Source organism: Epinephelus moara, chromosome 4, assembly GCF_006386435.1.
Source record: "Epinephelus moara isolate mb chromosome 4, YSFRI_EMoa_1.0, whole genome shotgun sequence".
Taxonomy (NCBI): Eukaryota; Metazoa; Chordata; class Actinopteri; order Perciformes; family Serranidae; genus Epinephelus; species Epinephelus moara.
Genome location: NC_065509.1, coordinates 35,299,026 through 35,441,874, shown reverse-complemented (window position 1 = coordinate 35,441,874; position 142,849 = coordinate 35,299,026). Strand labels below are relative to the sequence as shown.

General features: G+C 41.5%; 2 protein-coding genes across 6 annotated transcripts in view; one reads left to right on the top strand and one right to left on the bottom strand.

Annotated features, from left to right (window-relative positions):
* Positions 1 to 10,357, bottom strand: part of glrbb (glycine receptor, beta b) — a 48,093-nt gene extending 37,736 nt beyond the window's left edge. The window contains exons 1-4 of one of the 4 annotated variants that reach the window (XM_050042477.1): positions 9,804 to 10,357; positions 8,003 to 8,231; positions 7,794 to 7,925; positions 2,141 to 2,279 (exon numbers count right to left, since the gene is read on the bottom strand). In XM_050042477.1, coding sequence (XP_049898434.1) covers positions 2,141 to 2,262 — 122 coding nt within the window. In that variant the 5' untranslated portion in view covers positions 2,263 to 2,279; positions 7,794 to 7,925; positions 8,003 to 8,231; positions 9,804 to 10,357. Of the gene's footprint in view, positions 1 to 2,140; positions 2,280 to 7,793; positions 8,232 to 9,803 lie in introns of those variants that run through there. The other 3 variants (XM_050042479.1, XM_050042478.1, XM_050042476.1) reach the window with 3 other exon arrangements.
* Positions 10,358 to 24,241: 13,884 nt separating this feature from the next.
* On the top strand, positions 24,242 to 100,456 carry pdgfc (platelet derived growth factor c). Of its 2 annotated transcripts, none has more exons than XM_050042198.1 (6): positions 24,242 to 25,068; positions 71,417 to 71,609; positions 81,325 to 81,505; positions 96,799 to 97,006; positions 97,155 to 97,372; positions 99,326 to 100,456. In XM_050042198.1, exons 1-6 carry the CDS (start codon positions 24,891 to 24,893, stop codon positions 99,437 to 99,439), a joined length of 1,092 nt encoding a protein of 363 aa, XP_049898155.1. In that variant the 5' UTR covers positions 24,242 to 24,890; the 3' UTR covers positions 99,440 to 100,456. The 2 variants fall into 2 exon arrangements, with proteins under 2 accessions (XP_049898155.1, XP_049898154.1); XM_050042197.1 differs by having other exon boundaries at positions 97,152 to 97,372.
* Positions 100,457 to 142,849: the final 42,393 nt, after the last annotated feature.

Genomic DNA, 142,849 nt, shown 5'->3' with positions numbered 1-142,849 from the left:
TGAGTCAGTTTGACATCCTGGATATATCCTTCAAACACAGACTGTAGACCCCTCTGTCTGCTTCTCTCTGGAATCACTCTTTCATTTTTCCAAAAATATGATAATATTACTTAAGGGGGTGCAGTTAGTCACAGTGTGGGCTCCATGCTTACTCCAACGGCTTATCGGACCATCACAAAGGGGCGGGGCTTAGAAAACGGTCAATCGGCAACAGCAGAAGATCTGTTTAGAAATTTTAACACAACTCATGCAGTATAATCAGGGCTGTAAATTAACTTTTTTGTCCACCTGCCACTGTGGCTGGTGGATTCCAAAATCTACCAGCCACTTAATAGATTTCCATTGTTTTTTATTGACCGGGGAGGTCAGCAAATCGAGCAGCCACTTTTTATTTTATCAGCATTTGGCTGGTGGCAGGTGCAAATTTCCAACCCTGAGTGTAATACAAGTTTCATTTATCCAATTGTATTCTTAGTACTCCCAAAACAGACAGCTGTTTTCGACAAGGAAACTCTATGCTCTCTTCAAAGCCAGACTCCATTGACAAAAACAGTCATTTTACTCTGCCGAACACAGGAGCTGCTGGTCTACCACTGCCTCAATCAGTTAGTTTGTTTGTGTCATTATGTGACTTTGCGGAATCTAACCCTTTAAAACACCAAAGTCACACGCACCACAAGCAAACCAACAGATCGAAGCAGCTGTAGATCAACAGTTTCTGTGTTCAGCAAGGTAAAATTACTATTTTTGTCAATGGAGTCTGGCTTTGAAGAGAGCATAGATAAATTTCACTTTTAGTTCAGTTCCTCTTGTCAAGAGCCGTCTGTAGTGAGCATACAACTGGATGAATAAGACTTGGATTAGACTGCAGGAGTTGTGTGAGATGTAAACTGATGTATTGATATAGTTTTGCTGTTGTTAAACGCAGACCCTATGACTTCAATTCATCGAGAAATTTCTCAGTTTTGGATTTATTATTCACCATTGAGGCATGTGAGAAAAACAATGTATTCTCCATGAAATCAACATAACACAGGGTGAGTAACTGACATACCAATGGTCATTTAGGGGCTGAAGTATTCCTTCAACACTTTCTTACACAGTGACATATGTTACCAGACAGCTGCAGACAGTCAGAAAGAGTAAAGAAGGACATTTTCCAATCATGTCACAATACCACACTCTTCTGCTGGGTTTGGTGCTAATTTCTGGGACTCCTCTTGTTACTAACTGACTGTGTTACAGTTTCATGTCAGACTTGAGTAGCTCTGCAGTGAAGCAGCTAATGAGATCTGGTCAAACATGGCTGGTGGATAAAGACTGTAGAGTAAGATCCATCCAGTGTAAAACAGACCAAGTTAAGCTTTCACTGAATGTAAGTATCTTTCAATGTGGACCTCATTTTCCCATGTGAGCCAGCGTATTTTCACATCGAACTAGCTGACTTAAGGGATTATTGAACCAAAACAGAGTTGATGATTGTTGAAACAGTAGAAAGATGAACTAAGACAGCATTTTTTGAGTTTTATGTTGTTTCTGTCAACTCTGAAGGAAGTGTGTTTTACAATGACAAAATTGCTGCTTATTTAAATGGAGCCTGGTGGGTTTTGCGATAGTAATTTAGGGGTTGTTTCTGGTTTACCAAAAAGGATCTTACTCTTTAACAAAAGGGTCCGTCTCTGTATGGTCCAATCCGTAATGTAGTCAGACAAGTATAATAACAATTCGAACCAGTCAGTGGCAGAAATAAGGACTTTTAGTGGAATTACATGGTGCACAAATGCCCCGTGTTATTACATTTCAGCCTGTTTCGCTGTTGCTGGCTGCAGCTCTCTCCCTCAAAACTGGACCAGTTTCAAAAATCCTCATCTCCATTAGTCACACAGACACAAAAACATGGAAAATAGAGTCCAGGTTGAAAAATACCAACGTTACAATTCAAGTGCCAATATTGTGCACCTCAAGTGGACATTAAGGGAGAATTTCACTAGTGTCCCACATAAAGGTCAGTTTATTATTCACTGAGGGTTCTGCCAAGCAATGACAACAGCTGTTTGATGTCTGTTGTGGCTACATGAAGCACATAATGTTGTCATTTGCACTGTGTGACAGCCCATGGTGTCGTTTGCCCCGTACTTACGATGGACAGTAAACCTGCTTTCCTTTCTTCTTTCCCTTCTTCGTCCCTTTTTCTTTGGCAGATGCTCCCTCTAGACAAAGAGAGAGGACCAGGAGAAAGATGGCGAGCTTCTTAATGCCCATTCTGCTGTGGGTTGAGCCTGTGGAGGAAAAAAAACAAACTGTTTAAATAAAGGGAAGAGGCCACAGCATTTAAATTGCTCCAGCTTAATGGTGTGCAATTTAATAACCCACACTGAATTGTATTCTCGTCACATTCAGCAAATCTCAGCATTCATTTGCACTTGTGACAGAAGACAGCGGCTGCCTGAGCTTCGCCCTCGCTGGGAGGATAGATCTGCGGGCTGCTTTATCTGTTTCATCTACACTGTGACTTTTGTCTTTGCTTTCCTGCTGCATGCATTCCCATTCACTCTGGATATGTCACATACAGTAAATGTCTGAAATGTAAACTAATCAATCCAACATGGTTTAATCGAGTAGTGCAGGGTCAAGCACAAATCCAATCAGTGGAGTGATGCACCTGAATAACGATGGTCATTCAGGACTCGTCAGGTGAATGTGACCCTGAAATACCCTCCGCTTTAGTCTGGAACCTGCAGAGAAAGGCTACATTATGCTGTTTCTGCACGCAGACGTAGATTCTCTTTCTTATCGCCACAGTTGTTTATCGGGATCTTTATAAACGATATCATTTGGTTTGATCTATGATAGCCATGGTGTTGTAGCTCAATACGTTCTCACACAACACATATTAAATGTGGGAGATAATGTGGTCTTGTGTGTTCGCCATAAATCTCTTTGTTGGAGAATCCAAAGCCGGGTCAAACAGTAGCAGAACTAAACATATACAAATGCACACCTCTATGCACAGGCAGTGCGTTTTTGCATTTCTTGATAGGGGCCATTAATCAGCTCGAAGGCACAGTACCTGTGTGATTCATTCCCCATCGAGGAAACCAGTGCCCTTTCATTGCAAAGGGACACTGAGACCAACAGCTACGCCAACAGTCACCCCATTCCCCCACGTCCACCCCCCCACCCTGCCGGCAAGACTGTATATTAACTGAAGCAGTTTATTGTCTAGACAGAGACACTCTCCCTCACTTTCTCTCCGCCTTGGCCCAGTAACTCCCCGACTGTTCCTCGCCTGCACATTGATCATCATCTTCTCCAGTGGAAATCGTTTGCTCCGCTCTGTTCTGCGCTCCCTGCGCCCATGCAAACACCTTGCCTCAAACCAAGCTAACTCTACACTGTTTCATCGATTTGGAAGATTCCTGCAGAATGTGGGGTTGGTTGGAGGAGAGAGTGGCCGACATACGTCAAAAGTGACCCACACGTATCGGATGGCAGCAGCTGGAGTGATGGGGATGTTTAACTTGGCAAAAAAACACATTTCGTGGAAACTGCTTCTTATGTGACCTACAATTCCTACGTCCCATCGTCCTTCTGGCATTTCTCTACATGACATCACGTTGAAATATGACCACTGGCATGAACTTACAGCACATTTTGGCAAGCTGTGTCCCATTCCAGCCCTTTATCACAGGTCACATGTGTCTTTAAGATGTGATGAGATTTACAAAATAAAGTTGTTCCTTTCTGAGCTTTTTCACAGTGAACATTTTTACATCTAATAACAAGAAAACCACAGGTGTATTTAATAACATTACCTATAGCTGAATTCCACTTAGAGCAGGCTGTGGAGACTGGGAGCTTACTGGGACACCTAACCAAGCCATCGTCAGTGTTATCAGTTACACCTGTGCTTTTCCTACTATGACAAGTCAAAATGCTGCTGTAGAAAAGGTTTATTGAGTCCTAAAGGGGTAAAACTCTTCAGTAATTCATGAGAAAAAGTATCTAAAAAGTCAAAACAATAAATAATAACCATAGTCTTGAGCATAACAAATGTTTTGTCTTCTGGTTTCCTATTTTGTGAATTACCTCACAACAAATCATCTTCCTATTCTTAAGATTTATTTGCCTTGTGATGGGACCCCTTGAGGGACGACGTTGCATTCTTAGTTTCTACTTTTTTAATAGTTTTTCAGAGTCGTGAGGAAGTAAAACTTGGTATGTCGTGAGAAAAATAAGGAAAATCACAACAATTAACAGTGGAAATAATGTTTCTTTGTCTTCCCTACCTGGTGGATCAACTGATGACCAAAGAGATGTATCACTGTAGTGTGGGTTTTATGCAGTTGTGATAATATAAAAAGTTAACCTATGTCTTTTTAATACAAAAAAATACTAAAAGATAAGTTCATTACAATTAAGTTCTTCTCTCCAGTATTATCTAAACTTTAGCCTTAATCCAAGACTTACCGGAGGCTGTTTTTTGTTTGGGGGGTGACTAATTCATGGTGTATTGGAGCAGATTTGAGGAACTTCTTTAATTTTCTTGATCTTGTGCACTTAGCTGTGTGTACTACAACTGGATAGCTCAGTGGTTCTCAAACTTCTTCTTAAACGCCCCATTTCAGACACCAAAAAAACCTTACGCACCCCAAACCCATCAATCATTAACAATAATTGGGGAAGCAACTTAAAAAAGGGATCCATGTTGAATCTTAGTGAAATAAATGTAAACATGACAGCACCAGCTCTGTTTTCCCCCTGGTAATCCACATACCCCGCCCACACTGGCTCTGTGCCCCCCACAGTTAGAGCACCACTTTGGCTACACTGTAAGATATATCCAGACCACCGTGCGCACCCATGCTAAACTGATTCCTGTGCAAAGAAATGTGGGTTCAGCAGAGACTGAGTCCATAAATTGACCTTGGCACTGCCTGAGTCAACTGTGCCACCACTGAAGAACATTACCCTCGCTGTGTTTTACTACTGGCAATGTTAAACTGCAGAGGCTTCGTCATAAAGTGGCTGACAGTGACTCAAGCAGTCGTGCATGTTGTGCCCTGTGGGTCCAAGGTCAGTAAGAAATTCTGCTGTGCTCATATTGTGTCCACTGGCTGTGCTTTTTTTTTAGTTTAGTTAAAAGGAGTCTGGTGGGTTTGGTGATACAGATTTCGGGCCTGTTCCTGGCTGAATTAAAAGGATCGTACTCCTTAACAATAAGATTAGTGGACGTACATTTAAACTGCACAAATGTCTTACATTCAAGTCACATCACCGCCTGTTTCACCACTACAAGCTGCAACTCTCTCTTAGTGAATCCTGGACCAATTTCAAACATCGTTTATCTCTCTTTGTTTTAATGAAGCTCAGCGTAAGTTCAATCAGGAAGACTTTCTTTATGCTATATCCATTCACAGTTCCCTCTCTATCCCACTGCCACCACTTCCTCCAATCAGCTGACTGAGTGTTCCCTCTCCTGGTTAGCAAATCAAACTTTGCCACCATCTCTTTCTGCCATCCTTTAAATCCGTTCTCCTCTCTGCTCCTGTCAGCTGTCATTTGAGGCAGAATCACTGCACCCTCCTCCACCTCATTCACCTCCAGTGACCTTTTCCAGAGCCCAGGACAAGCTCATCAAAAGCCCACCCCTCTTCACATCCAGATCCTCAGCTCCCTCTTCATCTCATCTCATCATCACCACCATCATCTAGACTCCATAGGGGGGGGGGAGGTTCCCTGATCTACTACATCTTTACCACCCTCCTGGAATAGATGACATCACCATGGGGTCTAATCACCAAAGACTTTTCATATTTCTCATACTTATGTGCACATGTAAATAAATATTATTTTCTCTCAGTAGGAGCCTCTCCTGATTGAGGTGTACTGGCAAAGGCTTTGTTATAAAGTGGCAGCCAGTGACTCAAGCAGCCTCACATGGTGTGCCCCATGAGTCCAAGGTCAATAAGCAATTCTGCTCTGCTCATATAACGAGTTTGGAGTTTGGCGATAGCTATTTCAGGGCTGTTTCTGGTTAAACAAAAGGGTTCACACTCTTTAACAAAAACCTCTACATCTGTAAGGTCCTTTCCATAATGCTGTCGGACACTTAAAATAACAATGTGAGCCTGTCAGTGGACAAAATAAGCCCAAGGCGCACAAATGCCTTACATTTAAATGGTCACACTGAAGCCTGTTTCACCACTACCGGCTGCAGCGCTCTCTAAGTGAATACTGGACCAATTTCAAACATTGTTCATCTCTCTGCGTTTTACTACTGGCAACGTTAAACTGCAAAGGCTTTGAGATAAAGTGGCAAACAGTGACTCAAGCAGCTTTACATGGTGTGCCCTGTGGGTCCAAGGTCAATAAGCAATTTTGCTCTGCCCATATAATGTCAACTGGCTGTGCTTTTGTATCCACAGAATTCTTGTTTAGTTAAATGGAGTCTGGTGGGTTTGGCTATGGTGATTTTAGGGCTGTTTCTGGTTGAACAAACATCTGTAAGGTCATTTCCATGATGGTGTCAGACACTTTGAGTAACAGTTAGAGCCTGTCAGTGGCAAAAACAAGCCCCTTAGTGGACGTACAGCTACAGTGCGCAAATACCTTACATTTAAACTGGTCGCCAATACCAGCTGCAGCGCTCTCTCACTGAATAATGGACCAATTTCAAAAGTAATTCGTCTCTCTGTGTTTTACTACCGGCAATGTTAAACTGCAAAGGCTTTGAGATAAAGTGGCGGACAGTGACTCAAGCAGCCTTACAAAGTGTGCCCCATGGGTCCAGAGTCTGTAAGCAGTTCTGCTCTGCCCATATAACATCCACTGGCTGTTTTTTTTCCCCCAGATATTTAGTGTTTGTTGAAATGGAGGTTGGTGGGTTTTGCAATCGTGATTTCAGGGCTATTTCTAGGATCTTACCCTTAAACAAAATGTCTTTATCTGTATGGTCCTTTCTATAATGTTGTCAGACACTTAGAATAACAATTAGAGTGCCACTGACTCTAAAATAAGGTCTTTAGTGGATTGACATTTACAGTGCACATATACCTTACATTTAACTGCTACTGGCTGCAGCACCTAATCAACACTGGACCAGTTTCAAAACTCATTCATCTCTCTGTGTTTTACTACTGGCAATGTGAAACTGCAAAGGCTTTGTCAAAAAGTGGCGGACAGTGACTCAAGCAGCCTTACATGGTGCGCCCTTTAGGTCCAAGGTCAATAAGCAAATCCATATAATTTCCACTGGCTGTGCATTTTTAGAATCTGGACCATAAATATGTCATTCTATACAAAAATAATTCACATAAGAAGATGAGACTATTTAGGTGAATTAGTGATTGTTATTTAGAAGCTGATGCTATGTGATTTGATGCATTCAATATTTAATATCTGTTGTTTTTATCTGCCAAATGCTTTACCCCACGTGCTATGCTAGGCCCTTGCTATGCTCATCAAAATACTGATCTGCACCCCATACCAAACACCCAGTTTCTGCAGACTACCGGGGGCAGTCACAACCTGTGGCTGCTGGATGCATCGCCTCTCTTTGGAACAAGAGAAAAGTAAAGTAGCAGAAGCTGCCACTTGGCCACAGCCTGAGCATCACAGGAGCAGAGTGCGAGCAGCAAACAGCGACCACCATGACGGGGGGGATGCAGGAGGAGGAAGATGCCACCACATATGAACGCGAGCATGCGATTACACATCACACGAGCGCGCGTCACGAACATAAATAACACGAAAGTCGTCGGTCACAAAACACGGCAAACACTCCCACTTACCGTTTGGCTTTGTCACCTGTCAATTCCTCAGGAAACTGGAGGCAGTGAAGCTGACACAGTGTAGTAATCGTTAACAGAGTCTTCCAGACCAGCCGCTGTTTTTCTTTCCCATGCTGCTCTCCGCTCTCTCCTCTGTTGAATCAATTTGGTGAAAAGTTACATCTCGGCAAATTGCCAATTTTCTTTTTCTTTTTTTTTTTGTCTCTCACCGCGCCCGGTTTGTTGTTATTTTCAGTGTGTATATGGCTGCTGCTGCCCTTTCGCCTCAGCTCGGGATGCCCAAGATGGAGGCTTGCGTGGTACCTGTCATGCAACATGCGCAGTAGCGGCTGTGCACGGAGCCGGAGAGCATCAGTCCTCCCATCATCATCAGCAGCAGCAGCAGCAGCACCACGGACAGCCGCCCTCCGCCCTCCGCCTCCACAGACACAGCCGCTGCTAAACGCCGGGGAAATAAAGAAATGCTCTCATTTACGTGATGGGAGCAAACGCCTCAGTATTTATGGCAGTGTCTGTGTGGTATTTATCGGCAGATGGACGTGAACAGTGAGGGCTGAACAGACAATAAAGCAGAGAGCGACAGTAAAATTATGGATGCAATATAGTTCAGGCCCAGGCGGTGTAGGCTGCTGGCTTCCTCTGGTATTTATTATTGATAATTCTGTGGTGTTCAAACACCAGAATCATCTTACATGGACTCATTTATTATGTACTTTAGGCCATTAGATCATCTTAATATTAAAGTGAATAAGAAAATGATAAAAAAGGACACATCTGTATTTTTAGATCATATTTTAAGGTATCGTTTCGTACATACATGGGCGGATCATGAGACAACGGGCCCCTGAGCACAGAGACACAAAAGGCCCCACCACCTCTCATACATAGGAACAAGACACACACAATTTGTAAAGGTTTTGCCTTTTTTTCTTCTTCGTCTTTGCTGTTTTGCATCTTTTTGTATCCAATTTATGTCTCCTTGTGGTTGTTTTGTGTCTCTTTGCAGTTCGTTTGAATCTTTTCCGTGATTTTTAAAAATGTTTCAGTCTCTTCTCAGTCAGTAGGTGTTCATTTGAGTGACATTTAATGAGGAAATGACCAACTTGTACTTTTTTTCTGACCATACCTCAAGGTATATTAGCATACATACATGGGCTGATCATGAGACAATGGGCCCGTGGGCACAGATACACAAAGGCCCCACCACCTCTCGTACATAGGGGCAAGGTACACACTTTGTGGTGGTTTCCCCTCTTTTTTGTATTCATTTATTTTTATTTTGCTGTTTTGTGTCTCTTGGTGGTCATTTTTATGTCTCCTTGTGAATGTATTATGTCTCTTTGTAGTCGGTTTGAGTCTCTTTGCAGTTCCTTTGAATCTTTTCTGTGATTTCTTTTCTTTTTTTATTCTCTTCTCAGTCAGTAGATGTTAATTTGAGTGACATTTAATGAGGAAAAAATGACCAGCCTGTAAACCTGTTTTTGACCATATGTCAAGGTATATTTGCATACATATACATGGGCGGGTCAAAGTGACAATAGGCCCCTGGGCACAGATACACAAAAGGCCCCACCACCTCTCATACAAAGGAGCAAGACACACACACACACACTCTATGGTGGTTTTGTAATTGCTGTGCATTTTTTATTTATTTTAGTTTTTAGTTTTTTTGTCTCCTTGTGGTTGTTTTGTGTCTCTCTGTAGCTCTTTGAGGTCGTTTGAGTCTCTTTGTAGTTCCTATGAATCTTTTTGTGTGATTTTCTTTTTTTTTTTTTATCCCTTCCCAGTCAGTACGTGTTAATTTGAGTGATATTTGATGAGAAAATTACCAAGAAAAAACAGCACCAACCTCTAATTGTTTGACCATACATCAAAGTATATTTTCACACATACTGTAACCTGCTGCCTCTGCACACCTGTCACCAGACTCCCTCTACACCTCCCCTGGACTGTGCATTATGATTTTACTTTATAGTTGTGGTGGAGTGTCGTGCAGAGAGAAGGAAGCACCTGAAGGAGGGTTCGGGATTGTGTTTGAGGTGTCGACTGCAGTTTATTTCACAGTAACACTCAGTAACATCTCTGCTGCTCTCTATCACAGTGGCTGCTGGCATCACATCCTCAACAAAATCCTCAACCTTGCAGAGCAAGAGAAAATAAACTTATTTAAATAAATACATCTCTTTTTCACTCAATAATTAACATTTAAAAATAATACATAAATGAAAAAAAAACACAACTGTCAAGTTAAACTAAGTAAGACTCTGAAATAATAAATTACCAACATAACATACATTTTCAAATGAGCTTAACAGCTAACAGAAAAGCTAATGCTCGTCCTGCCAGGCTAACAGTCAACTCCTCTATAGCATGCTAGCTTCACCTCAATAACATCGTCAAACAGTAAAAATACACGGTTAATTTATATTCAAACTCATGGCGGACTTTAGTCTGATATGTCAATTAACGGTAAAAGTGAACAAATCAACAAAAAGGGTGGTTTCAGTGCTGATATTCTTATACATAGCAGGATGCCGTTACATTTCTTACCTTGCTGGGCAAGAAAAACACTAACTGAAAAAAACATGGCGTCCTAAACGGAGCAAATTCAAAGCTACGGTGTCCTGCCAGGGACAAACTGTGAACTGCCGCGTTTGCTGCGAAATATACGGCGCAACAGCACCTCCTACTGGTTTAAACAGGTAGCTGCCTTATAAATACACATACCGCCACTTCTCCTACAAGACACACACTCTGTGGTGGATTTGCCTCTTTTTTTGTTGCTATTTTTGTCCCTCTGTGGTAATTTTGTGTTGGGTCATTTTGTGTATCCTTGTGGTTGTAATTTTTGTCTCTCTGGGTTAATTTAGAGTCTTTTTTTGGTCATTTCGTGTCTCGTTGCAGTTCCTCAAGATCTCTTTGTGGTCTTTTTTGGTCTCTTCGAAGTGATTTTGTTCTTGTTTTTTGTTATTTTGTGTCTCTTTGTGGTTGTTTTATCTGTTTTGTAGTTATTTTATGTCTCTTTACAGTTCTTCAGCATCGCTTTGTTGTGTCTTTGTGTGTCTTTGAAATCATTTTGCACCTTTTTGGGCCATTTTCTGTCTCTTTGCAGTTGTTTTGTCTTGTTTTTCATTTTTTGCTGTTCGTTTGCATTTTTTTTTGCAGCCTTTTTGCGTCTCTTCCTGGTCAGTAGGTGTTAATTTGAGTGACATTTTGAAGGAGAAGGCCAGAGGGTTCCCTGACACTTTGGGCCTCTGGGCCTGTGCCCGGTATGCATGTTCAGTTATCCATCCACGCATGCATGGGCCTAATCATGATAGAAATTATATACCTACTTTACTGATGTGTCTCCAAATATAACTGATCCAAACAAACATTTAACATTTAAATATATATATTTTAGAGAGAAATCTGTCATCTCAAGGTGCATTAACTGGCTGTTATAGGAGCTCCCAATCATATCTCATTGCTCTCATTATCATCAAAGTCAGTGCTTAGAAAATAAATCAAATTTAGTCATCTATGACTGCATGACAACTGGGCCAACTACATCTGCTGATGAGGATACTGTGATATATAACTGAAAGCTCCAGAGCAGCTACTAAATGGTGCAGAAACTGTTGCCTCAACTGCTGTTTCTAAGGTCAATAACTCACTGTCACACATGTGTCAATATAGGAGTCATGATGTGTTTTTAATCTTGGTGGTGGGCGACCTTCTTGTTTACATATGGCTTGGTGCTTGTGAATTTACTGAAGTACAGAAAACCTACAGTGCGAGTGATAAATGAATGGATGGCTTACATTAGAAGCTTGAAAAATATTTGGCAAATGACCAAAGAGTTATAGGCTCACCAAGTAGTATCGCTTATTATGGTCTCATCATCGATTTTATATAAAGTCTGTGAGTTAAAGGGATTTTATGATGCATGCAGTGGGCTTTTATGCGACACATGATTGATGTTCGTCTTAAGTACAAAGTATTCTGTAGGGAGCTGAGCTTCCTGCTGCTGGTGAGTAAAATCTCAAGATGTCTTTCTACTGTAGAAACTGGAGGCTGAGAGGCTCGACGAACAAAAACAGTGAAATACTGCTCACTCTGTCTTGTCTTGTGTGTGTGTATTAGGCATAGATAAGCTCAGTGTAATGTCGGCAACTGCTCATATGATGGAGTTCAGCCACATGCTGTTGATTCAATCTTTAAAAACTCGTTTAGGAGGATTACCCTGCCTCCTTCTTCACCTAAGGGAATTTAATTTTCAAAATAGAGGTTGTGTCAATATGACTTCATAAAATTTAGAGGAATCAAATTGTGAAGGAAGAAGGTGGATTATAGGAAGCAAAGGACCCGTCCAAACCCAGTCAGCATCAGGGTAACAGAGGTGGACCTGACTCTCCACATAGACAGTAAGATGGGCTGGACTAAAAACACAGAACCTCTGTACAAGAAAGGTCAGAGCCACTTGTTTCTCCTCCTTATTTAATGTCTGCAGAGCCATGCTGGAGGTGCACCTTGCTGCCTTAACTCTTCGTGGCATAGATTCAACAAGGTGCTGGAAACATTCCTCAGAGATTTTGGTCCATATTGACATGATGACATCACACAGTTGCTGCAGATTTGTCAGCTGCACATCCATGATGAGAATCTCCCGTTCCACCACAACCCAAAGGTGCTCTATTGGACTGAGATCTGGTGACTGTGGAGGCCATTGGAGTACAGTGAACTCATTGTCATGTTCAAGAAACCAATTTGAGATGATCTGAGCTTTGTGACATGGTGCGTTATCCTGCTGGAAGTAGCCATCAGAAGATGGGTTCACTGTGGTCATAAAGGGATGGACACGGTCAGCAACAATACTCAGGTAGGCTGTGGTGTTTAAACCATGCTCAGTTGGTACTAAGAAAATCTGCCCCACACCATTACACCACCAGCACCACCAGCACCACCACCACCAGCCTGAACCGATGATACAAGGCAGGATGGATCCATGCTTTCATGGTGTTTACACCAAATTCTGACCGTACCATCTGAATGTAGCAGCAGAAATCCAGACTCATCAGACCAGGCAATGTTTTTCCAATCTTCTATTGTCCAGTTTTGGTGAGCCTGTGTGAACTGTAGCCTCAGTTTCCTGTTGTTAGCTGACAGCAGTGGCACCTGGTGTGGTCTTCTGCTGCTGTAGCCCATCTGCTTCAAGGTTGGACGTGTTGTTGGTTCAGAGATGGTCTTCTGCAGACCTTGGTTGTAACCAGTGGTTATTTGAGTTACTGTTGCCTTTCTATCATCTTGAATCACCTTTCTTCCCCATTCTGATGCTCAGTTTGAACTTCAGCAGGTCGTCTTGACAATGTCTACATGCCTAAATGCATTGAGTTGCTGCTACTTTATTGTTAAGCACTTGTGTTAACTTTACTCCTTATACACTTTACATCTTACTCTGCTCTTTTTATTCTTGTGTTGTTGGAGCATTTCTCTCACAAGAATCTCCTTTGGGGTTAATGAAGTTTTATCTTATCTTAAGCCCTGAATACAATTAATGTAATTTCTGGACAAGAAAAGATTACTATCAGTATTTGTATCAGTTGAACCTTAGCGTTTCAGTTTTATCTTTTGATATCCAAATGGACAAATGGTGTAATGAAATCCGAGCCTGTCTTTAAAATAGGTCAGAAGTGAGGCTGATTATCTTGGTGATGACATGCACCTGGATTTAGTTTTGGTTCTTTTCTTTTCTACATCAAGAACTTTCTCTCCAAACTGTTTGTGCCATTCTTCATTCATTTTGTGAGTTTAACTGAAACACATTAAAAGAACTGAACAGGAAGCCGGATCTTTTGTTCTCTCTGTGAAAATGAAATCCATCGCAACTGAGCTGATTTTCCCACAATTTCTGATCCATATCTCATTCATCACTTTGTGTCAAACAACTTGGGAGGCCTCTCGGCATCCATCCCTGTAGTATAATTTTGACTGACAAGGCATTCCATTTGCATACACAAATTAATCAGCAACATATGCACGGAGATTAATGATTTATGTCACAGGGCATGGTTCTGGTGTTACAATCAAGAGGCTTGCATCGGAGCACAAGGATCCTTTTGTGTTGTCTACGAAAATGTTCACTGGCTGGCTCTGAGCCATGTGCCTGATGGACAGCCATGTGCCATTCCAGAAATATGTCAGGGCTGGATTGAACCAATCTATTGTGGTATTATACCTGGCATGCAGAGCACATTTCTATTACTACTGTAGCTGCGAAGACTTATGTGTTGTCACACTTTTATTCAAATGAAAACAAAGCCTTTGACAGAGGGAGAATCGCACAAGTGTTGCTACTAAACATCTTTTTTTTTTTCACCGTGTGCTGTTAAGTAACATGTTTTCAATTCAGAAGTGATGGATAGTTCTTTAACTGAACCCAGAGAAGCTTCATGGACAAAACTTCAGATCAGTGACAAGATAAATCGCCTGGAAGGAGAAGAAGAAGCAGATGTCATACTCTGTTAAAGTGAATGAGACTTCAATGTAAATCATGAAGGATAAGGATGAAATGAAAGGCCACGGGACGGATGGGATGAGAATATTTTGAACTGTGTGTGTGCAAAGTGAACTTGATGTCGGATTTGGAATAATTCTGATGAATGGGAACATCAAGCATTTTTTGTGGGTAAACAAATAAAAAGAAAATGCTAAATAGAAGTTATTATTTGTAAATCGTGCTTTTATTGTTCATGGCATCTGATGTGAACTCCTCTAAGGGAGCTACACATTAAACCTCTTTTCCTTGCCAGCGTAGCTATCATTCTAATTACAGATGATATTTTTTCTGTCAGCCTCTTAACCAACACCCTCTGCCCAGAATAAAATGGTTTTCCTGAACTTTTTTATGACAGTCCTGATCCTGATCTCCTCTGACATTTAAATTAACATCAAAATTACATCAAGTGATACTGAAATAAATTTACTGACTCAACTGTTTTTCCAGTTTTCTTCTAAATTTACCGTTGTGCTTTGTTTTCTCGCAGCTGCTGTTGCATTGAGACTGGACTGTTTCACACTGATAGAATTGTGAGGCTTTGTGCTTTTACATTATGCATACTCTGTTAAAGTTGAGGAAGAATTCAACTGGATGCTGTCCTAAATATGGGGACAGCCAGACTTTATTTGGGTCGCTGCTTACTAAAGGGATACTTTGCCAATTTTCAACCAGATTTATCATAACAGTGTGGGTAGTTTTTGTGAATGAAATGAAAAGTCCCTCTATCTCATCCACCGGTGTCCAAATCTGTATGTATGAAATTACCCAGAGCTGGCTACATCCTGTTTAGCACTCTGCTAACTTGATATGATGATATAACCATGCGGCTCTTCTAGACTTTCCAGATGTCAGATTGAATGTACTCACTGATTTACAGACATCTCTTTCTTAATTTAAGTCAATGGGAAAACCTCTTTTTGGGCCCAATGAAATCACACAATGGACTTGGGATTTATTTCCACTGTTTGGCCAATACCAAAATTGGCTACAAAATCCGACGTACTATCTGCAAACGTGTCATGTAGCAGATTAGGGCAGTTGCTCAAACTGCAGATTATACTTCCACATTTCATATGCCAGCCACCATCCATCCATGCATTTTCATCCACTTATCCGGGGCCGGGTCATGGGGCCAGCAGGCCGAGCAAAGCACCCCAGACGTCCCTCTCCCCAGCAATGCTTTCCAGCTCTTCCTGGGGGACCCAAGGTGTTCCGAGGCCAGAGGAGATATGTAATCCCTCCAGTGTAATCCCACCACCATGGACACAAAAAGTTTAGAAGTGGATTGAGAAAGAGGCACCTGCCCCTCTTTGTCTCAAACTCAGACCAAACTCTGATCAAACTGTAAAACAAGGTAGTGATTATCAAATATCAACCAATATTCTGTTAATGTGCTGCCCATTTCTCCATTACTATGTCTTCAAAACATATTTTAGTGCACTGTTTGGCTGTAATATGAGAGTTTGTGAACAGGTAGTTGGTGCCACACTGTTTCCTGTATTAAGAAAATGAAGCACCGACCAAATATGAACCAAGATTCTGCTAATGTGCTGCCTATTTTACACGTTAAATGCTTTCAGAAACATATTTTAGCTTACTGTTTAACTGTAATTCAAGATCACTTGTTATGAGCCATATTGTTTTATGTGGAAAAACAGCCAGGTTCGTATTACATCACCCACCAGCAGGAGCATTTATTGGTCTAGGGCAGTGCAGTGCATTCTGGGATTTGTAGGTCCTCTACCTCTTGCGCAAAAGCAGATGCCACAGCACTTTTCCTCTGTTTTCTCCAATCATGTGGCACCAAGTATTTGTGTCTTTCTTTTGCATAGACAGCTCAGTTGTGTGAAACGACCATTTTTCCAGCAGTGAAATACTTCTTTGTAGGATTTAAAAATGTGCTGTGATTGTTTTATCTATTTCAAAATGTGCAAATAAATAGATAAAGGTAATTTGTAGAAGAATAAATTCTGTTGGCTCGAGAGAAAAAAGGCCTTTAGTTTCTGAATCAGCAGCTTCATTACAGCAGCACAGTGAACAGAACATTGACATGTTCAGGTAAGGGCATCTTCGTACTTGCTGAGTTCTCCCTTTAGCTATTGATCTTTCTCCTCTGTTGCTGCTTCCACTACCTGACCTGTGAACTAAACATGTACGCAGCCATATTATACATGTTAGAACTGAAGCACTTCAGGCAGATCTGCTGCATTTTCAGCAACACAACCCAGTGCATGCTATCAAACTCCACACGTTAGGTATGCATACTTCATAAATTCAAAAGGTAAGAGTGAACATATGCACAGAGTTTCAGGCTTGCAGATGTTCAGCCTCAGTCAGTTCATCACAGCGCAGTGCTGGGCTCCAGTGGAGTACCGTATTGATTAAGTTTGGCAGTATAGATTTGACCTCTGCATCATTAAATAAGCAGATTGCCATAATGGAATCTGACTCCTCCCCGTCAGCAGATGTTCAGTATAAGTGCAACACTAACTAAGATTATGATGGAGGCATCGAGCCAGAAAGCTGTTCAGCAAGAGAGTTCCCTCCCAGTGTTTTTGGACTCCACTCAGGTGTAAAGAGGGAAATCCTATCGCTGCAAGAGGCTCGAGAACATTTTATAAATGATACACAGAATGAAAATGAGACTGGTTTTTGCTGAAATTCATGGGAAACAAACGGTGATTTGCTCGCAACATAACAGCGAAATTCCTGACATATTATATCATAACACTGCTTGAGATTACTTTTTTCTTTCTCCCACATTTATATCACTCGAACATCACAGTAAAACACATACATTCAAATGAGGAATGCTTTTTTCCCCTCAGCTTGCACTATCACACTGCAGCCTTCCTCCCGTCTCATTTTCAGAGCAGCATCCAGGAGCAATAACAAATAGAGTCAGACAGCGTCCCAAAAGTAACAAGTGAATCTAAATTGAATTCAGTTCAGGTTCTGCTGTGAAACACTGGCTGCAGACAAATGTAATGGATAAATGCATCAGACAAGAATATCCGTGTTTTGGTGTAATTAATGGGTAGAGCACAGGGTTGACATGCTGAATTCAGCCTGAACCAGCCCACTGGGGCCACATGTACAAGTGTACAGTGAAAACTGTACACTCCAGAGAGACACTGGAGAGAGATAGAGAGATAGAGATGTATATAGATGTATCTAAATACATATACTTATATCTGTACATAGTAGTGAAATGTTTATTTCCACTTTGCTCAGCTTTATTGTCCTTGTTCTAGCTGTATGTCTATTTCTATTTATGTACATTTAGAGTATACAAAGCCAGCATCAGATTCTCTTTATGTGTACACACTCACTTGGCCATTAAAAGATGATTCTGATTCCTCTAAATGATTAAGGCTTAATGTGGCTAGTTGATATCAATTACCTGAATTGTATAGTGTAAACACAAAAATAAAGTATGTCACTTTATACCTCTCCTCCACCACATCTCCATCACATCTGAGATTATAGTTTTTGGAGCCAAGGAGGAACAATCAAAAGTTGTCGTACAGCTTTAATTGGTGGTGTTAAAAACCCGAACCAAGCCAGAAATCTGTCATGTGTAGTCATGTATCAGACAATTCATGTATAAGAGTTACAAAGGATAGTGCACCCAAAAATGAAAATTCAGCCATTATCTACTCACCCATATGCCGAGGGAGGCTCAGGTGAAGTTTAGAGTCCTCACAACACTTGCAGAGATCCAAGGGGAGAGGAGGTAGCAACACAGCTCCACCTAATGCAAGCTGGTGGCGCCCCAGATTAAAACGTCCAAAAACACATAAGTGAAAGCACAAAATATCTCCATACTGCTCGTCCGTAGGTGTCCTGAAGCCCCGACATAAAAAGTTGTTTGGAAAAACGTCATTTGAACTTTGTTTTTAGCCTCATTGTAGCCTGTAGCGCTAACTGCCTCTCTGAAGACCGCACTTAACGTGTGTGCACTTATGCAAGACCGTGAGACATGGGCACCACGTTCATGTGTGTTCACGTGCTTTCGCTGGTGTCGCACGCAAGCATGCATATGTGAGCGTGGTGCAGAGAGAGGCAGTTAGAGCTACAGGCTGTGTTAAAAACAGAGTTCAAATGACGTTTCTGATTAATCTGGGGCGCCGTAAGCCTGCATTAGGTGGAGTTGTGCTGCTACCCCCTCTCCCCTTGGATCTCCGTAAGTGTTGTGAGGACTCTAAAACTTCACCTGAGCCTCCATCGGCATATGGGTGAGTAGATAATGGCTGAATTTACATTTTTGGGTGCACTATCCCTTTAAGAACACATCATTGATGAAAGGACTGATGTCTCTGCAGGATTTGGAAGGACTCATCCATGCATTTATCTTCAGTAGACTTGACCACTGTAACGGTGTCTTTACAGGACTCCCTTAAAAAATTAATCAGACAACAGCAGCTGATTCAGAACACTCCTGCATGAGTCCTCACTAAGACCAAGAAAGTGACTTATATCACTCCAGTTCTGAGGTTTTTACACTAGCCTCCTGTCTGTCAGAAAATCAGTTTTAGAATACTATTAAGCACTAAATGGTTTAGGGCCCAAATACATTTCTGACCTTCTGCTACAGTATGAACCAACCAGACCTCTCAGGTCTTCCAGGACAGGTCTACTTTGTATCAACAGAGTCAAGACTGAACATGGAGGAGCAGCATTTAGTGTTTATCCACCACATACGTATGTACAAACTCCTGGAAAAGAGCAAAGTCCTCAGAGTAGATTTTACTAGTAATGCTTCAGTACCTGAGTAAAATTTTGAATGCAGCTCTTTTTTTAAAGATTATTTTTGGGGCCTTTAATGACAGGACACTTTGAAGTGTGAAGGGGGAGAGAGAGAGTGGGCGGCATGCAGCATAGGACCATGGGCTGAAATCGAACCCCTGGCCACTGCGATAAGGACACTGCCTTTATACATGGTGTACCCTTTCTACCCACTGATCAACTGGGCGCCCTGAATGCGGCTCTTTCACATGGAGTGTTTTCATATTGCTGTATTGCTACTGTTACTGATCTGATCTTAACTTATCAAGGCAATCATGTTGCTGTGACCCATTGCAGTAATGAAGCTCCAGCAAAAGTTCAGTCAGGAAGACAACACTTTTTCACTCCTTACACACATGCTCACGCTCTATCTCCGGCTGTCAATGTACAGTGTTGTCAATCCAGTCATCAGCTGTTCTAAAGCTGATCCACACTCAACCAACAGAACAGTGAGACACCCTCTCCGTTGGCCTATCATCTTACTGCTTCTCATTTTAAATATGGTTCTTTTTCTGCCTGCACTCCTTTCATGCTGCTGCTTTGCGTACCCTCCACTTTCCCATCGCCACTTAGTCCTCTCTATAATATATATTGCCCCCCCAATAATCTTCAAACATGCTAAAAATGTTAGAGTACCCAGAGAGGGGGGTGCATGGCAGATTTGGTCCATCCCACTCTTGACTCCATGGTTGCAGTCCTGCTGTGACTGCCACTCAGGAACAATGTAACCGATGTCAGATGTCCTTACAAAATAAATCAACCTACAGTTGAGTACAACAACACAGTAAATCCAGATTATCAGCAGCCAAATATAAAACACTGCAGATTATTTTTTCCTAAATTCAGAGGAAGCTCTTAGTGTCCTGCCCTATTTCAGAAGCAGCAGGTTCTCATCATGATTATTGTTTGGGGTTTCTGAGTCATACTCAACTGTTCTTCTATAAATGGCAGCTACAATCCAGGCACTGAAAAACAACTGTATAATATCCCATTCTTTTTATTGATGGGTGTTTTAAGAGCTGGAAATTACACATGCTTGAAAGTGAAAGGTCCAGGTCCCCCGGGGACGTTGAACAGGATGAACAGATTAGAAAATGGACAGTAGAACAATAGAAGACATCATGTAAATACGTTACCCAAGAATTTAGTTGAATCATATGATGACATGATTTCCTGAGAAGAGACTGGAGTAAAAAACAAGTTGTCTAAAACTGAGTCATTTTCCACAGAGCCTGCAGAGGCATCAACAAGTGTTCAAGGGGTCCTGACTGTAGCCCTGAGGGGCACCACCAGGGGGCTCTGGTTTCAAGGCCAAGTGCAGCCAGGGGCAATTAATCACCAGGATGCCACACTTTTCACATCTCAAAGTTAAGCATCAGAGCGAGGTTTGTTTCAACACTGGGGGAAACACATGTGAAACTGGGGCTTTATGGGTCCTCTGCCATAAAATTTTGAGCATCAAACATTAAATTTCCTGCATTTTGGTGAGTTTTTATGCACCAATCTGTGCCTTTTCTGCATCAGTTTATAGTGTAAATTTCTTTAATTTTGTCCTCTGCCTCTTTCATGTTTGTAAAGGAAGGACAAAAGCACATGTTCTCAGCACTGAGGAGGACATGTCCTCTGTGTCCCCCTTAAAAATCTGCACCTAAGCATCAGACTTCAATATCCCCACACCTTAACGACTCACTGATATATAAAAGTGTGTCCACACAGTGAAGGACAAAGCACCTTCTGAGCAAACATTAGCATAACCTTGCGATTCAATGATAAGAACTCATCAGGCATAACAATGAATGTAAAAGACTTCAATTTTGTTTTAAATTCCGAGAATATATGAGTCATTTCCCTCTAAATTCCTCTGCTGGCACATTTCCCGCGACTCCTCTCAGGACCACACAGCGAAAGCTCCCGCTGCTGCTACAGGAGGTTTTTACCATTTAAATGAAGTCATCTCAAAGGCCTTTTTCCTCAAGCTGCAATAATAAGCTGCGATCTGGATGTCGCAAACATGTCCGCTCCCTTGTGTTTCACTTCATTTCACCTGGAACAAAACTGGTGTTTCGCAGACACTGTGACAGATGCGTCGTGTAACACGGACCGATCGGGAGAGGGCATTTGTTTGTTTGACAGTGTGTGTCCCGAAAAGGCAAGCAAGTCTAATGGGATTTAGCCAGGGGAGCCTACGACTGTGAATTCTCCATTGTATACATTTCCACCTCCAGTCTGCTCGGTGGACACACAGCCCTCCTGGCTGGCATGTCTCTGTATGTTAGCCGTGACCCAAAAGGTCTGCCTTGTTTCTAATTTCCTCTGTTTATTATATTTCTTTGTATCAAAGACTCCACGCTTCACAAGACCACCGTGGAAGCGGCAATCAAATGTGGACAACGAGACAAAATACCCAGCTTTTACAGACAAAACCTCAAGGGGTGAATGAGTGTGTATGAGTATGAGTGTGCGTGTGTGTGTGTGTGTGTGTGCGAACGAGAGAGGGATTCCACAGTGTGAAGTGTTGACATCTGCTGCAGGCCCTTGCAGGGCTGGAATGTGATACTCTCCTTTACACAAAGGGCCTTGGCCCTTGCAGCAGGCACAAGAAGACCTCTATATGCCCCTCTCCACGGGGGCAACACACGTATGAAATGACTGTATCACTGCCCCATGCCTTCTTTTCCCAGCCATTAACTCTGATTAAAACCACAAAACCTTCCTTCATACCTTGATGCTGGGGAGATGGCTGCTCTGCTCTCTCTTTGAGGTGGTAGTTTCTGAGCTATGTGAGACTGGGGGTAAATTGCTGCAGCATTGCATCATGAGTCTGGCTCAATGGGTTCAATATGTCTCCGTCTCTCCTTTGATTGTTGTGTCTGTGCTGCAGCAGACTTACCATACAGTGGGGGGATACACTGGTGAATTTTGCCAACAATAGAAATGGGAGGAACCACATGAAACGCAGTTGATGAGGTACAACAGTGTGCCGGGCAGAAAGGAAATTGGGAACAGGAGGGAGTATTGTTCCAAGCGGTGTCTCTGCTTTGATATGACAAATTGAGAAGCTCTTAAACATTTCCTTCCACAGAAACATTTAGGCAGAATGCACAACAGCGTGTTGAGGAGTCTTGTGTGGGTACACATTCATCTTTCATCTCTCTATGGGGAAAATGAATCGAGGCTTTAAACAATCACTCCATTACAATGAGCTTACTTAGGCTTATTTTCTTGTGGAAAGTTTCCTTTTGTATGATGAAGCTCCTGATGTGGATATGGACTGTGGACTTCATTGTTTAACCATGTATATGTTATAAATTTGATGAACCATGATGCACTGGGCAAAAAATGTAAGCAGGCTGCAGGGGCCAGAATGATGTAGCCTAACAGAAAAACTAAGGAGAAGATATTTATGAACACGAATGTAGAGGGAGTGAATGTGATACACACAGTAGCATTTTTTATCTTTCCCCAGATAGACCAAATTGTCACAACAGAGCTTTCGTTCATACTGACATGTGATGAAACTCTCCAGAAAAAAACCTGATTCAAGTCATTTAAAATAATAGGTTGAATTTTGTCAGTTTTGGTGTGACTTGTAGAGTGTTGGAGATATCAGCTGTAGAGATGTTTGCCTTCTCCCAAATATAATGGAACTAGATGGCACTTTGCTTGTGGTGCTCAAAGTACCAAAAATATATATTTAAAAAACTCAGCAGCAATGTATCTTTACAGAAATCATGACCTGATTATTCCAGATAATCCACAGACCTTGTTGTGAGCATTTTCATGTAGGAACTATTTTCTTTCTACCAGATTACACTCAAGGAGATGTGCATCTACTCATGGATGAGAGGCTGGTGCTCATGACAGCGTGAGATGTAAACATTAATGGCGCCCCCCTCGGCTGAGCTGTAAGGTTAGTTAGCTCAGTGGTTATAGGCATGGGCAAATTGTGAGGAAATGGGTCCCTGGGCACAGATATGGAAAGGGCCCCACCACCTCTCCTACACAGGAGGAAGACACAAAGATTTTTGGCTGGTTTTGTATTTCTTTGTAGTTGTTTTGCATCTTTTGGTGGTTTTGTGTCTCCTTGAGGTAGTTTTGTGTCGTATTGAAGTAATTTTATTCATTTTTTGTAGTCATTTTGTGTCTCTTTGTGGTTGTTTTGCCTGTTTTTGTATTATTTTGTGTCGTTTTTGTGTCTCGTTGTGGTCATTTTGAGTCTCTTCCTGCTCAGTTGGTATTAATTTGAGTGACATTTTGCAAGTGAAGGCCAGAAGGCCCCCTAATGCTTTGGGCCCCTGGTAGGCCCGTTAAGTAATTCATCCATGGTGCTAGGTGAGCTAGCAGTAGATACATGCGTCTCTGCACTGTGATACGGTTGGCGGGGGTAGTTTGGTAGAATCAAAATAGTTCCTACGTGCACACAACAAGGTCTGTAGATTATTTTTGAGTAACCAGGTGACGATTACTGGAAAGAGACGTTGCTGTCGAGTTTTTCAAATGGATTTATTTGGTGCTTTGAGCACCACAAGCTGAGTGCCATCTAGTTCCATTGCGTTGCAGAGAAGGCAGACATCTCTACGATCGATATCCCCAACAATCGCCAACTCACACCAAAAAAATAAAATGAATTCAAAAATGTAGACTGATAAACAGCACTATAGGTAAGATGAAAAATATCTGGTTTTGATTTGGGGGTGAACTGTCCCTTTAAAACGATATTATGAAGCATTTTGTGACACAATGCTGAATTTTGTTTCTAATTTCACTGGTTTCAGCAGTTGTGGTCAGGTTATTCTGGAAGAAAAGGCTGTTCAAGTTTTTGTACTGAGCTCCAAAAATGTTCATCCACATTGATTTAATCTTGTGTTTGAGTGTTAAAAGTGTTTTTCTTCTATTGCGGAGGAAACTGTCTGCACAGTTATTTTAAGATTTACTTTGTATCAGTGCTCTCCTCCTCATAACACACTGTGCAGAACTGCTTTACTCATCGTTATCTGGAAACGCTGACACTTTTCCTGGAAATTACTGGAAACGTGAAGCTGTTTGCAACATGTGGAACTGCATCTGGCAATTTGTTGCTGAAAGTGGGTGAAACACCTCATTGGCGCAGGCAGCAACGGAATAGTTAACATGCCGGGGAGTTTCCTCGGCTGGGAAGTTGTACTTTATGTATAGCACCTGTTGTGCCGTCAGTTGGCAGTCTCCAAAAAACCCAACCCCGGCCGCGCAGCGATATTTTATCTCAGTCTCCACCAAGTTATGAGTCAAGACCTCGCCAGACAACAGAACTCGTCTCGGTGTTGGGAATGGTCTCTGAGTACAGACTGTATCAGGTTGCTAGGCTCTCTCGCTGTCTCTGTGTGTGAGCTTTTGCTGTAATGCGTAAAGATCAGCGGGGATTTATTCAGACGGAGTCAAGAACGCACCGTGGACGCGCGCTTTAACCAAAATGCATCTGCGCTTTCCTAACGATCTCGTACCATAGATGATATGCCTGCACACGGACACTTTTACAGCTAACTCCAGGATTATAATCACTTAAAGCCGAGCTTTGTCCAACTCCAACTTTCCTCAGAACCAACAGGTGCGCACTTGCATTACGCAGAAGCGGCGAGGTCTGCAAGCTTTGGAGGAGGATTTGTCTTGATTTAGGGAGATATAAATTTCACTTTTTTTCCAGAAGGACTGATGATTAAGATTATGTGGATTCTACTCTGCCTGTATCTTCTCCAAATGTGTCCAAAGCAGCACTGGTGTCCTGTAAACGACGCATGTGTGTGGTGATACAAACCATCCCGTCTACAGCGCTTTGTGATCGCCAACCACCACTCATCCAAATGATCCTTCCATTAATATTCCTTCTTGCATCGCTTCTCCAACAATATGGCTCGGAAGCTGAATCAAGTCATGTCAGCAAATTTAACACTCCAAGCGTGAAGGAGCAAAACGGTGAGTTTCCATCGCTATTTGTAACATTCAGAAAAAGTTATTTAATTGAACATAAACTTCAGTATTTCTCACGCACATATAACGACATGCTTATTCTCACTGGGCTCGGAGCCATTCTTTTAAAAATGCACATCTTGCTTGAGTTTAAACTGCAATGAATGAGAGCGTTTCATTCAGTTTAAACAGCATTATCCAGGATAGGAAGTGCAAAATTACCTTTTACCTTTAAAGTGTACCCGTGTATGTTTAAGGGGGAAAACCCTCCGAAATTCCAGGTCCCCCGGGGGAAGTTTTCCCTGTGATCATAAAAAAGGCTCCATTCATGCAGCAGTAGCTCCGGGCGATGTAATTTGCTCACCCCCAGAGCTGCACTGAGCTGCACTATCAAATTCACAGATCCAGTTCTGCCCATGTTTAATGTTAAAGTTGATGCTGTATCTGCTTTGAGTTGCATCAAGTAAAATAATTTCCCTCCGGTGATATTTCATGCCATCATGGGCAGTTTGTCCTTCTTTGTTGTTGTAGCGTGTGCTGGCGCGCGTGTGTGGGCGCGAGCGTGTGTAGTGGGGAGCCCAGGGCCAACATAAACAATAGATTTTGATTTTCCGAGGATGCACTGTGATATGTAGAGAGTCCTCTCGTCCACTCAGTCTTTACTTTTGCACTCACATTCACTTAGATACATTATTAACGGTTAATACACCCTAAATATATAATTCAGATGCTTTGTAGATAAGTTAAGAACAATTTTTTGGTTGCTATCCTCCTCCAGGCACTTGGTTTTTGTGTTTAAAACTCTTGAATTCATCAGACTGACCCATGCAATCATAGGTGTAGATTTCTGGGGGGATGCAGGAGACACTTACCCCTCAGTATTTACAACATGTGCATTTGTTCACTCCAAGAATAAAAATTAAAGTAGCAGACGGCATTACAAAATTAAAGACATTTACACCATATGTTAATGCAGAAAGGGCACAAATTGGTGCATAAAATTCCGTTTTTGATGCTCATAAAACCCCCCTTTTCATATGTGCTCCCCCAAATGTTGTAACAAAATCTACCCCCCTGCATCTTGCATACAAAAGACTATCAGAAAACTTTGTGAGTTCATGTCAGTATACTGATAATAACTTCATTTTGGACAAGATGTCCTACAGCTTCATTTCATAAGTTAAGTGCATTGGATGGGTCTTCCTGATTAATTTAAGAAAGACAAAGGACGCTAAACTTTAGGAGGATTTTCCAAAATTTGGAATCTAAAAAGTTCTTCCTGTAAAGCATGAGATAAAACAAGTGCAATCAATGGTCAAACTTTTGTATCAGACTGGCATATCAACAGAGATTTACACAAGAACACAAAGACACAACAGGACATCACAGGGTCCAGTTCAAAGTAACAGCATGCCTGCACCCTGCAGATGTTGCACTGGTCAAACTTCATTCATTACTCAGCCCTCTAAAGCCAATGGCTTTGACTGGCCTTGTGTGAGGACATGCAGCGCTGACTTCACTACAGTAACAGTCAGGGCTGGGAAATCAGAGCCTCCCGCCGGGATCTCCAGGTTTAATCAGGACTGGCTGAGAAAGGAAAACAACAGTGAGGAGAGAGGGGAGGGAGGGGAGGTGGGGGTGAAGGAGGTGGATGAGGAGGGGCGGGGGGGAAGTGTCGGGTGGAAAGATGTTAAACTGTCAAAGAACTCTTTGAAACAGCGGTCACACATTGGCTGAGGGCAGAGCTGGCCAGGCCGTCTGTAACCTTTGACTGGAGTGTCTGAGCGCTCACCGTTCTGGCGCGCTTGATTGCTGATGCTCTGTGAGACAATTTGATATCGATCTGAGGGAGGGGAGGGAGCCAGACCTGTCTGGCATGTTTAGTAGTAGTTGCCGAGAGAGTTATGGTCCCCAGTCGTATTAAACTTGGCAAGCGGCGGCTGATGACTCCATAAGATATCAGAGGGGGCTGTCTCCCATTGAGGGCCAGTGCTGTGTGAAGTAACCATCTGTCACAATAAATGATTTGGACAAAAGTCTCAGAAACGCTAACAGAATGGGCATGAACTCTGAAATGTAAATTTTGTGTGTTGTGGTCGTAAATAATGTGAACATTTCCTTCCTCCACCGCCGAGGGTTGTATTACAATAACATGTATTGCACATGTCATTTTCATGTGTTTGCCAAATGGCTATAAGGTTTCATGGGTATTAAGAAAAAACATTGCTAGAAATGACATCTGCAGTCGCACTACAAAAATGCTTTGTATGGTTTCAGAAATGAAGGTTTAAAGCAGAGGCATGTACCCGTCCACCCCAGACACCACCACAGTCTCGGGTTGTGTTCGCAAGTTATCCTTTTCCCTCCCTCATAATCGTTTTACAGATGATGTTTTTTGCATTTTAGAATATCAGGCTCATTTTTCATAGCGAGTGGTTACAGGCTAATGCAGTCACAGCACTGCTTCCTACGAAAATATATTTATATACAACTACTTTGCATTGGCAAATGTGTTTTGCAAGAAACTTAAAGGGTGGCTCCACTGATTTTTGGTTTTTATGTCATTATGTAGCTTTTCAGCAGTGTTCCTGATGTATTCAAATCTGAAAATTCAAGTTTTGGTCAAAGTATGTTTGTTTTAGCCTCAAAATGCTATTTTCCCAAGTCCTTCCAAAACTTTTCCCCACTCGACTTGATGTAGGTCTCTGCTAGTTGTCGTTGCTACGTATAAACCCACATACTGCTGTGGTTGCCACTAATTTGTTTCTGATAGTTACACAAACAGACAAACTAAACAACTGAGTCAGTGGTAAACCAGCAACACCCTTGTGGTGTGGGGTAAAATTATATTTGATTTATACTTCTTCATTGAATTGACGACATACCTACGCCATATCCTGATGTGCACCTTCCCAGAAATGTGACTAGCCTACACATCGTGGTGACGCAGACCTTCTGTCTATTTTTTATAAGCTGAAACCTTTTCCCTCAGTGGAAATGAAGCTTTTATTGACTTTCACAGATAAGACACAATAAATTATGAAGACAATAAAGCCTCCACAAAATAGCATCTAAAATGTTGTGTGTGATTTATCCTGGCTTCATATGAGCAGAGGAAATCTCCGCTAGTCACTAGGCTAATTTATACAATGTAAAACACCATAGGCTTGTGCTAATAACGTTAGCATGTTATATTTGTTTGGAAAATGTGTTTAGTATAAGACAGATGTTTTGTCTGTGAACCTTGTGAGTTGTAATGGAGCCGAATAATGTAACGTTACCTTTGTTAAATGTCGCCATTGTCCCTGGCTTCATAGGAGTAGAGGAAATCTCCGCTAGCTGCTATGTAAAATGCTATAAGCTTGTGCTAATAGCGTTAGCATGTTGTATTTGTGGAGAAAATGTGTCCAGATAAAGACAAGTGTTTGTCTGTGAATGCTGCGAGTTATAGTGAAGCTGATTTGTGTTCTTGTGTTTGAAATTGTCTCTATTAAGCCATGTTTAATGTGTGTTTAATGTGTGTTTTGAATCAACTTAACTTTACAGCACTTCACAGAAAACCCACTGCCTACTAATGTTTTGGAGCTGTAACTGCAGAGTGACACAGACACACCACCGCACAAGTATAAATGCTAACAGCGTAGGCCATGTGAGTAGGCTACGGCGTAGGGCTCTGCATAGAGGTGACGCACAAGTATAAATACGACTTTACTGTTTCTGTCACGGAGCCTGGTGGCTTTGAAAAGAGCATAGACAACACAATAGACAGCAGGTTGTCAAACTGCCCCCAACTCATCCTAAGATATGCCTAGAAACAGCTATCATTGTGGTGGTTCTCCTTGTGACCCACCCTCTTTTTTAGGGTCTCATGAACCCACACAGATCTCCATTTCCCTGTGCCCAACAAACTATTTGCTGACAGCCTCTCACCCTCAGCCAGAGCTACAGCAAGTACCCTCTGCCTCAACATTTTAGGAACTACATACTAATTATTACTAATTACAGTGAAATAAATAGTAAATAAGAATAATAATAAATGGTAGATTGATTACACGGGAAGGTTCAGGTGAGGAGGTGAGGTGGTTGCCTGGCAACAATAAAAAGGCACGGGGGAGTTTCCATTTGAAATACACAGAAAGAAATGTGAATGGACCCACCTCATAATGACACATAGATTAGGTTTTAGGCTGGGTTCAGTATTAAAAAAGCCAAGTGTTTTGACTTTTTCAATATTTAACCAAATCCACAGTCTGTGTCTTAAGAGAGTGTTTTAGTTGCCTAGCAACATGTGATGCAGGACCTGATCCACAGACAGCATTATGTTTCTTCCAGGAGGCATTTGTAAACGCAGATTAATGGTATATAAATGTATTTCTTGGGAGATAGAGTTGTGATTTGTTACAGCATTTATAGTCTGTATTTAATAGAGTGGCATTTTTAGAGGAGGTTCAATCAATGTTGTTCTCCCATCTAAGTAAATGGACTGAGGCATATCACAATAAAGCTGTGGCTGCACCTTGTCTTCAGGCTTATTAACTAACGGCCTATATAAGCTTGTTTCATTATACTGAGATGGCTTCTGCTCATGCCACAGTGTTTACAATGCCTTCTTCCATTAGGCTGTGATTTGCTGGCAGAGCCGACAGTTGTGTAACACTGCGCATCCAGCAGATGCATCTCAGCTTCTCCAATCATGCAGGTCATCTCGGGGGCCGCCTCTTCATATCATATCTCTTAGTTAAGTGGTCTGGCTGCACTTTTCTGTAGAAGGCCACCGAGCCCACCTAGCCCACCCATAAGCAAAGGCCTGGGTGTTATTAGAAAAATCCAGCTACGATATTAGTAGGAGATGTGGATTACCTGCAGATATTCCCACATATCCCCCCTGAGCACCACTGGAGGAAGGTATGCAACGCGCTAGACCTGCCAATGATCACAGAGGCTGCTGTTCCGCTAAAGATTATGAGATTAGGGGGCGGACTGGGGTCATAAGGGTCACAGGCCCATGGGGAGCATGTGCAGCTTTCTGTGTACACATACATGGAAGTTGAAGGTATAGAGGTGCTTTGTGCATTCATTAGATTATGATGCAGAAAAACACGCAGTTTATAGAGGGGACTTAAAAACAGGAAAGAGAGTGGGTGGCCTTTCAGGTGTAGTGTGAGGTGTACATCACCCATTCATTCATTCATTCATTCATTCATAGGTGGCTGAGAACAGTTGTTAATAGCACACTTAAAAAGGAGGGAATTTATTTTGGTTACTCAGGTCCCACTAGTAAAAGTCCCATTCATTTTTTTTACGTAGACAATGCTGTGACTGGCAGCTGAAGCACTTCTAAGGCTTGCGTAGGCATAAACTCTCCTGTTTGAACGATGATGATTAGCAAGTACATTACTATGTCGTCCTTTCATCAAATGTCAAAGGTACAAGCATTCTGTATATAAAAACTTAAGGGGAGAAGTCAACTACAGCTCCCAAGATGCATTTTGGTGAGGACCATCTAATTACAGTGCTTAAAATTCTGTTGGGTGTACCATTAAGCTGAAGCTTATTACTCTGCTTTAGAAACCTGATAATGATTCTGATAATTCAGCTGCTTAAATTAATTTAGTTTTGGATTTTGGGTCAATTTCCGACGCTGTCTTGAATTTCTTCCCCTTGGTTTGGAAATGGCACTTGAAGCTTGCGGGTATTATTCTATTTACAGCCATCTTTCACACCTAACTGATTAAAAAAAGAAACAAATTTGAAAGAATCAGAAATTCTCATGGCCATACACCAAATACGGGATCTAAAAGGGTTTCTTGTGAACAGCTGAGGTTCTTCCCAGAACCATTTGCTTCCTGAAGACCCCTTTTTTTGAGAAAGAGTTCTTCTAGGGTTCTTTGTAAGAATCATTTTCATCCAAAGAACCCTTTTGGGAGACAGACTTCTTGAAGAATTGTTGAAAGCATTAGTTTTAAAAGATCTACCTCAAATATTCAAATGTTTACTCATGTTTGAAATGATATTTTTTTTAAATGTAAATGCATCTGGAATCCTCTTAATCAATCCATGGTTTATACCTTTTCCTACTTTTCCGTTTTTTGTTAGAATCTTTTCGAGTTTGTTTTGTCATCCATTTTTTTTCCAGTTGTAATTTTTGGTTTGTTTTTTATCTTTTTGTTTTGTTTGTTTTACATATTCAAAATAAATATCAGTCAATCAATCAATTAATCAAGTCATTTTACTCATGTTCTACTATAGCAAAACATGGTTGACATATTTACCATCATTTCATGTTATACAATAACACATGGTCTGCCAAAATTCTGTTGTTGTTGTTATTGTTGGGGTTTTTTTAGAGGTACCCATTACCTGGCATTTCACATTCACTTCTAATGTGGAACCAAATTTTGGTTCCCAATCCTACTGCACCAATACAATATTTAAGGCTGTAGTGGTACAGATTTCACGAAATCTCCACCCCCTAAAAACATGATTGTGAACTATGAGTGTTGTACTAGACCACATGAGCCCCGGCCTTACAGAAGCCTCATGAAGCCAGAGGCTGGTGTGCGTGGTTCCCCTGCCCCCAGTCTAATCTGTTTAGGTGAAACCCTTGGAATATAAAAAGGTTCTGGGCAGTGGGTTCTTGTTACTACCCAATGTGCTGCATTAGCACATAAAGCAAGCACCATCCGACACCAGCACGCCGTGAGGACAGAAACAGAGCACCTGCCGCAGTAAGCAAACATGTCATCTGCGGTCATTTTGACTTGACCAGCAGACTTTACTACAAGCCAGTTGGCTGTAGAAACAGGCGACGTCCGTTACGTTCTAAAACCATCAGCCGAGCTCAGACCGGCCAGTTCACACAGCTGCAACTTTTCTCTGCAACGTTCTGAAACGGTTTTGTCTCCGTCTGAATCATTGGTCTGACCTGGGCTTATAGGAAGAACCCTTCTGAAAGGGTTTCAGGTAGATCCTTCATGCAAAGGTTCTACCAGTAACCAAAAAGGTTTCTCCTATGGCGACAATCCAAAGAGACCCTATGTGGTTCTGGTTTGCACCTTTATTTCTAAGAGTGTAACATAAACCTGTTATTAATTTAGTCATGTTTCTGACACTTTTAGTTCTAATGTCTGAAACAAATCTTTTCTTACATACAACGACGGACACCATTATGGTGCCTAAAATCATATATGCATGTAAAGTTAAGAAAAATGAAAATGTTCTCAGCCAATTGTAACCAAATCTGTCCTGACTAAACCGAACATTGTGATTTATATACTGTAGGTGTAAGTCTCTCCTACTGGCAGCTTCAAGTGTGGCCAGCTGGCATTCCAGTTTCCACTATGTTATTTTAAGTGGTTTCCATAGTGCTTAACTCTGTGTTTTAATTTGAAATTACGATACGCCTCTTAAACCAGTGCAACAAAACTAGTCCGTCTTGGAATCTCCATTCATTCTTTAATACAGGTCAGATGTTTCCGGAGCCTGCTTCCCTGGGAAAGCCCGTTTCTAGTTAGAAGAGGCTGTACTATGATGGATAAGCTTGAATGAGTGAATGCAGCACTCTGCAGTTTATCATTGTAGTGGGCAGTGCAATAGCGGCCGGTATGCTTGGCTGAATTAAAACCATCAGAGGAAATGGACGGGTCGAATGTTCAGTGAACTCAGCCGGAAGCAAAGAGGGCAACATATCACCACTGTCAGATGAAAACTGCGTATATAAAAGAGTCAGGATGGTTGAGATGATTTCTTGTTTTCTCTGTGAAGCTTTGTACCTCTTGAACAAAGGATATTAACTGGCTGAAATGTGCTAAACGCATCAGTTCTCATGTAAACATTCAGTTAAGGTAAGAAAAAGAAAATCCTCAAATCTGCAGTTGTGTGATTTTTCCACAAAGGTGGCAGCAGAAACCCCCCACCACTGAAAACAGACAGGTCTATGTCTACTGGCCGGAGGAGTTTTTCCCCTCAACATCTCACTCCAGAGAGGGGGACCCTGGATAACAGTGTCTATGTTTTCCCAGTCAGCACTATTTGAACGTGGAGTGCTGTATTTGGCAAGCAAAGCATGCCACCGCCTGCCTGCTGTTTGTCATTTCAGGCGGCGAGAGCACCGTCTCCCCCGCCTCCTCAAGCAGCCAAGGGAGTTTTCAAGCGATCTAGGTCACAGGTCTACTGGAGAAGAAATGTTCTCCACAGACACCAAAGCTGTCTGTGTCTGGCTGCGTTAGTGCTAGTAAAGTTTTCTTACAGCAGCTTACAGTCAGTTGACTAGTGATGATCTAAAGAAGTCAAAGGTTTGGTCTCTTAAAAGTAGATGAGTGGATTTGTCAGTGGACTTTCATATCTACATATGACACGATAGGTATCCTCCTGCGTCTATGCTGACCGCTTGTCACATGCATTGTGTCTTTTCAAAATACTCTTCTTTTTGCGGGACTTTCACAGTTTCTGCTCATTAGATGCATACAGTCTTTTTCAAAATAAACTGAAGCGTATATCTACTGGTTTCTTATGGTCCGCGAATTTCAAAGTGTCAAGCAGCTAGGAGAAGCCAACATTTCTGTGCAGTGTATAGTAGTGGCAGTAAATGTACAGTGAAGGTTACAGTTTGCCCATGAATAGACACTGCAGCACCTCAGTACCCAAGAAGTTTCCATGTCTTGCCTCCGAGCTGCTGGGTAAAACTGAAGGAAAAGAGAGTGCAGCACAGCCCTGCCTAGGTCGCAAACTATAGATAAATATATTTATTTGTTGGGCTTCAGCTGCACATTGTCAATAAAATAGACTTCAAATTAAAAAAATGCTTCAGCTGATGCAGCCATGAGACGCAGCTGACACGCAAGCCTGCAGAGGTTTCAGGAGCCATTGGAAACAGCTGAAATGACAAAATGAGAGTGTATCTGTTGCACGAGACATGCAAGTGAAAAACACATCTGATACACTTGTGCTCAAGACATGGGGTTACACCTAAACTGAAGCGACACTGACGTTCCAGAACTGTCTTGGTCGCTGTCCACCTAGACAGTTGTCATCTATGGCATAGTCTATGTAATATGTCTGTAAAATTTGAGCAGGATGTTTGCAAATCCACGTACTATTGGTTATATATTAAAGTTTCAGACCATATAGAGGTATTGTTTTAGGCCCCGATCACACAGAAAGCATTTTGCAGGTTGCAAAAGTAAGGCACATCGCACTGCCTTTTTTTATTTGTTGTATGCCACTAGTAAAAGAAAAAAACGCCTTTTTATTGTTGCCAGGCAACCACGCCATCACGTCCTTACACTAACCTTCCCATGTACCTTTTTTTCCCCAGTGATAAGTATCTAGCTCCTCAAATGTTGAGGCGGAGGGTACTGGTTGTAGCTCTGGTTGAGGGTGATAGGTTGTCAGCAAATAGTTGGGCACAGGGAAACAGAGATCTGTGTGGGTACATGAGACCTTAAAAAAGATGGTGATCATGGGGAGTACCACCAGTTGGTCCATGAGCTTTGCCTCCATGATGGCTGTTTCCAGGCATATTTTAGGATGACTCGGGGGCAGTTTGACAACCTGCTGTCTATCGTTGGTCCGTATAGCTCTGGGTATCCAGCAACCGCTACCACCAGTTTCTCCTCCATTGTTTACCAACTGTAAACTTGTTGTCATGACCACCACAGAAGGCCCGCCTCTCAAATCATCCGATTGGACAATGGGAAAAAAGATGACGATAAAAGAGATGATGTGGGGTGTTTTGCCACTCTGAATTGAAGTTTTTCTACTCCAGGAGTGCAGAGCGCTCTGAAAAAAAGCCAGGTGCCTAGAGTGCAGAAATATGAGGTGCGTCATTACACATAAAACGTTTAATTCTCATTAAAAACAAGCTGCTAAAACACGTTCTGTGTCATCAGGGCCTTAGAGTACTGAAGTTAGTATGGCATGTCAGACCCAGCCTCAGTTAAACCTTTGTAGAACTGTATCAGTAGTGGTTGCTACTAGCAACACAATGTCCAACTAAAGCCAGCTGCTGGTGACTAAACTTTATTTTGGGTAAATGCAGTTTATACTATGAAGCACACCCTTATCTCATTATTAGCTACTATCGGAGTGTCCTTAAGCAAGGTACTTAACCCCAAGCTACTGGTTGGCCAGTATCAGAAGTTCATTGGGTGTATTTGCAGCTCCCAGGTGTGTCTGAAACAGTCTGAATAGAAATCAGGGTGTTGGTGAGGAAACACAGTCATGCTTAGCAAACATTGGATAAATAGTGTCTTTAAATACTATCTTTGATGCAGCTCAGAGTTTCTCCTCTTTCAGTTTCTTATCAGTTCAGCTCTGGAGTGGTCTCATTGTCCTGCCAATATCGGCTGCCCTACAAAAGGAAACCCACTTTCTGAAATATTACCAGTTTGCAGATAAGGACTGTCAGCGGGTCACACCATCAGCTTGGCAATATCGTTTCAAATGTTTGGCTTTGTCAAGGTTTCATTGCACATGCTGAAAGCCACCATTTCATTGACAGTTGTAAAGATTTGATATTACCACTTTCTCCACAAGCAACATAAATACAGATAACATTTCTATCATGTTTCCTTTCCTTATCTATTGGATGAAATTACTTGGATCGAAAAGCAATTTAGCTTGCTTAGCGGAAGGACTCGGTGAATGTTATCAGCTGTTTCTGCACAATGACTCAAGTAGCTGGTCTGACCAGCTGGCACCGAGCAAAGCAGCTCCACATGAGGCAGGCTGAATAAAACAAGGCAAAAAGAAAATGAGCAATTGTAAGTCAAGTGCATGCCTCTGAGACTTCCAGAGCAGAAAAATGTACAGTTTATAAATTTAGACTTCTAAACACGTTACTGTAAATAGTCCCAAAGCTAACATTGATTCTGACAGGCAGAGGGAAGAGTCTGCCTGGTGCAGTCTAAACATGAAGGTTGGAGTATATCTGCCTGAAGTCAAGATTACTTGTCAGAGCAAATACCTGTCATTCACTGCGAGTTAGCATTGTTTCCTCAGCGCCCTTAGTTTTTTTGACTGGGCCGATTGTTCTCCTGACCTACTGTTTTACTGCCCTCTCTGACATGGTGCTGGAGGTCAACAACACGTCTACAAAGGAGTGTGCTTACTTTTTTAGCAGCTCTCAAGGTCGTGAAACTTAACTCAGAACAGATCAGGAATGCTTCTACTCAAAAACAGGGCGAACTTAACCCAGTCAACGTATCCCTCAAAAACATTCAGCATAACATATCACAGTCCCATGGCTGTGTTTGGCCTTAATTAGTCTTCAAAAAAGGTTATATATGTAATGATTTACATGTATTCATTGATTTTTACTGCTAATGGGTGAACGGATTGTAACATAGTTTAAAATCTGGAAACCTTCTCTGACTTTCTCAGTTTCTTATCAGCCTGTGTGATTTCTAAAGGACTGAAAGGACGATGCCTCTCTTCAGCTCCTCTATCATGCCAACAGCCACACTAGCTTACGTTAGCTTAGAAATGGAGTCCGCTAATGTCAGCCAACAACTGGTGTCCACCACAGCAAAGTGTCCACATGCTGTGTTTCTCCTGTTTTTCAGTGGTGGCACAAGGGCGCATTTTCAATTAGCGCCCTATGGGTTAAATAAGAAACAGGAAGATTACTGATAGTATTCTTAATATGATTGTAATTTAATTCCCAGCAGTCTATCAACATGATTCCTGTAAATGGTCTGCACTTGCAAAGCACTTCTCTAGTCTTCTCATTCACCCATTCACACACAGTCACACACTGGTGGCCGAGGCTACCATACAAGGTGCCACCTGCTACTCAGTAACCATTCACACACACTCACACACCAATGGAACAACCATCAGGAGAAATTTGGGGTTCAGTATCTTGCCCAAGGATACTTCGACATGGTGACTGGAGGAGCCATGGATCAAACCACAGTTCTTCAGATTAATGGACAACCCGCTCTACCTCTAAGCCACAGTTGTCCACTGTCACCTGCCTGTGTCACATCACTGTTTGGCTGATGCCCAGGTGCTCAGCAACACGATGCCGACTGCAGTCCATATAGGCCCCGTGTCCACTGAAGCATTTTTTCCAGGTAAAAATGCCTGGGCACTCCTTAGCAAATACCCTGCTGGGAGTGTTTGAGTACTTTGAAGGCGCTACTTTTTTCAGCTGGTCACGTCTGGTTGCTCTGATATGGAATATTTGCGGGAGTAAACATGTCGGCACAAGGAAGAGTACTTGCTTTGGACGGTCTGTGTGGGTGCATGAGAGGAAACATAACATATATATATATATACAGTATATTAATAGATTCCTCCTCTTTTTTTGTTGTTGTTCAGCACCTGCACATGTAAGATGTACATGTATTTGCCTCTCTTCCACTGCAGTTGAATAGCTGAAGTCACCCTGACGAGCACAACATCCACTTTCGGTGCTCAGAAAAAAACAAACAAAAAAACGGCCAACTGGCAGTGCTCAGTGCAAAATTCACACTCGGTGCCTAATTGCAAAGTATTACAAAAATATGCCAGCCTCAAAGACAGAACGCGTTGGTGGAAACAGCCCCCTCACAGCCACTATGTCATTAGGATTCTCTGAAAGTTATCCCACATACTGAACCTTTAAAGGGTACATCAGGATTTGAGGAACATAACAGTAATTTATGTGCATTTTGCATTGAAATCTGAGCATGTCAAGTCAAGCAAATGTATTTTTCCTTAAGCTATGTAATATAAAAACTCTGGGAAAAAAAAGAGGAGCTCTGAAAGATTGTTTGATCTACTGTAAAAGCTGGCAAGAATGATTATCATTCTTGTTTTTACAAAACCGATTCCCTCTAAAACAGAGGCTTCCATTGATAAAGCATTTGGATCAACTTAAAGCTGTGAGGGTTTGAAACTTGGCCAGTGCCGCACTGTTTTCATACAGACCTCAGTCGTCCTGTGAGGATTGGTTGTCTTATGGCAACTGGAATTCCACTGGACTAAAAAATCTTGGCAGCGGGATGAGTTGACCTTGGGTTATCTTCTCTGGAGGGCATGTCTGCATAACTTGGCAGATGTCATCACCTCCTATCAGAAAGGCATTTCAAAGTGTCCTGTGATGACTCTACTCTTTAATTCAGCGGGCTTCTTGGGCATCACCTTGCAGCTGACTGACAGGGAGCTTGACCCAGATCAAATGCTGAAGAATCCCACAGCTGTGTCTTTTATGACAGAGTAACAGTTTCATGGTAACACTTTAAAAGGAGGTAGAGTTTCTGCAAGCACTATGGTCTGTTCTCAATACTGCTATGTTAATGAACCAGTGTCTAATGGCCACTTTCTTAATGAATCATGCCCGATAAGCTCTTTATCAGGGGGTAAATGAAACGTAACCAACAACCAACCATTAGGTTACTGTGCACATATTAGTCACTATTTGTGCTCCATTCTGTTCCTGTTTGTGAAAAATAGCTACCTTTTAACTTGTAATATGCCATTAGTTCCTGAATGACTCCTCCAATAACTGAGCAGGTTAATAATTAAAGAAATAAAATGTTCCAGACATTCATTCCACAGAATCATTGTAGACAATGTAGCCACACTGCTTGACAGCAAAAAGTTCACTGTCTCAAAGGTCATAGTGTGCAAACCCATCACTGTAGCACACACAAACTCAACTGGTCTCACTTTACTTTGTCTCCCTTCCTCTTCATTATGATACGAAGGCTTCCTCATGTGTGAAACTGAGCTACTAGATTCATCCGATGCAGCAGAGACATTTCACGGTTATCAAGCACCATCATTAATGATGCTAATTTTAGAAAGCAGCAATAAGAGTCTCTGATGCTTGAGAACCTCATACAGTGTAGAACGCATTGACACCTCAGTGCAGATATGATACGCCTTTCTTGTTTGAGCAGTTGAAAAGAGAACAAAATGAAGATGTAATTGCAGTTACAGCTTTTTATTGACTTTAAAACATTATTGTGCTGTACTTACAGAATGCATTAGGGTACATTTAATGCATAAAGCCAGGACACAAGGACAACATACAATTTTGCACACCAATCTCCTGTGCAAAAGTCCTCGGGGAAAACCTGATGTTTTGTGTCCCATCCACTCCACCAACCTGCCTCCTTAAGGAGCCATTTCCTTCTTTACTACCATGTGATTGCAGGCTTCCTAAATATGTGGGATATACACAAACAAGTGGCTCATGATTACGAAGGAAATGTAATGAAATCATCATCAGTACAAAAACCCAGTGTGGGTGTAACCATAGAGTCACGATCAGACCCAACATGCAAGTTTGTAAAGGTATGTTTTCAGATGGGATTTGAAGGTGCAGAGAGAGTCAATATTGCCAGTGTCCTGTGGGAGAGAGATCTAAAGCCAGGGGTGCAGAACAGCTGAAGGCTCTAGACCCCATGGTAGTCGAGCAGGCAGCAGTGAAGTGAGTTGAATGTTTGTGGAGGAATCTGAGAGGGTGTGTAGATGTGAAGGAGTTCAGAAAGATACAAAGGGACTGGGTTATGAAGGGCTTTAAGGTGAGAAGCAGAATCTTGAGATCAATCTGATATTTAACGTTGAGTCAGTGAAGCTGCTCAAGAACATCTCCACCATTTGCAGCCATTGCTTCATAAATTGCTCGGTAGTGATATGAATCGCCAAGTTTTTCTTGCATATTTTCATAGGACCAAATGCAGACACTTGGACTTCTCTTGATGTTGGCCAGTTATGTATACTCTAGCATCCCCTGCAATCCAAATCCTGTCAATAACTATTACAGGCTGTTCTAATGCAATGTTCGTACAGCTGCGATCATGTATCCAGGTTGGGGTGGTGGATGGGTTGCAAACAGACAACTTTCTCCCAGGAGATTGGTGTTTGGAAATGTGTGAGACCAAGTGAGTTTTTTTAAGGTACCTCATCACCATGTTTCTTTAACTAAACCTGACCTTTACAACTTTACTTTAAGTATGTATCTTTACATCAAGTATCCAACTTTATGTTACCTACATAATAGTCTCGCCATCAGACAATCAGAGATCTCCGCCTTCTGATAGTCTGGGGACACTCCTTTCAAAAGTGTGTTTAACGATTCCCTCTATAGTCCGGCCGGACGGATGAGTCATGGCCTTGTAAAAGATTATGTTTATTTCTTTTAGTTGGCGAGAATGTGTCGCCGCAAACGCAACAAACATCCACTAACTTTGACGGCGTTTTCTGCAGCCGCGGCTGAGCCATTTTGTACCGCTACACGTGTTTCTAGTGGGACTATGTTTACAAGCACAAGAGTTCATCGAGCCACCGACGGACCGCCCTGCAGATTTACTATTGGTTCTGCAACGTAGGGAGTTTTTTTTAAACTCTGAAATTGTATCCGCCCATCTAAACGCAAAATCAGGGAGAAAGTCATCAGTCTTTAGTTAAGCAAAGCATCTAAAGACTGACTTGTGAGTCTACCTACATAATGTCATTTGTGGGGCACTAATTTGTTAGATATCATATAAACCGTTTCATGAGGATACGTTGACTATTATAATGAGAATAAAAAAATGCTATTGTCTATATTTTCAGAGCTAATATTAGTGTAAAAATAAAACAAATATTTAAAAAAAAACTTTGCTGGTTCTTAGTTTTTTTCATTGTTATATACGTTAGAGCCAGTGGGGAAGATTTAGAAGACACAGCGAGGTCCACATGGATGAAACATGCCTACCTGGTTGTAAAGAGAATGATCGACAGGAAGATAGATGAGTAAGACACCACAGTAGTGCTAGCATCAGATGAAAGAGAGATCACTTCAACACCAGGTGAGAAAGAGCTGCTGCCTCACTGGTTTAAAATAGATTGCATTGATTGATTGCATTTTTCAGCCTGGGTAACTGTTGTATATGGATTGAAAGTGGTTTGGCCAATGGGATCACAATCCATCTTCAATGGGTCTTGGGTGCATTTACACCTGTACTTTTATGTGGTTAAGTAGTATTCGAGTGCAATCTGATTACCCGAAACACACTTTGATTCAAGGTGTAAAGGGGTTTATACCTATAGCTATGCAGTTACTGGACTTTCAGAGTACCTCTGCTCAGATTTGTGCTCAATCAGATCTTAACACAGTAAGGAATCACATGGTAGTACAGTATTTGCTTGACATGTCAAATGTTGACCTATTTCTCATCACACACATTGCCAAATATTATCTTGGACTTCAAATTACATATAAAGTGTGCAATTACACACCTTATGTGTGATTTGATCGTTGACAGGTTGCTATAGGATACATTTCTAGTAAATATCAATAATAGCAATTTATAATCTCATCAGTGTGCTCATATTGCCAGCTGATGACATTTCAGCTACTGTGCATTATATCTATACCAATAAAGTCTTGATTATCCACAGCGAGTTTACTGTATTTTGTATTCTTAAAGTCAGCATTGGTTTGGCATTTAGTTTAGGTTTTAAATCAAACTGTGCAGCAGCTCAGTAAATGAAAAAGGCTCGAAGGACTGGGCTACTTTAACAAACAATAACCTTTCGACCCTCAGATTTTCTTCGCTTAATCTATTAGTAGTCTTGTAGACTCAACACTAAAGTAAGTTCCCTGTTAGCTGTGCATTTTCTGCAACACAGCCCCGTGTACTTAAGGTTCAGGATACCACTGGGACACTGGGCTTGTTGGCGTGCTAGAGCTCATGCATGCAAAGTAAATGTAACAGAATCGCCTTTTTCCCTGCATGTGTATAGCTCATATGGCATGTGGTACATCCCAGCGGTGTATCATCACTCAAATATTCATCCCACCAAAGTATATATGGAGTCATTTTTCTTGCTTTCAGTTTCCATCACCTAAAATACTTACAATACTAACCCATAAGTCAAACATGCCTATGGAAATCAAACCACCACTGTATCTTCTTTACATGCCAGCGGAGGGGAGCGAGAAAAGAAGCAGGCGCTATTAAATGGAGACGTGAAATATCCCAGCTCTAATGCATTTTAGTGAGGGGGGGGGTGGGGTGGGATAAAAAACACACCTGTCCCAGTAATCATCGGCATAGCGGCGTCCCATGCAGGCTGGATTATGTCACCTAGCACATGGTGAGATGTGATATACGACACTATGCCAGTGGCATACAGAGACGGTAACCCAATCACACATACTATTTTGAGAATGTGTGGCTTTTCCCAAAGCACAAATAGGTTTTCGGTGCAGACTGGATACGCTCCGGCACGGCATGCCTACACTCGGATCCCCATGGGAGGGTATCCATTTCTACAGCCCAAATGGAATGAAAATGCACATTAGGTATTCCGTCTTATGACCAACTGGAATGATTTTGCCAACTGTGTGTGTGTTTGTGTTTAGCGGTCTGCACACAGGATCTGCAGCTACTCCATTTAATAAAATAAGAGTGAAATGACCTCTTATTCGAGCCAGTTCCTCTGTAATACATGATTGTCTGTGGTACTGGAAAATGTTTTGTCTTGGAGCTACAGCTTCACTTCCTGCTGGTGATCTGGAATACTACTCTACTGTAACACTCACTAAAAAGGGCAGTTGATACCAGAGGTAGTAAGGACATAATATTTTTTAAGAGCAGGCAGAGGTGTGGACTTGGCTTGGATTTGAATCAGACTCCAGTCACAAATTTGATGACTTTAGACTCGGCTGAACAAAATAAAAAAAACCACCAGCGAAGTGGCTAAAAAACACACTCAAACAACTGAAAACGAACTGGCAACAGACAAAGGACAGCGCAAGGACTAAATACACAAGGGATGAGGGGTAATGAGGGACAGGTGAAAACAATCAGGGCGGGGCAGGTAATCACACAGGAGATAAACACACAGGGGCAGGAAGTAAAGTACCTGAAACGAGAGACAAGGGTGAGTATCAAAATAAAACAGGAAATATTGACAAAAAGTGAAAAGCGTGACCTTAATGGCAGGGTGTAACAACTGAGGCTTTTCACTTTAAAATTCTTGATACCTTCCACAGAACTCACAGATTAAAAAGTATGTTATTTAATAAATTAATTTCCCTTCATTTCCTTGAACACTGTTCAAGTCGACACCGAGTTCTCCAGATCCACATTGTTTGAACCAATCCAACAGCATCCAATCAAGCTGCAGGAGAGAACCATGAAGAACTAATGCTATGTTACTGAGATGCGGGAGATGATTTTGTTCAAAATGTTAAATGGCATACCTTTGGTTTAGAGCGTATTTGTTCGTGAAACTCAAACTTTAGGACCTAGGACTTGACTTGGGGCTTGTCAGTTTTGACTTGAGACTTGGGACCTGAGACTTACTCGTGACTTGGTACCCCCAAAGGTGAACGTAGGGGTACAGAAACCGAGTATCAAACGTTCCACCTATTGACTATGGAGGCCTTATCGTGTCAGGTAATTACAACTGAGACAAATTTTGTGTAGTTATGATACTTAACACTACAAATGTACATCTGACCTTGCTACACACATTACCGCTGCACAACTGACCCTGTTACATACTTAATATCCAGACACTTGGCTTTGCCCATTCTGTTCAACTGCCAATTATTCGTTGAGGAAGCTGCTGTGGTGAGAACAATACAATGTTCAATCTGTAACTTTGTTGTAGCGTGAGGAGCTGCTGTCCTTGTACGATGTAAAAAATAACTTGGCAACCCCGACTGATTTACTGGAAGAGTATACTTTATTCATTCAACAGCTGACTGCTGAAACACTCTTCCAGTAAGTCAGTCAAAGGTGCCCAGTTATTTTTCACATTTAGTTCTCTTGATACTTGGACATCTAGTTCACCGCTGAAGTACACTGGCAACACTGTTTCTACAAGTCCTCACACTGTCTGCTACATCAGCTACTCGTAAAATAAGTAGCTGATTTGTCTCTGCACACGTTGCCACACTAAATGCTTGTAAATGTATCGTACTCGATGATTAAAAGGGGAATCTGATTCTGGTTGTGGTTAGGTACTTGACGCAGAGGTGTGGACAGGAAGCGGCTCAGAGCCCAGATGTTGCTGGGCTCCGTTTGAGGCATACAACAGATGACAAATTCAGTCAAGTGGTGAAAACACAGGCAGGTTTAAAAAGGATCTGGAATTACAGACAGGAACAATGGTGCAATCAGAGGATGTCAAATAAGCTTAGACCTGGAAGTAATGTGATATATGCCAGTTGGCTGATAGTTTATTTTGTGGAAGCCCACCACAAATCATCACATCAGCCAGTATGTGGTCTAATAGGAAGAATTAGGCACACTGTAATTTACTTGAAGCTTCTTGACTGCACTGTTCAGAAACTACTAATAATAATATTAATAAATGAAGAATCTTAATCCTGGAGGGTTTGGCTCACTAGTAGGCATTTCTCCCAGAAGACATTTTACTTGTCGTAGCAGGAAAAGCACAGGTGTAACTAATAACCGTAATTATGGCTCTACTCCATTTAGGTGTGCCAGTAAGCTCTGCCAATGGGCCCGAATGCACAACACAGGGGTCCAAGATCTGACATAGCTAAATGCAACTCAGCCTTCATTAATGTTTTTAGTTAGGACTGTGATAGACATGAAAAACTTTCACTGTGAGAATGTTGTTGGTGACACAACATGTGTTATAGTGTCTTGGAATCCTAGAAAAAAGCTCTTAAAATGTTAAAATGATGTGTAAGTTAAAGGCCTTTAGTCCTGAATGCAGTCAAGCTTGTGTTCTCTGTCTGGAACGAGTGAGTGAGTTCATGTTTCCGTCCAGGTGATAATAAACTTGACATAAACTGGGCCACTCAAGTCAGTAATGGGCATGAAAAAAGGAAAACATTATTTATTTGTGTTTTCATTGTGTTCCCAGCACCCAAGGCTGCTGTGTACTATCAGCTGTTGTTTTCAGATATATCATCCTTACCCTTAACAACTTAGAGGATACTAAAGTCTGACACCCTCACACATCTAAAGACAATGTGAATTTTTTAGTCACACACTGAGATTTTGCAAAGACTTGATCTTGCAGGGTCACAATCTGCGAGACTACAATTAGATTCCTTTTGAGATTATTTCCAATCCTGCTCCTGGTGGAGAATATTACAGAAACCTCACTACATCTCAAACACAAGATAAAAGGTGTCATATGTCAACAGTATTCTTGTCAATCCAGCATCAGTATAAACCAAAAATATGAACTGCATCTCTGTACAAACTTTGCTTGGTTTGGATTTTGTCGCCTCAACCTGCAACCAGTCTGTTGGTTAGCTGCGCTATTTTAGTGACAGGAGACAGAAGGAATGAGAGCCGAACCATCACAAAAATTAAGATTTCTCACTGGTGCATTAGACACATACATTATTAAACAATGTCTCTTGTTCACTCCACCGCTCCACCAATTTCTCCTCCTTTTCCACAATACAAGAGAACCAAGACACTACTTTACTGTCTACCCAGGTTTGCTGCTTCCTGTTAGGCACTGGAGAATGTGCAGCTATTGGTTGTTGTCAGTGTTCATGTCATTGAACTTCAGCATTTGCATTCGCTAAGACCGTGTGATGGTGAAATCGCTTGAAAAGTCATTTGATGTCAGGCCGTTGCGTGCCATTGTTCCAACGGCCTGATTTCCGAAGCCCCATTAGTCTCAAAAATGTCTCACTGGACCGAAAGCCCATTTCTCCAACAGCCGTCATCCCCAAAATAAACGCTCATTGCTCCCGTTTCTCCAAAAACAGGCCTACACACTCCCAGTTAGTATCTGTTTCCCAGCAGCGTTTGAGCCACTGAACCTGGGTGTTTTTTCACCGACCCATCCCAGCAACTTTTCTGCTGCCAAACATGGATGTTTTGAGCCAAATTATGAACGTTTGTAACAACTCTGGTGAAAACTCAGACTCAAATGCAGAGAACACACAGGAGGCAGAGTAGGGTTTAAAAAAAGGACGGTCTTTACTTGGGTCCAAAAAGGTAATACATAAACAAAGAGTCAAAAAGCTAACAAAACAGACAGGAAGTAGGCAAAAAATCCTGAATCAGGATTCAAACACTTAGATTGCTCGAAGGACACAAAGGAACAAAGACAATCTGGCAGAGACATGAGGAGCTGGGTGGTATATATAAACACAAGGTTGGCTAAGAGGATGATCAGGGGCAGGTGAGTTGGCAGCAGGTGTGGTTGATGAAAGGCACTGCAAATGTAATGTATTCATGGTTTACAAAAACTTAGTATGCAAACTTTTTTTCTGGTGCTTAGGTTGTCTTACCACAGGAAGCATGTATTTTCAGAGGCACTTCGGAACAGTAGGCGTTTGTTTTTGATATAATGGGCTGTCACAGAAATGGGCTTTAGGTCTGTTGTGACATTTTTTGGAATATTGCACCATTGGAACAATTGTCAGTTCCCAAAAACATCGGTATGCTAAACATTTATGGCTGCATTAATGCATCAGTGTACAAAGGAAACAACTGCTGCTGATATATCCAGTTGTGCACACAAACCTCTCTGAGCACCAGGTGCAGATACTCAATCAAAACTAAAAAAAAAATCAAGGAAAAAGACCTGATAGCACCGTTCATTCATGTTTGCCTTAACATTGGTCCATGAGAGGTGCAGTCCAAACATGCAATGACAGGTGATAACTGCACAGATTAAATAAATGATATATAAAGATATGAAGGGTTCTTCTACAGAATTCCACTTTGAAGCAACATGAAACGCACTGAGCAGAATGTTAAATATTTCACTCTCTATCTTCAAATCTTTCCATGACTTCTTTCACTCTATTTTCGTCCTCACAGGGAAGATCATGTGATAACAGCTTGAAAGGACACCTTGTGAATGAGTAATGCCGAGTGAAACACAGACTCTGTTAGAAGTGTATGACAGGTTACAAACCAGTTAGCAGAAAAGGTGTTAAGCCCCCTTCTCCTCCTCCTCCCCCTTTTTCTTTTCCCTCCGTATCTTACATCTGTTCAGCTGCCTCTAATTAGAGCTTTTACAGACGACGGCATTAAAATGGCCCCGGAACCACGCCAGCTAATGAGATGCCATTGACAAGGCAGATCTTTCATGCACAACTCCGTTTGTCAGAATCTATCTTTCATTTTCTGCCTTGACAGCCAAAGTTTGTTCAACACTTTGTCTGCCTTCACACCTGTTGACAGGCCCTCGCTGAGATTTAAAGAGGGTCACTGAGTTGACTTGTTTCTGGCATAGTTTGCAGCATCGGATGCTCGTGGTGACGGATTTCCTCAGGCAGATCACTGATGTGTTTGCATGCATGCTGCGGACATGGAGCGTTTTTCAACACTCTGTTGCTGCCAGTATTTCTATTATGCAGAACAGAGTCAGTTCATCACTCTGCTCTTACAAAGCAGTTTTGTTTACACATGCAGATGAGAACAGAGACGCGCATTAGTTCAGTAGCTTCATATCATACATTTTCTTTTACATGCCATTGCATTTCAAAGAGAGCGCTGAAGCGTATTAGGAAATTCCCAAACACAAGCGACCACGGTTGTTTTCCAAAAAATAATAATGAGACCACACTACAACTTGAATTCACAACAACATGGTCTTACCTCATTAAAACATGGTCATTAAAACTGTGGATAACAACCATTTTAAAATGCTTTCAAATGATTGATAGTGAAAGAATCAAACAAATGATACATCAAAGATCGCTGCATGATAATTTGTAGGAGATGCAGTTGTTGTTTGGGGTACATGAAAACAGGGATTGTGCTCATTCACTGCCAAAGTGCTTATAATTGACTCGTGTAAATATTTTGTAGCCATTATGATAATTCATCAGCTCTCATTAGGTCGCTTGTTGCAAGATATTTCACTGAGAATGATATCATTAAATGTTTCAAGTTAGGAGTAATAACTGTGGCACAAACAAATGAGTATTGTAACAAAGAAGCATCAGTAATGGACATTAGACGATCAGCTAATTGCCACGGTTAATACGGACCTTTTTCACAGCAGACCATTCGCTTGTCAGAGCAGTAAACGCACAGGTGCACTTGCTGACTGACTGCAGAGCCATCGCTAAGGAAATTAGTTTCACCTGTGCTTTTCCTGTTGTGACAAGTCAAAACAGACTGACTTCTGATTGTAGGATTACTGGTGGTCAGCAAGCAGCTAAAAGACACAACATCATGTCCTTAAGACAAGTTTGAGTTACTCACTAGCTGTCTGCCCCCACCTCAAGCTTCTGTGCCAAGTTAACTTGTCTCTGGCACTGCACCATCGTGGAAGTTTAAGAAGCAGTCTCATTCCATCATTATAGGCCACGTTAAGTCTTTGCATGTTGCTCTTACTATGGGAGCGCCACAGGTGGGCAGTATACAGCAGGGTACAGGATTAAATATATATGCAATGTTCCGTTTTCTGCCCACTAAAGGAACAGTGCAGCAAACTCGAAACACACTAGCTGTGTTTCCATGAACACATTTTTAAGTATCGCATTAGATAAAGATCAATAAAAACTTCCTCAAGTGCACAACCTGTTACCTGTTGAAAAAAAGTTGATAGCACTAAATGGGATATAGAATTACCTCTGCTGAATTAGTTTTGACATAGCCAACATAGCAGTGTCTTCCTGGATGTTGGTGGATTACAGCCATGCGTAAAGCGTATAACGTAACATTGGGAAAGAGACATCTGTAAATCAGTGGATACATACTTTTGAGCACCACAACCCCCTTGGAACAATTTGGTTCATTTGACTTTGTTTCATCTGGTTTTGATAACATTATGAAAGTCTGGAAGAGCTGCATAATGATATCATTTTATCCCATTCAAGTTAGCAGAGGGCTAAACCAGAAGTTGTGGTCAGCAAACTCCCTAGTGTTCTTGCTCTGTGTGGGCCCAGTGATGCAGAAAATCGAGGTAATTTTACACCAGTGAAGTCGTGCCACAGAGCAACTAATGAAAAGAACCCCATCCAGTTCCAGTATCCAGTTCTCTCTATACATCCATTTTAATTTCAGCGTCTGAAAAACTATGCTTCGTAGAGCCTATTTTTTTACGCCAAACCTGCCGAATTTGCATTTCACTTCTTGCCACATTTCAAGAGTTTCCTTTAATTTGTCTGATAATTGAATGGAAAAACAATTACTGACATGTTATTACCTTATAGAGTTGACTCTATCATTCATTTTTAGTTGAGTTTCTGGCCACTTAGCAAATGTAAGTCCAATTTTCACTCTCTTTTAATCTCTGCTTTGGTCTCCACCAACTCCTAAGGGAAATAAATGGCTCTCCAGCATTTAAACGCTCCACCATGTTCACTATAGTTACTAACTGTGTGTGTCGGCTGTTTGGTGCCAGGCAGAGTGTTGAGTTTGTCACAACGAGCAACACTTTTGATCCATTGTTAATATAAAATATTGCAGCTTTTGGATATAATCCTTATTCATTTGTTTGATAGGTAAATAAATATTCAGTCTTGGTGATTTAATACAGAGCAGCCTCCCCTGATCAGTCATCCAACAATTCACTAATCAGTAAAACATTTGTGATTTATTAGAAACTCACTCTGCATGCTAATTGCTGGTTGCTGCTCAGTCCACAGCTCGTGACTCCACAATTAGTCCAGGAACCGAATTGTGAAGTTTCAGTGAGAAGTATTTAACCAGATGTACCACTTTCCACAAGCACTGGAGACAAAGGCATGTGTTTTGTATCCATTTATCTCAGGAGGTAATTACACGGCTACTGTTCCTTAAGTGCAGCTTCATGAATATTCAGTGTTTCCAAAGATAAAATACGGCTTTTAGTGGCTGGCTGTGTACATTTTCTTTCTCTGATAACAACTGTATCAAGCAGTGGGGTTATGTTTGGAGGAAAATGGACACAGATGATTGAAAGGGAGTTTTTTATGAGCAGTCAGAGAGGAGTGCTGAGAGGCCTTTCGTCATACGGTGGACAGTCAGAGGCTTAATGGCCTGTGTAGACTATTAAAAAGGCAAACTGGGAGCTAAGTGCTTAGCATCTCCATTTATTTGTCATTTCTCAAAACAATTCCCCCAAGCAGGCACATAAAAATGAGACCCACTGGGTTTGGTGACATCGCAGCAGATATTAGTCATGACACGTGTGTGCTTAGATGTGATGGTAAAACACGGGTTCCTTGCAGTTCAGGTGCTTAAAGAGACTTAATGAAATTCCCTGTTAAATTAACGGTTTGATGAGTTACAATTACATCTAGAGAGCAAATGATTAGATAACAGATAACTGGGTGTACCAGATGTGAGTAAATCATCATCACATACCTTTTTCAGTTGCTGCAGGTTAGTAATTTAGTTGCTGGAGGTTTTTCATCATCATCAACATCATCAACAATTGTTTGCTCAGGGAAAAGTGACTGAGCATTAAGCTCTTTTACAACAGGGATCTAAATTAACATTCATACGGGCTAGAGGGATATATAATACGTGATAACGACCACCATAAAATGATGGAAAAGTCTATAAAAACAAATAACTATCAGCGGTGTCTGGCAGGCATGATGAACAAACAGCAATAAAAAAACAGAAAATCATGAAGACGATAAAAAATTAAATAACAAACAAGTCTATTTATATGGAGTTGGCTTGCGTCATATAACAATTACTACTGTTTGCCTTAATAATTTGCACTGAGCCTGAAACAGCCAGAGGTCCAGCCAAGCTGAAGCACTAAGGGTCATTGATCCCGAGCTCCATAAGGTGTTCAATAAGTGATTTGTTGGTAGAAAAGAGTTTGGACTCGTTGATGTTTCCAACAGTAGCCACATGTGACAGCCTTTTTCATTTCAGTCCATGTATTCAGCCTGACATTGCCCATGTTAGCTGATTTCTCATCTGTTTTCCCTAACCAATCAGTAAGGAGTGAAAAAAATCCATCCCATCAACTTAATTTCAGTTATCACAAAAGTTGCAGGCAGTTTTTCACATTACTGAAAAAAATATGTCTAAAAACAACAAGCCTTACCGTCTGTTGCACGCCACATTTTGGCCTTAGTGGTGGTTCAAAAACTGTCATCCATAGAAAAGTTTGGTCTCTTATTAAATTACCCTTATCTTTGTCGCTATCTTGACTGTAAGGGAGCCAGGAGGGACAATACCACTGGGCACAGCTGTGCTGCATTCTTGTTGCTACGTCTGTGACCCTGTTTTGTTCCATCCACCACATGGCGTTATGGCACACAGGAAGTGGAGCGTTTTGCAGGTGCAACTTTGTAAACTTGCCAATTTTGTTGATTTGATCATTTTCCCTTGGTTTTGTGCTACTACCAAAAGTAAAGAGACAGTTAAATGTTTTTTTTTGTGTCTGCTTTGAGCAAGGCAAGACAAAAGCAATTCACAATTAGTTCTGTTTATTATTATTTCCTACTTTAATGTTATGTAGCCTACAGACAAATTTAACATCATTAAAAGTCCAGTTAGGACCAAAATGGATCAGAGATTTGTGGCTGTGTTTTAGCTATTAAAAATACATTAATCCTCATAATTATATTGTATCTACTGAAAAGCATGCTGCGGTGCGTGTTCTTGAAATTCAAGAATTATCTATAGGCCATGATCAACTCGGGCAGCCACGTCGTAGCCACAGTGAAACTGCCTGGCAATAGATCTGCACTCTACTGAGTGGAAGTTATGGGTCAGCCATCAACTCCAGACCTATATGGATTGCTGATTTGAAAAGAAATCTGAAATGTGGAAGGCACTTTACAGCTCTGGTGCCAAGAATTTGAATTTCATATTACTGCCATCATGAGCAGCTTTTGAAAACAGTAATATTTAAAAAAAATAATAATAATTTAAACCTAATTTCCACAACTGTGGCTTTTATCAGGAGTAACTTAAAAGAGTGCAACCAGTTCCTGTGAATCACAAAAATTCAAAGCAACCAACTGACTGCAGGCGTCAAAGCCATATTTCTGTTGTAATATTTTTATGTCCATGTACTGTTTGCAGTTGATAGCATGGCTACGAGTGAAGAGGCAGAGACAAAAAGAGTGAGATTAGGCAATTCATTAAAAGATTTGAAGTTTTAGAGACTGTAACTTTGCTTTCTAATACTTGTATACACTCCAGCATATTTCTTGAAACAGTGCTGCTATAGTGTTGGAAATCCTTTAGAAACCCTTGGATGAATGGACCCATAGAGAGCTGCTCTGTGAGCAACATTGCAATTATACAATAATTGTATTCCCCTCTTATTGGAATTAACCTGCAGACACTAAGTTACTGCCCTCGCCTGCAGACGTTTCCCCTCAGAAACATCAATTTTCCCATTTTCTAATCCTCAAATTGCTACTCATGTCAACTCTGAAGATCCAGGTACAAACTTGCATGGTTTAGCAAATCCAGCCCCTTGGCAAGTTGTTATGCTGGGATGTATGCACAGACATTGTTCTCTGGAGTTTGGAGGGCATGTATTTGGTTTTGGCATTGATGATGGAAAGCAGTGAACTGGGTGGGTGCGTGGTGGTGAATGAATTAGCAGCAAAGCAAGCTTTAGACCAAGGGGGTCGTCAGTTTGAGTCTTGTGAGAATTCTCGGGGCTGTCGTGGGTAGCAACAAGCTTGTATCTGTGTGATCGAGAGCAGGATGTTACAGGAAAAGAGCAAGTTTTGCTCAGCAAACCCTCCCTTGGTAAATAAAGGTTGAAAGGAATATACTTCCATTACCCTGGGTTCTGCACTGCACCTCCTCTTCTGCAGACAGCTGGGCCAAAAGGTTACGAAGGCTTGGTGGGGTGGCAGTAATTAGAGATCCAGGTCAACCCGCTTAAAGAAATCGATCTGTATCTGGAAGCAGGGCCAGAGACCAGAGAATTTTATTCTTAAACTGCCACAATTAAAATGTTCTTTTCCTTGTCTCCTTGTCTGCCGCTTCGGATTAATCATTCAATTTGCTACAGCTGAAAATCTCATCAGACCTTTGACGGCTTTACCTAGATTTGCCTGCATGGCTCCAAGCTTCTTAAAGGGTTGTTCAGAGGTTATGTTTGCTATGTAAATTGTTTGATTTTTTGGAATTCCACACAGCTGTTGTGATTAGATGGATATTACTTTGTGGCTACAATGCTCTGAATTTTTAAGAGCCAGCAAATTTAGTACAGCGAGCACTGGGAGGTCTATGTTACTTGGATTCTCACGATTTAAGATGAGATTAAAGTAATGGGATAAGGGGAGAAAGATACGTGAAGACAGATCGACTCACTGTGTGAACTCGGCTGTAATCCAAGTTGCAACCTAGGTTTTACTGAGATTCCCAGATCAATTTAGAAATCATTAGTTTGAAACATTATTGACCTGTTCCAAACCGTTCATTGCAGATTTGAGTGTTTCTGTCCCGGAGCCAGGCAGCTACAAAGTGGATTGTGATCAGCTATCAATCCTCTCTGCTACGTTCATTGCAAAAACCTGCATCTTTGATCAGTCTTAATGGCAGTGTCTGGATCTGGTATGGCAAAGCTGTCTTCCAATCTGGCTCGCCACAGATCAAACTGTAATTTTCTCCAAACATCCAGCTGTCCAGCTCACAGATGTGACTACAAAGCAGCCCGGAGCTCCCGTCCACAGCTGTGGAGAGAAGTTTAAAAAAGATGTGGTTCATCTGTCAACGCCTGGTTCCCAGCCAGAAGGGGAGGTTAGGCCCGTCTCCCGCTGTTTATGAGAAACGTCTTACAGCGTTTTTACTTTCATTTATTGTGCTAAACTATTATTCCATCCACTTAATAATTCACTTTGATATTGATTCTGAGCTTGACAGCTGACAAGGAAATTAAGGTTGATACGGGGCACCCTGCAGTTATGTACGTAGGTGCAGAGCTTGATTATAATTTGGAGAGAGAAACAGAGGGACTTACAGGCTTATACACTGTTGTAACTTGTTGTGTGGACCTACAGTCAAACAATTCAATGTGCATTTAAGATTCTTGCTCTTTATTGAAGGTCTTACCAACTGGTGTGGTTCTCTATTTTACAGTTCTTGTTTTTTCAGTTATTGCTGTGGTGTTTCCGCACTGTAACTCCTAGAGATCCAACAAGTTCTCCAACCCATATGACCACTTAAGTGGCTTTTTCCTACCTTTAATACAACCCACAGAAGTGTTTCCAAAATGTGTCACCTAAACAACAGAATAGGGCATATATGACTGTTAACAGTTGTAGTTTGAAGCTCATGTGAAACACTGAAAAGATTGCAGCTGCACTAAAACGTCTTGGTCAGGTTCAGAAAAAACAAATCATGGTTTGGATTAAAACATGAAAGTTTGTTACTAATGTAATGTAACATGACGTAGGCTGTCACATGACACACTTTGTTATGCACTCAAAAGTTTAGTTTTGGTTTCACACTGGATACAAACAACTGGAAAGTGTCTTGGGTGAAAGTCCTGTGTTTGTTTGACTGATCCACACCCCTCCCTCCTGCCTTACACAGACTGTGTAACGTGAAACGACTGACTCCTTTGCTTGCATCATAATTACTATGGCCATCAGAGGTAGCTGCAGTAAACATAAATATGGGTCATTATCAGGGACGTAGATATAGACAGTGCAGGCAGTGCAGTTGCACTAAGGGTCCATGTAGTGGGGGGCCCATAGAGAGAGTGGAGAATGGGCCCTTATGAGTGATTGCCACCTTGAAAATATGCCTGTGTTCAAAGAAAGAACTCTCGTTAAATTAAAAAACAGTGCCATTTGCTATATATGCCCATGAAAAAGGCAAAGTCACCTCCATCATGTTTATTTTGTCTTTATTTGTAAAACAGTCAGCAGAATCTATAACAAAATTACATGCTTATTCTATAACTATCAGTCAACTACTAAAATTGTTCAATTAAATTAATAATTTCTTATTTTCTTTGGTATTTTTTGTTAGATACAGATATATAATAATAATTGCTGGGTAATATGTATGTCGATGATAACCAATGTTAAGTCTCTAATCATGTGATGAGATGATATGTGCACAACAGCGTGCACTAGAGACCATCATAATAGTTGGGGTCCATCATAGCTACCTTGTGCCACTGGTCATAATTAACTGCTTGTACAAAAGTATCCTTAAACAACAGTTTGTATGATAGCTAACAAATTAACACCGCATGAATGGATCAACACGTTAAGTACTAAATGTAAAGTTACAAAGTTTAGGTTTCGGAAAAGAAACATGGTCACACCATTCCTGAAAATAATAATAGTTCACATGGTTTCAGACAGTTCCAAACGCCAGTCTCCTGCATGAAAGTCCTGTGTCTTGTGAACCTTCCACTACTCCAGCCTACCCTGAAGACTTTCGCTCTTCATACTGGCTCATGATTAGGTGTTAAACAACTTACGCAGTTATTGGGAAGAGGACAGTCTCCAGAGATCACTCGTATATCATTGTCAGTCAAATAATGACACTTTTGTCCTTGAAGTTGTCTATAGGTGCCATGCTTTTCTTCTTCTGTGGTAGCAATAGCACCATTGCCACCTTTTTGTTTCTTACTTTTTAATTAAAAACAAATAGATGTCCACGCTACCTCTGATTTTGCTTAGTGTTAGACAATGGAGAGTAACAAGATAGATATTTATTAAAACCACTGATTTGATTTTTACTTCAAATAAAAAAGGCTACGTTGGGTTTGCTTTAAACTGTTGGTGTACTTTATTAATGAAAAGGAGAAATGCTGAGGTTGGATGGGTTTATTTTATAGTTCATGGCTGATTTTGGTGCTGATATAATGTCTAAATCCAGGCTCAGGGGCTCAGACACAGAATACCAGAGGGTCCACACAAATAGTCGGCCGTAGTGAAAAGACTGACACTCAATCTTCCTTTTGCCGGATGCCAAACACAAGTGTGGGCACTAATTAGAGGCTCCAAGAAATCATTGAGGGGCGGAGATCCATTGTAACCTGAGGAGAAGCTGTTGTGTGGTGACGAGTTTCAGTCGCCTCGCTGGACGAACCGAAGCCTGAGGGGTTGAAAGACTTCAGTTTAGCTTTGGTGTGTGTGCTTTTCACACAGCATCACATGTGCTCACACACTCCTGTGCATTTCACTATCATTAACAGCCTGCAGCTGTGGCTTTACAAAACCTTATCACAATTTGTAATCATTTCTCAGATAACACTTTGTGCATTGCATTAAGGCTACATTTCATCGCAGTTATGGAAGTTAAATCCTCCATGAGCTTGAGGGCATCTTATGTTTTTCAACTCTGGCTATTTATAATAGAAAAACTAACAGGATGTTGGTTCGTGTTTTAATTGTTTAGTAGCGACTGTGAGATACGTTTAAGACTCATTATATTTAGTTTTTGGCAGATTTTAACCCATAAATGTAAGACTTTTTTTAATGAGGGGGGATTAGTCTAAACTGATTTTCACCTGCATTTCCACCGACACTTCCAAAAATTGGTGTGGTTCCTGCTGCAGGAAGACAGGCACTTTGTCCAATATATCTCACTATGATACAGTTTGCAATGGGTCTGAATCTTCATTGTGTACTGTTTTAGCAGTTAAAGCTCAATAATTCTTCCTTCACGTACGAAAATAGATACGTCTGTTTCAAATGTTTCAAACGTAACTGCCTTCATACTTCAGTGTGTCCTCTGTGATGACATAGACAGCGAATAGATGGCACTAGATGGCAGAGTCAGAAGTCTCATACAACAACAAACAGCGACTGTGGATGAAGTCATTATATTGTACCTTCAAATGGAGGCAGCGTTGTAGTCTGTGTGGCCATTATGTACATCCCAATGTCATGCTCAACATGTGGACGGAGAATTCTTTTCACTATTTTCACCATATATTACTTTATAATATTGAGTATACCAATTTGTTCCATTCCACCATTATCCACCATTGTATCTCACTTTAACTACGTAACACTGCCTCCAGGATCTCTGGTGACACTGCTCTGTTTCGTCCCTATCCATAAGCATTTAGAAAATGTGCACAAATACAGACAGAATGAGATCAGAGTATGGACAGAAGGCTCCATCCGGCCCTGTCTCTGTATCTAATGTTGAGCATAAATGGCCTTAGTTACAACCAAACCACCAGTAAATTTGTTCAAAGATGCAAGCAAAGCGATGTATTACTGTACATAAAATCAGCACGGCAGAATTGTCAGATATGTTAAAAATATATCTTTAAATGTCACAGTTACAGTTATAATTGGTAATAGACAAACAAGTTAGAAGATCTAATGCCAGTTGTCTACCCATTTTTATTACTGGAGAAATGATCCTGGAGCTGCTTTAAAAACTGTTAAATAATATTTTATAATTCCTTATTACTAATCTTTTCTTAGGCAAATATTATCCTGTGGGAAATCTGTAGATAGAATATGACAGTAAGTATATACATACACATGTACGTGCGCGCACACACACACACACACACACATAAACTAGCAGTATCAGGTTAGGCCATCTGATATGATCTGCAGATGTTTTGCGTTGCCTCTGCAGCAGGTGTCAACAGATGCCCCTCCTGCCCACTTGGCCAGGTTGACCTCATGTTTAGAAGAGAGACCACCCTTCAGTCAAACGACATCTGAGTGCAGCACCCCTGCTGGAAGTGATCTGCCATGCTAAAGTGCCCCTGAGCAGGTCATTACAACCCCCCCCCCTCCCTTTCAGGGTCTCTGCTGTGGCCTCTCTGTAGATAGAGGAGCATGGAAATGGGGCACTTCATAGCAGGGATCAATAAAGTATCACATTATTACATTACGACACAGCAAAAACCGAGAGGCTCAGATCTTTCAGGGCTGGGACTGATTACATTTGTTGTGCCCTTTGACCTCCTTACTCAAAGGGCTTTCACGGGTCATAACTGTCCACCTGTTGATGACAGAGCTGGAAGTTTAAGGGGCTTAAAGAGTGAAGTAGACAGAGGGAGCTGCACTCTGGTCAGCGCGATTATTAGTGTGATGTTTTGCAGTTTTAAACCACTTTCTGTCAGTGTTAAAAGGGGAGGAAACAGCTTGTGTGTGAGCCCTGCTACTGCTTGTCTTAATGGATCTTAATAGGTCTCAGCAAACTATATGTCATGCTCTTATCTCCTTCATGACCAGTGATGTCACATATTTGTCATGAATCTCACCACACACAGACACAGACTCTCCTCCATCTCTCTTTTGAGATGAAGCAGGTTCAGATTTTGTTTTATGTTGTAACCCTATCAAAATCTGAACTAATTTAAAAACCATAAGCTGAATGTATTGAGTGTATAGTATTTATACTGTGACTACATTGTGTATGGTGGAGTAGTTGTGACAGTCAGTACTGGTGAGCCCCCTAGAGGTTTCAGACCCAACTGCATTCTTACACTCTGCATGTCTAATAGTTGTGTAACTGGAGCTGTCATGACATGTGGCATAACATCAAACAGCAGAGTATAATTTTAGATAAAGATATACTGATTAAAAATTACAGAGAGAAAATTGTACCCACTATAGGTCATGGATATTTACTTGCCAACAATGGATGCACTCAAACAGTCTTGGCTGATGACAGTGATGCTTCTCTCCCAGCCAGCCACTGGCTGTTGATTATATATTATCCTCATTAGAGTTTTCAGATTATTTCATTAGTGAGGAAAAAAGGAGTCCAATGTTTTTTTTCCAGTGTGACTTAGCCAACATTCACACAACATTCAGCGTTGCAGTGATTAGCTGCAATATTGTGTGAAGGTGTGGGAGTGTCATTTAAAGGGCCCATTTGTAGAGGAGTAGATTGTGGAGAGAGGGCCAATCTCATCACAGCAACTGAGTGTTTGTTTTAAATAAGTTTGTTTAAGTCGCTTTTCTGTAGAATTCAATTTGATTATCATGACTGTAGTATCTTTAATGCCACAAAAGACACACCTGCGCACACAAACAAAGCAAGTGCTCTCCTTTGTAGACTACTACATACAAGCTGTTAATACATACTTTATTTCTTTAATTCACCACAACATTAAAAGAGACTGTATATCTTGTTGCCATGGACTACAGGCATCTTTTGGGTCTGATCACCGGTTTTGTGATTTGCAGACGCAGCCAGAAACGCAGTCAGATTGCATTTCTCCAGAAGATGAATCTTCATGTCATTCATTCATTTTCCGTAACCACTTATCCTGTTTGGGGTCGCGGGGAGACCAGACTATCACAGGGCTGACACATAAGGCCTTTTTAAATAGGAATTGTGCAAATTTGCAGGAAAGCCCAATCAGTCTTTTTTCAGCATTGGCAGTATAAAAACAAAATCGGGGAGTGCGGCAAAATGCCGCCGGCCTACTTTTGTTTATACAGAATGCGCCTTTTTCGGGGCAATGGGGGGCGTGAGCAAGTAACAAAACGTGTAGCTAAGAGTGTGACGTAAACAGGTGCATACTCCAAGGGAAGCCACGGCTGGTCAGTCCTTTGGTGATTCTCTCAAAAGTTGCCACGTCCTTCACCGTTCCCGTCACTTGACAGTTAATGGCCTCTTTGTTTGCGAGGACAAGGAGGGCGCACAATTCCTTGTCTCCCCAGTTGCTCATCTTTACAGTGTCTGTCAGGTTTGCGTTTCCCTCTTTCTACTAGCTGCTCGCTAATTCCTGCTATCAGCTGTTTCCTGTTTATCCACCGCCAGTGGCTCGCACATGTGGCGTCATCAACAGCTCCTCCCACAAGTCATCAAGAACCCTTCTCGTGGCGGAAGGGTGCCTCGTACTTTTTAAACCAAAAAGGTTCCGCCAATATGTTAACCCCAACACGGCGGAAAATTGGGCACCTCGGATCAACTCGCCAATCTGGCTCTGTGTGTCTAAACGTTCGCAACTTGCCGGCAAAATGGCCCAACATTCACTGAAAATCTGGCAGTGTGAAAGGGGCTACAGAGACAGACAAACATTCACGCTCACATTCACACTTATGGACAATTTAGAGTCAATTAACCTGCATGTCTTTGGACTGTGGGAGGAAGCTGGAGTACCCGGAGAAAACCCAAGCTGACACAGGGAGAACATGCAAACTCTGCACAGAAGGGCTCCCCCACCATGGGTTCGAATTGCCCACCCTGGGTTCGAACCAGGAACCCTCTTGCTATGAGGTGACAATACTAACCAAAGTTAAAATCCAGGTGATGCCAAGATGCGTTGCCACTGGAAATGAACATTTTATTTGCCTCTTCACCCACATTGAATGAAAGTAAATGGGAGGCAAATATTCACAGATGTTAATTTTGCTCATGTGTGACTGTGCCCTTCCAATAAGTGAACAAGATCTGTTGTTTCTGCTCAAGGGCACTTCAGCAGATCAGACAGTATTTGCAATGTTGATGGACACAATGATCAATATGAATTTTCTGCCACGAGTTGGTCTCTAATCATCGGCTCAGTCATGTGTGGAGATGAGCAAGAGTATGCAGCTTTGATCTCGCTGTCAGTCAAACTGTATTGATTTTAAAAAGAAAGAATGTTCAAAGCACTGAACATACCCCATGCACAGCTGTGCTCCTCTCCTGGGTGCCAGCTGGTGCAGGATAAACCACAGTGGACCAAATGAAATTAAAATTTCAGCACAGACCAGGATACTCAGACTGACAGTTATTTTATTGGCAGTTTACATGTCGCTTCATCAAATTCGCTCCGTGTGTAAGTGCCTTTAGGTGTGCCTTATAAGTAATCATGTGATAAGCGTATGAAATGTCAACAATAAGTTCACTTCAGCAGGTCAGACAGTATTAGCCACTGATGACGGGCACGGTGATCCATATAATCTGTAAAATTCTGCCATGAGATGGTCTCTAATCACCGGCTCATTCATGTGAGGAAATAAGCAAGATTATGCAGGTTTGATCCAGCTGTCAATCAAAGTGTATCGATTTAAAGAAGATCTTCAATTATAGAAAGAATTGTGTTCATAATCACTGTTGAGCACATGCATAAGATAAAGATATTGGTGAAGACAGCTCACAGTGAATCAAGTATGTGTGTATTGTAATGGACTTGAGGATACATGAATGAAACAATCATTAGTGACTTATTTGGTGAGCTCCTGCTATCTTTCGGCTCTTATATCAGCAAAGGGACTTTGGGTGTCAAACTCATCACACCTGCTTCCTCTTCAGCACAACGCACAGGAGCATGTGCCGGGCAGATTACATCGCTACAGAAGGGTCCCACGCAGCCAAATTATTTTCTAATAGTATGAAAGATTCCCATGGCGTGTTTCAGCCCCTTTTTTGCCCGACAGACTGTAAACCCAAAAGCAATAAATATCCTAAGCAGGGTCGGGAATTTACTGCACCTGCAGTAACCACTGCACCGCCTTAATAAGCAACAGATGTCGGAGTGATTGCGTCGAGCCCGAAACACATGCATCGAAAAAAAGGGAATTCTTTGTTAGGTACAGTTTCATCACCTGACGAAAGCCGCTTCAGCTCTGTCGCTCAGGGCCTCACATTCATTTAGATCAGCAGGCAACAGGGCTGAAATTAAAAACAATCTGGATTTAGTGTCACCCCGACTCTGCTGTCGATTACTGGACAGGAAGTAGCTGTCGTGAATGGTTATACATGATGTATGAGGCTGCTGAGGGAACACAATTTAGTACTGGACCAATCTTTAGCCCATAATGTGTGAAAATAACAATTTGGCCAATTTACCGAGCAAATACAACCCCCCCAATGGCAGTGTAATCCATACCAATTAGATTTAGCCCTCGTGGTACGAGAAGTTTAACACTCTTTTGTGTTTTTGATTTTAGTTACCAGTCGAAGTTGTAAATAATGGCTGTTCCCCTTTAAAAGTATCTTGTCTGACCTCATATTTAAAGCAGGCAGACATATTTATTGCTTTCTCAGGGCCGAACGGCGGTGTGGCCCAAATGTTCCCAGTTTTCCAGAAGAAAGACATCGTTATGTCTCCTATATCATGCAGCATGACCACCAGATAAACTCCAAAGCTAAGGGCCAATGTAGTGAGACACTGTAATGATATCCTGTGAGGAAAGATGAATTTAGTGAGCCTAACAGAAGCCAGAATGAATGGTTCTCATTCCTCCCGCTCTTTTTTTTTCCTTTATGAGAAACATGCAGCAGTCTGGACAAAGGGGCCGCTCTCATTAGTTAATCTTTGCTGGAAGGCATCTAACATTTATTAATGCATCTGGGTATGCATGCTCATATGTCTGTGTGTGTGGGTGTAGATGTGTGCGCACGGGCTTTGGTTGTGTGTACATTTGCTAATGTACAGTATTGCAGCCATTGCACTGTATAATCATTACGCAATTTTCTGTGTATATTAATATGCAAATTACTCTTTAAATCCTATTTAAAAATGTTGATATTACCAACACTTATAGTAGTAGTAGTGTTAAAGAGGACCTGTTGTGCTTATATGTCTCTACAAGAACATGTTTACTTGCTTTAATGGTCAAATAAGACTTTATTTTCCTCATACTGTCTGTGCTGGAACACCTGTTTTCACTCTTGGTCCGAGATGATACACTTAGCACCTGTCACTTTAAGCCCCCTCTCCAGAAAAAGTCATCTCTGCAGAGTAGGTATCTTCTTGATCTACATGACTCACCCATGATAGCTACATGTCAGTTCACGGTCAGCACCTTCGTCCCTTGGCCCAGACATGGAAGCTCCGACGAAAATACTTAGCTAGCTATGAAGTATTAGGGTAAAAGAAAGACGGATAGGGTTAGGGCAATGGTAATAGTAAGGGTTACATCTTGTTACCCAGGAAGTGAATCTGAATGCTACGTTTGGCCTCATATTTATTCACGCCACAGCAGTGCTGTAACAGGGTTCAGATATAAGCCGTCTTGGTGAGTTTGTATTGTAATAGTAGTTGGCGGGTGTCTGCAGATAAACATGTCACATGTCTGCACCGACATTGCAGCTAGAGAATGATTGTAACAGAGAATAGTGGCGATTTCTAATGAATGAATGAATGAATGAATAAAACTCATCAAAACAAAGCTTTTAAACACAATCAGACATGTTCCAGCAGGAATATGATCCAAAATTGGGAGAAATTTACAACATCAGCAACCAAGTTTACATGTTTCCATGACGTTAGCATGTAGCTAAATGTACGTTAGCAACAATAAAATGAAGTAAATGTATGTTAGCAGCTTCCTGGCAGCTGGTGAAAGATTGTAATAGAGAATAGTGGCAATTTCTAATATGAAAAATCATAAAAACACAACCAGACATGTTCCAGCAGGAATATGATGCCAAACTGAAGAGAAATTTATAACACCGGCAACAGAATTCACATGTTTCCCTGACATTAGCATGTAGCTACATGTAGCAGTGTAGGCTATGCAATGTAAATGGTTGCAGTAATGTGCCTGGAGCAAATATAAAGCAATACAGCACACTATGATGTCACACTGTAGCCAGAGCTGAAAAAACTGTTGGAAACAGAGTAGTTATACCAGTGGGAAACCTGAGGTTTTGCTCACAGGGATTACCTCTACATACATTTACCTCGTTAATGGAAACTTCAACCACATTTAAGATAAACATCCTTCACTGTAACACTATATATAAGACACAAAATACGGAAAACCATAATAGTTCCTCTTTAATAGTTGTCCAGTGCTTGTGTGCGCTAATGTAACAGTGTGTTCATGGCCGCGGTTCTCTGCATGTGCACTCCAGTTTTGTTTTGGCAGGGGAAAGGTTAATGTTTAACAGCATGAATGGTTCACCCACTAACGTGTGAACAAAGCACAATGGCTGCACTGTATAGGCTCCTATTTATTCAGAGTCACTTCCTCCCTTAATAGTCGGCTCTACTTTCCTCACGGAGGGAAAAAAGTAGGTCAACGAAAAGTCATGTTTGAGGTAATTCACTCTGGGGGACTGCGACTCTGATCATAAGATGACATTGGTTAACCCCGAGAGTGAGGTCATTTTCAAGTCAAAGTTACACCCAGAATCCGGGCCCGACTGGTAGCGTGTCCGCGTTTTACAGCACACGGAGGGTAAATCAGAGACGGAGGATATCAATGGGAGGGTTGAAAAGAGACGAGCATGAAAAGACAGTATTGTTTAGGGAAAAAAAAAGATAAAGAAAAGCTTCAGGAAAAAAGGAAGGAGGCTGGTTTGTGACCTTGCAGATCTTGATCAAATATTGGTTTGCAGCCGATGTACTCTGAAGGAGCTCTTAAGGAGTTTCTGCTTTGATGCAAGTGAACAAAAGATCCACGGCAAAGAATCACTTGGATAGTTCATTCTTGAGCTTCATGCACAAAGACCTGAACCGAAGAGGAATGCAAACACATTGTTCCCCCACCTACTGCAATTACTTGTGATGAGTGCATACGGATTAAGCAGGATATTTGCAGACTTTTTGGATTAAGTATGATTTCGTCCATGCAGATCTCTGGAATACCTTTTCATCAGGAGCTAATGCTTCCATGTGAAGGCCCTTTTTCCCGTGTTTTCCCCCTTTTCTCTGCAACAGCAAGCTCAGATTTTCCTTTCACATTCTCCTCTTCATTAAAGTCTTAATAAAGAGGCATTCCACTCATTATTTAACAGATTTTCCCAGAGAACCACAGAGATCCCTTAAACGAGGAAGTATATTTTCGTATTTTTGCTCCTTCTATTAATTCCATATGTGCATACTATCACATGTGCATTACAGTACATCTAGGCTCATATATTAAAGATTCACTTTTTCTTCACGTTATTCATTATGCACTTTATGAGCCTGTATGTTGGAGTCCACAGTAATGGGGGGTGTAATTAAAAACATGTCATTGTGATGGAGGGCCAGGCTTTAATAGCATGAAGCTATCGGCTTGTTTCCTCCTGAGCCAGCAAATGAATATAAAAACAGTCAATCAAAACGGGTGCGTTGCTGCCTCTCGCGCCAAAGATTAAAAGAGCAATCTGACATTTTTTTTTCAGTAGAATCTGCAAAGAAGAAATCAAAGAAATATTGACTGCAGAGGTAAAAAGTAACAGATTAATTTGAATGCTGTATGATCATACTGTGGAAGATGGAGTCTTAGGGGCTTTTTTTAAACCCATAGTGGGATATTTTCTGTCAGGAGTGCATGCATTATTTTTCAAGAAGTTTGATTTGCCCAATTGAAGGTGGCCCTTCTTTGGTGAGACAGTTTGGACTTGAGGCCAAACTCTTCTCACAGTTATGAAAGAGCCCGTTCATGGAGAAGTCTTTGTTTTTCTTTGCATCTGGCACACTGTCATTCAATCTGTTCCCACCTGGCTCGCCACCAAATCCAAATAAAAACATCAAAGCGATATCTGCAATCTGAAGTAATTGTTTTTAAAAGAAAGTGTCATTGTTGTTTTATCTTCTTATTCTATTTGATGGACAGCATCAGCAGGGGTGCCAGGAGAGAAAGCCCGGATGTCATCAAGTTACATCTTGATAAAAGATGCTGTTTTTTATTGGATCAGAGAGGGGTTGGGCACCTCTCTATCAAAATATCAAAGAATAAAGTTCAGTGATGCCTTATTAATTTTTGGTATAGTCAGAGTTTGTGTTATGGGAGGTATGATTGTATTCTGAGAAGCTAATTTGAGCAAAATTAGAGATAATAATTGACTTCTTTGAAAAATTAAAAAAGTGACCATTTGCTTGACCCATTCACTGAACAGCAATTATAGCTTAGGAGCTGTAACTAGGCACAGACAGCCTCGTTGGAATTGTGTGTATGAGGCTGTAGAAAAAGCAATATTCAGCATTTGAAGAAACTGGAGGGCCGTGTCTTTTTTCTTACTGCCTCTCCAAATCCCTCAAAACACACCTCTGGCAGTTGTTTTGTCCTCTTCCTGACCAGCCAATGGTTACATTATGTAACACACTGGTTGGTCCTGATCCTAAAAGCCTTTTCTCCTGTGACATTAAAATAAGAATATAGACAAACAATAAAACATCACCAAAAGAAAATGGTGGCCTTGTACATTTCTGCAAACCATCAGTATGTTGCAATTGTGTAACCGGTGGAGTCTAGTGTTGTCATGTTGATGTGAAGAGGCCCAGGCCGTGGAAATCTTTGCAGGTGACCTCAGTTTATTCCTGACAACTCTGACAGCAAGATGTAAAAACAAAATCCTCCGTCAAGTACGACCTTATAAACTCAAGCCCCTCTCCCCTGTTCCTGACTTTAAGTGATTTTTATCAGTGTTAGACACCCCTTTATAGGTGGGGTACCTCGAAAAGTGAACATAGGGGTACAGAGACTATCAAATGTTCCACATATTAACTATGGAGGCCTAAGCATGTCAGTTAATAACAGCTAAAAACAAATTTTGTGTAATTGAAATACTTAATATTTCAAACATACATTTGCCTTTGTTGCACATATTACTGCAGAATACTCGACCCTGTTACATTCGCATGTTTCATAAGTATCATATCAACATTTCTAAAATGATTTAGTACATGAGCTGACTTTGTCATCAGGAGGTGGAGGGGACTGTAGATGACGTGACACCTAGGCGAGACACCTGTTAAGCTGCAGACCACTGTTCAAGACCAAGAAAACCAGTCGTGTTTTAGTGTGTCATCGCTGTTTCGAGTGGATTTTTAGTCACCAAATGTGGGTGTTTTTTAGCAACCCGTCCTTGTTTTGGTGCCACGCCATTGTTCCGATGGCCCAAAATTCTGAAGCCCCATTAATCGGAAAAATGTCCCAGTGAACTGGAAGCCTATTTCTCTGACTGCATGCTATCCCAAAAACAAATGCTTATTGCTCTGATGTCCTGTTTCTAAGGAATACACACTCCCTGCCAACCCGGTCTCCCTCCGAAGTCGTCGAAAACTGGCACTTGGTTAGTGACTTGCGCCGTCAAACACCAATGAAAATAGCTGTCCTTTCATGCTGGCATGATACGCAGCTAGTCACTGTTACTGTTTGACAGTGCCCAGCAGCGTCAACTTGGGTGCCTCCAAATGTGGATGTTTTAAGCCAAAACATGATATTTGTCTAACCATAACCAAGTGTGTTTTGTGCCTAAACCTATCCATAGTTTGCGGAAATGTACAATGCCAATATTTTTTTCTGAAGATTGGGTTGCCAGTGAGTTCAGCGAGGACTGTTGACATTTCATCCTGTTGTTTCTACCTGCTGTCTGTCTAAAATCTAGGTTGTTTCCAAAGTTACAGAGAATTTCAAGTGATGAATCTGCCACTGTTGTCATTGTAAACTCTGTGTCCCCTGTGAGAACAGAAAACTTGACAGGCGTAGCGACAGGAGGGAGAAATCTCTATCTCTTTGAATTGTTACTGACTTTAAGTGATGTTGAAAACCAGACAGTACCCTTACTGAGGTTGGTTTCACTCACTTATTTTCAGTGACCACTCCTTCAGACAGACATGTTGTCCTTGGAACCTCACAGAGAAACTCAGAGTCTCAGTGGAACTGTTATTTGACATTATGCAGAGTGAGAACATGGCACAAACCTAACCTGCCTGTGTTTATGTTTCTATTGCAAGCAAATAACCTCAGAATGAATCAGCCTCTGGGTATGAATCACATCCTTAAATCAAATTTATGGCAAAAATAAAGAGTAATCAAGCTCAAAATGTGCTCCAAATATAAATTTGTCTAACAAGTTGCACTGGGGAAATGGTTACTCATCCGTTTAATGCAGTAACAAACTTCCAGCAGCACACTCCTTTCTCCTGAGTGCATTAAACCCCTGCTGGTTCCTCTGATGGCTAGACGTATTGGATCGGTTTGTGAATACTGAATGATCATCAGTGGTACAAAAATAAATACTGCTTAAACAAATTAAGGATAGGCTGGGGATGGGATAAACTTATCAGAGTAATCTCTGAGCCACAACACAGCACGATGATACTAATAACAGTGTATTTAGCAAGTGTTGAAGTGTATTGTGACAATTATGCAAAGTGAAGTCGATCAAACTGTTGAAAAGTGCTTCATGTGGAATTTTAACAGCTACTGTATTCATTTAAAAATCAGTGCATACTTTTGTTGCCCCAACTGCTGGCCTCTGTACTGCATTTTAATTAGTCTCTTTTTATATTAAGGTTAGGGCACAGAATTCTTTTATGGGACAAACTAGGAAGATTGGCTGCTCTCTCAGATGTAGCTACAGCAAAACTAAATTATATGGAAAGACTATTTTGTCGTACCAAGAGTCAAGGGTCATGAGAAGATTTATTGCAGCTGTGCGTTCAATAAATTGTTCCATGGCAGGTTTAGCTTAGCTAAGCAAGCTAGCTTTTTGGACATAAAATACTCATGTTGTTTTTTTTAGGCTATCTTTATTTTCATTCATTCATTCATTCATTCATTCATCTTCTAACCGCTTCATCCTCTTGAGGGTCGCGGGGGGGCTGGAGCCTATCCCGGCTGTCATCGGGCGAGAGGCAGGGTACACCCTGGACAGGTCGCCAGACTATCACAGGGCTGACACATAGAGACAGACAACCATTCATGCTCACATTCACACCTACGGACAATTTAGAGTTATCAATTAACCTAGTCCCCAATCTGCATGTCTTTGGACTGTGGGACCACACCACCGTGCCGCCCTATCTTTATTTTAACATTTTTTAATTCAATTCAATTCAATTCAATTCAGTTCAGTTCAGTTCAGTTCAGTTTCATTTTTGCATGTTCAAAATCAAATCAAGTTTATTTTATAAGCTTAAATTTGATTTAAGTTTATTTATATGAACTTTATTTACATGAATTATTTATATACATTTATATAAACCTATATATAGTTATATAAATTCTATAAAAGCTAACCTAATGTAATCTGATATAATGAAAACAAAGATTGGGAGCAGAGGAAAACAGCTGGCCAAGTCCCAATTTACTGTAGGGAGAATCAAGCATGTTAAGTCCCTTTCTATAAGTCAAGCCATTGCTCTGGTCAAGCCAGTCACAAGTCAAGTAAGACGTTCTGAAGCTTGAAAGCTAACATTGACCAGCCAATAACCTAATAAGTTAGCTAAAAAGACACATTCACATAGGCTACCTTTCTTTATGGGTTTTGTAGTGAGAGAAGAACGGATGTTGTGGTGGGCGTGTCACTGGTTTTTGAGCTGAAGACTTTGCACACCACTCTCTTCTTACTACCGTCATCGAAAACATTATCTTTGAATCCAGATTTTATTCATTTTGGACCAGCCCCCTCCGTTATAATTGACTCGTAAGTTGGCCTTTGCTGGCCTGACGCATCCTAACAGGTTGCCAGGTATGTGCATTGCACCAGAAATCAACTAATGAAGTTATAAAACAAAACATAACTTGTCAATATTGAGAAAAATGCAAGTATTTGATAGAAACAGTCTCAAGTCATGAATACCCAGCCCATTCTCATTCCAAAGGCGTCAAATACTGCCTTTTTGTCAGTGATTTCAGCATCAGACATCTGGCACCAAAAGCCACCCTTCACGGTGATATGATACGCCGTGGGTGGCACCAGTCTGTAACATGGCCGGACATAATCTTTAAGGGTATCATGATACACCCCTAGTCAGCCTGACGGCATCAGCAGCAGCGGTAAGATACATGGCTGGACGGCGTCAGGTTGAAATGTTGCCGGACAGTCCCTGCAGGGTGGACCGGTACAACAAACCCTGGACTTTCACCTGGGAGCCCGATGTTTGCTCTCCGTACGAACGCAGAGACAAACCACGATGGGGGTTTTTTGGAAACCTAACTATGTGCTGTTGTTAATGTCTCAGCGTTGGTTGTAGCGTCCCCAGATATCAACAGCAGATCCAGGAGGACCCAGCATGTGATTTGTAGATGTGAAAGGCCACTAAGAAAGTGGCAACATGTGACAACTTGGGATACCAAGTCAAAGTCAAGTCTTTTATCTGTGTTAGTCACACAAGTCTCAAGTCATCTGGTTTGCAAATCCAGTCTGACCTGAATAAAGTCATATGACTTGAGTCCCCCACCTCACATTTTAGCTTGCATTTTCCTGCACCCAGCTGACACTCAGTTACTAGCATGCTAGCTAACAAAATGCAAAAATATAAATAAGTTGCCAAAGGGCTTATTTTTCAATTATGATGAAGACTTTTTGTTTCCCCCTTGTGTTTCTAAACTAGGATAAAAATCCTATCAAAAATAGTGTGTTATAAATCTGAAATTGTCGAGTTTTCAGACTGTGTTGCAGCGCTGATGAAGCTGATTGTTCATGACAACAGATCATAAATAAATTATTTGCAAATTAAATAAATTGATGCCACTTTGTAGCGATTTTGATCGCTTAAACACACCAGACAATCTTTCTTCTCGTGTACTTACATTTGTTATTCTGACCCGATGAAATGAAAACAGTCGTGTAATCAGCATTGCTTTGGGCTGTTGTCATTGCAATGGTTGTGAGGCTCAGGTGGAAAGATTCTGGCAATTTTTCTCCTGAAGGTGACGCAGCCTGATGGGACCCTGGGGGACTGAGTGACAAGCTTCGTCATTTTGATTAAATCCTGCAGCCACTGGTCCCAGTGGGCCCTAATGGCTTTATGAGAGGAGCTTGGTGAAACCCATCAGGCAGCGCATTCCCTGTAAAGCACCTTGCACTAAGCTAATGTTTTGTATTTGTGGAACTATGACGATAACACACAGTAGTGTGGAGTGTAGAGTTAAGCTTAATTTCCTCTGGAAGACCGATTTTGTGTTCAGATTTTGGACTTCTCACTGTTGAACTCAACCTGTTTGATTTGTTTCTGTCAGACTGTTCCTTTCCACCCTTCTTTAATCTCATCTACTCTTAACCTCGTGTTTATCAGAGCAAAGCCGAGTGTGACTCAGCTGCAGATTCAGACTTCTTTTCATGGTCAGGCTTCTTTCTATGAGGTCTAAGACTGTGTCTGCCTCTTCAGCAGTTTCTATCATGCAATCAATACAAATTGAAATGATATTTTTTCTTAAATTATTCCCTTGGAATGATGTAAAATCTTTACCTTACAGACAGATATAGAACTATTAGTTTCTTGTTATGTGTGTGTATATTTTCTTGCATGTGTTTATGTATATTAAGGGTGAAGACAAACCCCAGTGGAACGATAAAGGTGGCAATTATTTAATAATTTGCCTGTTTAATAGTGTAACACTGTGGTTTGAGTAGGACCCAGATATGTCAGGGCATTTCAGACAAGACTGCCTAAAATTGAATAAAGCATAAAGGGAGCGTCAATCTTGTGTTCCCTCTTTAAAGTCCCACCTTTTATATCGGACACCTGGTCAATATTTCATACTGCATCCTATCCCTCTGCAAGGTTCTTGACATGTTTATGTTTCCGATTGTAAGCTCAGTGTCCTCTCCAAGCCAAGCCTTTGTCAGTAATGTCTGATTCAATTTAACTGATTTAATCTAAACCAATCAAACTGCCAGAGAACAGTAGATGCAAAACATTAACCGTAATCTGATTTCTGTTTTAGGAGTTCAAGATTCCCATCAGGAGAAGATCATAACAGTGTCTGGAGAGGGAATGGTCCACAGCCCAGACTTCCCAAACACTTATCCCAGGAGCACTGTGTTGGTCTGGAGACTAGTGGCGACCACTAACATGAGAATCCAGCTCACCTTTGATGAGAAGTTTGGTCTGGAGGACCCTGAAGACGGAATATGCAAGTAAGAACATCGGCAGGAGACTGTCTCAGTATAAATACAAGCAGATAAAAATGCAGTTTTTTAGTCATTAAGGAAGGACATATTTTCTCTATTACCTGTAGTGCCAATCTAAATTCACTGGTGTGAGTTGCAGAAGGTTGGAGCTATCTGTAGAGATGTCTGCCTTCTCTCCAGTATAATGGAACTAGAGGCACAGCAATATCTCTTTCCAGGATCATGACCCAGTTACTCAAGATAATCCACAGAGCTTGTTGTGAGCAGTTCCAATTAGGACCTACTTTCTTTCCTCTGAGCTACACCCACCAACTGTATCACTGCACAGAAGGAACCGTGCATCTACTCATAAACGAGAGGCTCGTGCTCATGACAGCACTAGATGTTAACATTAATTGCGTCTTCCTCAATTAAGCTGTAACGTTAGCTAGCCAGTGGTGCTAGGTGAGCTAACAGTAGATACACGCGTCCTTCTGTGTAGTGATACGGTTGGCAGGTGTAGTTTGGTAGAAAGAAAATAGTTCCTATATGAAACTGCTCACAACAAGGTCTTTGGATTATCCAGGCCCCCACAAACGCCGCTAAGCCTTGCAGCCAAATTTTACCAGTGGCCACTGGCAGTATTGCAGTGAAAAAATACTATGCAGCCCAAAAAGCATTTTCCCCAAAGGCTACCATTATAAAAGACAGGTCTTTAAAACTGTTGTCAGGACACCTAGAACTGCAAACAAGGTCATTTTTGACTCAATCTTGATCATTTTTGATCCACAGAGGTTTTATATTTGTGAAATTTTTTCTCAAGTCGAGAAAAGCGTTCTAAATATCAGAAGCAACTCCACTGGACTGAATAGGCACCATCTTGCCACCCAGTATAAAGGTATTCTTGAAATCTTTGGGTTTATCTTGAGCATGTTTTTTTAATGCTTTGAGCACCACAAATAGTGGACTTGGACAGTCGTCTTTCCAGGCTGCTGCAGCCAAGGACTGGAACGACCTGCAAAAAAAGTTAAAGCTGGAAAACTTCATTCCCAAGTCAATTTTCAAGGGCACGCTTTTGGACATTCTCACTGAAACATGCAGCTGCTCTTGACCCAGTAGTATTTCTTTCTGGAACTTCTGTCTGTCGGCTGCCTTCTGTTTGCTCATTGTATGCTTCTTCTTCCTGCTGCTATTGTTATTGCTCTGCCAGTCTGTCTTGCTATTTGTTGTTTGTTTGTTTGTATGTTTGTTGTTTGTTGCATTGCTTGTTTTGTTTTTTGCTGATGTTGCATTGTCCGTCCTGCTGCATGTGTGCGCTATTTTTGTTGTTGCTATGCTGCGTGATGCTGCTCTCTGTTAGCCACTTTATGCTCTTTGTCTTTTATGTGGTGCACGTTGTATGTGTTGCTGTTTCTTTTATCTTTTGATACCCTTCTAATCCCTGTCCCCTTCAAGAGGCTCTTGCCTTTTGCCAGGCTGCCATTGTAAATAAGAATTTGTTCTTAATGACTTGCCTGGTTAAATAAAGGTTAAATAAAAATAAAAAATAAAATAAAACCACAAGATGAGTGCCATCCAGTTCCATTATATTTGAGAGAAGGCAGACATCTGTATGGCCAATATCTCCAATACTTGACAACTTACAGCAAAACAATCTAGACTGGTAAATAGCACTAAAGGTAAAAGGAAAAATACGTATTTTAAATTTGGGGGTGAACTGCCCCTTTAATTTTGAGAGAAAATGGCCTGCTGGTCATTTTATCTGTGTTGCTCTATGCTAACATCCTGATTTATAGCTGTAGCCTTGTCAGTGGTTTTTGATGTACATCTGGGAATTGGACCCAAAAAAAGTCATCTTTATATTTGTGACAACGCATTTCTGAGTATTATAATGCATCACGTTACTTTGTAAGGTGATTCTGTTCTGTGTTTGTGCCTCTCCTCCAACTCCTGGTTGTCTTTCTGGGCCAATGTATTCTGTGCTAAAGCATTAGCATGCAACAAAAATAGTGGGACACATGAATCATTTTCCTGTCAGGGTCCTCCACAATGATTTGAAAAATGGTTATTCTTGAAATGGTTTATAAATTTCGTTTCAAAAGAAAAGAAAAAGTAGCTTTTATTGTCCAAATAAAAATGTTCTCTGTTACACTTGATGAAAAGCATCATCTCCTGCAGCACAGTTTCTCATTAAATTTTCCTCTGCTTGGCCAGCTGTCATCAGACGGGGGGCTTCCCCAGTTGGCATGCCAGATACGTGTTGGTCCGGGGTAAAGACGTGTCCTGCCTGTGTCGTCGTCCATCTTTAAAGATTTAGAGTCAGAGTGTGGCCATTTGTGAAATTGCCTTTGGTCTGCTGTGGCAGCTCGTGAATATTGAGAACCCAGCAGCGGAGTGATTTGTTTCCAGGACACCATGATGACGTGGCTCAGACCGGCATATTTTACACGATGTAGTCAATATTTTTAGCCGTTCATGTGATTGTTTGAAATATATGCACCACACCCTCTGACTGGCAACACATAAACACAAACACACACATATACATACAGCACATCCCTTTCTTTATTAAGAGGCCCACTTTCAATTACTGCCTGGGTTTGATTCTGTTGCCATTCAATTTAAACAGGGATCCTAAGCCACAACAATTGATTTACCCTCGGTGCATTTTACTCAGTGCCCCTCTGTCAATATATCACAACTGACTGGTTAGCATGGAGGAGCCCAATCACTGGAGAAGAGCTGGGGGAGGGTGACCTCGCTAGTCATTCCTGGAGAGCCCCCTAATGGATGACAAGGGGAATGACAGTTAAAGGTTTATACTGGCAGCATTAGATGAGCATGTATCTTCTGAGAAGTCAGCTTTACATATCAGGAAATTAAAAGAAGATGTAAATCAGTGTGCTTCTGTTCCAGTGATGGCTCCATTCAGCTTCACAGATCAGGCCGCAGCTGAATTCATTTTCTATAATGTGCTGCTGTTCCGGATTCACGCTTCTGTTTGACATTATACTTCCTGTCTTTATTGAAAAAAAAAAAACAGTATGTGAGTGCAGGTAATTCGAGCCCCCTCAGCACACCTCTGTGCACATTGACGAATGAGGTTAGTGTTTCTGTTGAAACCCCGTGAGGGAAAGTTCCACAGTGGGGCAGGGTGCAGATTGACAACTTTTGTGTCGTCCTGCCTGTGCAAGACTGCACTCGCCGTCTTCCTCAGGGAGAGGGGCGAGAGACAATAACAACATCCTTTTCCAGGGTCATGCAAGTCATCGCCACGTCTACCGCTCCAGCTCTCACATTTTTCACTCCTTCCCCCAGACTGAGGCCCAACAGGTTTTGATCCGATCCCAAGATACACACTCTTGGCAGGGTTGGCAGACGGATGAATGCAGCGTGCAATCACAAGCAGAAACAGACACACATTCGCATGTCTATGTGCTTGTCTTTGCTCTTACCCTTTTTCCCTTCGTTCTCCCTCAAACACACAGACTCCTCTGTCCCACATACACACACACTCACATAACACAAGCCTCTGGCCTAGTCTGCATATCTATTTTATCTTTCATGTGTGTTTAAAAATTTATTCACAAAATCTCCCCTCAGAACCTCATTCCGCTGTCACGGCAAAAAAAAAAAATTCAGGCACAATGTTATTGATACACTACTCTTACACTTGTGTCACTGCACAATGTGATGCAAATAAACAAGACTCGTAATCTCCCGTCCAGTGATTCACAGCGATGGCAGGGGATAAAACAAACAACAGTGGGAGATGTGTTCGGCTTTGGTAGCGAGCCTGGAGCGAGAAGCCTTCGCTAAGATGAGAGGGAGGCTGTGTAGTCGAGATGCTCATCTGCTATTCTGTTTGTCTGTGGCACGATGAAAAGCATTCTTACCAAATCCACTGGAGGAGAGGCATATTGGAGAGGGATTGGTCTTGCTGCTGGTTGGCATGGCAGCGGAGTCGTGCTTGACGGCTCACAGACAGGACTGTTCTCAGGAAGGCATTTATGCGCTCTGTCTAAAAGGAGAGGGCTGAGAAACAGTGTTTGTGTTGCTAATCTGCATCATGACAGTGGTAGATATTGTATCTATTAATAATGTACAAGGGGAAAACTATGTAGGGGAAAGCTTTGTGAATATTAAACACAGTTTCCATACAGTGTGCAGGAAGGTAATCCTATCTGGTAGTGGGCTACTGTACATAAGATTCCTTTGTTGTCCTGATCCCGTTCACCGTGACTGTACGTTCAGTTCGGTATGTATGTCAGTGCATTTGTAAATCTGAGAAACCGCTGTTCGACATGGTGATTCTGAACACATGGCGATGTGTAATGATCAGGGCGTCCTGCATTATTGATGAGCCATCTGTCAAAGCTCCGGAGCTGTCTGAGGGCTGATTTTTAGAGAGGAAAGCTTCTCTCTTCACTGACCTCCATCCAAAAAGGGAGAGAGAAGCTAAACTGATATTTCATCCCTTTCCAAAACCATTACATGCCAGTCTGGTTGCAGTTATGTAAATGAATGTTTTACAGTTTATGCAGTCTCATATTTGTGCATTTAAAGTCTGGGTAAAGCAAAATCAGTCATTTCTTTCTAAATACATTATACATGTCAGAAAATACTTAGTGAAAATGTAAAAAGACTGTGACCTATACAGTGCTGCACTGTGGAGCTCGACTGTTTTGTTCAGGGTTATTTGGTTTGGCCTAAAATTATGGCACGATGACACACTGGAACTATCCTTATCATAACCGCCTCCTCTACTACATCAATACTAACCTAACACAGCATCAGTGTCGTGTGTATTAATCCCTGAGGGAAAATAAAAAATTTTCACTCTGTTGTCATATACGCAAAGGCCTGAAATGCACACACATGCACAAACAGGACCTATACATGCATCAAATGGAGAGATGTCAGAGCGAGGCGGCTGCCTTGGACTGGTGCCCTGAGCATTTGGAGGTTCAGTGCCTTGCCCAAAGGCACCTTGGCAGTGCCCAGGAGGAAAACTGGCACCTCTAGACAGGGACCATCCAGACAGGGACTTGAACTGGGAACCCTCTGGTTCCCAACCCGAGTCCATATGGGCAAAGCAACTGCCGCCCCCAAGCAATATATCGGCTACCCAGCCCAGCAGTTACTGCTCACTGCTCTGAGCGTGGGCTTTATGCTAACAAGAGGCTGTCGCTGTGCGGTGGCTCATTCATTGGCACAGGGAGTAGGCAGGCCCCCAGTAAAGTATTAGCCTGAGTGTCAGACTGAAGCTCCCAGAACCTTCAGTCTGACATCGCCTCCACTGAAGGCGATTTACAAGGGGGAGGGAATTTGATTTTTCCCTAACCAATCAGTAGAGATCAACGACTCACCCAGAATCTGACGTCATTAGTATCCATGCCTCGGGGGTGCCGAAAACAAGTGAGCATTGCCCGTTTAAAATGTCTCCGTCATCATGCACGCCCAGCTGCATCGCTTCCTTAATTTGGTCCTCCATTAACCCGAGTAGTGGCGAAATACTTCGATAGCATCGTTAATGTGGTCTGTAGGATCTGTAGCGATCGCCATTGTTGCTATCCTCACCAGTTACCCACCGGCGTACAGCTTGACATCAGCGTGGCGCTGATTGGCTAATCGCTAGACCCCCCGCGTTCATTGGTCCGTCCATCGTTTGGACGAGATAAATCGCAAATTCATTGAAGTATGCCAGACCAGAGATGCAAGCCTACTCAGTTGAGTGGGCGGGGTCTATGGTCTGGAACCAGGCTAGTAAAGTAACTCAGCCTTGCAGCAAATTTTCCCAGTGGCCACTCATGGTACTACAGTGAAAAAAAATCCCCTGCAGCCCAAAAAGCATTTTCCCCATAGGTCACCATTATAAAAGAGGCATCTGTAAAACTATTGACAGGACACCTCAAACTGCAAACAAGATTAGAATTTTTGAGCCATGGTGGTTTTATATTTGTAAAACTTTCCTCAAGCTGAGAAAATTGATGTCATCACAATGTACAGTCTATGAACCTAGCAGGAACTCAAAGGCAGGACCATCAGGACAAACACTTCTGCGCATATTCAGGAGGTCACATACTATGGAAGTAAACCCGGAAGCTAGAAAACTTTGTTGGCCTATGCACCAGGCAAGCAACTCCATTGGGGGCAACAGTAGCTCAGTCCGTGGGGACTTGGGATGGAAACTGGAGGGTTGCCGGCACAGGAACCCAAGCAGACTGGTAGCTGGAGCTCATCTCCTGGTCACCACTGAGGTGGTAACCTGACCCAACCTGTCCACAGGCAGCCCCCTCACTCTGATATCTCTCCATTTATTATGCATGTATAAGTCCTGTTTGTGCATGTGTGTGTATTTCAGGCCAGAGTGAATTAAATTTCCCTCGGGGATTAATAACGTATTAAAGTATATCTTCTTGTTCTCTTCTTCTTCTTGGAATAGACATCATTTATGGGAGTGGATGTGCCATGATGTGCAATGTTAGCTGTTAGCTGCTGAACGAGAGGCTGTCACTGTGCAGCAGCTCGTTCTCCAGCTAAGGGTGTGTGTGCTTTGTGCTACTTTGAGAGCTGCTAACGACAGTCTGTTGCTTCACAGCGGCTCCTTCATCGTTTCAGCGTCTTCAGTGTTTTAGAGCAGAGAATACTGGTTAATTTTCCACAGTTTGAAACCGTATTTTATGCACTTGGCAACATTTTTAATCATTAAAATTTGGCTGGGTGGTTAGAGACATATTTTCTGTGTTATGACAGACTCATAACATATTTATTTTTGCCGTACCTGCACTATATTATTTTGCAAAAGAAACACTTTCAGTTTAACCTTTCCCAATTCCTACGTTTGTTTGTGCAGATAACAAACTTCCTGTATAACTTTCCAAATCAAAGGCAGCGGAGTCAGTAAATTTATCGACCCCCTCCCCTTCAGTTTATTTAACATCACAGAAAACCCATTTTTAGTCGTACTCATGTCCCTCCGTGTTGTTTTATTGAAACCAGCTTGAACTGAATCTGTCAAGCCTGTGCAAAATGTAAACAATGTCCTTGAAATCCAAATATCCGAATTGGCAGCCCTGAATGAGAGGTTAGCGTGCCTGTTGACGCAAATGGCAAAGTGATTAATCCCAGACTGTGAAGAGTCAGTGAAACAAGGCTGTATTGAATGCAGTGCAGCCACTGGTCACACACACACACACACACACACACACACACACACACACAGGTATAAATAATAAAGGCTTGAACTCCTGAACTGCGTGTCTTAAGTGCTGAGGTTGGTCGATGTTAGCCTTGGCACACCAGTGGAGTCTGGAGTACGGCCATATGCTTCTGCACTTCACAATGTTTACTGGTATTATGGGTTGGCAGGGTGGCCGGTGAGGAGAGAGACTGTCATGTAATTACAGGGTCGCAAAGTTGGATCCCCACAACAAGCAAAATGGGGCTTTTATTTATATTTTTCCTCAATTGACATTTATCGTCATTTTGAAATTCGTGACACTAAATCCTTGAAACCTGTTAAACCCATCTTGTTTAAACTAAATATTATTTTAAAACTGCATGTGATTTTCTCAGATACAATGTTTGATTTCGAACCACCAGTTGCTTCTGCAGTTTTCAGTGACTGTTATGTTTATAGCCAGAAAAATACTGTATAATTTAAACTCTGTTGCAGTCCAATTACATGGGTTATTCATGTCGGTATCGAAGAGTTGCTGCCAGGGAAAACAGAAATACTAGTCTGAATACTCAACATAATAGTCTTAATAGTCTACATAAAAGCACATTATTGCAGAATTAATACCCTCTTACAGCTGCAGTTTTTGTGCATATTGATATTCAAACATAAGGAGAATATCCAGCACAAAACAGCAGTCATGTAAATTTGATGATTTACAAACTAAGTGTTGAAACAACTGAGAATATGTTTTGGAGTCCAAGTGAAGCAGGCCTGCAGCTCTCCCGCAGTCAACATACAGAACAACACAGTGTAATGAGCCCAAGGTTTAATTAAAAACTATATTTCAATGACATGGAGCAGCAGTGTTAGAGGCCTGTCAAAAGGCAACATCAGCAGCCATAACTGCTACACAGTGAGAACAGCTGCTCATGCTGCGCCATCAACCAACCTGAGAGTTGTCCTCAATACACAGGCAATATCCATTCATTTAATTCAGGCAGTAAATAACAGATACAGATCTCATCTCTCACAGCTCAGGTATTGTAACTTTTTTTTAATTAGGTTAAACCTTTATTTCCCTGGGTAACTTTATTGATATTAACAATCTCGCCTTCTGAAGGTCAAGGCAGAGCTCAGGAGACAGCGACATGACAAACATTACAGCTTACACCAAACAAAAGGGAAATTAAGGTCAATTAATGCCTCACACACACACACACACACACTAGAAAACTTTGAAAATGCTTTGGAAATACTTTTAAAAGACTAAAGTCTGACACCATCTCATATCATCAGACAATGTGTGTTTTCAGTTTTAAGATTTTGCAAAGGCCGGGGATCTTGAAGGGTCATTATTTGCCAACCCAGTCTCCTCCGAGGTCGCTGAAATCTGACACTTGGGCAGTGACTTGTGGCATCAAACACAGACGAAAAAAGCCATCCTTTAATGTCAGCATGATACGTGGCCAGTTGCTGTTATAGTTTAATAGCACCCGGAGACGTCAAGGGGAAATATAGCGGGACAAATATGAAAGTTAAGGCAGCAAAAGACGGTAGTTGCGTAAGATTCTAAAGCCAAACCCTGTTATTTTTTCCTAAACCCAACATGTGCTTTTGTTGCCTAAACCCAACCACATGCATTAGTTGTTGAAGAAAAAAAATGTCAATGTGTTGTACTGACATAGTGCTTTTATTTTGAAAGAGACTGTATGTAAACGTTAAATTTCCCGTGAAAACAGAAGTGTATTTTGAAAGAAGACAATGCATGTAACAGGCAGAACTTGACACAGCGTCCCAGAATGTCAACAACCAACGCACCCAGCGTACCTTGCACGCCATATGTTGACGTGGAAAGTCCATGACCAAAAGTCGATATGTGACGAGGTCAGAGTGAGAATGTGTTGATTAAGATTATTTTCCAATTCTGCTCCTGATGGAAAATATTACGCCAAAATCCCTTATATTTTTTTTTTTAAGATAGTTTTTTGGCCATTTTGCCTTTAATGGACAGGACAGGTAAGTGTGAAGGGGGGAGAGAGAGAGGGGATGACATGCAGCAAGGGGCCACAAGCTGGATTTGAACCCGGGCCGCTGCGGCAACAGCCTTGTACATGGGGCACCTGCTCTACCCACTAAGCCACCAACGCCCCGAAAATCCCTTATATTTTAACAATCACATACATGTCTGCAAAACCACGTAACTGTAGGAACATGAGATAAAAAGCATCATTTGTCAACCACCTTTATGACCACCTGACACAAAACGATCGAGATCATAGGTCAGAGTCTCAACATGTCATTCCAACAGATTCTGCAAATTTGTTTGTGATGGTGAAATCAACTTGAAAAGCTGTTTGGTGCATGCATGCTTAGAGATTTCATCTGAAAGCTCAAGAAAAGCCAGATTTTGCTTGAAGTTGTAGTAAAACTTTGACAGAAGTCAATTCATGATAATTAAACTAATAACTAACTAATAATTAACTTCCCAGAGTGATAACTAGTGATGTTTCAGAGACTAAATTAATCGCTTAATGCACTTGTTCTGTCTCACTCTAACAGGTACGACTTTGTGGAGATAGAGGATCTGACTGAGAACTCCATCCTGGGTCGCTGGTGTGGGTCACAGTCGGCACCAGCCAGTCACACTTCCAAAGGCAGTCAGATCAGGATCCGCTTCATCTCTGATGAGTACTTCCCCTCTGAGCCAGGATTCTGCATCCACTACTCCCTTCTTCCTGTGGTATGTACAGTGTCAATAGTTGGTTGGTTGGTTGGTTGGATGGATGGATGGATGGATGGATGGATGGATGGATGGATGGATGGATGGAAGGATGGAAGGACTTCTTGTATATATTCTGACTGACTCTTTGGACCCTAAATCGACGCCCAGAAAGGAGCAGCTCAAACTGTGAGTGTTATGGATGTGAGGCATCTGCAATTATATGTTTAGCCTTTCTACATACAGCATTGTCAAATATATTGCTGAGTTGTGTTATGCTGCCTCATTTATGGGGCCTCACAAAAGAGATAATGACACACACTCTGCTTTTACAAGCAAAGACCTCAGTTTTCCCTGTCGACATGGCAGCACTTAAACTGAGTTTCTGAAAATCTTCACCCTGAATGCAGATCTGGAAAATGTTAGTTTTTAGTGACCTTAAACACAGTTTGCATGTGGACAAAAGGCCAAAACACATTAAAAAAAAACTACTTTTGCAAAAAATACCCATGTCTGTGTGGACTAGGCCTGAAAATGTGCACTGTGAGTTGTTGAGTGCTTAGCTTCCAAAGCATTTCTCTGCCTCTGTCTCCAACTTCAGGGAGTTCACATGCCAGTAAGCAATACCGCTCCATGCAAGCTCAATTAAAATAATTTTCTTGTTGCATAACATGGTGTCTTAATTTGCAATCATCCATTTCTGCTTATGTGTGGCTGAGGTTTTAAGCATCGTTGGGGAGAAATTATGTTTAAGCACTTAAGAACATCTGGCACCTGTATTATTATTTATTTCAGTTATGATAATACACACAAGCCAGGGCAGCTCACACACAGACAGAAACAAAATGTCCACAATCTCCGCAACACCTGAGTTTTCCTTCAAGGATTAAAATGGGATTTTCTGTAATGGACCCTGGAATTGTCGATTTAAAACGTCAGACAGCACTCAACAAATCAACATGTATTTACTTCAAACGGTTTCAAACTGTAATTTTCTCGTTTTCTAGCGCAGTATTATATCTGTTTTTAAATAATCAAACCGTTATGTTCTATATTACCATTCTATATATAAAACCATATGTCTTTAGATCCAGTCTGACAGAAGAGGTGTCACAATGTCACTGATGGTGTTGCTCGAGACTGAGATGGAGAAAATAAGTGGCTTCACATTCACAAAGAGGTCCTCTGACCCTCGGGGGGATTCATTCAAGCCCCTGAAATGAAAGTAGGAATTAAGAGATAGAAGTGCTTTTTGTGTGGAAAATAGTCACGCTGCCGTCTGTCTGTTTCATTTTCTCTTGGCGGTTTATCATCACACACACAGTGGTGCAAAAGTAATATCCCTTTTATGTGTTTTTACAGTACCCCACTTCACAAAGATACCCATGTTATCTTACTCTATACTTAGGTCTGAAATATATTTCTGGCAACAAGACAGCCTGTCCTCCTTTCTGCTCTTTGCTGTTGTTTCTTTTGTCTTTACCCATAATCACTAGTTCAGTGTCCAGCTAATCTTGGTTTCCATTCACCTTTTACTCGACTTTTGGCAGATAAATATTCAATTTAAATTTAAAGTGCATGCAAAGCAGAAGCTGAAAGTCATTCATTGCATCACCAGCTTTGCTAAAGACCAGTGAACAAGAACAAGTGCCCAAGACATAAGCAACAACTGCAGCCCTAAAGTTCACCAGTGTGTTAATGTATTATAGTAAAAAGATATGAGAAATACCAATGTTGGTCAGAGCATAATGTGCGAACTAAAAGTGAATGACAAACAGAGACACTCTAATCAGCTTCTTTCTTCTTTTCATGACCTCCCCACTTGACTTCAAATCAGACTGAATCTCCATTTTATTTAGCCTCACATGTTATCTGCTTTCTTTTTGGGGTGAAGGGGGTTATTTAGTTCTGTTTTGCCCAAACCAATCAGTCCAGAGTGATGTATCCCTCCTGCTGATTTCATTTTCAGTTAACACAGACGTTGCAGTAGCAGTTGTTCGGGGCATATAGAAAAATGCCATTTCAGAATGTTCTTTCTGTAAGTCGATTTACAACAAGTTGTTCAGCTGCATCAGATCCTTCCATACTTTTTGCCAATTTTGTGGCTATTGTGTCACTGTGTTTCAATGATATAGTCAAGCTCTGATTGATCATTTGGCTTTGAAACCACGGGAACCATTGCTTGAGATCAGACAGAATTGTCAACTTGTTACACTCCGTTTCCATCTTCAGTCTGACATTGTCTCCACCATACCTGATTTCCAGGGTGTGAATCTAATGCCATTTTAAGTCCATACTTATGCATAGTCATGCTAACATACTTGTTATTCTGGGAGTGGAGTGAAGTTAATCAGACTACGATGTCAGGTGATATTGAGAAGACATCATGATATAAAACACCCTTAATAGCAGTGTCTATCTTGTCTACAGTGCTCGCCATTGCGGTTATTACTCCTCAATTATTCTGGCCAGGCCTCCCAGTAACACACTTCAGCCTTGCTTCCAATTTTTCCCAGTGGCAACTTGCTGTATTGCAGCGGGAAAAAAAACAACAACAAAAAAAAACCCAGACCACCATTGTAAAACGTCTGTAAATCATGACTCTTTTTATCCATGGACGTTTTATATTTGCAAAACTTTACTTGGCGAGAAAAGCTTTTTAAAAACCTGTGATGTCATCACAATGTAGTGGAGCTTGTACAGCGCTGCACAGTAATTCGCCATCCCCAGTCATTTCAAGGAGAGGACGGCTGCAGAGGGGAGGCAGTTTCAAACACTGCAGTAGGGGTATTAAATTGTTGCGGCCCACGTGAACACGCACAGATTTTACTCTGCCACGCATAGATCACCGTGTTTAACTTATGGTGGTTGCTGCCTGGCTTTGGCCGATCAAATAGTGGGCATTGCAGAGGCAGAAAGAAGACAAGATAGAGGAGCTGTTGAAGTTATGGTGAAAGCAACTTAAAAGAACAATGTGAGGAAAAACTGGGCCAAACAAAATTTAAGATGACTGGTAAATTGTCGAAACATGTAGAAATCAATCGGCAAATTCAGTGATTTCCGTCATCTTCCCACAGTTTGTACCCAACAAGCTAGCTTGCACTTCTGCCTGTGTTTACCGAAACACCTGCCTGTCATCGCAGCTGTGGATTATAGTGGCACCAGCTGCTTTTAAAAACACTTTCCTTTTAAGGAGAACGCTCTTGCAGGTAGGCAGTTGCTAGGGTTGTTGGGTCAACGACTCACATGTGACCTCAGCAACTCTGTAAGGGTTCACAACCACGCAGGGTTTAAAGCCTGTGACTCCACACCAGTCAGTTAGAACTGCAGAAGCCTCTTCAAGAAACTCAAGCAAGCCCAGCTGCCTATGATACAACACTTAGGATTACCGTGACCTGGATGACTGACAACCTTCACCAACATGTTGTTAGGGTGGTTACTGCATAGCAATGTTAAAGTCTATGAGCCAAGTGGGAGAAACACTATATTCGGTGGGCTGCATAACCTCAAAATAAACCCAGAAGCTCAATTTTTGTTGTTGTATGCGCCAGGTGAGCAGTTCCAGTGGGGTGAACAGGTGCCACCTTGGGGTCTGGTATCTATTGCAGTTATTATGATGCACCATGTCTCTAGCACAACAGCTTGACAACAGCATTACTCCTGCCCGTGGCACCAACTGGCTAATCAAGGTCCCCGCTCAACTTATTGGTCGTTCTTTGTTTTAACAAAGAAATCACTGTTTCGTGTCACAATGCCAGACTAATCAGTCAACCCACTCAGTGAAGTGGGCAGATTCAAAGGTCTGGACCCAGGCAAAATGAAATAACTATCTATGAGCAAGTTAAATTGCTTAACAAACTGAGAATATGGGCAGAGATTCAGAGGTCAAGAGCATCAACTTAATAGAAAAAGTACAATTCTTTGGCTCCGTTCTTTGAATTTCAACTAAATCAGCGGGATAGACCCGCTCTGCCTCCACAGAAATGCTTGCATAACTACTGTAAAATATTTATGAAAAAATGTCAGAAAAGGCTTCGCTGCCTGTGTACTTCCAGCCGACTTTGTCTTGATCCATCCTCTCTCCATTCCTGATTCTCTTTCACTCTTTCTTTCTGTCGCGGTCTTTAGACCACACACACACAGAGAATCCCTTCGTCCCCGCTGCCTTCAGTGACAAAAGCCCGGAGATAAACTGAAGAGACGACTGCCATGTTTTAACCTGTCATGTTTTAGTTCTGTTCACTTGCTTTAAGTAAACAGCTCTACTCCTCATTAATCCCTAATGGCCTGCAGCGCTGTGAAATCTGACAAGCACAAATAGGCAACTGAGGTCACTGATGGCTCTTTGTATTCTGTCTGTAACTTTTCTCTGCTGCTTCAAAAGCTTTTTTGTTCTCTCTTCCCACATACAGTACACGTTGTTATTGCATTCTTTCTTTACCCTTAAAAGCCAAAACAACTGAAAACACACTGGGTGTCAAGCTGAGAATCAAAGCTGTTATTTCCCAGAAAACATACATGTTAAAAATTAAAAGTCAGTCATTACGTGTACCACCATCTTGTGTTAGGTCGATACATGTAGCTTTAGTTATCGTAGAGGGTTGCTCACTTCATCTCCAGTAATGATAATCTTCATGTTAGGAATTAATTGTATGAAATTGTACCGTACATTTGCCACTAATAGACTGCAGTAGATTATGATGTTTGAGCCACAAGCGAGGCTTTGCTTTATCAAATGAAGACGGATTAATCCAATAAGACACTGTTTCAAGGAGTTACTCAATTCCAAAATCCCTGAAGTGGAGGGAAGTGTCATCCAATGACTAATTTTCACTGGTGCTCTTTTTATTTGAGCAGCAGTCTGTGCTACGGCGAAGTCCTCAGAGGGTGCTACATTTCTTGGTATTGTTTTGTCGACATTTTACACGTTAATCATCTTAATCGTTAGGTTGGGTATCGTTTGAAAGTCCTCAGCACTAGTGTTGATACGATACCAAGTGACCCATCAAGCCAAGTAAAATGGTGTCAATTTTAGCTCATAAAAGCAAATTTTCCTCTGAGGGCGCGATCATTTGAGCTAGGGTTGGCTGATGTCTCCCAGAATGGTACATAAAAAATGTCCACAGTCAAGGATCCCAATGGGAAGCAAAAATATGTGTTAATCAACCACCCGAACAACTTTCTGCATTATAGTGGCACAATTGTAAGGACTGAGAACTGAGACGAGGACAGAGACAGTAAGGACTGATTGCCACGACTCCCGCCAAGGTGTGTGTGTGTGTTTAAGAGAGAGAAAAGGGAAGAGAGGGTATCAGGTGGACTATTGCATGCAATGTTACTGTTTGCCTAAGTCTTAATAACTGACTTGGAACGCTGCTTTGTCACTTTTTGACTCACTCCCATGAGCCTGTGAACCCATTTATATAACATTATTAATACAGCTGAGACGAACACTCACATGAAACAAGTATCCAGTAAAATAATGTACTTTTTACAAGTGATGGAAAATCCTTGTTTGGGTAGCTTTGTTCAAACTCTCACTCTTGTGATCAAAAATAATCTGAAGCGCAATCCTGAGATTGTTCTGTTTATATTTTTCTAGCCCACCCACTTCTGGTTTAAACCCCACCCACTCTGAGGACAGATATGGATACAAATAATATAGTTGGTTGAACAGATACAGATACAGTCTCAGTCCAAAGTCATTGAAATACGGTGCTTGGGCAGTGACTTCCGGCGTCAGACACCAAACACAAACAAACAAAAGTTAAGGCCACAGAAGTCCGAGAGAGGGGTCAAGAAGGGCAGTGGATGGGTCCAACAAACACTGACTTTCACTCTGGAGAGTGGTGTTTGCGTCCGATAAGATTATATAGCCAGGGGCGTCGGTGGCTTAGTGGATAGAGCAGGCACCCCATATACAAAGCTGTTGCCGCAGCGGCCCGGGCTCGACTCCAGCCTGTGGCCCCCCGCCGCATGACACAGTGTCCAAGAACATCAACAACCAATGCACCCAGGGTACCGTGCACATCGTATGTGGACGTGGAAGTCCATGACCAAATGTCAATATGTGACAAGGTTGGAGTGAGAATGTGTTGACAGATATAGATAATGGTGTACTCACTCATCCCTAGTTACCAATGAATTTAAAAAAAAAAAAAAAAAAAAGCAGTAGTGGCAGTCAGCCCAGCAGATGTAAGCAGATATTGATCAGTGACAATGGCAAATGTTTTGGTCGCTAAAAAGGGCTCACTTCACTCAGCCTACAGCTCATTTGGTAGTCAGGCTTAGTGGTCAATGACTGACAGCCATCAGCCATGGATGATGGCATCATATATTGGCCCAACCCTAATTTGTATAATTTATGACACCCTTTTCCTTAGACCCTAGTTTTGTATAAGGAAAAACTCCCCAAAATACCCTTCAACTTGAAAAATGTAGGAAGAAACTTTAAAGAGACAGACATGCTATGGATTTCATACATTCACAGAATAAAGAATTACAATGATGAAGATAAACCATGGAGAAACACAATGGCAGCATTAGGTAGATAAATTGCAAACACATGTAAAGAATGTGTATCCTGGAAGACACTGAGCAAATTCCAAGTGCCAAACAATACCAAAACAATACTTTTCCGATACCCACTTTCAGAAATTTGGACTTTATTTTCTGCAAAACCAGTTTCTTCATTTAAGAAAAGAACTCCAAGTCAAATGTTGTCGAAAAACATGCAGCCCTGCAGAAACTTTGCCTAAATTAAAATGTCTAAAATTGGCAAAGTTTGTGATCAAAGAATAAATAATAAGGTGTCCGTGTCACCTTTTAGAACTTGACAGTTATCCATGTTCGAGACACATTTCAAAAAAGTGGTGAGGTTCAATAACCTGCCCTACTTATCTAGCTATCTATGTTATGTAATTATATACTGTATGTTTAATAAGTATGACATTTTCTGAAATATTTACATAAAAAACACTCAGCAAGACTGTGGCTTTTTGGGGACGTAAAAGTCAAATTTAATTGAACTGAACTTTTCTATGAGGCTTAAATGTCTGCCCCTATATGATCGACTAAGAGACCAGGTTTGTCTTTCATATTCCAACTCTAGAAGGTGTGGAAACCATGAGGGGGGAAAAGGAAGCTTTGGCCTCTGCACGATCAGTCTGGCTTCCCTTTGAACTTCCCTGTGACAGAGGAGGAGCACGCTAGAACAGCAGCACTCTGTTTCCTCTGTGGTCAACCGGCAGCTACTGGAACCTCGTGCCACGCAGGGGCCAGCACTTTAGTTTATATTTAAACAAGCAATAATTCCTCCCCACCACTTCCATGGAATGGACAGAGAGGGGGGGAATAAGAACCGGTCTGTAACTCACAGGAAGAGATTTTAGGAAAAGCGAAAGGGCCGAGGCGAAGAGGTTGTTAAAACACAGAAGAGAAGGAGTCTGTTGAAGGGAGCATGAGGGGTGTTGAGTGGTGGGTTAGAGGAGCTAACAAAACATACATCATTGTCTCTGTGAGGTCCCAATACAGGATTAAACCCCACTGCTACCCAGGCATGAAGATCGCTCCGCCAGCCTTGTTTATTTTCATGGATTGAGGAGAGTTTTACACACTCAGACTTGAATGGAGGGAGATAGGAGAGAAGTAAGACATAAAATCCTGAAAGCAGATGGCAATGACTGGCAAAAGCCACGCAGGAGGCTTACCGTTGGCATGATAAAATGGGTCTGTTTTTACACCAACCTCAATTGCAGTGTGTGCCGTATAGTGAGAGAAAAAAACACTTTCTTCACGCACAACAGCCCTTGTTGCTTACTCAAAGCTCTCTTGTGCAAGGAAGTGGTTTGCAACTCCATGTGAAAGAGAAGATATTGTTTTCCAGAGCTCTCCCAGGATGCTATTTCAGAAGTTTCATCTCAACATAGTTAGCTGAACCTGTCATTTTAGTTACCAGAAATAAGAGTATGTGGTTGTGCTGTGTAAGAACAAAGAGAGCTGGAAATGAGGTAATCACAGCTTGAGAACGAGGTTATTTCTTAAGGGGCAGGGGGTTCACAAGAGTTTGGCAGTGATAAGAGATGCATTGCAAGCTTTCACACTTTGATCCCGTCTTAGGTCATGTTGAAGAATAAAAACATATTCTGCCTTTTATCGTTTAAAAGGCAAGTGCTCTTTTCAAAACATACAATTATTTCGATAGAGTTGTACATTGCAGTGTTGTTAAATATCCCACCGCTGCCGTGTATCTGCTTATATTGTTATGTTCGCAATTGCACATATTTTGGAACATTGGTTTGAGCATATTTCCTCAACCCAGTCTGTAATTTCTACTTTCAGCCTTCCTTGGTCTGCTGCCTCAGCTTTTTTTTTTTCATAAAAAGATTGACATAAACGGCAAATAACAGGAAGCTCCTTTTATTAAGGCATCAAATGTCTGTATAGATATGAGTTTAATATGTTGAGGCTAAATTCCCATCATTGAGTTGTCCCTAAGGTTAAAGAATTACCATCACATCACATTAAGAACATGCCAGAAAAATGTCTAATTTAGATTTTAATTTAAGATACTGTTGAGTGTCACCAAAAGTCTGCATTTTCCTGATCACATAGAATTAATGACTGTAGTCTCTATATGTACAGCATGCTATTGTTCTGGTATACGCTGCTAATTCTTCACTACACATCGTTGCCCATTGTTACACTGTCACAGCCCAGTCGTCAGAAGAAAATATTGGCATCATGCGTTTCTGCACACCACAGATATGTTATCATATTGTTCATAAAGTGTCAGTTCGGATTACATGTACATGAGCTGACTTTGTCATCAGTAGATGAAAGGGTTGTTGGATGGTGTGACACCTTGGTGAGACAGCTGCCAAGCTGCAGAGCACATTTGGAGACCGGCAAACAACAACACCCATTGTATTTGTGACACAGATTGTGGGTGTTTTTTTAGCAACCTGTCACCATTTTAACCACAGCTTTTGTGCTGCTGAATATGGGTGTTTTCTGGCGAACCATTGCCGCATTTCTAGCAGCTTTTGTGCCACCGAACAAAGATATTTATTAGCCAGACATGATCTCTCAAGTGTTTTCTTGTGCCTAAATGGTGACCAATGTTGCTTTAAATGCAGTTTCAATTCAATTCGAGACGTTCTTTTCACTACCTGTCTTGTCAGTGTCAGCTTTTAGGAAACAAACTGTTTTACGCAGGTCTATGCCTTTAGTTTACTTCTGTCAGACACCTAGACACAAAGAAAATACCTGCAACAGGACCTGGACTGATCTGGTGCCTCAGCAGCCGAGGTACATCTATCATCTCAACATGTTGTGTCAAATCAGCATCCTGTCTTTGTGAAATGCAGACGGTTAAATGTCTTTCCTCTCACTCAATAAAAAGGACTGAAACATCCTTATTTATAACTGCTTTAAACTGTCTGTGACACAGATGGCAACAAATTAAGAGCTTTTTATTGATGTTGATTAAAAACAGCTGTTTTTCTGCTTACTAGCGAAGAATCTCACAGCGTAGAAATTCATCATGGATTAAAATATGTCAGATCATAGATATACAACTGTTAATTTTTGTTCAACTTATTTGATCACTCCTCCAATACAATATGTGTTCTGGCATTAACTCTTGGTGTGTGAAAAGTGTCACATGGACGCTGCTCTAAGTCCATGCCAGTTAGAAGTTGGTGGTCCATTTAAGTACTTTGTTTGTGAATTTCTTAAACGGGAGCTCTCATCTGCTACTTATAGCTTTATTCACACCATCTTGATGCGTCTCTGAAGGATTGCTTGGCTTCTCTATCTGAAGCAAAGCTTGTAGAACGCCGCTAATTGGGGGAGTGTTGCACCATCGACATTCACAAGCTGTTAATGGCTTCCAGTCCGCGCTGTATAAGCCACTGCCAAGGCTCAGCTAATAAGAATCACAGCTCTGCTCTGTTGTCTGGAAATACAGCGCTGCTAAGAGAAAGAGCTGTTCAATTTACTCTTAATATACATGACCAGTCCTCTCTCCACAAATGTTCCTTTCACATTTGTGTCTGTTTATCTCAGTAGGTGCCAAATAAACCAAAGATATGCTCAGTGGTTATGAAGGCAGCCTCATTAGAATGAGTCAAATCAGTGGCATGAGCCCAGCTGTGCATCAGCTGTATTTTTGTAGCCTGTGGTGTAGCCATGTCAAACCACTGGCATCTTATTTTAAAGTCTACGCCAAAGGGGTTTGGAGTTTGAGTGTATTGCATGGACTGACGCTGTTAATAAATCTTATGGCTGGTTCTTGTCTTACAACTGTTATGCAGTGTTCAAATGCCAATACACTCACTGATCTGTTTTACTAATTGATTGGCTGTTCATTGTGTCTTGTGGAGCTGAAAAAAGACTGTATCCATCTTGAATATATCTGCTGGCTCTACTTGTGTCTAATTACATTAGACACTTGATGGAAAACATTCAGCCCGTTCATCAGAGGAAAATGTTGGCATTGTATGTTTACAGAAACCCTTACTATAACCAATAAAGCTGGTGGGTTTTTTAGCGGCACATTGGTTGCATTTCCAGCAGTAATTGTGCTACTGAAACCATTTTTTTAGCCAGACATTGGCAGCATCTCTAGCTGTGCTTGTTCCACTAAAACTGGGTGGTTTCTAGTGATACATCAGCAGCATTTTCAGTGGCATTTGTGCAACCAAATGCTTTTTTTTTTTTTTTTTTTTTTTGCAAAACATCTGTGGCATCCACAGCTGCTATTGTGCCACCAAAACTGGGTTGTTTCTAGTGAAACATCTGCGGCATTGCAGCAGTAATTGTGCCATCAAAAGCCGTGTTTTTTAGTGAGACATTGGCACCATTTCCAGTAGGGATTGTGCTACTGAAGCCATTCTTTAAGTGATACATTGGCGGCATCTCTAGCAGCAATTGTGCCACCAAAAATGTGAAGTTTCTAGTGAGACATCGGTGGCATTTCCAGTGGCGTTTGTACATCCCAGTTTTGGGTGGTTTTCTAGCAATACATCTGCAGCATTTCCAGCAGTCATTGTGCCAAAAAAGCAGTGTTTTTAGTGAGACATTGGTGCCATTTCCAGTGGCGTTTGTACACCCCAGTTTTGGGTGGTTTTCTAGCAATACATCTGCAGCATTTCCAGCAGTCATTGTGCCAAAAAAGCAGTGTTTTTAGTGAGACATTGGTGCCATTTCCAGTAGCAACTGGGTCATTTCTAGTGATATTTTGGCAACATTTGCATAGTGGATGTGCCACCAAAACTGGGTGGTTTCTAGCACTACATTGGCACCATTTCCGGTGGCGATTGTGCCACCACTGCCGCTGTTTTTTGGTGAAACACTGGCTCCTTCTCCAGCAGCAATTGTGCTACAAAAACCAGGGTTATTTTGAGAGACATTGGCTGCACTTCTAGCAGCAACCGTGCCACCAAAAGCTGATGCTTTAATCCAAATTATGATCTTTTCCTAATCATAACCAAGTGGTTTTTGTGCCTTAACATAACCACACGTTAACCACAGCATTGTTGAAATGTAAAGAAACATGAAGTTTTAACATGTTTGCTGGATGATAACACAAATGTTTTATATCCATGGTTTGGAGGAACGTAAAATGCCAACATTTATTTTGGCCTCTGCATTCTAACTTTCATCCAGGTGGTTTTACAGTGCCATGAATACTAAAGTTTTTAGCATCAGCATTAAGTTGTAAAAATGAGTGAAACCACAAATCCTTGCAGTGTTAGTTCCATGGCCTCTGATGAAAGGAAAACTTTTCCTCCTCTCACCCCCATTTCTCACTGGATTCCTTTCTAATTCATCCCTGTAAGTCATCAAAAGAAAGATACAGTTTCTTGGAATATTTTCTTTTCAAACATTTCTGTTGCTCCTAAAGCTTAAAGACGCAGCTGGCAGCAGCTGATGTTTTCAATGCTCCACAAGCTTTTTTTTTTTTTTTTGCAAGTGTCACAATGTTGCTTTCTAGCTGTCAGTCACATAAGATTAGAGAGACCAGCGAGCTGACATGTTGGACAAACGCAGCGTCACAGGACTGAAAGGTTTAACAGATTAGCCTCTTCTCTCGTGGGAAGACCAACACCCCAGGTATCAATCTTCTGTGACTGCACGCTGTAGCCTGCAGGGCTGGGAGCTTGAAACAAATAATACTGCCTGCCTAGGGGAACTAAAGGGACAAATGTTGTTATGCAAAGTGGGCAGAGGAGGTGACAGAGATGAGATCACATTTGACAGCTTAAAAAATGATGCCATTAATTCACAGTTGCCTTTCAGTGTCAGTGCATGGAACAGCTTTGGATACAGTCAATATCATATGTGCCCTGCTGGGGTTCAGATGCTTGATGACCTTGCTATTTATAAGTAAAGTCCCATCCTTTTATGCCGGGTAACAGACTTTAGCTGGGGCAGGTACACACCAACCTGTTCTCATTTTCAGGGCATCATACAGCCTGGTCAGTGGCCCTTGGCCTCTGTTACCAACGCACAACCCTACAGCATCTGTATGAGGCGCCCTAGACTTTCAGCTAACTCCAATGTAATCCCATCCGCAGCAATAACATAATAGAAAGAGTGAGAAAGTCTGAGTAGGGCAGGGTGGAGGGTTGATGAATGGGTCTAACACACTGGACTTTCACTCAGGAGATCGGTGTTCATGTCCTATGTGAAACTAAAAGGCAACTTGAGTTTTTTATACCCACGTAATGAAGATACTGGTGTACGTGACATGACATAGTCGTCACTTGGTAAAGTCATCAAGTCACATACTCGTTAAGGTACTCTATGTGGTTATTTCAACCCAAACCACCCTTTGCGGCCCTGTGGGATGAACAAAACTCCACCACTGACCCAAAATAACCACGTAAGACACCTTAACACACTCATATCCATGGGATTCATTAACAAATAAAACAAGGAAACAAGACAACAAAAACTCCCAGGCTGAGAGGCAGCAGGACCAGCAGTCCCCATACCAGAGGCCTCTGTCCTTTGCTGCTGGCACAGGAGCTCAAGAGCACCTCCTCCGTGCTAGGTGCAGTGCACCTCGTTAAGTAATGCAGCAGACCTGGGCAGATCTACAATGGAGGGAAAAGGGACAGCAGCACAGAACACATGCAGCTGTAACACCTACTCAAGTAGTTTTGTTGCCTAAACCTAAAGTAGTTTTAGTGGCAAAAATATCTTGTGTCACAGTGTGCACTTCCAACCTGCCATTAATGCCATTCTCTCAGTTTTAACACATTAAATTTCCACTCACCCTGCCTCTCCACCATAACTACCCGCCAGCCTTTCTCCTGTCCCCACATCTCCCACTCCTGTTGGTCCACCACACCCACCTCATCAAGCCAACTCTGCTCACCTGTGGCTTATTACTCCCTGCCACTATAGATACTCTAGCCTCACAGACTTTTTTTGCCGTCTTGTTTTTTTCTCATATTCATGCAAGACTTTCCAGCGTTCATCTGTTGGCTGTTTGTGTGCTTCTAGCAGACACTAGTGACCCACCTGCTCCCTGCTTAGAGTGCTTTATACTGAACCCGTCTCTTGGAAGGCTCAGAGCAAAAAGATTTCTCTGACTGTTGTTTCAACTCCCTGCTCATTCCGTGTTTGACCAGCAAAATATTAAAGGTCACTACGAACTTTCCTGTCTGTCTGTGGTGCTGCTATTGGGTTCAAAACGTTCTTGTTGGCCAAGTTTAAAGGAGTTTTAGAAGTGAAACTGTCTTGTTGCCCAAACCTGAAACAGTTTTAGTGGCAAAACTGTCTTGTTGCCTAAACCTTAGTAGTTTTAGTAGTGAAACCATCTTGTTGACTAAATCTAAAGTAGTTTTGGTGGCGAAACCATCTTGTTGACTAAACCTAAAGTAGTTTTAGAAGTGAAAGCACATTGTTGCCTCAACCTAAAGTAGTTTTATTGGTGAAACCGTATTGTTGCCCCAATCTTAAGGTAGTTTTTGTGTCAAAACTGTCTTGTTGCCCCCAAATTTAAAATAGTTTTAGCAGCAAAACCATCTTACTGGCAAAACCTAAGTAGTTTTAGTGGCGAAACCATCTTGTTGGCTAAATCTAAAGTAGTTTTAGTAGAGAAGCCATCTTGTTGCCGAAATCTAAAAGTAGTTTTAGTGGTGAAACCATCTTCTTACCTCAATCTAAAGTAGTATTGGTGGCGAAACCATCTTGTTGGCTAAACCCAAAGTAGTTTTGGTGGTGAAACCATCATGTTGCCTCAACCTAAAGCGGTTTTAGCGGCAAAACAATCCTGTTGCTTGAACCTTAAATAGTTTTGGTGGAGAAACCCTCTTGTTGCCTAAACCTCAAGCAGTTTGAGTGGCAAAACCTACATTTCCTGTGAAGACAGAAGTTTATTTTGAAAGACACTGTAGAATGCAATGAGCAGAAATTGACACAGAAACTGACGGGGTTCATAGAGTGTCGTAGTTTGAAGCGTAGGGTAAATGCTCAAGCTGCAGTGTTTGATGAGTTGGGAGTGAGAGCGTGTTGTACACACGGTGTTGGCTGCAGCTGAAGGTTTGTCTTATTTCAAGGACTAAATACAGTTTAAATGGAAATATATATAACCATAGATTTCTTCATAAGTTTTCTACTTAGAATCAGGTGTTTCTTCAATTCATTAGCCAGTTTGGGAATGCCTTGCAAAACATCAGCCTGTCTGTAGTCTTCAGGAGCTTTAGTCACACATTCTCCGCACATTAACATCTAACACACTGAGCTTAAATTCGGTCCCTGGTGACCTGGACAGTCATGGTTTCTGTTTAACTCAACTCACATCCAAACCACTGTAGCGTTTAATGAGCCTAAATCCACTTTAAACACAATTTTTTGCCATGACATAAAATGTACCGTTGTCAGACTCCGCTTCTTTTTATATCTTAACACTTTCTCATATCGTAGAAATAAAACACATCATGTCACCCCTGACAAAGTTCTTCCCTCTGTGTAATTTTCCTGTTTCAGTATTCGTAACGTAGAGCAAGTTTACAAGCTCGTAAATGTCACAAAAAGTGTCTGCTCTGTGAGTATCCTGAGGCAGCTGGTGCATGAGGCAGTCTTGGGTGTGGAAGCTACATTAGACAAACATTGTACACAAATATTATATTGCTCTGGCGGAGCAGCGTGCAGGTCCGTCAAAAGTTGAAGCCTGTGAAAGCAGGACTCTAACATCTAATATGTTTCCTGTTGTAACTTCATAGACAAATACTGTATTTACTGAATGAATGACCTTTCCTCTCCGTCTCACTCCATCTCATCTGCTGGTTTTCCCGCAGAGCGTATCAGAACCCGAAGTCCCTGCAGTTCTTCCTCCATCCCAGCAGGGTATTGAGGAGTTGTCAGACGCTGTGGCGGGGCTGAGCACTGTGGAGGACGTCATGAAGTACCTGGAGCCGGAGCGATGGCAGCTGGATATGGAGGAGTTGTACAAACCTACATGGCATGTGCTGGGGAAATCCTTCATCCATAATAAGAAGGCCAGAGGTAGGACACTTTTAAACTTGAACATTACAGTTAGATTTAATATAAAAACCAAGAGTGCAATATAACAGTCATGCATAGTCATAAATAAGTAAGAGTTTGTTTGGACAGGAAGTGACTCTGATCATGTCTTCTCTGTGTCTTTGAGGAGGAGCCGATCTCAATCTGTTGAGGGAGGAAGTTCGACTGTACAGCTGCACACCACGCAACTTCTCTGTATCCTTGCGTGAGGAGCTGAAGAGGACAGATGCTATTTTCTGGCCAAGCTGCCTCCTGGTGAAGCGCTGTGGCGGAAACTGCGCCTGCTGCTCTCACCGCTGCTACGACTGCCAGTGTGTTCCCGCCAGGGTCACGAAGAAATACCATGAGGTAAATATCAAGCTGATCTTGAAACACAAGCAACATGTAATCTGTTCGGTCATTTTGAGACATTAAATTAGAGTCTCTGAGTTTTTAAATGAATGCCACTTGTGACATTGCATATTTAGATTTGTACTACACTGTATTTCCAGCTGAGGTCATATACATTGAATTAGCTTTTACATTTGCATTAGATTTTGAAAATCCAGTTTTCAGTGGGTCTTTAACTGGATGAAAAAAACAGTTTGTTCGGAATGGCAAAGGATGTAGCCTCCTCTCTGCTAAGGGTTAATGAAAAAATAACTGTGGGATTAACTGAAGTGTCAGCAGAATCACTGCACAGTTTAACAAAATGTCACCTAAAAAGGAAACATGAGGATGATGCAGCTTGCTATGCTCAAGGAATTTAGAAATGTTCCCGCACTTGCAGCAAAGACTACATTTGGAAATTTTGGTTGATTCCTCTATATGGTTAATATTTACCCTTGCAACAACCTTGGAGCTTATTCACAACTTTATATACAATTTACATAACAATTTATGAAAACCAGATTACCACCTCACAGTCCTATGCCTCCGCCAACCAGTCAAGTTGCAGTTTACATCAATGAGTCATGTGTAGCCATGACAGTAAAAAACAATACAAAACAATAAAATGCTACAAATATGGATGTTGCTGCGAAGAAGCCACAAATTCCAAAATGTGGATGCTTCACACATCTTCATCCCAGCAGCATAGAAGATCTGTACAATCACCACAGTTTTAAGATTAGTGTCACCATTTCAGTATCTAACCAAATGTCTCCTCTTCTGTTCCTGAATTATGGCTTGAATAATGGCCAGAAAACATTAAGACGTTGACCTTTGCCCTTTGGATATAAAATGTCACATTTGTGTGAAATGTTGTCATAATTAGTGTAACAATTCTTGTTTTGTGAAGTCATAGTGACCTTGACCTTTGACCATCTATTTCTAATCTGTTCATCCTTGATTCTAAGTGAACATCAGTGCTAAATTTGAGGAAAATTCTGAGCTACTGCGTTCACGAGATTAGGACAGATGTGAGGTCACAGTGACCTTCGATCATCAAAATCTTTTCTTTCCTGTACTTCATGCTTTATTCACCTCAAAATATTCACCTGTACAAAGCACAAAGAAATGTACAAGAGAAACTACCCCAAATATTGAATAAACCAACTTTTCAATATGCTCTTCACAAAACCAGTGTTGTAGTCAAGATTACCAAAACTGAGACCGTCATGATCGAGACCAGAGTGTATTGAGATCACGACAAGACGCATTGCAGAGGGAAATTTCATGTGTGTAAATTTTCCTCTGTTTTCTATGAGAAAACAAATGAAAACATTGATCATCAAAATCTAATCAGATCACCCTTAAGTCCAAGTGGGTGTTTGTGCCAAATTTGAAGAAATTTCCTCAAGTAGTTCTTAAGATATCACGTTCACGAGAATGGAATGGACCAACGGACAGACTCCTGCCACAGCTGTTGCCGGCTTAGAGGCCTAAAGAATATTAAATTTGCTGGGCGTATCTTGATATTCTGTGGCCTTTCTGAGCTCCAGAGTTTAACCAATATTTCCAGTTGCACACAGGTTCCAGTAAAATTTAATAAACTGAATGACATGACATTTCTTGAGTACATTTATTCTTCAATTTGGTGATTCAATTATCGGTTGTGGAGTGCCACAATGATGGCTTGGCATGAAATTTAAGTATCTGATAAAATTAACTTCCCGGTATTATCTAAAGTCTTAAGACAAATGATCTTTTTGTGCAGTGATCAGAGAGGTCAAAGTAAAAACCTTGAAATATGATAAAAGCCAAGAAAAAATGCATAGGTACACAGACTGGTTTCATTTCTGAATGATGAACCCACTGAATATGCTCTACATGAAATGTTTGATGTCCAGCTGTTAACTCAAGCATCCTCCTCTCTGACAGGTTCTGCTGTTGAAACACCGAAGTGGTGTCAAAGGCCTGCAGAAGTCCATGACTGATGTGCCCTTGGAGCACCATGAGGAGTGTGCCTGTGTGTGTAAAGATGACTGGGACTGACCTCAGACACGTGTAATAGCTGCCACTGGAATCACACAGGACTTTAGAAATGAACCTCTGCCGCTGTTGCAACGCTCTGTATCTCATCCACTTCCACTGGGAGCTAACAAGATTGTCCCTTTATCCTGTTGTCCTTTCACTAATTGGATGAAGCCGAACAGACTGGAATCTAACAAATCTTCCGAATGGATTTGACTGCTGTGGAATACCAATAGTGTTCTCTGAGTGCGTTTTAGAGAGACAAAAATTCACTGGAGCAGATGTGGACTATTCCCTACATGCTCTGAAGACTATTTTCTTCAGCTCAGCTCATAGATAAGAACATTGAGGTGTTTTTGCCTCTTCTTGAGGTCTCTTTTAAAGTTCAGCCAGCGTGGGCTGATAGTGTCATGGAAAATGGGAGCTTCTTTGTACATGTACTTTTTTATGTCTATAAGAGAGCTGGCTCCAGCTGCCTTACTCCCCCTGCTCTTCTATTATTACCACCGCGGCAAGGAAAGGTGATTTTTCATGAGCAGTTTTCCTTTGCTGCCCTCTTGTTTCACCATGGATTTAATCCGCAGCCATGATATTGCTGACATGCCTTGCTATTGAGACTGTACTATGTGTAAATATTTCAGTTACATTTTTTTTTCTCTGTACTATCGTGCCTTTTCTACCAAAGATTCTCAAGGAGAAGATAAAAGTTGCACATGTAGAATCAGTTGGGCGTTGTTCGTTACAACCCTTCATTCGACCCATCTCAGCAATGTCAAATCAGCTTCAGGAATGCCCAGCATCCAGCAGTTCTTGCTACACTTGAGATTATTCATATTCAATATTTATTTGTTTAATGAAAGGGAAAATTAGGTCCAAAATGTGCTACATGCATCTCTGTACAGTAGTGTTAGCAGTTTTCATTCTTAGTCATTTTACATTGCCATTGTGTCATGGATGTTTTTTCATTTTCTGTATGCCAAAGTTATTTATCTCTACTTTTGCAATAACTGTTTGTGTATTTCATTGTACTGAACATCGAAAATAAATTCTTCCATTTCTAATTGGAGGTACTGTATTTGGTAAACAGTGAACAAACTCAACAGAGAAGAGAAAAACTATCTAAAACAATAACAAAAGCAAGGCCAATCTAAATTACTGTATTCTTCTAAATACCAAATGCTGGACATGTGTTACAAGACATTTGAAGAAATGATAGTAATATTTGGAAAAGATACTATATGTGGTATGCCTCTTGTAGGGCTTGTAATCACCACTGATATCCCAAAACAATTCAAATCTGATTCTTAAGGCCCATATTGAATTTGATTTGATCAACATTGATTGGATTGGGGATATTTTAGTTAGAGTTAGTTACCAATTTTGCTCGGACACGAAAGAAAATCTCAGAGAAATAACGCTGTAAATTGCACAAGGTGTCACAAACTGGCTCAGTGAATGTGACAAGTATTCATTCATTCATTCACACAAAAAATTTTGTTAAAAAAAGGAAGCATAATTTATTAAACTAAGATTAACTTAATAACGAAAGGAGTGTCAGCAAGTCATGCGTGGATGTGTGTCAGGTGTGCTGTGGAGATATTGAGGGTGCAAACCAAAAGCAATGATGCCAGGTGGATGTCTGCTGCAGGAAGGGAGAGAGTGAGTAAAAACATGCGGCAGCTTTTACAGCCTGGAGGGCTCAGGTGAGCTCAATCAAGGCAACGACCCTCCCGCGTCAGCCAACTGCCTGATGAGGTTGGCTGGGAGGGGCGTCACAAAGGAACTCTCTAACCTGGTGCAGTATTAAAAATGTTAATGTGCTTATCCTGTTGGGGGTTGCGGGGGGGCTGGAGCCTATCCCAGCTGACATTGGGTGGGAGGTGGGGTACACCCTGGACAGGTCACCAGACTATCACAGGGCTGACACGGACAATTTAGAGTCACCAACTAACCTGCATGTCTTTGGACTGTGGGAGGAAGCTGGAGTGCCTGGAGAAAACCTACACAGACACAGGGAGAACATGTAAACTCCACACAGAGGGGCTCCCCCACCCCGAGTTTCAAACCCCCCCACCCTGGGTTCCAACCAGGATCCCTCCTGCTATGAGGCAACAATGCTAACCACTGTTTAACCGTGCCACCACTAAATATATATGTACATATATAGAAATAAATCTGAAATGCAACAACACATCTGCCTTTAGGTTTGGCAGTTCCTTCAGTGGAGCAGCTCCAGGCGTGTTTTGTTTCATCTCAGTTTCGCTAGTCTCTCAAGTGGCCAGATCTTGTTGTCCAAGGAACCCAAGGTTGGCTCAGTGGAACTAGCGTGGTTAAAGGTCACACATCCTGGGGAAAAAAGGCTGGCCACATGAGACTAACTGGGTTGAAGCTTCATGCAACCCCGGGGAAAAGGCATATATTAAAAGATCAGTCTCTGGATTTTATTAGTCTATATTGGATTATTCACATTCATGATTTGAGTTTAGAAAATAGATTTTTTTTACATCTAGTTGTAGCTATTAGCACATGTGAGTGGGAAACACACTAAACATTTGTAGATAAAGTAGGTAAAGAGGTTCTCAGTGAAGTATAGAAGATCAATGTATATCATTCCACCCAATAGGTCATCAAATATGGGTCAATAACCTGCTTCATATTCAACCTATAAAGGACAGTCTGGATTTTGGACTTGAGAGTTGTGTTTGTTTCTCATGTCACCCTTAAACCTTATATTACAAGCATTACCTTAAAACATAAAGAGTAAGCACTCCTCCCTAAAGCTTTATCTACTGTTTATTTATTTCACCTTATCAGACACCAAGCAGCGTCGTTCCTTCTCCCCTCGGCCATCAGGTCACTCAGGAGGAGGTTCTCATTTGTCCATCTCACGCTGCTGTCCTGGCCAATTATTCTGATCTAATGTGCGCCCTGGCAGGCATCTGCGGTGACGCCAGATGCTACTGCATAAACCCGCCGGCTCCCAGTTCCCAGTGTGGTTTTTGTAATATTAAACAGACTGCCTTCCTTCGTCAGTGCAGTTTTTCTTTTCAGAGGAAACCTCACTGCACTGGCACAAGATGTGACACAGCACGGGCAGTTGGTCTGGTTCTCGGCGTGTTTGTGTATGCGTGAGTGCGTGTGTGTGTGTGTGCAAGTAGATGTGTTCGACTACAATCCACCACTTGACGCTACCACCCTTCACCCACATGCCGCCCCCCCGCTCATTGCCTCCTTCCTTGTGAAACCGAAGCAGCCTCAGGCAGGCTAGACCGCAGCAACACGGTGCAATTTATGTGTCTCTACTTAACGCAAGAAACAAAATTTTAATTCATTTTGTCTCTGAGGGAAAACAAACTCTTAACCTGCGCCCAACTTAGAAGTGTTGTTCAGCTTGTGGTCTGAAGAGACAAGGACAAGGGCAGCGTGAATAGAAACTCAAACTTTTCTAACAACATATCCAACCTGCACTGTCACTATGCAGAACATTTCACAAGGTTGTGCAGACACGACAAACGCGGTTGCTATAAGAACAGCATATGCTACCTTAGAACCAGAGAATCTCACTGGCTGAAGTCTTTCAAACCTTTTCAAGTTTGACCAAACACTGAGGCACAATGACAGCGTCTCTGCCTCCTCTACATCATCTCCACAGCAGATGCAACACACTCAGCTCCTCCTACAAAGACTTGTTTAATGAAATCACAGGACTAACCTCTAACGAATTACAGGTTTGACCTTGCCTCTGCTTATCTGAATAGCTGAAAAGATGAAGCCTCCTACACCCCTGTACACATCATCTGAGGAAATAATAAATCCAAACTCAGTGCAGTGCTTCACGATGTAAGATTTATCCCTGACATTTATCTGTCAGTGGAAAGTGTGGAGGCTGCTTCGATTTTTATCTTACCTGGTTTCTTTACTGCTCATACAAATCCATTTGAATTCATCAGTTGCACTTTGTTACAGACATGAAAAATATATGATGTAAATTGAATATAATGGATCAAAGGCTTCTGAAACCTATTAAGACAAATAGCCCTATTGTAATCGCGCAAGTGCAAAGCAAAAGGTCCTGGACTGTGTGGGTGTCTCCAAGGCTTAAGGGCTGGGTGAAGGTGAACACAAATCAGAGAGCGTGGCGATCACACTGTCAGCCAGTCACATCACTGGCCTCATCGCTCTGGCACAGCTGTGCCAATCACAGAGAAGCATGACAACAATATAAAGACAGTTCTTCAGGAAATCGTATTGTCTGGATGATGCAGAGCGGCATGACGTGAACACACAGCATCACAAAGCTGCAGCTAAAGGTGTGCGTTTTTATCTAATATGTACAAAAAGAAAGTTGGAAAGGAGGCTGTGATGGAATTACATCATAAAATGTTGACATAACAGCACAGAAATAGAATAAATAGAGAGGATGTTGAACTGTTTGTCATGGTCATTGAAGAAAACAGTTTTTAGTTGTTATGGTGACAACACACATCAGTCACCCTCACTAGTCTGAGAACGCTGTTTTGGCCCATTCTTACACCTGTTTTCCTCATTAAACAGGAAAATAAAACCGCACACCAATCCAAGTTTCTCTCTTTCATCAAACGGAGACTAACATTAGTTTAATTGCCTTGTTAACTCATCATAAAACACACATTTTTCAAACTTGACAGAAACAAAATAAAACCAAACCAAAACCATCTCAGTCTTGTTAGTCATCTAATTAGTTAGTCCGCTGTTCCAACAATCACCAGCTCTGGTCTGGTTGAAATAAACTCTTAATTCAGTGAGTTAGATGCGAAAACATGTTGATGTACATCATCTCTGGCTCTCAGCTGTCCGCTGAGCAGCAGCTCTCACTCGCAGTGGCTCCCACTTGTTCTGTGGAGGCAGATACATGACATCCTGTTTCAAGAAATATGCAATTAATGGCAATAAATAAAGAAGGAAATAACAGTTACGGGGATATTTTAAAAGTAACGCATTGCTCATTTGAAAAAGTACCACTCCACTGCTCATTTGCTGCAAGTCGGTTTATTTATACCAGGGGTGTCAAACCCATTTTAGTTCATGGGCAACATACAGACTAATTTGATCTCAGCTGCACCTGTAAAAACACTGAAGAATAACCTATAGATAACAAGAACTCACAACACAACAACAATTTTTCCACATACAGTGAATCTACTACTCACACGTGCACACATTTCCACTCCTGTGTTGTTATGTTGGGTTGCAGCAGCATGAAGCGTAAAAAAAAAAGAGTTTCAGATCTGTATCAGGAAGTCAGAGTTAGTTAAAGGTGAACAAGTGAACAGTTACGTTTTTAGTTTCCCTTTAGAAATATTTAGAGAGCTGGCTTCTCTGATATCTACAAGTAGTGTGTCCCATAGCTCTGGGGCATAATCACAGACTGTAAAAATATTGGACGTAGCCACGGTGAGGTCACCCATTGGTTTGTGGCATAGACTGTTAATGGCGTAATTGACAAAGGCTGCATCCCCGATCTTCTGGCTGTTACTGGGAGCCTCCAATAAACCAGCAGCAGATGATCACAGTGCTCTTGGAGGCAAATAGTTAACACGGGAGTTAGCAATGGAGCTTAGTCTGAGCCAGTTTAGGGCTTTGTATATGAGGAGGAGATTTTTTTAGAGAGCTGTATTGTGTTCAGGGTGCAAAAGCCTCTGAAGCAGCATTTTACATGAAGTAGAATACTCACTGTTTAACTTGCTCCTGAAACCTGGCATCTCTTAGCCTTCCCAAGTGCATCAATATTAGGCGTGCAGAGTCACCCAGTGGGTCAGATTGGACCCTTTAGTCAGCCAGATCTGGTTCGAGGGACGTATGTTTCATGCCCCTGGTTTATACAGAAGTTTATACGGAGGTTGGTGTTATGGTTTAGTTCAAAGTCTGGACCCAAAAGCACGACTCAGGAAACAGGTACACAGTAAATAACAAGTCTTTAATGTTCAAACATGCTGGTAAGTGCAAGGGGGAGGGGTGGAGCGTGGTCCCAGGATCCCGACGTGTCTCGTGAAGGCACCGGTGAGGAGGAGAGTGAGAGTGTCTGTGGTGTGGCATCCGCCACGTGGTAATGGCAGCGGTGCTGAGGCACGGCGCAGTAGGTTCCGTCTTCTCGAGCGTACTCACTCCGAGGGGAAACACAGGAGAGCAGACGACGGCAGGAAGTGAAGAAGCATACACGAGATCACGAGGCAAGCACAGCAATCTGAGTTGAGGCGGAAGAAACATTAGCTACACAAGCTAATAAGGCACGAGGACAAAAACACAGAGGAGCCAGGATACAAACTACCACGCAGACTGATGAAACGATCTGGCGACGAGTAGGTAGGAATCCAGAGGCTTTATGGAGAGGTTGATTGCTGGGGTGGATTCACCTGGCGCTGTTTGTGGAAGGAAACCACGCCCACATACACACACACAGAACAGACAGGGGGAGAAACACAGGAGGAGTAATACAGACAGGGAATGACACACACACACACATAAGGGAGAAGGAGGGGCTGCCATGATGAGGATCATGACAGTTGGCTCATTACAGCGGTTGCAGTGGCAACAGTACACATAAAAATGGCCGCTACACTGACCATCCTGCACCATTGACTTGGACGGGAATGTCCATTCTACTGTAATTCTGTTTCTTTGTGTCTTCAGTGCTTAAATGGACATAAGGATGGCCCTTTAGATTCAAGTTTGGACATTTGCTCACTTACTTTGTTTCTGCTGGTTATGCAGAATATTGAGAATAAACTCCATCTGTCACACTTGTCTGTTCCCCCGGGCCTAAAAAGCCTTCTGGCCCTGTCTCAAATCTCAACCACCAGCACTTTAGCCAGCAACAACTGTGGTCCTGCAGTTTCTACTTATCTCTGTCATTTCCCATCACTGTGAGCTATTCCTAGACTATACTGTTGCTAAGTGCATATGCACTGCCTTCAAATATATGAATTCTAAAAGTATCTTCAAAGAAGTGTGACATTTTGATTCCCACTCACCTGACAGTCAGGGGATATTGTGACATTTTTATGTCTTTGTGTTATTCTCCAAGTGTTTTCCCTGAAGTGGCTTGACAGTGCTGTTTGCATGCTCCCAATAAAACCACAGGTCACACCTTGCTGAAAGTGCATAGTTAGCTGTGCATGTATGTAGAATACTAACGATGCCAGAGAGCCATTTCAGGAACATTAAAGCACAGATATAGAAACTTTTCTTTCCCCAAGTGGTGAAAAAAAAAGAAGAAAAACTACATTTTAAAATGTCAGAGCATCGCTGCAAACAAACTCAACAAAACATTCAGTGTGAACCCTCATCACCAAAAAAAGTAGATGTGATATTTTCCTTCAAGTCACATTAGCGTATCTACAACAGGAGATATTGGACAATGCACTGCAGCCTCTGCAGAGCCCTCACATTTGCAACCATCCGTCTCCTGTAACTGGCAGCTGACTATAAATTTCAACATGCAGTCTGGGAATCGATCGCAACTTGAGGTCGTTTATAACAGTGCTGGGTCTTTGAGCACTGACTGATGGGGAAAATATGGGCAGCCCCGTCCAGATGACATCTCCAGCATCCCTAATTGGTTCACGGTATATGGAGGGAAAGGCCAAATTGACGGGTGCATGTTATGTTTTGATAATTATAGGGTGCTGCAGTGGCGGTTTTCAGAGAACCGGCTGTTGTTGCTGGGAATGTAAGGTCCTCGACTTTAGTGTAGTATTAATCATGGGTCAGGAAATCATTCACAAAGCAGCCCGGCAGAGCAGAACTCCATGTTAAATATACTGTATGTTGAATCATTTGACAGATGTCTCCCATTTCAGCCTTCATCTCCTCATTACGTACAACGTTTAACCACTCCACGTTACCACACCAAGATGAAAGGTTTGTACTCAGGACTCTATAATACACTATGCGTTAAACATCCTGCCATAAATCAGATACGAAAGTGTACAGTATATACACTTTTACCAAACTGAGAAACCACAAGCAAAGTACAGGACTATACCTGAATGTACAGCTGGGTCTCACGCCCAAAGCGTCAAAATACACTGCTTGGGAAGTAACCCCAGCGTCACTACAATGACGACGGGTGCACCAGTTAGCATCTGTGTAAGATACACTAGGCTTAACATCAACTCCTCCAACGTCATTATTAGATGCTCAGTACAATGGACGAAATTCAAGAGCATAAAAGTCTGAGAGGAGGTGGATGGGTCCAACAAACACTGGACTGTGACCCAGGAGAGCAGTGTTTGAGACCAACAAACAACAACATTGATTACAGCATTTGTTGCACTCAAAGTCCAGTGTTTTTTTGGCAATACACTGTTTACTTTCTGGCCGTGCCTGTGGCACTAAAGGCCAGGTGTTTTTTAGGCGACGTGTTGCTGTCTTTCCGGCCACGTTTATGGCACTAAAGGGCTGATGATTTTTGGCGACATTTCCAAACCATAACCAAGTAGTTTTGTTGCCTAAATCTAACTGCCGACCCCTTACATGAGTGGCCTTGTGTGATGTCAACTACAATCTTTTCTCAACCATAGCTAAGTAGTTTTGTTGCCTAAACCTATCCACCGACCCCCTCTTACCACCACGTTTGTGCCACATACAGCCTTAAAGCTGTGTTTTTTAGCAACATCTGATGCAGTCTTTTCCTGACATCATTTTGTCACCTAAACCTAACCGCAAACCTCTACTGTGTCAAGATACAACTGGAATAGGAGAAGCTTCTGCCCAAGTTGCAAAATATAGGTATATAGTAGGGGTGAGATCACGTTGGAATTCACTGAAACTTCTCAAAAGTTCAACATTTAGATTCTGCTGCGACAAGTTTCAAAAGTCATCCGGTGCAAATTGTATTGGGTCTGGCAAGTTGTCACCTCCCCTGCTTCAATTGTATCATGTCACTCTCAAATCACTTAGCAAATGGCATCAGACTGAGACTATCCCCCGAGCACATCTGGGCCAGTGATAGTTAGTGAGCTACATTCATGGCATATCTCCCACAATACACACACTGGATATGGTGGCAGCGTTGTGGATATAGCGAGGGTGCAGGACTGATGTGCTCTGACAAGCCTCTCACAGCTGACGCTATTACTCACAGACGTCCGACCCGGCCGCAGGCCATAAGGGAAATGCATCCTTAATAGAAAGCAAGGTCAAAAGTCACTGATTCCTGTGTCATCCAGTTAATTGGCAGTGTGTTGTTCTTACCCTGGAGGAACACTTTGTGGGTTTCTAATGATGAATTCAAACTGAGGGGAAGGCAGCTCGTTCTTTTTTTAGTCTTTGGTTTGCTATTTTAATATTATGGAGGGTAAAAAATAAAGGTAAAACAGAATGTATTAGCTTAAACCCAAATTCTCTCGAAAACACCACCATTTGGCTCTACATCCAGGAAGCAAACACCGGGCTCCAGGATGTGATAGGTTTGTTGGTCCCATCCAACCATCCGCCCTATAGGGACTTTCCAGCTCCTTTTATTACATCATTACCAGCATTTCAACCTGACGCCATCCAACAGCGTGTCATACTGCCGCGACAGGTGCCGTCCAACTGTGTTATGAACTGACACCACCTGTCTGCGTGTCATACTGTCGCAACAAATGCCATCCAACCAACCAGCGGCACATCATAACACCCCAAAAGGTTATGTCCAGCTGCGTTACAAACTGACAAAGCTCAGTGGCGTATCATACCGCCATTAAGGTTGCTTTTGACGCCGAAATCACTGACAAAGCAGCAGTATTTGATGACTTTGGGATGAGCACAGGCTGGCCAGTTCCAGTGTCCAGGTTTTGTGCATGCTGGCTCATTGACAAGGCTATTAGGAAGAGACGCATAATGTTATTGATTACACCTGTGATTTCCTGATCAGTCAAACTGTCTGTGTTTAAAAAAGAAAAGCAATACAATGTTAAAACATCCCATTTTTATAAGGGCTTTCAAAAGAGAATTTACCTCATCCTCACTGATTACTCTTTTGGAGTTGGACACCATCATGGCAGGTGATTGATATGTTGTGGGCACACTGATGACACATGCGTGCTCCATATGGCCCTATAGGCTGTAAAGGTCATATGATCTCCCAGGGGGTCTGTGGGTATTGGTAATCATTCACTTGGAGCCCTCTGTGGCTGCCGGGGGACCTGGATACCAACAATCCTCCTCCTCGGATATCCAAGCAGATTCCCCCTGAAATTTCAGGATGTCCATGGACAGGGTTAGTGTGATCCTCAAAAACATAAAAAAACATTCAGTGGGTGTTTTATTTGTTTCGTTGTGTTAAGATGTGTTTAACTTTATCGCATTGATGTGGTTCAAATGGTAAAGAATAATGTATATTTCGTGGAAAGCGTGTAACTGCCTTGTGGTAGTTTTGGTAATTGCAACATGCTGTGCTAGCTGCTGAAATGAGAACAAACAAAGGGGAGGATCCTCTGGACCCCCCGACAGAGGACCAGGCTAAGCCCCAAATGTCCTCACATCCAGGAAACACCCCTGTGTACACTGTGTGGGGTCGCTGTGACTGGAATTGCCTCTTGGCACAGAGGAATGAGGACAGCAGGTGTAGAAAGGCTGAAACAGGCAATTTAAATTCAACTGAAATGAGTTTATAAGTTTAATTCATAGAGTTAGTTCACAAAAAGTAAAACCATTAGCTTTATGTTGTGACGGCTATGATGTCACTTCTCTTTAAGGCAGCCACAGTGACTGCCTCCTTTACTCAGCTAGTCTGGACATGATCCTTAAACAGAGAGAGATCTCAGTGCTGCTCCATGTTAGCTTTTACATCTGACTAAACACAAGGGCTCTCTGTCACACTCTAGACAGAGATGGATGGTTTCTAATGCCACTTTATGTTTCTTCCTGAGGGTGAAAGGGTGACATGGGACCTATGAAAACAAGACATTTCCTGGAAGGTTGTTTTAGAGATGCATGAAAAGATGTTAAGCTGCATCGTCCTCTGGATTTTTATCCTGTAAACAAATATGAGAGAAAAAGTTTCAGACTGGTATTCACTGAGTTTCTTAAACCGATATCACAAAGCATAAGTAGAACTAATCTTCGCTGTTATCTACAAAGTTCTTAGAAGTAACAAAATGCCCTTAAGTTACATTTTCAGCATAAAAATTAGGAGAGAAAAAGATGACACACAAAGATAAATTGAGAGGAACTGTTTCTAATCGCAGCAACTCCTTGTGAAATTGTAATGTTGAGATATATAATAAATATCTGTCAGTAAGAACGTTGGGTAAAAGATACATAAAGGACTGTGCCCAGTGTTCTGGTTTAAAGTTTGTTTTCTGAGCGTCAGATCAAGCTCAGGAAACACAGGAGACTCTGACCATCAATGATTTTTTTCTCCTCTACATGCCTGGACTTGCCCCATTGCCTCACTTTGAGTCACACGCACAAATGGGCCGAGTCAAACGGTTTACGCATCCTGTTTTCTTTTTTCGACACAGTTTGAAATGAAGGTCACAGACCACATGTGAGGCACAACACAGGTCCCAGTCAGCAGTCCTCTAAATGTCCCATTCATGTCGAGGCACTGCTGAGCCAGTTCTTAAAAATCTACCTCACTGATGTGGTCGCCGGGAAGGAAATAAAAAAACACAACGGACGGGGTCAGTTTACGCTCCGGTAGCGAAGGTGTACAAATTTAGGAAACCCGCCTTGGCTGATGACATGGGGCGTCTTCTTTCCTGCAGACTTTCCAGTCATTCCGCTCCTGGAAAATCTCAACACAGCATCGCTCATAATTATACGAGGTACCGGTGAACACCCAACATCAGTGCTGATAGCATCAGCGCAGCACTAATCTGAAGCAAATGTTTGTCTTTACTTAAATCAGTGGAGCACACTGCACAAACTAGAAATTAGAGGCAGCCCTTAAATATCCTGTTTTATATAATGAGGCACACACACCAAAGGAGAGCTCTGAATAGGTCGGCCTCTCTGTGTTTCCTCTCTCTGTTAACAATGTGGACAAAGTATTTCAAATTAAGTCCTGAGTAAAGCTAAAATAAACTCTCCCATCACATAACCTTATAAACACAGAGTGGCCGGGCTCCTTTTAAGGAAGAAAGAACAATGTTTGAACATACCACCATTTCTGAAACATAATGGTGGGCAACGTGAACTTTGAAGGGAGACCAAGGACAACATGCCAAGTGTGTGTCTCTCCTGCCAATCTCTTAAACTATCTCAGCCTCTTTATGGTTTTTACATTTTTAATCTTAGTCCTACCACCACCACATTTTTTATCCTGCTTGCTTACATTTTTCCCTATATTCAGTTTATGTTCTGTGGTAGCATTTCTATCCACAAATGCCAAGTCTGGTCCTGAGGGGTGCGCTTGACTTTGCTCACCAGCTGTGTTTCTCTGAGCAATCGTCAGGGGAGACGAGCTTGGTAGTGCGTATCTTCAGCTGTGATTATTTGAAGGCTGTGAGGAGTGCGTGTGTGGAGGGGTAACTCAATTACCTTCATGTTCTTGTAATAGGCAAAGAGATTTATTTTTGGTGGTCTTTGACTGATATCTTGTCGGCCAGTTTGGGTAGTTTTGTGAACAGTGAAGAGACGCTTTAAAATGACACTGAACAAAAACATAAATACACATTTGTTTTGCTCCCGTTTTTACAAGTTTGAAATAAGGGTCTAAGACTTTTTTATGCACACAAAAAACCTTATTTATCTTAAATTTTGGTCACAAATTTGTTAAAATCTGTGTTAGTGAGCACCTCTCCCTTTCCAGGATAATCCATTCCACCTGACAGGTGTGGCCTATGAAGATGCTGATTAAACAGCATGATTACTACACAGGGCTGCTCACACACAGTAACAGGACTCTGTAAAATGTGCAGTTTTATCTTGAAAATAACACATTTATCAGGACTTCACATAACTAGCACCACACAAAATGCTTTTTGGTCACAGATATCGTGCAAAATCAGTCAGTATTTGTATGTAAGGGTGTTAAATTGTCACTCAGAGTACCGATGTGCTCTTCAGTTTCATTTTCTAACTCCTTCTATTAATCTCTTTCACATAGAGTTGATCAAGCTTTTGATTGTGGTCGGTGGAATATTGGCTGTCGTACACACTGATCCAGAGCATCTAAAACATGCTCAGTGTGTGACATGTCTGGTGAGTATGCAGGCCATGTAAGGACTGGGATGTTTTCAGCTTCCAGAAGTTGTGTACAGATCTTTGCAACATGGGGCTGTGCATTATCATACTGCAACATGAGGTCATGGTGGCAGATAAAATGTACGGTATCTCTGTGCATTCAAACTGCCATCAATACAATGCACCTGTGTTTGTTGTCCATAGCTTATGCCAGCCCATACCGTAACCCCACTGCCACCATGTGGAGTTCGCAACACTGGTTCACAAACCACTCGCCCACACACTATACATGCCATCTGCCATCTGCCCAGTACAGTGTAAATCAGTATTCATCTGTTGAGAGAAAACTTCTCCAGAGTGCCAGCAGTTGCCCACTCAAGTTGCTTACGCCAAACTGGTGTCAGGTCAAAACCCTGGTGGGCAAAACCAGCTTGCAGATGAACTTCTGAGAAGTTCTTCGATTGTGCAAACCAATTATTGCATCAGCTGTTTGGGAGGCTGGTCTCAGACAATCTTGCAGGTAAAGACAATAGATGAGGAGGTCCATGGCTGGTGTGGTTAGATGTACTGCCAGATTCTTGTAAACAGCTTTGGAGACAGCTTATGGTGAAATGAACATTCAGTTCACGGGCAACAGCTCTGATGGACATTCTGCAGTCAGTTTACCAGTGGCACACTCCCTCAAAACTTGTGATATCTGTGGCATTCTGTGATAAAACTGCACATTTTACAGAGTCCTGTTACTGTGAGCAACCCAAGACACACCTGTGTAGTAACAATGCTGTTTAATCAGCATCTTGATATGCCACACCTGTGAGGTGGATGGATTATCTTGGAAAAGGAGAAGTGCTCACTGACAGGGATTTAGCAATTAGTGAGTCTTGTGTGTGCATTAAAAAGTGTTAGATTTTTAATTTAAACTCTAGAAAATGGGAGAAAAATATTGTAGCAAGTTTATTTGAACACACCCATTTTACATGGGGCTTCCAGTGGATTTTTCAGTGGTGTAGATAAAGTGAAATATTGACTACTGACTGATTTTTACCATTTTAATTAGTAAATGCGTCAATATGGTTACGGCTGTATGCTCCAAATAAAGGCGAAACAAGGCTGTCTTGAAAATGGGAAAGGCCTCATCACATTGTTATGATGTCTACTGTCTAGAAATGCAGACTTTGGAAGATCCAGTCCCTGAACTGGGACACTGCTATTGTTTATGCGAACACTCTTTCCATCAAATGCAACTGAGACTTCTGAGAGTGTTTGCTATTGTTCTTTGTACTGTAATGTCTGCAAACACTCCCTAATACTGGGTGTTGAAAACCCACTATTTTCCAAATTGCTCCCCAGATCTCAGGACATACTGTAGAATACTCTTGCACAATAAAGACATTAAATTAAAGTAATAGATACACTGAGTACTATCTGAAAATAAAAGATGACAGTCCAATGCTGTAGGTATGTCAAGCATCTCACAGTAATAATTTGAATAAAATATAACTTCTCTCTTCCTCTCGTTTCTCTGGAATGAAATGTAAAACAGTGCCAACAGTTCACTGCAATTCATGTTGCAATTACTGAAACAATTGCATCACGTTTTAGTCTGTAATGTGGTGCAGCTGTGGTGGTTATCCAGTGGAGAGGATAATTTCAGTAATTTGATGCTGTCCTTTGTTGCAGGTGATTGTCCATTTTTCCAATAAAGACAGTTGTCACAATCTGTTGAGAGATTTCCAATCAGGATTTCAACATGTGTTATAAAAGAGCAACCTTTGATGTCAGAATGACAAAAATCATCCCCCCTAAATATAAAAGTTTGCCTTGGTTTTCTGCTTCCCTTCTCCCTTGAGACTATCTGGCATTTAATGCGCTGCATGGCTTTTATACCGGATCAACTGCTGCAGTTTTTCTAATAAAAATGTCTTTGAAGTCTGACTCAGATAAGATCAAACATTCCAATATAAAACTGTTACAGAATTATTAAATACAGAACGTATCCAAAAATGTATCCACCGGCTCTTTGTCTGAAAAGGCATCAAAGCCTCCTGACTCCCCCAGGTATTGGCTCGAATAGGTTAAAGTATCATGATAGGACTTGTACATTAGTAATGTGCTGTCTAACAAAAGCCACATACCTCCGACAAGTGAACTTTTTACAAACAGAAAGCGTTTCTGAGTAACAGCATTGATTTTGAAATTATTCAGCAGGTTTGAAGAGCTTGAGGTTAATGAATGCCACACAAACAAACAGGCAATCTCCTAAAAAAAAAAGGCTTTTGTGCTTTTGTTTCTGTAGCAACACAACATTTTGTATGTGCTGAGCCACCCAGCATCCATAGAAACATTCATCAAGGGATCAACATTGTCATCAAGCTCTGTTAAAGTGGCATGGCAAATAAAAAATGGATTTTCTACCAACATAGGAGTCTGTATTTCCCCTTTCTGGTTGTTAAATAGATTCTTAATAGTGGTAAAATTAGTATTTTGGCAGTGGCAGGTTCTTTAAACAGAGTCTTGGCCTTCTTTAATTTATATTGACTGTTCAAAGAACAAGCCCTGACTTCACTTTGCATCTAACTATGATTTTTGCCCAGCTTGCACACTGTACATGCACAGCACTACATGAAGTTGACGGGGCGTAGAGGCTGTTTTCATCCGAAGGCACAGTGTGCAGCTTAAATGAGGCTGTTTTTATTGGCTCCTTAGTGCTTGGCTCATGGAGAGTTTAGCTTGAGCAGGCATTGCCCGCAGTGTCTTAAATAGCTTGTGAGGTCCTGACTTTGCTTTCAACCTCGCCAGTGAGTGAGTCGCTTTGTAATTATTTTAACCGCGAAACAATTATTTACATTCCATCTAATTGATAAAAGCTTCACCTCCACATGTGTTTGGGTTTTTTACAACACTTCGTGATGCACAAGGTGCTACTAGCTCATACCACTGAACCCTCGTAACAGATCCGCTGAATATTACTGTGGCTAATGTGATGGGACTTTTCATTTAAGAAGAGCCAGACTCAGCTACCTCATTTACAGCTTAATGCATCTGTGGTGGGAGCCTGGATTTAATGAGAAAATAACTTCAGGGTAGTGTAAGTCAGATGCTGTTGCTTTATGTGTAAAAGATGTGAACAGTGCATTTACCATGCTGCACTTTCCTCCCACAGCACTTACGGTACAGAGAGCTCTATAGAAAAGCTCCTGTACGTAGAAGCTTATTACTGAAATGGATTTCAAATAAGCAGACAGTGCTCTCAGGATGCCATCAGGTAATATCTAACATTTTACAGTGGAATATCTGACTCACTGGTCCAAAGGTAAAATTGGTATGTTTCATCAAATATGGATTTCAGTCCTTGATTATGTTGGACCTAAAATATTAAATATATTCTGGAAGGCACTTCCTAGGACCAAAAAATGATGACTGAATGCTGAGTGCAGGCTTTGTTGTCTGTATTATTTACCATTAATTTTATCATATCCCATCATTATTTATGTGAACAAGAAGACTGTGCTGTGCTACATGCATCATTTTGGAGGAGCTGTGTTAGGGGAGAGGAGTCTCCAGAGGGATTTCACTCAGGAGAGACAGGAGAGTGAAGTAAAGATAACATTTAATACAGAATATAAGTGTACAGATTAACAGATGATTTATTAACAGAAGTCTTTGGCGCTTGGACACCAGAGGGAGATTGTTTGCAATCGAGGGACGTCTGAGCGGCAGCAGGATAAATCCAGACACTGGTGGAGGTGGTGGCTGATGACTCTGAGGCTGCTGACTGCTGAGGCAGATGAGGCTGATGAGTCTGTAAAGACTAAGTGGTGATGGGGAGGTGAAGGGTGTGCACAACGGCAGCAAGAAAGAACTACGGCCGAGAAAGAACCGTATTTAAATGAGGAGCAGTAACATGATAGGCTGACAGAGAAGGTGTGTCGCTGTGCTATTGGCTGATTGTGACTCAATACAAGATCTCAATCCTGATTGGCTATCGCGGGCCGAATTGGTTGCTGTAGTTCAGATTTCAAATAAGGGTATGGCACAAAAACAAAATCTAATCACATCTTTACAATGACTTTACATGTATTTATCTGGTGTGAATTGTTTTATTCACACCTGATGTGAACACAATATTAGTCACTCACTCCACAGCAGGAAACGGCACTTCAAAATAAAAGCTCTGTGCTGGAAATTCATTGCACTTAAAAATAAAAAGTGCTGTTTATAAATGTGACACATTTGCTTATCACTTGCGGTCCATTAGGAACGAACCCAGGACCCACTTTCGGACCAAGACCCACCAGTCAGGACCCACCTTAGACCCCTTGTTAAAACACCTACAGCAGAAATACATGTTTTTGGACAGTTAAGCTCATTTCCTGCTTCATGATACCTGTTTGAATGGGGCTGGGGCGGGGCACGGTTAAGTATCGTAACTATGGCGTTATCACAGATTTACAAAGTATAAGCCGTGGCTGTTGCTTTCAGTTCATTAAAGTTAACTGTCACCTAAAAGTCACCTAAAAAAAGTCTTGTTCAGCATTTGGTTGTACAAAAAAGAGCCTCTAAGAAGTTGGATATTCAGTTTTTCCAGTAAGTATATTTAATGTAAAGCCAGTTTTTTACTAGTATCATTATCAGAGTTAACCAAAGACTGTAAATGCACCATGCTAACCTCTTTCTTTGACTGTTAGTAGCATGGTAGGAAAACACAATACTGACCACTGTGTCAACCAACAAAAATAAACCAGCCAATATTGCCCAGACAGAAAATCACTGTCCTCTTCCATAGGGCCTGATTTCAGTTTTTAACACTGAGACAGAAAGTTAAGATAAATTGTGAGATCAAGATGCTCCAAAAAATTGTGGGACCATTTTCTGCCTTCTGGGGAAAAAGAAGTTTCCAACTGTGGTGTTAAAAAATGAACCTGAAAGTGTTGCAGGTAATGGTTTTCTAAGAAAACCTAATGAAAAAGAGTGTCTTACAATCCCAGTGGAGACAGAGAGGGGGCAGCGCTGTGTGTGAACATTCAGGTAGAGCAGAGAGCAAAGCCAGACAGGCCACAGTCACCTGCCGAGGGACCAGTCTTTTTTGAAGCATCACTCAAGTCAGTCGAGCACAGTGAGGATCTGTGTGGACTCAAATGACCACAAAACACTTTACTTTTGAGTGCCCCTATTGAGTACATTCAATAAATGATTTATAACACATTATGATATAGTTGTAAGCTAAGTCTTCATTGACATATACTGAATGCAATAATGCACATAGTCACCATGACATCACCCATTGGTTTGTGGACTTCTGTTCTGAAGCCGTCGCCATCTTGGTTTGTTGGAGCTAAAACAACCGAAGTCCTTGCAAAACTGCTGCTTGGTCAGTGACGTCCGGCAACCGACACAGACAAAACAAGTCCTCCTTTCATGCTGGCATGATGCGTGGCCTGTCGCCATTAAATGCAGGCATCAGAAAACAACACAACGGGTCAACAACGAAAGTTAAGGCAGTGGAATGCCAAGTAGGGTGGGCAAGAGGGGTGGTGGATGGGTCCAACAACCAACGACCTTCACCTGGGAGGCCGGTGTTCGCTTTATGTATGATTGCAAACCCTGTTATTTTTTCCTAAACCCAGCCAACCATGTGTGGGAGTTGGCCAAAACATGACTGTGTGCATTTGTTGTTGAAGGAAAAAAAATGTGTCAATTAGCGGTGTTGTACCAACGCAGTGCAACAACCAACGCACCCAGGGTACCTTGCACGTCATATGTGGACGTGAAAAGTCAATGTTGATATGTGACAAAGTCAGAGTGAGAATGTGCTGGCTAAAAGTGATCATATTTGGACGAGAGGGTAGAGCTTATCCTAACACTTAGCTGCTAGCTTGGTTAGCGCAGTGGAGTTACAGCTAGGCTAAAGTTAACGGTGATAACACTAATGCTAACGTTAATTTTCGCTAGCGACAAACAGGCTAACAACCATCAAAACAAACTGGAAAAACTTCATATCCTTATAACGTCTTTTAGCACAACCAAATGCTCAAAAAGACTCTCTTGGGTGACCAAAACTTTACAGGTAACTTTCATTAACTAAAAATAATAGCATCAGCTAGGTTATGGCCACACTTACACTCTAAATCTGTGGTTACACCATGGTCATTTTACCTAACCAAGTTGTTGCCATATTAGCGACTTGTCAACAGACTGCACCCAACCTGTTGCTCAAAGCAGCCACATCCTTAATGTTACAATGGTACAATGGCGACAACTTTCATCCAGGTGCCAGTGATTTAATTGTACAGCAAATACTGCAAATAGAAAAGGAACAGTCTTGGATGAGTACTGACTCTCTCTGTTCTGCTATCTTGACCGCCTTGTGTTTTACCACTTTGCTTGCTTCCTGCTACGCTAGAATTATAGCACCAGTCAGTCACATTACAAAGCCAATACTGACACCTTGTGGCGAAAACAGGTATCGCCCGTCAGTGTTTTAATAGTGACACGAAGCGTTTTAAACTCTATTAATTAGAAAATAATGGTGTGGGGTCCAATTTATTTACAAGAACTAATAAAGAAATAGTTCTGGACATGATCTGAACTAACAAAATATCCGGGGGGGCCACATTCATTATGCATTTTAAGCCTTACTAACATTTACAGTTGTCATGAATGGGAAAATTAGCCATAAAGACCAAACTGTTTTTTGTTCCAGGCTGTAAACTTGTTTATTTCTGCTGTAAAGTTGGGCATTTTAATATGGGTGTCCATAAGGAACACTGACTCGCTCTCAGAGCCAGCCTCAAGTGGCCATTCGAGGCCTGGTGGTTGCCACTTGGTTGGATGACAACAAGGTAAAACACAGTTGCAAAAATATTAAATATGTCTTCACAGGAGAAGACAAATACTATATATTAATAAACAATTACACATGTTCTTGTAGCTGCACACACACATTATGGTGTGTTAGAAGCTGTTTGTATAATTTTTATCTCCAGCTTATAAATGCACCACAGGGGACTTAAAGGAAACTGTAATCATAACCACACCTACACATGCTTAGTCTCTGTGTTTTGTTTGGCAGCACTGCACTGTTAGCAATTAGCTAATCCTAGATTAATCTTAAGTGAGAGACTGTGAGTCATATGTGAAAATCTGTAATGTGTAAAAGCCTTGCAATTATTAATGCTGTTTAAATCTAAGGTGACGCCAAACTGTGATTATAGATTATTACATTTTATTTTGTCATAGCCAACAGGATCAGGGTGATGTTCCCCTTTTCCCTGTTGTAAATATGCTGTTGTTTGGTTCATTGTTTGACTATTTTGCATTGAAAAGGAAATCCTGTATGTGGTGAAACTGCACACTGATGATAGGGCAGAGTTGATATAAAAATGAACTCTGTGGGAGGAAGCATGCAGGCATTGGTGGTCTGCCACTGCTGGCACCGACTCAGAGTGTTTCCACTGGAGGTGCCAAATGCAAGCCGTGCCAACAGAGAGATGGATCAAGGCGACGGGCCGTGGTATTCCCATGTCTCTGATCACAGAAGGTAGACTCTGCAGGGGAACCTGGGAAAATCCGGAGGTGGGAACGGTCTCTGATTTGCTCTCTGAGCAGAGCTTCGACTCGCTCGCACTGCAAACCTCTGCGGTGCGTTTTCATTTAGATCAAAGGGCCCAACCCCAATTCCAAGCATGCAAACACAGTGAAACATCTGCAGCAGAATCCATGATATTTCCCCTGAGGATTTTCCAAGTGGACATATTAAAACAAACTCTTCCATGCTGTCGGCCCCACCCCTGACCACTGGAGCTCTGACCACTCTGTGTCCACATCTGTGCTGGTTTGAGGGGAAAATAACAGAGACTGACCTTCTTAATCGTGAGAAAATGAGCACAGAGATTTTGAGTCTTGTGTTTCTTTTGAGCTCACTCTATCTGAAATACAGTAGATAAAATACTGCAGCTCGTTGACATGTTTACAGCAATGGCAGGATGGGGAAAGTCATTTCTTCCAGTAAGCATTACAGACACTTGTTTCTCATGCATATCAACTGCCATTTTTACATACTTGCAGGATGATATATGCTGTGCTACCATGTGTCAAAAATATGAACCAGATATCCAAAACCGCAAAATTTGCACACAAAACATCTGCAATTATCTCATCCTGCAGGCAGATTCCTTTTCATATGTTCACGAAAAGACGACTGAATCACTGAATACGAGACTAAATCATTTTTAATTCACCTTTTGACCTTTGTTTGTAAAATCCCATGACCCACACACCTGTTAATAGACAAATCATCTAAACACATCAGCAACACTTCAGCTCCTTTTAGTTTTTTGCATCTAAACAAATCTGCGCACAGAACACACTATTGTCAGACAGTATATGCCATGCCCTCATGTAAGTGTGTTTCTAATTAATAAAAGACTCTTCCTCGTCTTTGATCTGATATGCATTACAAACAACCGGCGGGGATGGTACAACAGCCTGCTCGTCTGGTAAAAGCCCCTCTCTGGCTTTCTTGGAGATAGCGTTGCTATGGAAATAGGCATCCTGACTGGCACACAGTAGAGACTGCCTCTATAAGCAGAGTTACTGTATGCAAACATCTCCCCCGGGCAGCACAGAAATGAGACTGAAAAGCTGCCTGAGGACATTGTGGTTGAAAACGGGGTCATAATGGCATCATATATGGCAGGATTTACAACATACTTGTGAATGGTTTATATGCTGAGGAAAACTGAATAGGAAATGATTTCATCTGTCTCCCGCTTTCTCTCTCAAACACGCACAAAACAGATTCTGTGAAGAAAGTGCAAAAGCATACTAGTGCAACAAATCTCTAAATGCAGGACGACAAGCAGGAGACAGATCCATCAGTCATTAGCAAAGAAAACTAGAGAATGCACATTACAGCCCAGTCGCCATGTTGGCATTTCTGCAAACTATGAATACGTTACATGTGTGTGTTTTACATGCATCACGTTTCTAAAGTGATGAACTATATAAGCTGTATTTGTTATCAGAGGATGGAGGGGATTATGGACGGTGTTTCACCTTGGGGGAGACTCAAAGGAGATGCCTGCCAAGCTGCAGACCACCACAGACCAACAACAGCAACAAAAAACAGTTGTGATTTGGCGAGTCATTGCTGTTTTTCCAGTGGCTTTTTAGGCACGGACACCAGATGTTTTTTACTGAGACATTGCTGCTTTCTTCGCAAAATTTTTAGCCAAAACATCATCATTTTCTAACCACAACCAAGTGGTTTTTGTGCCTAAACCTAAACACATGTTAACAACAGCATTCTTGAGACATAAAATTTCAACTTATCAGCCACATATTTACTTCCTCCTTTTCACCCCCTATGGGACATAAGGCTTCAATGAGCTCTTTCCATTGCATTTGATACTTGCCAGCATGTTGCGCCTCTCCCCATGACAAGTTCATCTTTTCCAACTCCAGTGTCACAGTTCTGTGCCAGGTGGTTTTGGGCCTTCCTGGTTTTCTTTTGCCTGGTGGTGTCAATCTCTGGCCCTGCTCCATTCTTAGCACATGGCCTAGCCATCTCAAACGTCTGTGTGTGATATCTTTGGTGATGCTCAGGCTACTTGTTTTCTTGTACAGTTGAAGGTTGGAGATTGTGTTTGGCCAGAAGATGTGGCATATTTGTCTGAGGCACCCATTGTGAAAGGCTATCTGCTACATAATAACATGCAAATGCTATGTGATGTTGTAAACAGATAAGAGCATACAGCAAGCAGCAGCCCGACACCGGCACACCGTGAGGATGGAAACAGAGGGCTCTGTAGAGACGAGCACCTGCGGCACGCTGTCTGCGGTCATTTTGACTTGACTAGCAGACTTCTCCACAAGTCCATTGGCTGCTGAAACAGGCAATGTGCTTTATGTTCTAAAACCAGCCACCAGGGAGTTGCAGGTGACACCATCAGCCGGCTTGAGTCAAGCTCTGACCGGCCAGTTCACGCCGCTGCAACTTTTCTCTGCAACGTTCTGAAACGGTTTCGTCTTGTTGCAAATCTTTGGTCTGAACTGGGCTTGACTGTGACAGGAAACTGTGAAAAGCATAAAAAAGCTGAAGCAATGTGAGAAAGTACAAGTGTTGCTGAAATGAGAAGTGTCTCGGTAACTGCATGAATGAGTGAAGGGTCTGAAAGTGCCAGGAAGTCATAAAAGAGCAAAAAGACATAGGTGTTACAGCTGGCGACAGAATTTGTTTATGGATTTCACGTCGCTTAAAATCTGCATGGAAACAAGTCAAATAAAATACGGCAACGGGGACACTTGAATGCCAGTTTGGCTGAGAGGAAACTCACTCGGTAATTTAGAAAAAGAATGGGTTTATATTTTTCAGACTGCAGCTCTGGTCTGAGACTACACAACTGGTTGCCTGGCAACCGCTCTGCCAGCTCCTGGAACTGAAGTCTCTCGAGCTGAACCTTCGTGCACAGTGGGTTTCATCAGGAAGCCTTCCAAACACAAGTCAGACAGTTCATTTAAACAACTTAGATGAACACGGTGTCAGTCTGGATTTTTAAAAGGCAATTAAGAGACAAACACACAGGCTCACACTGGAATATGGTGCTGCTGCAGTGTCTCATAGGTTCAGCAGGGGAAAAATGCAACAACAGTTAAATCAAATTTTTGCAAATAATGGTAAAGACCTAGATATGAGATTTTACTAAGTAGTGTACTTGTTGAATCATACTGTAATTTAGGTCCACACTCAGGCCACAGGTCTCATCCACATACATTCATCCACAGAAGGTAAAGACAGAGGCTCCTGCCCCTCAGCTGCATCATGTTTATGTGTGTAGTGCAATGCCTCCAGGCCAATTTTGCTCCAATTTTCATAAAGTGAAACATGTCTAACTTTCTACTTCTCCTCTTTTCTTGTTGCTGGTCAAACCTGCTTTGCCTGGAATCTCATGAGGCCTTGCAAAGCAATTCATTAGTGTCCCAAACCAAATAGGGATCAACTGTTCTGTACATCACACAAACACATTATACTAAAGTACTGTAAATAATAATATTGGTGTTGGTAGAAATCTGGAAACAAAGGCAGAATTTAAAAATGCACCATAATCCTGCAGCTCCCCTCTCTTTCCTAGGCCTTGGCATTCCAGTCCTTGAATTTTTGTTTCCTAGGATAGGAAAGGCAAGACCCGCCCTACTCTGCCTTACTCTGCCTCCGATTGACTTAAGCGCGATTTATACTTGTGCATCAGTTCTATTCAGGGCCTACGCTGTTGTGAGCACCACTTGTGCGGTGGTGCGTCTGTGTCACTCTGCAGTTACACCTCCAAAACACTAGTCGGTGGTAGAGGTTTCTGTGAAGTGAGGTTTGTGGATAACATTTAAAATGAAGGTTTTTCAGCATAAAAAATATATTTGTTACATTTAAGTGCTTCAATCAGTTGACAGCTTATTGTTGGTCAAAATCAAAAACATTTTTGAAATTTTGAGTAGAATGGAATCAAAATAAATAAGTTACAATATCTTGAACAAAATAATTTGGTCCCTAAAATCATCACAGCTTTTAGATAAATATCAATTTCGTTCAACTTAATTACATTTTTTTGAGGTCAAAGCAAATCATGTTGGTCGTACTAATATAACTGAGTAATAGAATTGGATTGACTCAGTCAGGTCAGAGTTGGAACTATTTATAAAGATGCATGCAAATTGTTACCTTATTTTTTAAAGTTGAACTAGTGGGTTATATTTTAGAGTGTGAAAACAGAGAAGGTGCAGAAGTCTAGTTTTCTCTCAGCCCACTTCAATCGCAACATGTTCAGAGTTTAGTTTCGTTACAGTTTCAGCTTCGGTCCTTTGAGAAATGTAAATTCTTACTCGAGCATCTAAGAGACAGATTGTGTTTTGATTAGAGAGTCTTAAGAAAAAGGATGAATTCTCTGATTGTCTGCAACAAGCTCTGGCTGGGCAGTAGTTGTATGAAAAGTTATCGGAATAGTAGTATCAATCAATACATATTATATCTGCTGTATACGATATTAGTACACATTACTGGGTCAAAAACAGTCTCAAGATAATCACAGGCAACATACGTGTTATAATCCCAGTTCAGTGTCCTCATAACAGCAATACATCTGCTGTGCATATATTCCTGCTTCAGACTTCTCTCTGTCATCGACTAGTCACACAAAACAGTCTATTTCAAACCTTTTACAATGACAGACGACCCCAAATTAATTTGGTCCCTCTCTCTGACTTGCAATTTTCCTTTAATTCATCAAAGTACTTTCTCTTTTGATACGAGGCCATTGCGCAGAGATAATGACATCATGCTTCAAATTTAGTTTGCAGTGTGAGGGTTTTTTTCTCTTCTGCACCTGGCTCTGACATTATACACTGTTGTGCCTGTGGGTGAGTGTTGAGACCTGGAAAATCTGCCCATTAAAATGCCTGGAGATTATTTCAGGCCTTGTTAAAGATCTGCTGTCTGGTCAGGAGATGAATGCCACCCACACCTTCCTCTTCTCTGTGTTTTCCTCTTCTTTCTCTCTTTGTAATCATGCTCCCTCAAAAGTTTCAATGTTAAAGTGGATTGATGGTTGGAAGGGTCTCAGGATGCCACATCAATTCTCTGTGACTCCACGGTGTTGCCTTGTGTTTGAGATTCTGCAGCCCGTCTTCTTGTTTCTGTCCATATCTGTCTTAATTTCATTTATCTCACCCACTTTCTGCTTCTCTTTTCTCTTTGAAAGGACCAAATTGAAGTGGTAGACTTTGCATTTTCATTACATGTTGAAGTGAAGTGAGGACAGCAATAAAGGCAGATCAAAGCTGAAGAGACATGCCAGTATGTCAAACACTTGTTCCTTACTTGCAGCTTGTTTTTATTATTGTAGACTCTTTGTAATAGCCACATCAGGTATTTTGGGAGTGTTTACCACTGTTTTTACTTGCAAATAAGTGAGATGTTTAATGGTTATAGTGGTTAAACATGCCTTATTGTGTGGCCCTTGTGTTACTTGCCTGAGGCTACCAGCAACATGACCTCATCCCTACTCATCATACTTTGATGCTTAGTAATGCTGAGTGCAGCCTTTTGCTTTGCACCTTAAAACATGGGGTCGTGATTATGTTTAAGGCCACAAAACCACTTGGTTACGGATAGGAAAGGTGGTGGACGATTCAACTCACATGACTCAATAACTCAACATTGACTTTTGTTTCACAAGGGACACGAACACTGGTCTCCTGGGTCTAAGTCCTGGTCTTGTTGGACCCATCCACCTTCCCTCCCACCTGACTTTCTCGCTCTTTACACTATGTCCGTTGCTCTAAATGTGTAATAATGATGCACACGGGTTTACAATGGAGTTAGCTGAAAGGCTGGTGCATCTTATACAGACCCTACAAAGTGCATAGTGTGTCTTCGTCTCTGATTTCACTTCCCAAGCAGTGTTTTTTGACATCCTGGAAGACAGACCAAGCTGGGCTACCAGTGTCACAATGTTCCCACATTTTAGAAAGAAAATTGGTAAGTAAGATCTAAAATTAGAAATGCTTATATCCATTGATGAATTTAAGGGCATCATAAAGAATGTGGTGACAGAGACATGTGCTTGTTTTTCTTGAGAGGCCACTATGTTTGAATAGATGTTGTTTTATTGCGAATTTTCTGTATTACAGATGTTGTATTTGTTGCATTTTAAATGTGTTTTGATTGGCTGCCACCTTGTCCAGGTCTCTCTTGTATATAATATTTTCAATCTCAGTGGGACTTCCAGGTTAAATAAAGGTTTAATAAATAAAATAAGATGTAAAATATTACTCTTTAACTAGCCAAGCAAGCATTCAGACAACTTGCTGTCAAAATAGTCATTACTGCAGACTGTTCTCATGCGCTGTTCATACATATACCTACGAAAAGTAATGCACCACAATTCATATATCCCATGTAAGCATGAGTCAATAATTCGAGTATAACCAACATATTTGGGAAGGCTGTGTGACCAATACACTGATGGGAGTAAGAAAGGAGGTAGTCCATATAAGGAAGCAGGTTAGGCTAGTGGATGGGTCACAGAATACAGGACTTTCCAACAAAGGACCCAGGAGACCGGTGTTTAGAACCATGTGAAACCAAGTGAGTTATTTTAAGGTACGCCATCACCATGTTTCTTTTCATAAGCCAAACCCAGTGATCCCAACTGGTCCTGCCACGGGGTCCAGATTTGGCCTTAGTCATTTATTCAAGGACCTCACAGCACATATTTTTTCTTTTTGTTTTTTGATTATAATTAAACTTTTTACCCTGAGACATCAAGGTCAAAGGTCATCTATAGCCTTCCAAGTACAAACTGTTCTACAATTACTACACAGAAACACTAATCTTGAGTTTAAAATTACCAAGAACTGTTCCATAGGATTATATTAAAGTGGAAGAACAATTTTGTGTCAATATATAAAGGGAAAAAAATTCAACCTTTACACATATGAAATATTGTATTATTCAATTTAAGTGAAAGGAGAGGAAAGGAAAGTGTGATCGTGCAGAAAGAAGGCAATGTTAATAGTTAAATTATAAAGATTTTTAAATAAAAGTTGTAAATGACTGTGGGAGAAAGACTAAGATGAAGTTCCTCCATCTGTGTTGGTGGCTGGAGTCGCGCTGGGAACGCACCTGTGTGAGACAGAGCCCATTATAGAGCCGTTACAAGGCCATTTCCACAGAGGCAAGACCACAAGTGGCCAATTAGATAATTAGAGCATCCTTTTTCACCATGTCTTCGCCTCTGCTTCTCCTTCTCTATCTCTACCTCCAGCTCCGAACAGGAATTTCTGAAGGTGGAACATGAAACTTGTAGCCGTCTCCGCTGTAGACCCAGCTGGGTGCACAGGAAAAAATGAGGGTTAAGGGTGGGAGAAGGAGTATGTCATTTGTCTTTGTCAGCACACCACAGGACTTGTTTACTCTCTTAACCCAAGTCATTACTACTGCAGACTGTGGAGAATAATTATGCCTGGACGCATCTGGATTGTAGCATGCACTAAAAACTGGCCTTTTCTGGAACTAAATTACACTTTTCTCTTAATTTCCAGAATAGCCTCTTTCCTACTTATTTTAGTGTTTGTTTTTATTGAGACGTACTACATCTTTTACAGTTTGTTTACAGTAAGTTTAGATTCAGTGCCAAAGGAGAAAAAAGTATGACCTGGGTGTGGTGGTCAGGGTGGAGTTTGGAGAGCGTTTGAGTTCAACACTGTAACTTCTCTCCATAACTAAAAGTCAGATTTGGTCTCATTTAGCAATGAAAGTTGTAGTTTGCATTTATCCATAAACCCATGTGTGCAGAGTCCTGGGGAGCTGGAGCCTATCCCAGCACTTGCTCGGCAACAAACTGCGAGAATAAAAGTTGGCATTGTACATTTCTGCAAACCACAGATATGTTACATTTGTGCATTTCATATGTAGCGAATATGTTAAACCTTTGCGTTTCAATTTTTAATTTTATGTTGTGACAATGCTGTGGTTAACGTGTGGTTAGGTTTAGGCAAATAAAACAACACTTGGCTATGGTGAGGGAAATATGTTTTGGCTTAAAATACTGGTTTTGTTGCCACAACCACGACTGGAAATGTCCCGACCTCATGGACCTCTTGTTAACAAACGTGTTTGTCTCGGACAGTGGTCTGCTGTCTCACCCAGGTCTCACGCCATCCACTATACCCTCCTACTCTGGATGACAAAGTCAGCTCATATACTAAGTCACTTTAAAAATGTTCATATGATACATATTAATGTACTAATGTTACATGGTGGTTTGTTGGTACATCAGTGGTTTGCAGAAATGTGACATGCCAACATTTGATTCTGACAGCTGGGTTGTGGGCAAAAGGCAAAGTGCACACTGAACAGGTCAGTATGTGTCTTAGACTGTGGCCAGGAAAGGGTCCCACCATATAACAACACATTGTAATTTTTACACTTTTACACTAATTAAACAAATAACATATGTCTTGGGGCAGATTTGTACTTGTAGCCTACGCCTTTGTGAGCATTTATACTTGTGCGGTGGTGTCTGTGTCACTCTGCAGTTACACCTCCAAAACACTAGTTGGCAGTGGAGGTTTCTGTGAAATGCCGTAAATTTAAAATACACCTAAAACACACATTAAACACACATTATACATGGCTTAATATCAATAGTTTCAAACACAAGTACACAAAGCACTTGTCTTTTATCTGGACACATTTTCCCGACTAATACAACATGCTAATGTTTTTAGCACAAGCCTATGGCATTTTACATTGTATAAATTAGCCTAGCGGCCAGCAGACATTTCCTCTACTCATATGAAGCCAGTGACAACAGCAACATTTAACAGAGGTAACGTTACATAATTCAGCTCCATTACAACTCACAAGATTCACCGACAAAACAACTGTCTCATACTAAAAACATTTTCCAAACAAATACAACATGCTAACGTCATTAGCACAAGCCTATGGCATTTTAGGCTAAAGTAGGGTATGGTGTAGGCTCTACATCGATGCAGAGCTGTAGGAACAGCGTCGATTTGACACAGAAGTATAAATCCTGCTATAGTCAGTGAGCCTTAGAGGCATTGGCTGTAGGCTGTAGCTTCATGTTAAACATGGTATCAGTCTTCTCAACTGATGCTCAGCCAGAAAGCAAATAAGTGCATATCCCAAAATGTTTTGATTTAAGTTTTATAAGATACCAAAGATAGTATGTTAAACAAATGTATTTTTGCTGGATAATACCCTGACTCAGCTGAAGTTAAATTGCATCAATATAACACTTTATATGAGACCTAGACAATTTGCATATGAAACATATGGCTGTGTAAATCTCTCTGTACAATCAGAAAAATCCACCAGTGATTTCAAGAAAGAAAACTTGAGATAAATATTAATTACACAGTGCTGATCTGAATTGTGCTCCCATCCAGACTGCAGCACTAATTATCACTGATAGAAGGCTTAATGGGACATAGCCACACTGGAACAAACTGAATGGCAACAGCTGGCTCAAGTTAGTCCTGAATCAGAGTACTGATTAAAAATAAAGCAGAGACCATATTGCAATGGGATCATGCTGGGTTACAGTGATCCATAACTGTGGAATGTGTGCCAGGGATGTAAAGTGGAGGGGCAAAAGTCCCTCTCCTAATTCCTATCTTCCTACTTTCTTCCCCCTTGCTTGGACCACACCCATCTTCAAACTTGGCCTTCATTTTGATCTCAACTACACACCTGTAACTTTTCGTAACTGCATCTTGCATGGTTGCAATGCTATCATAGTGACTATCTCTCCACAAATTTTCAGACAAACATATAAACACCTGGCAAAATACTGTCTTTTGTGGTAGTTCCATAGACTGTATAAAATAATCAATGTAGCTCCCGTGACGTCACCCACTGGTTTGTGTGCTCACATTTTGAAGCCTCAAGTTTGACACTTCACCTGTCACCATCTTGTTTTGTTTTTGTAAAGTGACGATATTTTGATGAGAGGGTGGAGCTTTGGATAAGCGAGGGCTGGATCTGTCTCATGGACTGCAGTGAAGCTTCGCAGACAACCTGTCACTTAAGATGACCAGGCCCTAATTTTGCATAACTTCAAGCTTCAATAAAATGTAAACAGGTGAGTCAGTATAAAAATTCATGCCCTGTACAGTCATCATACATGTTGAAATTAGCTAGAGAGACCAAAATGTGTTTTTACCAGGCTGCAAACATATTTATTTCTGCTGTAAAGTTCGGCATTTTAACATGAGTGCCTATGGGGATTTACTCCATTTTGGAGCCAGCCTCAAGTGGCCATTCAGTGAACTGCAGTTTTTGGCACTTCCGCATTGGCTTTATTTCTCAGCCTCGGGGGTTGCCACTTTGGTATTTCCCAATACAAAAGGTGCCACCAGGACTACATTTTGTCACTATGACACACACACACACACACACACACACACTCACAATACCAAACAATACCAGCCCTCGCAACGTTGCTGCAGCTGGTAATTATTGGGCTAAACTTATACATCCCTGATTTGAGTCTGGCAGTGGACTTTTGTTGCATGTTACTCCCTTCCCTGTAAAAAAAAATATACTGCTAAATAAAGGCAAAAATGCACCTCAAAATATCCTTGGAAATGTTTTTTTTAAACGGTCTTATTTAAACCTGCAGTAGCTGATTTTGTGGGGGCACTTGGGGACAGCAGAAACAAGTTGCGAACACAACACTGATATAAAGTGCTGCAGGGATGACATTTCTATGCAAGCCAATGAGGAATTAGCTGTGCACTGGTTCCCTCAACAAAAAGCCTGTGGGATTTTTCCAAAAGAATTTGGATTTTTGTGGAAAATAAGCTCTGTGGGAAACAAAACTTTATTATACTTACAGGTATTGTTCAGTGAGATAATCTCCACAAATGAACACAACTTTTATGATTTTTGAAGAGCAAATGCAATCACCATTTGTAAAAAGCTAATGTTAGGCTATAAACAAACTACAGCTTGGTCACACGACTAATGTTGCCAACACAAGAAGGCTGAAGTCTCATTTAGCCACTTTTTAGCAACCACCTTTTTTAAGACACCAAAAGGCTTCAGAATTCACAGTGGGGTATTTACTGATGTATTTTATGTCATAGAACAAAACATGAATGTCTCTTAAGCGTGTATTAACCACAGACCCCATTTCAGGTATCTCACCAAAACCTGTTAAAAAAAAACATTGACTTTTAGACAAGGGAACCAGGAGTGCAAAAAATGCAAATTCAAGTTTGTAAAAAACACACTTTATTTTTAAGTACAGTACATTTCTGGCACAGAGCTTTTATTTTTAAGGGCTGTTTCTTGCTGTAGAGTGAGTGACTAACGGACAGCTACTTGACAGAGACAGCAAATTAGCTTGATGACAGAATGCAAGTATGACACTGAATATGTTAACCTGTGTGGACCTCGAACTAACGACTAAGGAGAAATCTGGACTCCCTTGTCAGGATCAGTTGGGAACCACTGCTCTATACCATCACCTTTTAAGTTGATAAAAAGCAAACAGTTGCTTATTTGCACATCCAGAAGTTACCGAGCAACATTATCATTCATTTGGAGTCGAGCTTCAGACCACCCATTGAATGTTGGCTCAAATTTTCCTCTGTTTTAGCTCTGCTATCTTTCAGTTTTTGGCCAACTCCTGAGGGAAACTTGTGGCTCTCTAGCTGCGAAATGTTCCTCTGTGTTCTCCAGCAGGTCACCACTGTGTCTGTCGGCTGTTTGTTGCTGAGCAGCTAGTGTACAGTGGGTTTTATAGCTTTTTCACTGAAAACAACACTATAAGAGTGGTGAGAGTAAACCCTAAAGGTAAGGTTAAAATGACTTGAAACTTGAAGCTCCATAAGGTCAAGGGCAGCTGCAGAGTCGGGGTGGTAACTCTATGTAGGTTGATCACTGCAGGCAACACCTTTCACGTCGTAATTTGATTCATCGCCAGTATAAAAACACCGATAATAGTGGCTTTAAGGTAACACAACGCATCATTAATTACGCCTACACTTTGACCAAGAATGATTAGCCCATGTTGAAGCTGACAGGCAAACTTCTTTACACAAACTTAATATTTATTATTGTTGTTAAAACAACAAACAGAGAGATGCTGTCAAAGCGATGATGCTCACAGAAACAGACCAATTAAAACTCACACTGACACTGCACGCACAAGCCTCCCTGCGTGTTGTGTGAGGAGGTGTATCAAAGAATAATAGAAGACGAGACTTGTTTTCCCTCGTCTTCTCTTCCCTTCTGGGCCCCACGACACTCAGCGATAAATAATAGAACTCAAATGCAGCCCGAGGCAGCCGAGAACACAGCAGCTCCCCAAAAAATCAAGGCCTCAGATCAAAGGATTAGCTGTGGAAATCTATGCACCGGGCAAAGTAATGACCGTGCGCTTCGGCTGTCTGTATGTGTGGGTGTGTGATTATCTCAGAACTGTATGAACGAGAGACAGAAAGAGTAGAGACAGAGAGAGGCAGGGAGAGAGATTAAAATGGCAAATGGTAGGTGTACTTGTCACACTGATTGAGTCACGACTGATTTCATTGTGTTGTCGTTGTCAGCCTGTAATCATATTTCACTTAAACGAGATTCAGGATGATAATATTCATGCATGACTGTCATCCGTGTGCTCGGAGGGTGGGGTTTGTGTGTGTTTGTGTGTGTGAGTGTGGTGGTAATGGTGGGGGAGTACTGTTGAGGGATTATTAATCCTAACCTTTACTCTTTTTTTTCTCCTTCAAGCCCTCTTGTTGATGTGTATCTTATATTTTCTGGACACCTGGTCCTTATGAAAAAGATTGTATTTCTTTTATTGCCTGGTGTCAAATGCTTAATATAGAAAAGAGTCAGAAAGAGAAAGAAAAATAGATCATATCTTGTTTATCAAGCTTATAGTGCCCTGAGAGGACGCAGTGGAGGAGGCCTTAAAAGTGTAAGAAACTGAGGTACATTGGGTTTGCAGCCAACACTCAGCAATATAGCTGGAAAGCAAAGGTCTGTTCAGTTGAGGTAGGCTGCAGAGGGTTCATGGCCACTTTAACATCAAGGCTACTTCAAGAAATGTGAGTTTGGAGCAAGGCTCACAGAGCAGGAAAGGGCAGTCTGTGATCTCCTCTTGGGCCCCCGAGTGAGCAGACGCATCTAAGGAGTAAGCCTTGGATGCTGGGAATCAGTATTGGCACCAAAAGATGCCATCACTCAATTGACTGATAGCTGTGGCTCAGGAGATAGATAAGGCTTCCACTTATCAGAAGATCTGCAGTTTGATAACCAGCTTCTCTAGTCCACTTGTCAGGGCCAAAATTAGATCCTGATGGGCAAATTTGCGCCTTGATTGGAGGCCTTTGCCATCAAACTGTGTGCGTGAGAATGGGTAAATGTAGTGTGTGGTGTTTTGAGTGGTGGTGAGACGTCCATCCATTTACCAGTTGACCACCCTACTAAGCCCGGGCAGCATACCAACATTTCATCCTATAGAACAAACATCATTTCATAAAAATAGATAATGAAACAGATCAAGGTTATTATACATTAGTAAGCTGTGGAAGTTCTTGTATCCACTTTGAGACGTAGAGGACTGTATGGCAAACACAATTGTCAAACATAAAATGGTAAAATATTACTTACATTTGTTAAGTTCAAAGTGTTTCTTGAGCCCCTTTTCCACTGCACAAAAAACCCGCTAACAGCCACTAACATCTGGATTTTTAATGCAGTGGGAAAGGTTTCAATCAACTTTCACACCCTGGTCAAATGACTCTGCAGTAGGCGCAGGTATTTATCGCCTTCGGCTCCAATCAGCATTGATGGGTGAGCCCGGGTGAACCCGCTAATTTTAGCTCCTTTGCCAGGGAGATGCAGTGACACGCAGCCACAAAATACCCTCTATCTCCACCCAAGCAGCGCTCACATCGATCCAAAGAAGAAGAAACCACCATAAAGTTTTCATCGGTCTCCATGCTCCTCTCGCCTCTGTACCTGCTTTCCGGCTTGTCTGTGATGTCAAACGTGACACATTAAAAAAAAAAAAAACAACACACACACACACACAGAAAGGGATACTCATCTGCTGCAGAGCCGTGTACACAGTTCTGCTCTATTGGCAATGGGAAAAGAGTCGATTGCTTATTTTCAGGTGATTATATACTAAAGAAAGCATACGTATTATATTATGTACAGTTTCTGCCAATATATACCCCTAAATCCTACACACTGGACCTTTAAGTCAATGTGGCATCAAAAACTAAATGGAAAATAATCCATTTGTCACTGTTTTTCTGTGATCTGCAGACGTACACCGGCTTTCCATCCTTTTTCTAAACTCAGTGGCTAAGGATATGTTTTCAACTTGTATTTGAAGAGAAGACCACGGGAAGAAGAGAGAAACAGTAGGGCAGACAGGTTACCTGCAGCCACTGACTTTCCTTCAGCCCATTTCCACTTTGTCAGAATATAGCCGTTTTGAGGCTTAGGTTTCCACTTAAGTGGGAGTTTTTTGACCTCACAGGTTTCATGCCTTCGGTGGGCTTGCCAAGGAACAGGCTGCACTGAGTCATCCTTGTGCTAAACAGACAAATAGGATGGCATGAAAAATGTATAAGGATATCATCGGGTAGGAGGTTGTTCAGCTGGTGACTCATGTGGTTTTGAGTGACAGCTGAGAGTCTGCCGTGTGATGTTGAATCTCAGATGGACTTGAACACAAAGCCAATATATCATCGTAACTTTGAGCCTGGAAACTACTATAGAATAAATATTTTTCCTCTAGAGAGGCACATGTGAATTGTGGCTGGTAATTATGAATTATCAAGGGCTGAGGACTGAAACATCTGGTTATTCAAAATGCCAGCCAAACTGAAGTGGAGTTGGAGTTGAGAGAAAGTGCCTGGAAATATGCACTAAATTCTGCTGGAACATTCCTTTTGTAGTATCTGCTTCAAAAGAAATATTTCAAAGAGTACGTGGGTACCACAAACTCTATGAAATGATGATTCAGGGCGCGGTGCATCACTGGTAACTGTGGCAAACATCAAATATGCACATATGATCAAATCGATATCAAGTGCAACGTCAGTCCCTCTTTTAAGAACTGGTTCGACTGAACGTCGAGTGGGACGGTTCACATCTTCAAACGGAGTCTCTAGTGGTCTACAAATTGCTCCAAACCACTGACCTCAGCTCCCTGCAAAGTGTACAAAAAGAGTTTTTGCTTCATCAAAATTATGAAACATTTGAAAGATCTCAGCGAGTTCACTGAAACCACAGCCTCTGTTCTGTTGTTTCTGCATGTCGGTACTTTCATTAATAAAGATGTGAATATATTCCAGCTCAATTATTAGCAAGATAGATTTATGTGCATGACTGAGCTCTGCAATGAATCCATTCCAATTCTGATGCGTACAATAAACAGAATTTGTAATAGAGATTTAGGGATCCACTGACAGGAAAATTGAGCCTGTAAAAAGCAAATTTCAGGTTGTAGGTATTGTATTTCGCTTCAGCAATGTCCTGCCTGGATAGGTTACTAAAATATGCTAAAGATAGCTTTTAGGCTGGCTGTAATGATACTGTTTGCAATTAAGATATACGTATTTACTTAAATGACAATGCAGTGCGTCTCTGAAGGTATTTGTAGGTTAAAAAACAAAACTTTCTAACAATAGAAATTTGGCTACTAGACGGCTTTATTGAAATTATTGAGTATTTAAAATACTATAAGTAACTTTTCGCATGTATTAATCGTTTTAATTGCCAATGCTTGAATGGATTATTAAAACTGACACCCTCACTGACTTTCTCAGTAGCCTATAACAGCCCGTGGACTGATGTCTACGTAAAGGATTCAAGCCACATTTTCCAGGATGCGATAAACTTGAAGAAATCCCTCTTTAGCAAACAGCCCTCTGAGGTAAACTTCTTCCAACAGCGTGCTGCACCTCTCGACAGCTCTGCTACGATGCTAACAGTGTGCAACAGTAGCTAACTTGAGCTAAAAATGGAGTCTCTAATGTCAACAAACAACTGGCACCCACCACAACACGGAGACTGTGCGGTCGAATATCGATGCTACTGTAAGGCAGCTACCTGTTTTAGCCAGTAGGAGGCACTGTTTTGCTGTCTGTGTTACAGAAAATGTGGCAGTTCACACTGTTAATAAAATAAATAAAAATCACAATGCAGAGTCCATGGAAGGTATAGAGGGAGTCTGGCGACAGGCATGCAGAGGCAGTGGGTTACACTATCATGCTGTTTAGTATGCCAGAAAAAGATTTAGTATGTCCCAATACATAGTATGTCAAATTCAGTGTGCCAAACATACCAGGATGTTCTACTACATCTGGTCCCATTAAGCAGTGTGCAAGCCAGCACACTTTTCTGGCTATTCTGACCCACAGTCCTTTGCACAGTTGAAGATTCGTCACATCAGCTGAGCTGCAAACAGATGAGATGTTGACAGCTGATTGACATATGTCAGAAATCTTTATAATGGATGATGGTGCATTCAAGTGACTAATGACCAGTCGAATAGTAATGATACGAATAATAATTGTTTAAGAGAACATCAAAATGATGAAGCTGCCGTCTGCTCTCCTCCAGTCGAAGTAGTCAGCAGATCCAAGCAGCGTAGCTAGGTTACAGCTAGCTGGGCGGCCAACGAGCTAACCCAAACATATGCCAGATTACCCAGTTAGCTTTAAAGCTACGCTGTATGGTTGCTTTGAAACACCAGTTGATAAAGTAATTTGGAAAAGACAAGCAAGGTAGTATCATGGAGCCAGTGGTCCAAATGAAATACAAGAACATAGGTTACAGTTAGGGCTAACAGTGTAATTAATATTCCAGTAGCCTATTCTGTCAACAGGGTGCCAGTCAGATATGGTCAGTCTCATGTTAGTCACTGTTGTTATTGATGCCACAGAGGATGCTGACTGTAGTTCACTTAACGGCCTCAGAGACAGGTTTAACTACTAACAGGGATCCTCTGAAAAGTACATACAGAACCATTTGCTTTGAAATATGTCTGAACCCTGAATAAAGGTTGTTGGTTTCATTACATGCCATTAATTGATGAGCCCTATTTAAGGCTCCAACCAATTTTTTTTATTTTTTATTTCGTAGCCTTCTAAATTTTATCAGACAGGAATGGCTTAAAGCTGTCATGACTGTAGTATTAAAATCCGCAAATCATCTCTATGGCCTCTCAGGAAATGCTCAGTTAATCATTCAGTGTCATTTGGCAGGAGCTGGTTTGTTTGGAATTAATAAACAGAGAGCCCTGCAAAATTATCTGTGAGACAAGATGTAATTGGGAATGGCATTTTCACTCAGAGAGGGAGGCATGTTCAGAATTCGTGCTCGCAAGAAAAATTGCATTATGCATCTCCCCCTTTCCATTTGGATAGTTTTTAATAGGCTTCTTTCTCAGATATTTCTGCTGATTAGGGGAGGAAAAAAAGCCAAATTTATAGTTTTAATCAAGGGGCAATCCAATTTTTGGCTGCATTTACCGTTTACAGTCCACATAATTACAATGACTTTAATTGCCAAGTGTAATAAATACACAAGAATGCTAAGTGCTAAAACAAATAACCTTACTTTTAATCGGTGTCACAAAAGGTCAATAGAAAAATTTAAAAAATGGAAAAGAAATCACTCTTTCTTGGTGAAGTACATGCATACATGAAAATGAAGACTAATGTTTGAGCATGGAAGTATACTACTGACCTTTGGGAACAAATTAAATTCCAGGATGTAGTGGTAATGGGGAACATTACATATGTGAAGGGGTGAAGGCCCTGAGCAAAAGACTGAATGAGTGCTGGAAGCAGAAAACTATTGGCTCAAATTCAGAATCCAGTTCAAGGTTCGTATGATCACGTATGTTCTGCGTGGTCAGGCACTCGTCTTACATTAAAGCTGTGTATTGTTTAAAAACTTACCAGTACTAAAGAAGACCGTTCTCTTGAGGTTGTGTCTCCTAAACTCTCGCCTTTGAGCTTAAAGGTCCAGTGCGTAGGATTTAGAGGTGTCTTACAGCAGAAATGGCATTTTATATTCATAACTATTTTTTCAATAGTATGTAATCACATGAAAATAAATTTTGTTACCTTAGAATGAGTCATTTATATCTACATAGGGAGCAGCTCTTCTTTCACAGAGTCCGCCATATTGTTCTGTAGTAGCCAAGAACAGACAAACCAAACACTGGCTCTAGATAGGACCATTCATGTTGTAGCGTCAGCCACTGTAGTTCTCTTAGATGCTTGGCAAATGGGAGAGGTTTCAGTTCTTCAATTCAATCCTGCAACCTCACCGCGAGATACTTCTAAATACCACAAACTGGACCTTTGAGACATGGATGGTGAACTGACTTTTATTTCATGATTTCTATGCTTTGTATCTGTTATTTTCTTTAATTGTGAATCACTTTGTGAAGTGCTGGAGGGTGCTACATGAATAAACGTACTTAACTTACTCACAACATCAAATGTGGACATCAGATCACAGAGAAATGTCATGGAGGCAACTCCAAAGCAACGACACATTGTTAAATGGAGAGAGATTACAATCTCTCCCCCATATGCAACCACTTGTTATCATGTAACCAAAGCTCCATATATATGTAGGCCACATGATGTCACTTGTGCCTATTGCCCTCGATGAATGTAGACTGTAAAATGAGGTTAAAAGCGCTAAAAGCTATGGTCCCTTAGTTTAGATTTAAAGTTTTTTATTTGCCATTCTGGTAAAGTAAAATGTATGTTTGAAGCAGAAACACAAGAATGCAGCCATGTGATTCTACTCATAACACCAATACAGTTACTTCAAGTAATTTAATCCACATTTAAAATGTCCAAAGAATAGGACAGGGATGATCAAAATGAATAATCATATAATCTGGAAATTCTTTATTTGTTTTTGCTCTTTGACAGGTCAGAGGTCAGATTCAGAACAGGACCTCTGTTCTGGCCACGTCTTGTTTAAATCGTGACTCAACAACCCCTGGAAATCTTGCCTTTGCTGACCTCCAGTGTTTTACTTCTCACCTTGCTGCGTCGACAGACAGGCGGGCTCCAGGAGCTGATGAGCACATTTGTGATCTGCCACACCTATCAGTGATCCTGGGTGTGGTCAGAGGTGAAACAGACTTGAAACTTTGAACCAGACAGGGCAGCAAACTCCTTATGGACACATAGCAGGGTTGCTCTGTGTGTTTGAACCTTGATCCTGAACATACTGAGACTCACTGAGCTAGCTTCATGTCCGTTACCACAAGTGTCATCGTTTACATCTAATTAAATGCACCATTATCAAATTAGTCTAACAGTAGGCTCTGCGCTGTATGGGGCAAATAGTGATTACAATAATGATGTAAACTGACAATTAACTTTTCCTCCTGACAGCAGTGTTTGGATGAGCTCAGAGAGCTTGATTTAATGCAGTTACTTCAATACCTGATGTTGCACCAGTTCTCCCAGTGACAAGTGCAGCCTGGTGAGAGCTGCTGGGGAGGAAATGAGTGGGTTTTGTCCAATTCCTTCCAGAAGACAGCGTCACTGATGAAGAAGGGAACACTGTCACCTAGTGGTGTAATATGTTAATACTGAAGTGGAGCTTTTCCTTGCAGCCATTTTGTTCTGAATGAATTCATCACTATCATGTCAAAAGCCACCAACTTGGCTTTTGTGTCGAGCTGTTGACAGAGCTGCAGGGTGCATCTGCTGTTTTAGCCTTTCGACAGTTTGCTCCTTTGACTGCCTCTGCGTGGTGTGTGTGTGTGTGTGTAGTGTTTCTGTGATGTTGTTTTGTTGCAGTGACTGCCTTCACATTAAAAGGAACTGGTGGAAAGCGTTTCCTGTTTTCCAGGTCATTCCACGGTAGACTCAGTACATGACTTCACAGGCTGCACCCGCCCTGCTCAGCTGACCTCTCCATCTCCCAGTGGGCCTCCGCGTCTGAAAGGTGCCGTGTGTGAGTTGAGTGCTGGGATGTGGTTTCATGTGGTGAACTGGAAACTGTGGACCGTGAGCAGGCAGCCTCAAAGTCCATCCTAACAAGCAATTTTTAAGTTTTTGAGTAGCGTGAGTAGCATGATCAGACATTTACACAGATGAAATAGTGCTGCTCAGGATGTTTCCAGCTGAGAGAGCCAAACAAGAGGGACTTTATTCTGATTGTGCATGTGTGCAGGATGGAGTGGTGGAGTGGAGACTCAGTAGTTGTTTTTTCCCTTACCCAGTGTGTGCTACTATTCATAACTCAGTGAAAATACTGATGGAACAATAATAAAAAATCCTCCTGGCCAGATGACACAATGATCATATTACATATGATGTGCAAGTTAAACACCCAGTAGATTATGGAGGAGGAGCTGGGGTGTGGGGGTCTTTGAGAAAATGGACTGTACTTTGAAGAAGAGGGATTTGTTAAGGATGGAAATATTTTGAAAGATAACAGTATAAGTCAATTTTATGACGTTCAGAAGCAGAAGGATGTCACAGGATTGCCAGAATAAATGTTAGCATTGTGCGCTTCTGCAAAAACCACAGATATTTGCACATTACTATGTAGTGAATACGCTGAAACTTTATATGTCTTTATGTTTCAGCAATGTTGTGATTAATGTGTGGTGAGGTTTAGGCATAAAACTGACTTGGTTGTGGTTAGGAAAAGATCCTCTTTAGGCTTTGGTGGTACAATCAAGGCGAATCTCAAAACAGGTGTTTTTCATGGCACTATCCTGGCATGAAATGCAGCAATGTTTTGGTAAAAAACAGACTGTAAAACTAATAGACAAAGCTACTGTGATGTCACCGACTAGTTTTGTGGTCTGACCATGTTGAAGTTTAGCATTTCAGGCCGTTGCTGTCTTGTCTTTTTGGAGCCTAGGTGACCATTTTTGGGCGAGAGGACCTATGAAGGAGCAAGGGGTGGATCTGACTGAGAAGGTGAGGACACTATCTGCAGACAGCCTGTCAATCAAAGCATCCCTTAATTATGTGCATCTTTAAGCCTGAATAAAATGTATACAGGTGAGTTATATAAAAATTCACCCCCCGTAAAGTTGTCATGAAGGGGAAAATTAGCCATAGAGACCAAAATTGTTTTTGTACCTGGCTGTAAACATGTTTATTTCTACCTTACACTTGGGCATTTTAAGGTGGGGGTCTATGGGGATTGTCTGGCCTCTGGAGTAACAGTTTTTCAGGCAGTATTCTTGGTAGAAACACAGCGATGGGCTGTTACAAAACACCACCTATCCTCTGCTACTGCCAGGGTCAACATTTGTCTAACCTTTAATCAATGGATTGCCAACAGTATTGGCAGCATTTGATAATGGCAATATGAATGTGTTCATCTTGTCCTTAGAGTAATAAAGTATGATTAAGAGGTGCAGGAAATGAAGCAGAGAGAAAAGGCAGAAGTTACAGTATATTTCCTGAATAATACACAGTCTCACCACATTATATATTCTATAGAATATTCACATTTAGAGAGTTGCTTTTTAAAGTAGCATTATTAGCAGTCATCACTTCCTGCCAAGCTGGTAGAGACAGACATTGAAATGTGACCCTGGTGCGGCAAGTACTTTTGAAATCCCAGTTGCATAGCAACGCATCTCCATCTGCAGTTAAGCTTCTCTCCGCCAAAGAAACAACTGTCATTTTTGCTTTACAGGCAGTTTTATACAATGAAACTTTCCCGGAGAAAAACATAAACACAATTCTGTTTGAAGAGTATGAGCCTATTTTCCTCTTTAAAATATTGTGCCATTTTCACACATCTTTATACCGTACCTTAAATAAAGGCCCTGCAACTTAAAAAAAAGCCTCCAAAAAAGTCCCAAATGAGAGGTGATTAGTTTCTGCAGAAAATACCTTGCTACAAGTCAGAAATATGAAATTAAGATATATTAAATCACATAGTTGACTTAACATTCCTTATTATGTCAAACTCATTAATTATGCATGGCAGGTCAACAGCCAGCTCATTGCTTTATGCTCCACTTGCAGCAGTTGAATAGGCTTCTGCTTCTCGTTTAATGAATGAAATCTTATTTCACTTTAGACCTCGTAAAGTATTTATCAAGGCCACCTAGACATCTTACATACACACACACAAACAGCACTTGAATACAAATACACATATGAATTATGTGCATGTTTGAGAGAAGTGTAGTATGTTTCCACAGATCGATGCACAGAAAGACACATTAGCATAAATGTTGTATAATCCATAAAGAGGGTAACAGCTGCGCCCCCCAAATTTCATTTAACAATTAGAGGGCCATTAGGGGAATGGGAAGAGTTTTAAGTCTCAAGGCAGTTTGCTTTATCCATTAGGAGTCTCATAATGGTTCAATGAAATTTTATGGATTGGAAGGGCTTTATCTTAATTTAAAGTACACCTGTTTGTGTATATATGCTCCTCTGTAACACAGAGTCCAGGTCTGACAGTGACTTAAGCAGTCTTTGGCTATTGATCGACAGCCGTGTCAAAGTGTTACTGTTGTCAGAATGTGCTGTTCAGCAGCGACTGTCTTTCTGAATTCAGCTTTTAACAGAAGTCGGAGAGTTATTTGTTACAAGAAAATCCCGAAGCAAGGCACTGAGCTCCCATCAGGTATATCAACTTTATGTTTTCTGGACACAAAAATCTTTTCCTTTTGGCAGATCATTTTCAAACTGTAAGAGCTCAGT

Coding starts and splice junctions, on each gene's coding strand:
- pdgfc (XM_050042197.1), top strand. CDS start 24,891: ATGTGTGTGGTGATACAAACCATCCCGTCTACAGCGCTTTGTGATCGC. Junction 81,506..96,798: donor ACTACTCCCTTCTTCCTGTG/GTATGTACAGTG, acceptor GTTTTCCCGCAG/AGCGTATCAGAACCCGAAGT. Junction 97,373..99,325: donor TCACGAAGAAATACCATGAG/GTAAATATCAAG, acceptor CCTCTCTGACAG/GTTCTGCTGTTGAAACACCG.